The sequence below is a fragment of the Anarhichas minor genome, unplaced genomic scaffold (assembly GCF_050575085.1).
Source record: "Anarhichas minor isolate MPS153535 unplaced genomic scaffold, ASM5057508v1 ptg000045l, whole genome shotgun sequence".
Taxonomy (NCBI): Eukaryota; Metazoa; Chordata; class Actinopteri; order Perciformes; family Anarhichadidae; genus Anarhichas; species Anarhichas minor.
In genome coordinates, this window is record NW_027466491.1 from 2,788,463 (window position 1) to 2,912,207 (window position 123,745).

General features: G+C 42.8%; 5 protein-coding genes across 10 annotated transcripts; 1 reads left to right on the plus strand and 4 right to left on the minus strand.

Moving 5' to 3' along the window:
- Window positions 1-21,955: 21,955 nt before the first annotated feature.
- On the minus strand, window positions 21,956-29,137 carry LOC142971142 (glucoside xylosyltransferase 1-like). The gene is made up of 7 exons (XM_076111778.1): window positions 28,851-29,137; window positions 28,151-28,355; window positions 27,909-28,040; window positions 27,422-27,673; window positions 27,099-27,222; window positions 26,701-26,873; window positions 21,956-23,392 (listed from the first exon to the last, which is right to left on the minus strand). The coding sequence occupies exons 1-7, from the start codon at window positions 29,051-29,053 to the stop codon at window positions 23,231-23,233; spliced, it is 1,251 nt and encodes a 416-aa protein (XP_075967893.1). The 5' UTR covers window positions 29,054-29,137; the 3' UTR covers window positions 21,956-23,230.
- A 1,339-nt stretch (window positions 29,138-30,476) lies between these two features.
- Window positions 30,477-43,571, minus strand: yaf2 (YY1 associated factor 2). Its single transcript, XM_076111396.1, has 4 exons — window positions 43,386-43,571; window positions 42,839-42,964; window positions 33,553-33,708; window positions 30,477-33,228 (listed from the first exon to the last, which is right to left on the minus strand). Exons 1-4 carry the CDS (start codon window positions 43,409-43,411, stop codon window positions 32,976-32,978), a joined length of 561 nt encoding a protein of 186 aa, XP_075967511.1. The 5' UTR covers window positions 43,412-43,571; the 3' UTR covers window positions 30,477-32,975.
- Window positions 43,572-45,050: 1,479 nt separating this feature from the next.
- zcrb1 (zinc finger CCHC-type and RNA binding motif 1) lies at window positions 45,051-46,894 on the minus strand. 2 transcript variants are annotated; one of them, XM_076111394.1, is made up of 8 exons: window positions 46,764-46,894; window positions 46,516-46,618; window positions 46,341-46,369; window positions 46,070-46,181; window positions 45,855-45,962; window positions 45,586-45,695; window positions 45,424-45,502; window positions 45,051-45,227 (listed from the first exon to the last, which is right to left on the minus strand). In XM_076111394.1, exons 2-8 carry the CDS (start codon window positions 46,597-46,599, stop codon window positions 45,084-45,086), a joined length of 666 nt encoding a protein of 221 aa, XP_075967509.1. In that variant the 5' UTR covers window positions 46,600-46,618; window positions 46,764-46,894; the 3' UTR covers window positions 45,051-45,083. The 2 variants fall into 2 exon arrangements, with proteins under 2 accessions (XP_075967509.1, XP_075967510.1); XM_076111395.1 differs by lacking the exon at window positions 45,855-45,962.
- pphln1 (periphilin 1) lies at window positions 46,889-61,514 on the plus strand. 5 transcript variants are annotated; one of them, XM_076111389.1, is made up of 12 exons: window positions 46,922-46,977; window positions 47,529-47,591; window positions 47,862-47,897; window positions 47,995-48,059; window positions 48,182-48,409; window positions 49,278-49,339; window positions 50,887-51,003; window positions 51,256-51,428; window positions 51,713-51,790; window positions 53,733-53,788; window positions 56,295-56,435; window positions 60,603-61,514. In XM_076111389.1, exons 3-12 carry the CDS (start codon window positions 47,870-47,872, stop codon window positions 60,873-60,875), a joined length of 1,221 nt encoding a protein of 406 aa, XP_075967504.1. In that variant the 5' UTR covers window positions 46,922-46,977; window positions 47,529-47,591; window positions 47,862-47,869; the 3' UTR covers window positions 60,876-61,514. The 5 variants fall into 5 exon arrangements, with proteins under 5 accessions (XP_075967506.1, XP_075967504.1, XP_075967505.1 ...); XM_076111390.1 differs by having other exon boundaries at window positions 46,928-46,977; window positions 47,865-47,897; XM_076111391.1 differs by lacking the exon at window positions 47,862-47,897 and having other exon boundaries at window positions 46,889-46,977.
- Window positions 61,515-61,883: 369 nt separating this feature from the next.
- Window positions 61,884-89,086, minus strand: LOC142970907 (prickle-like protein 1). The gene is made up of 8 exons (XM_076111388.1): window positions 88,886-89,086; window positions 69,846-70,043; window positions 69,431-69,544; window positions 67,586-67,723; window positions 65,375-65,578; window positions 65,070-65,256; window positions 63,884-64,894; window positions 61,884-63,783 (listed from the first exon to the last, which is right to left on the minus strand). Exons 2-8 carry the CDS (start codon window positions 70,029-70,031, stop codon window positions 62,837-62,839), a joined length of 2,787 nt encoding a protein of 928 aa, XP_075967503.1. The 5' UTR covers window positions 70,032-70,043; window positions 88,886-89,086; the 3' UTR covers window positions 61,884-62,836.
- Between the last annotated feature and the right edge of the window lie 34,659 nt (window positions 89,087-123,745).

A 123,745-nucleotide genomic window follows, 5' to 3' on the forward strand; every position in this document is an offset into this window, starting at 1 on the left:
ATGATTGCTAATTGAACACATGGGAGAATTAAATGCAGACTGCAATGATTGCCGCACCTGTAAAAAACTAGCCCACCTGCCTGCAGTCTGTACCAAACCAAACCTCCTGATCTCCATATTCACACTCTCAGGAAGTCATAAAGCATTTTCATGTGTTGTGGCTTGATAGCGCACATAGCAATTTACCCTGTCGCTATAGTTTACAGCATTCATGTATTCACACTGGGATGACTGAGTGACAGGGTGTTTTGTGTGTGCGGGGTTGGATACGGGTGCAGGGAGGCTGTGTGCGTGTGGGGGGGGTGCATGTCCATTTAGCAATAGGAGGCATGAAAGCTAAACTATACTCCCATTTCAAAACATTAAGGAGACGCCGGGGAAGTCTCCTCATCCCCTGTCAATCTGCTGCGTCTGTCCACAGCCCACTGAACTGAAGAATTAATGAGCGACGTCAGACTGGCAACCCCATCGCCGGGGCTTTTATGCATAACATTAAATCAGGTAAGCGCTGCACCAACCACGTTTCTCACAGCTAACCATCTCCCTGTATAATATCCGACCGGTTATTTCTGTGCAACAGAAGTGGCCCAAGAACTGAGGAAAAATTCGATGCAGTCAACCTAGTATTATAAATGATTAATCCCAATGTGCATAGCAACGATAATTGGATGTTGATCTGTTATGGTGGTGTGGTGTGGTTGCCTATGCTGAAATAGGCTTGTATTTCTATACACACATGAAGCACAATGGCATGACCATGATAAATAGCTTAATGCTAAGGCATTGAGGCTTAGGTTGCATGCAAGCTTCACGCATCAAGACCGGATGTAAAAAGAGAACACCACCAGTGACAATGGATTACGCTTGTTCAAAGTGCAAATGCAGACAAAGTGGAAAGGGTCCATGCAAAGGTCACCATCAGCAGATTCTAATCACAAGTTGAAATCTCACATTCAATACATGAATTTCAAAGACAAAGTTTGTTTTAATTTTGGCAAATTTACTGTCACGATGAAAAGATGTTTGGATTGCTCTCTCATACCAATTTTTACAAACTCTCAGCAAAAAAACGAATGAATCTCCCAAAATGTCAACATTTTTATTCCTTTAATGGATGTCACATTCATAGATGTTTTTAAGGATAGTTTGAAGTAAAAACTCACCAGCAAATTTACACAAACAAACAACCTGAGTGAAAAACTGACAGGAAGAGTGAAAGAAAAATAAACACTGCAGAAAGTCCAGGTGACATCCATTGACTTTCCTGTTAGAAATGAAAGTGTGAAGGTGCTGCAACTCCACGAGGAAGACACCTGGGGGGGGGGGGGGTTGTTCATCCAGTAGTGTTTGCGGAAGAGTTACGTTGGTGTTTGTTGGAAACTTTACAACGGTTTAGTCTGTCAAATCTGGAGCTGTCCTCACAGCAGGATGTCCCCCAAACACAACATAAACATGATTATGTGAAATCTTTATATCCCGACTCCTTTTCCCAGTCTTCTCATCTTGATCTGTCTCATTCAAATTCCAACAGCTGAGCGGCCCAGTGTGGCACAGTAGCGCAGATGAAGAAGCGTGGTATCCTGGCTCTCTTTAATCTAACGGCGCCTTTGAAGCAGCTACGAACGAGCGGGACTAGAACAAAGTCAGGTGCTTTTTTCTGAGACGCCGGCTTAGACGACGTTACGGGAAAACGGGTGACATTTTGTGTGTGTGTGTGTTTGTATGTGATTATGCCGTGGGCCATTATAAAAAAAAAAAAAACTTGGGAGTTCCTCAGCTGATGCTCCATTATAAGAAAGAAAAATATGTGGAAATGTAGCTTTTCTGTGCCTTATTTGATGGGAGATTTGAACACAGATGACAATCAATCTAAAAATACTGACAATTTACTATAAACCCCGTCCCCGTTACTGTTTCTCGGCCTTTCAACCTTTCCATTCTACTTGAAATGTGTGATTCATTTTGAAACAGTGGGTCATGGATTTCACACAGAGGTTTACAAAAACAAGGTTCTCATTTCTATCTGTTGATTCATTGGTTTAAACCGTAGCTAGCCAAATTACGCAAACTATGGGAGTTGGTTGAAATACGTGTTACTCTTGTATCATGAAATCAGTATGTTTTAATAAGTTCCAGCATGTCTCAATTTGACAAAATACAAGACTTTGAGGAACGAGGACTGAGAATGTGTTTGGCAAACATGGAGTGCTGCAGGGATGAAGTATTTTTGTTCGCCAACCATGAAAGCTGGCATCGCAAAAAGCAAAACGCCAATGGGATATGTCCATTGGATTTTGGATTATTGCAGAAAATAACCCCTGTGGCAAACACAAGTTTCAGATACTTACACATTTTGTTCAGCAGGATAATCTCCACAAATGAACACCACTTCAAGTGTGAATGCAATTGGCAAAAGCTAACGTCAGTTTACATGAGGCGGGATAACGTTTAATAGTCTCATTTATAAGCAACCGCCTTTTTATAGACGCATAAAAGCTCCCTCAAAAGGATGCTTTACTGCTTGCCGATGTAAACGCTTTGAGTGTTGTACTATTGAATGAATGACCGGCAGATGTACATTTGTTCAATCAGTGTTGTTTGTCTTTCCAACAACAGCCAAGTCAGTCATATTTTTTAATATGCAGCAGTGCAATCATGAGTTGTGTATTATTATGGAATAAATTACTTATTAGGGTGGGGGTAATGACTTCAAATTTTCCATTCATTAAACCTCTTTTTATGGCCTCAATTATGCACTAATGTCTCAATCAGACTTCTAATTAATTAAATGGATATTTGTCACTGTCTTTCCCTCATGAAGGACAAGCAACTCTACTCCTGTGGAGTCCGTTTCAAACACAGAAATATCACCACACTCTTTTTATCTTTGCTGGTGCAACTGAATTCTTCTTCTCCCTGCATGAACTTATTGTGATTGTTTCTTTTAAGGCTTTGCAGAAAAGGCCTGTACTTTCTGTTCGATTCTTTGCATAATGCAAATCAACCTCTTGGAACTTTTCTACGCTTACTCACTTGGATGATCCTACCCAAACATGTAATATATCATTGAAAAAGATAATATTTATGACACATTGTAGGCAATTAAGTAGATTATGTGTCATTGTGTGGTTTCAGCAGATAAGACGCCACCGCCAGCACAGACCAAGCAACGTCAAGAGCTGCTATTATAGAATAAAAACTCGTGCAGAGTATTAGCAGCAACAGTATAGGCTCAACGCGTGCGGTAATTAGCTATATAAAATATGCATAGGACCAGTCCTGACACAGATTTAACGCTTGAGATAATTGGAACAGAATACATACGGAAAAGGTGGGATAGCAGGGAACAAACAGACTGTAAGTGTTCCTCTGTGGGATGGTGGGGGGGGGGGGGGGGGAAGAAGATGGTTTATAAATGAGAAGAGCCAATGGCTTTCTAAGAATTGTTTTGAGTGAGGCACAGTAGGTGTGTGTCTTGGAGAATATTGATCATGATTCCTGTTTAAAATTTTCATTTCACCTGCAAGAGGTCCTATTGATGAACCAATTAAAATTTGAATGAAACACTTTATCAACTGGATTGACTGAATATAAGGTGTTTTGTTCCTAATGTGCCATGATGTGAGATATAATATAACCTCCTACAAATGCTGATTTCATTTTTATTATTTGGAACCTCCTTATATACTGCAATGTGAACATAATGCTTTGAAACAGATATTTGGAAGTAGCCGTTTCAGTCTCAGCAATGACAATAGCGGTAGGTTGCAGCTGGTTTCGTAATCCAGCCGAGCCGACACCTGGATTATCCGGAGAGACAAACACATTCTGTGTCAGTCTCTCCTGTGGGTTGAAGGCTTTGATTAGCCAGTGATGCGCTCAGCTATTGATCTGGCTGACTGCTCCTTATCTTTTTCAGTTATTACTGGTTTACTGCCGGTGCCCTGGTAGGCTCAGTTTAAAGTGCTGTGCTGGGAACACCATCTCTGTCCTGCTGCAGAGCAAAAGACGTAGAGCAAAACAGCTTTTTCCACAAACTATAGCTTTGTGTGAAAAACACTGCATAGGTTCCTGTTTTGCAACATTAACAATTATCTAAGATATAGTTTTGTCAACCAAAGACTAGGCAGCCATCTAAGCATTTATGTTTATGAAAACTAGAAACTAGGTGTTGTATATACCAGTCTTTTCTGCTTTAGTTTCGCCTCTACATTACCGCCACAATAGCTCAACAGTGTGAATTGATAGCAAAGATTAAAAAAGAAAATAGTTCCATTAAACGTGAGATGTCGTGTTATGGAAAAATGCCAATCCATATGCAATCTAACACAATGTATTGCATCAGTTGAGACAGCACTACATCTTCACAAGCTGTTTTTAACAGATGTACTAAAACAGTGAGAACCTGTGACCTCCAGGAGGTAGGGACCAAACATTAATGGCTTTTGACTGTGGTAGTAGGTTTAAGTATTCCATAAGAAAAAAAAACATGCTATTGTACTTAGAAAGACATTATTTCGTAATGCAGTTGCCATGACTTTTAGCCATGCTATTGACGCGTCTTTTGGGATTAAAATGTCAGTCAGTCAGTTGGTCCCAGACACCTGGAACATTGTGAGGTGGAATGGCTTTTTCTTTGACAAAGATCCTATCTGTCTTAACTTTGAACTGCTGGATCAAAGCTTTTATGTGTACATGGAGGACAGAAAGAACCAGGGTCCTCCAATGTCAGAGCTGGCCACAGCCATCGGACCTCAAGCCTGACAATATTATGTTTGGAGACCACCAGCAGCAGCCACTGAGAGTGAAGATTATTGACTTTGACCTGGAGCAATATGTGTTGTCTCTGTGCGGACCACCTGGACAGAGCACCAGAAGCCATGCTGCACATTCCTTTTATTAATGAGGCCATTGAATGTGGTCTCTGGGCCTGGTAGCTGCAGAGATCGCTACTGGGTACTCACTCTATCCTGACTAAGACTATTACTTCAACGAATAGCAGACCAGTGAAGACCCCCGAGGAGTTTGCTTATGAGATGGGCTTGTATGCTCAGGATACGAGACACATCAGACTCAAGGGTCTTGATGACCTTAAAGAGGCAATGGAGATGAACTGTGGACACCAGAGCGACCAGCATCTATTGGTAGATCCGGCCAAGAGGATCCTCGAGCAGGATGCAAACATGCGCATCAAACCCCTGGAGGTTCTGAGGAGCCTCCTTCCAAGCTCCCATCCTGACACCTTAATAGTGATAATAGACACTAAGGAGGCAGAGCCAGACATCAGCTGGCAGCCTACCTTATATCAGATAGCAGGACTAGGGAGCATTCTTAGACGACAGAGAGTCACAACTACAACTGACTCCCTTGTCGAAGAAATTAGAGTGGAAAGAAATGACAGAACACGGCGTGCCGCATTGCTGCTCTTTGTTTTCCTGTCTGCAAAGGCTGGACCTGAAGGCAGCACAGTCGGTGGCATTGGACAGACCTGGGCCTTATGTGAACAGCCAGTCTCCCCACAGATGACTGTATTGGCTTTCTTGTTTAATCTTTTTTAATCTTATTTGTTGTAAATAACTTACTTGTTCTACTAATTGTATGTAAATAAATGTGTTGTTTTTCTACTAAGTGTTGAAAGTAACGTAGAATGGGTTAATAATGGTGTAGTGTAGTATCATCATCATTTTCTTGCTGTAAACTCTCAACACAGTTCAACACTTAATTGTTCCATAGTCCTTTGCATTAGCACAGGTCTGTTAGTTGAATCTCTTTACAGTTCTTTCTGAAATTTAGTGAAAACAGCTAATGCCTCAAATGTCACAGCTTTATTGTTGAATGCACAAATGGGTTTTGGGGGCATATAGGACCTCATATGAGTCAAATAAATGCATTTAGGAGTAAGGAGATTATTATTCCACTTCTGTAAATGGTATAGGATTTTCACAGTTTAAATGCAGAAATACAATGGGGTGTGCACTTCTTTGATGCTTTCCTGCAAAGTCTATAGACCATATGGATCATTGGTTACTGAAGTGTTTTCCACCAAGTTACTTCATCCTCCGTGAATAGCTCCCTGAATGGCCTACTTGGAAGTGGCAGCCTTAACCAAGTGTCATTAGGCCGGATGAAAGCAAATTGATTTCAGTGGCAAGAAGATTTCCAGAGGAACAAGTGCCTCCATGAGATTTTCTTAAACACAGAGAGGATGTGTTTTCTTTCTCTTTTTGGGGGGGGGCACAGATGGTGCTCCTTTCCCCTATAGTCCCTGTGAAGCTGTGAAAACGAGGACAGGGAATGAGACGAAAACCAGATCTCACTTGGAGTAATTGATCTGGCTTTATGAGAAGCTCCACTGGGATGTTCAAGTCGAGTCATTGGGATCCGTGGGCCAATCATGCTGGGAAAAATGAAGTGAATGGCTGCTTAAAGCTTCACCCTACACATGAAAGCAATAAAGGCTGTTCAATATTTGTTGCCTTTTATATTTGTGACAAAATTAGGAAAATGTCGTCATAGGATATCAAAATGTGTCAATGCCTACACCTACATTGCTGTGAAACTATCACCCAGTACATATTTAGTGATACAGCTCATCAAATGTCGTATACATCTTGAAAACAGCCAAAATTACAAATATGATATGAAAGTGAAGTAGAGCAAGCGCATTCTCACAGCACTGTGTGGAAAACCGGTGCTTTGAGCTAAATGCAAAGTCAGCACGCCAACATTCTTACAGAGACAACGCTAACACACTGATGTTTAGCAGGCATAATGTTTATCACGTTCACCAATTTTAACCTGATGATGGCACTAAAGGAAAAGTCAGAGCATCACCTAAGCTATTATGATTCAACCTGAGGGGGGCATGAATGTCTGTACTAGTTAGTGAGGCATTTCACTCTGAGCCGTGCAATGTAAATGTAAACTTTATGGTGGCGCTGGAGAAAAAAATCAGGGGATCACCAAAGTAGGGTTCATCCTCTGGGCACCAGGAATGTCATGGCAATCCATCCGATAGCTGTCAGGACATTTATAACCGCTGCTATATCATAGCTGGAAATGGATATGGAAGTAACTTTAAGTCATACATTCTTAAAGTCAACTTAAAGAGAGAATCCAGGTATCCCAGAGTGTGAAGCTCTTTCTAATTTGATTAAAAACTAAATATCTTTAGGATCTTTAGGAGTTTCTTTCAATCATTCAATCACAAATTTATGAAGTTATCCAAGAAGATCTCTGAAACAGTCCATCTCTTCTTTGACAAACTGGCTTTAGGCAATCTGAAACCCACAAAAGACTTAATAAGATAATATAAATACGATGTGTTATATACTGACAAGGTGGCTACATGTTGCAGAATCTTGTTTCTCATCTGTTGTCTTTGTGTCCAACTTATTTAGTCAAAAGGTTGAAAACACAAAGTACTCCTCCTGGACATTTGCAGAAAAGGAAAGACAGTGTTTTTAAAGGTTGAAATCAATAAGAGATTCATCTGAGCGAGAAGTAAGTTGGTGTGAAAAAAAAGAAAACACAAGAAACATCAAGGGATATCAATAAAACCAGCTTTAGACCAAAGCAGCTTATTTGACAGCATGACTGAGAAGTGTTTGTTTTGCGATCGATTAAGCTAATTAACTGTTTCACACAGGCGAGCTCTGTAAATATCAGCTGAACAACCGGTCGATAAAGACAAACCATCTTACATTCTACGTGTTGCATTTGTCTCACGCACTGCTTTAACAAACTTACATTATGCTTCACGCTCTTATCGATTCGATCACTGTTATGAGAGAATTTGTCATGTAAGTCATCGCTACTGGACTGCATCGACAGATTTCCGTAGTTGCTGGAGCAGGGCCTCTCGTGGTCTGATGGAGTAATAGTCTCGTATTTAATTGCCATTTGACAAAGTGAGGCTGAGTGGGAAAAAGGAGCAGAGTCAGTGTCTACAGTTGAACATCAGCTGCAGAAACGTTCAAGGCACTGTGGAAAAATGTATTTACAGACAATAAGCCACTCGTATAAATGTCCACTGTAATGTAAAAAAGTGAGTATATCCACAGTAACCTGGATATTGTCTATTAGTTAATAATGTTGTGAGGTAGCTCTGCGAGAGACTTTATAATGTGGTTTGGTACTTAGGACTTCTTAAAGCTGCAATTATCAGTCTTTTCATATTAACAATGGATCAAATGACTACATAATGTGAAAGTAGTTGCTCGTAGTGACAAACCAGCAGAATGTTATCACCTGACTGCAGTATCCCCTGACTCTATGCACCATTTTTGAGTCCTATTAACTCATTGTTTTGGTTTAATTGCCCGCAACTTTACTGCTTTGCTTCACTCTTACCGCTCTAATAAACTGACTGTGAGCAATATAAACAGCAGACAGACAAAGTGAGCAACTAGCTGGTGAACATAGCGGAGTATGTAGTCACTAAAGAGCCACATATTTTTCACAAGAGATGGTGGAGACCAAAACAAAGTTAAAAGAAGAGTGAAATTTGGACTTACATTTTGCAAGGTATAGCCAGAAACACGACTGCAAATGAATGCTGTTGCTTCGTGTCTTCTGGGTGTGTGAATTTGGAAGATGTTGGCTAACAAGTTTGGCATATACATTTAATAAGGTGGTAATGTCAATTTAGTGTTTACAGCTTTTTGTGATGCCACCAAGTAAAAACAAAAAAAAAAGAATTAATTCAGGTTCAAACTATAAAAGTCTGAATTCAGGCCTATTTTTTGTCTAACTAAACTGTAAGTAATTTGATCATAACCAATAGAGATTATGGCCTAGACTACGAAAATGAGGCCCAGATTGTAAAAACACATTTCTTATATAAAAGTACCATTTGCCTATAGAGCACAACCATTGACACTCCAGTACAGTACAGTCTCACTGACTTCGACAGAATAGAAGACAATAAATGCCCACAGTAATGTTCCTTTTACATCAGTGCACATTGAAGGTGTCCTTCCTCATCTCTCGTCCTCTGCTTACTGTATTTCCATGTTTTTCTTTTCACCCATGGTTGCGTCTCCTAACATTGGAGCCTCGCTGCAGGGCCCTTCATAATCAGGTAAGCCAGCCATTCACGAGATGGAACCTCCTTGAATCCCCCTTATATTTACCCACATGTTCTCCTCAGGGTATTGAGGCCAACTAATAAGCAAAAGGCTACATTGGAGCTAATGCTAGAAATCCTGCAATCCTTCATCACTGATAGGAGAAAGACCAGAGGAGAGCCGTGGGGGAGAGAGGTAGACATGGCTATTAACACTGGACCACCTAAACCGTGTGTACATTTAAACATCCACATGTGCATACACACACACACACACACACATGTACTAAAGGCCCCCATAGAAAACTTATATCTCTCGGGCCATGCTTCTCTCTCCCTATGTCTGCATCACAGGGCCATATGTCTAAATTGTGTGTCAACACACAATCTAAATGCAAATGGTTAATCGTCTCTTCTGTAGCCCACAGCCTCCCAGGAATCAATGTGTACCCCCAGCAGACATTCACACCGTTATTAGGTTAGCGGGGAAGCGATCACAGGTATAATCAAATAATTAAACCTGCATTTCTAAAACCCTCTATTGCTTTGCCTTGCCTCCGAATTGCCAAGGGACTCTTTTGCTGCATGTTGGCTCCAACAATGGATCCTGTTGTGCATGTAGCATTCATTTCAAAAGCATTCTGGAATCTAAGGATATTTTATGTTCTATATAATGATGATTTTGTCATTTTTCTGTCTCTATAACTGCTGCATTATTAAGGAGAAGTGGTGTGTAGACTATTAAAACATTTATGTTCAAAAGGGTATGAATGTTTTTTGTATATAATATGCAAACATGTTTGTGTGTCTACTTTCTTTCTATACTGGGAGAAAAGTTTTAATTACATTTAAATTGCAGTGTAGGCATTTAACCTCTTCCAACACCAATACATTAACTACTCTCCTTGTTTAAGCAGCAGGGAATAGATCCTCAGAGCCACACCACCAATTATTGGTGCGTAGTTTAAGTCTGCTCACTCACTCCTGCGTTGTGGGAAGAGGAGCCCCCACGCACTGGAACCTATGGTAATTAGGAGGGCAGGTACTACAGCAGGAGCTGCTTCTTGTGGGTCTGATATCAAGTTGATTATTGAAATAGAAGTTTCTTTATTTGTAACCAGCAAACAGCTTTAACTTGATGCTCATTAAAAGTATTTCCCATTACACTGGACATGCAGCGTGATGAACCCTTAACACTTATTTTATATCCTCAGGATTTGAGATGGGTCTTGACAATGATGGACCATGAATAATTTAAATCTCTTTTGAGTGGATCTGTGGATATCACAGCCATCTACTTCTGCAGCGTCTGACTTAGCCTATGAAGTTTCTTGTTAGCCCATCATGCTGATGGTAACCTACATTTCTGCCAGACAATTCGTTGGCGAGTAGAGAGGTGGTAAAGTGTTCTGGAGGAGGGGCGATAAGATTTAGTATGGAATTATGCAAAAAGTTAAATCTCAGGAGGAATCCCTTAACTCAAACGAAAGGCTACAGTATCCGACTTATGGCTCACAGCTTTTTCTTTTTTTGAATAATTCCTCACTTCCTGAATTCATTATTGCATTCATGGTCATACTGGAAAAAGTCCCACACACACACACACACAAAGGGTGGGCTAGCATGATGTTGCTGTGTTAAAAAAAAACGATTTCAGTGCTTCAGGCATTTGATGATGGGAAACTGCTTTGGAAGCTGTATCAGGCTGTGTCAAATAAGCATGGAGGCCACCCTCTCCTGTGATAGTGTTTTCTTGCATTTAGACATGAATCCCTGAAGACTGTGAAAAGTGCTGGCTTAGTTAAGGAGCTACCAGAGGGTAAGAGAGAAGTCAGAGATGAATAGTTTTATGTGCTTTAAAAAAAAAATAGATTGCTGCCGTAAATTTGCTGAGATCCCTCGCCATTAAGCTCCCCACTGCTTTCTTTAAACAACTCGACGCATCACAAAGACGACTAATTCACCTGCAGGCGCCGAGAGCACCTTCCAGTCACGGCCCCGCCCTTTTTCGTGTACGGTACACGTTCGCGTGCTGAGCATCTGTCAAAAATACATATTCTCCCCGAAGCCTTCCCAGACACCTCCATCCAAGGACAAATCAATTAGTAGTGAAAGACAGGCAGATGGTTTTGAAGGACGCCTGGCGCCTGTGCCTCAGGTGAGAGGCATCGGATGGCAGCGAGCAACTGTCAAGTAGCATACTCGTCTGAGTGATTCCCCGATGTCATCCGCGCACATCTCCCCGAGAGCCTCTGCCAATATCAGACGCACGCCGCCACAAAGAGGCAGCTCGCAGCTTACTGTAGGATGCAAAAATCAACGCTGAGAGAAGAGTGAATATTTCATAGACATATTATCAAACTGAATTCTAGATGAGCGTTCCTTCCAAACGACCCCAGGTGATGCTAAAGAGGCTTCTGTGGAAACTGGGTTTGGGAACGTGTGTGCGCCTAGAGAGCAAAAATGGGAGATCAGAGTGTGAATAATAATAAATAAAAAAATACTACAGAAACGCAGGAATAAAGAAAGAAAAGCATGTTGATAATCATGCATTCAGCAGCGGAGTAAGCAAGCTAATCTTTTTTTGCTGATTGTAGCGACAATGCTTCAAAGTGGGCTAATTTGGTGATTTCCTCCGCATCTTTCATTTTCACTTCTGACTGATGAGATAACAAGCTAACTGAATTAGCCTATTTCTTATCTGCAGGTTACCAGGATGATGGTTTGGTTCGTTAATAATTGTACACGGAGGGAGCGGGTCCAAAGGCAGCCGTTTTGAGAACCTGTGGCGAGGAATGATAAAGGACCTGTAAGCGGAAGAGAAAGGCCTATCAGTTAAAAGACTCATTGTCTCCTATTCAGCCGTAATTAAGGCACACAATGGCGGGAGGATGCAGTACACAGCGGCTAGCACGGAGAGACAAAGCCCTACAGACAAAGCAGCAGAGATGGGAAATCATTCATTATAAAACAAAAAGGAAACAACAGCAGCAGCTAAGAGCACTTCAGCTCTTGTTCAAGGTGAACAAGAGCTGATTTCGTATAAATTCAGTCCACTGCCAGTAGAGCTACTGACGTTTTCTCTGGCTGTTTTTGGAATACATCCATCTATGCAGTATATTAACTCTGGCTGACAAGCAGGCCCAGTACAATCATGGAAATGGACTCCGCATAACTGCCAAAAAGATCCTAATGCCTGCTAATTGAGATTCATGGCTTCAAATACCAATCAGATAAAGTGATTAAGTCTTAGCTTGTCCAGATCTTTAAATCATATCGCTTCCCCTCCCAGCGCATCATCCTCTGATAGTCCGTGTCTCATCATTTCATTATTAATCTCTCTTTGTTTTGGAGCAGTGTTGCTCCCTTGAGGGCTCAGACTTAGCCGCAATTAGAATATGTGATTATTCCTCTGCCACGCTGTAAATCTAAACAATCTATAACCGTCCTCGATCCTCAACAGGCTTGAATCGTGCTGTCCAGTGTTCTGAGCATGTATGAGACGAGCACCATGAAAAGCACGGCCAGCATACATACTTACAGCCCCATTGCTCAATTTGGAGTGTGGTGCTTCACCATTGTCACGCATTTCAGAGTGAAATGGCAATGGAGGCACCAATCACAGCTGGTAGAAGTGAATAAACACTTCAGAAAATGGAACAACAAAGACATTTGTAGCCATTTGTTAAGACATCACTGTGTGCCTTCTTTAATTCCATCTTAATCCAACTAATCCTAATTCATTGAAGTCCTTTGTCAACATTTGTGCAGTGTATACAACAGTAGACTACAAGCAATATAATGGAATGATAAAACAATCAAAAATGATATGTTGATATCCAGTCCAAAGCACAGACTGTACATATAGCTGTAATGCAACTGGTCCAAACAGAAACAATACACAGCCAGCATAGCGATACCTTCAGTACTTCATGTCTATACGGGATGTGTTCACGCACAGTATTCCGTGTAGTCCCTCAGAACTCAGAACCCAACACACCATCACTGCAGGTAACAATATGTATACACAGTGAGTGAATTGGATGACATTCAGGAAATGTTCGGTTCTCACATTTGGACTCAATCACACCATACGACACACACACTCCAGACCACTGATCCACCAGGAAACCACGTTCCCTTTATCAAATCTGTCCCAGTAACAAAGGAAATGCAGCTATATAGATGACTCAAAGATAGTTTGTACATCCAGTGTACAATTTTATAGATGCTAACAAATAAATTGACGGAAGTTTCTTTTTTTTCATTTTGCTAGTGCAATCACCATTAGATATTGAAAACACGTAGACAGAAGAAAAGCAGTCTGCATCATTACCAGAAGGCAAAATGACCTTGCCCTGCAGTGACAGCTTAATCACTGTTGACCAACATTGAGAGCCTGAATCGCCAGTGATCCAAATTTAAAGCTTTAATCAGCATCGGCCAATATAACTGACAGTAAGCCTGTAGCCGGCCAGACAACTGAAATAGTGTTCACTTCCACAAAGACTGTGTCTTTTTACGACGACACTGAATCAAAAAGGAATTAAGCATTTTGCAAACACAACATTACTGTGATGAGCTTGGGGGTAAATTATGATCAGAAATTGTCCTCATACTGCATGCGTGGATACTTCTAGTTACCATCTGGGTTTATTGTTCCCCAGTGAGCAAAGAGATGGAGGGAGTTTTAGTGAGTAAGTCTTTGGTGGAAGTCTTACTTACCGTCAGGCGTACGGTTAACTAAAAAGGAGTTTCCACCAGCTGTCGAGTGTGAGCTCATATATGTGGCTCAGTCAAATGATATCACAATCTGTAAGTCAAAATCTCTGTGCCTTTTCATTTTCAATTCACTATATCCATAAATACATCTCGGGGGCCAGCTGCTCTATTGAAGACGAGAGTGTCTTTTTGGCTCCAAAATTTTAATTAAACCATAAATTGAATCCGGCCATGAAAAAAAGCAACCGCCCATATCTATGATCGGTATAGGAGAAATGGAGTTCACTGAGGAAGGGAGGGGTCCATTCATCTTGACTTTGAAGAACATTAGGCCGATGGCTGAGCACGGTCCATTCCTCACACACACACTTGTGGGGAATGTTCCATTGGACGTTAAATTAATTTCCCATTTCGAGTCGTTAACCTCTTAATGAATGAGTCCTTAGAAAGTGGAATCATTCCATCGGACGGTATTCAGGGCGTCGATTTCACTTCTATTTCACCATCAGCGCAGCAGCACATAAAGATTGGGAAGTCATCACGCTGTGCCACGACCTTGACTGCAGTCTGGCTGCTGTGTTTGAAATGCCCCGAGACTTCTCCACCATTCCTCTTCAATCGAGACGCTCCAATGTTCAAGACCCACATGTGTCAGTGTCTTTTTATTTTGCTTTGTTATCCCTGTCTTTCTCCCAGCGTGTCTCCATGTCCGGCGCTCTCAAAAGCGCGAGCTGTTTCTTTTCCACCCCCCAAAGTGGCGGTGAGCCGACCGACAGGCTGGGGATCTGCTGCTTACATAAACTGTCAGCACTGAGGACTCTGTGTATTCCCAGATCAAAGTGAGGCCTGTCGGAGCAGCTGAAGTGCCCTTAATATATGCTCGCCCCAGCAGGAGGATCCACGGGCCGGTTCTGCCTGCCTCACTGCTGCTGGTTCGTGACTTGGGGAAAGAGATGGGTGGATTAAAGACCTTAAAAAAGGCACTTGTATTTCCATGCCTTGATTATTAAATAGGTAATCTCTATAAACAGAACAGTGAAGCAACAGGACAAGATTTGGGTATCGGAAGCATTCTGGTTTCCGTTTGCAGTCCGAGCTGCTTTGAGTAATGGAGGTTGAATTAAAATAAACTGTTAACTGAGTATTAACTGGCTACTTCCAGCTCAGTTCTCGCGTCTCAAGCTGCTAATCAGACTGTAAACTCTGACCAGCCCACAGAAAAGGAAGTCTTGGCCTTGATATCCACTGGCTACACTGGAACACGCAAAATATTGGCCGTTGCACCAGAGGTTGTATGTGTATATATGGGCCATTTAGTTTAACATTGTATCTTGTCATATAACAGACAGCAGGTAGGGTTTCAGTTGTCTCTCAGGGATTTAATTGAAAGGACACATGATTGTTCTAGCCTGTGGTCTTTGTCTTTCTCAACACTTCTCTCCTTCTTTCCTCTGCCTTCTTCACCAAGTCTCCCCAGACAATATGAATCCATCTTTGTGGTAGATAATCATGAGTTTTCCCAATTACATCCTTTTCTCCGTGTTCCTTCGTTAGGAGACCTCGTTAGTCCCGTGTGATGCTATCAGTGATTGATCAAAACCATCAGCCTCATATCCTGCCTCGCATCCTCCGCCCGGAACATCAAGCGCGCTGAGCCTGATAAACATCACTGATAAATTCTGAATGCGTTTGATTACGGCGACTTGGAGCCCTGCCAAGACGCCTAACCATTAGTCGCTCTGCATTTTACTGGTAGATTTGACGGCAAATCATCTTCATGCGTCGGTGCTTTTACCTGGGGGAAATAATAGAGCTGTAAACAGATTGAGAAACAATGCAGCATTTAGAGTCCTCCACTTAGTCACATCACTAAATTATGGTATTTCTGTTTACGTGTGTGTCTTTGTACATGTGTACTGTGTAAGCCCCTAATGGCACACTTTAACCTGTCCATCACATAACACAGCGGGGAAGCAGAGGGCTTTAATTAACGGAGTGGATCGTTATCGTCATGGGAACAGTGCGATAGGGTGATGCTGACGTATTTTGCCACCTTGAGAGGTTTGAGAATTACATGGTGTGAAGCACTGCATGCACAGACACATGCACACACACACACACACACCATCAATATGTAGCAGACATTTTGCCTTGTCTTACCAGAGCTTTAGAGCCTTACATGTGTGTTCACGCAGATCAATAGGGGCTCACTATAAAATGGACCCGGGCGTAAATTAACACACCAGGGAGCTGCCAGAACAAGACACCAACACAGGATTCACCGGGGTGTCATTTGGACAAATACACCTCAGCTGCCTGGGTGAAGAAAAAGTAGCTGGGGTTGCAATTTTCTGTACGATTTAAATGTTTTTTTGACAGAAATATAAATACTGCATCATCATCATTTCCTAGATTATACCCCACAAGTGAGTTCAGCTACTGCAGCCCTACTAAAAACTCAACAAACTTTTCCTGGAAACAGCTTTACCTCGCACAAATCTATTATGCATACATAAGTTATTATGGGTTGTCAAAACATTTAATACATAGTATATTTTCCTTGCACTCCATGCCGTTGGCTAAATGTAATTCTGATGATCTAATGCGTTATCATACACTTTTTACTTCCACTACTTTAGATGAATTGTTCCCAGAAGCTACCTGGATGTAATAGTGTGCTCAAAACAAAAAGGCAACATCGAGAAAAAGACACATTGATGATGCAATGAATCGGCGACATAAAACCAGTAGGGCCACACTTCAAGAGCTCTCGCAATTAATGCAAAGGAAAACCGCAGGACTCAACAGCAACTCTGCCCTCTTTGCTGCAGTTAGAGAACACCTGCTGAATTAATTGTGTGTGCTTGTTCTCAATGTTACATGTTAATTGGTAATGAACCAAAGAACAACAAAGACAATCTATAGGACTACACTTGTTGACGTGTTAAAGAGTCACTGTTATGGTATCAGTCTCACTGTGTTCTGACATGTTGGTTCAGTTAGAGATTAAGAATTAAAAAGGGACTGCGTTAAGTGCAGCACCTTCCAGGGTGTAAGTCAACATGTTTGTTAGCTGAGAAGCTTTGAAGCCTGTCAGTCATTTCAGCTACCAAGCTAGCTAGCTATCTGAGATACTATACCTGTGCTAGTTCAGGGAACTAACAGCGATAAAGCCTGCTAAAGCTACTTTCCACGTCCCCGTGTCCACTTTGGTCCACCTGATGTAAACGTCAATCGGCCATATCTGCGAACCCCTATACATGCTTTTTTGGGAACACTATAATATATCACAAGATACCCTGTGGAGTTTTGTTTTCAGAAGTAGCAATGCCAAGAAATCTTTTTTTGAATGGGTCCCTGTTGCATTTGTAACTTGTGCACACGCGACTCGAGTGTTATACGGTTTGATGAATTATTTTTCAATCTTTCCGTGACTTTTAACGTTTTTTTGTCGAGCACAGCCGTTGTGTCCAGATATATATGGTTTTAAGTGGATTGGAGCGGCCCCTCAAAGCTTTCTGAAGTTGCTTCAATTTTTTTCTCTTTGCCACTTTCCACTTACTCTCTGCTCACGCTGAGAGAAAACCCCTCTTTAATTCGCTCTATAGCAGGGCTTAAAACGTTTAACGACGCCATGAAAGTGCCGCTTGTAGGCGCCAGCGGTATCTGAGCTGCTCCAGGCCAAATCACGCTGGTCTGCTCCCACTGCACGCCCGCTCACACACCCTGAACAATCAAACGTACTTGCAATGAAAGTTAGGTTGATATTTTTTTTTGTGGAAATTATCTCAAATAAAAGTAGACTTTCTAAATTTCCCTCCATCACTGTCATTGAATATGACTAATTAAGAACAATCTCCCCTTGCGTGCGGCCAGCTCTGACACACACACAAAAGACCCTGTAGAGCCGAAATGAGTGTGCACACAAACACACAGGCTGAGCAGACGCATACAGTCGCTGTTTCACACACAGACACACAAATATATGCACACAGACAATAGCCTGCAACTCCCCTCCAGCCTGGCAGGTAATTGCTGTCTATGGGGGGACAGGTGCTTCTACAATAGAGCGCCAGTGTCCAGGCAGGCTCTATTCACTGCTACTGTAATTGCTTAATTGAAAAGCTCACAGGGGAAAGAGGGAGTGTGTGAGTAAGAGCGACTTGGGTGGGTAAAAAAAAAAAAAGAGAGGAGAATGGAAAAGATAATCTTTGGGCTTTTGGAATACAATAAAGCTATACATTTCACTGCACACACATTCATATAAGCACACTTTTGCAGCCATGAACAAATATTCACATGACCGCACACACACACAAGCACGCGCTGAGGTATGTTCTGAAACAGAGCACTCCGGGGGTAAATATTGTCGAGCTGTGATTGAGGGATGGACCGAAGAAGGGAGCAGTAATGGGAAATCTATTGTTGTGCGATGAGGATGCGGCGGCGAGACGAGGAGGAGGGTCAGGGTATGCTGGGATATAAAAGCACCACGGTCACTCTCATTTCTGATGTCAGCCCCTCTATCTCAGCGCCACCTCTGCTTCGGCTTTAAGTTTTATATGGGTTCTATAGACAGGGGAGAGCAGATGGTGTGTGAGTCTGATGTGTGTGTGTGTGTGTGTGCGCGTGCGCATTTCCTGTGTGAAGGTGTATTGTGCACAAGTGCATATAAATGTGCAGCTTTGTGTTCCCATGCTGCTGACATTCTCTGCAAAAGGAATATTTTGAATTCGAAACCTCTGTCATTTTGCGTTTTATATCAAGAGTCCAACACATCACACAATATTTTAAAGGGACAGCATTTTGGGAAATAGGCTTATTCACTTTCTTGCAGGGAGTTAGATAAGAAGATTGACTCTGGCTCTGTACAAAGGTAACAACGACACCTCTAAAGCTCACTAATTCATACAAAATAGAGCCATATGGTTTAAAAACATACAGAAATTGAAGTGCAAAAGTTGTGTAGTCTATCATTTATCTTTTCAGCGAGGCAGAAACATCTAGCCTGGTTCATACCAAAAGTAAAAAAATACATCCACCTATAGAGCTCAGTAATTACTACATTATTACTACATTTTATTAAGTGTAAAAATTACAATCAAATTGCCCAGCTGCTGGTGGTAGCTTCACAATTATAATACAATATGCTAATGCTAATAAGCTAACTTTTAAACATTTCCTTTAAAAACGACGTGACTCACTCCGGAGGGAATTCTGGAGCCGTGTGCTTTTGACACTGTTGCTAGCTTTTATGTTAATATCGCAAACCCAGGTGCTCAAACCACTTCAAAACCCCTCCCGAGCATCCCATTTTGTAGCGAGCAGTAACTCAACAACCTCAAATGCATGAAAAGACGATAACGTCTCGTTATTGTCCTTGGATGTGTTTGTCTCACGGTAGCAGCCTGGTTTGGGCTCTAATGTGTGCCTACGGTCTAGTACAAAAGCGAAAGAGCTCGTATCCCCAAGGCTAGCATTTCTAAGGCACACACTCACACTGGCATTCTTGAAATGTTCGGAGGTGTGAACGTCTGCAACACAATCTATCTTTGAAACTATTCCGTTGCCATTTCTTGAAGAAGAAAAAGAACATCTTTGATGAGGCCGTTGGGTATTTTTGTATTCGCAGTGTGGTTTGTCTTTGGATGTTTGCGTGCCCTCTGATGGGTGCATGAGAAACTAGGTCAGAGGATTTCAAAGGTGGATTCTTGTAGAAATAATGTGGAAAGATAGAAACTTAGGAATGCAAGAAGGTATAGGCAGGACAAGGGGGGGGGGGAGGACAGACCACACATTCAAAGCAATGGGGACAAAAACAAGGATCACATTTGGCAGAGAGACAGATAATAGTTGGACATTCCTGAGTGCTGCCTCCCTTGAAAGCAGCCAGATTTCGCAGAGAGCTGGACAGAGACGTCCTTTGGCTTGGCTGCGTGGCAATTGCCGCCACGAGTCAGACAAATAAACACAGTAAATAAGCTGTGAAGTAAATAAACCAATCTGCCTGAAATACCCATCACTCTCTTTCTTCACGTGACGTACCCAGTGAATCACTGAAGCAGATTCGGCGTCGGTACGAGCAGAGATGTCATATTCCATCTCGCTGGGCGTCAAATGTACCCCGGGAGTCGCACACATGTAAATAAGAAGCGCGGCACGAGGCGTTCTGTTTGTGGGGAACGTTCAGGCCTGTGTGCCTCTCTCTCTCTCATCTCCTACAGCAGTGATATGTAGACCCTATTACAACATGTAAATGACCCCCTACTGTGCAATCTGGCAGTACCGTATGACATACATGCTAAAATTTTGTGGAGCAGAAGTCATATACCGAGTGAGTGCGTGCGTGTGATGCCTCTCAACCCGCTGCATTTGAACATGTGTGCATTATGCATCCATATACTGTGTGATTCAAGCTGTCAGAATTAGACAGATGTAGTCTTGTCCTTCTATATGGCAAGTCGCATGAATAAAAGGAACCTCTACATTAGATCAAAGCGTACACTCACTATAAATGACACATACATGCAAGCACGGAGAGCACACAGTGCCCATCTTGAAATAGATATTGCTTTCTAATGAGATCGACTTCTAAAGGTTTTTTTTTTGTGTACTCTTTGTGCTTTATAGATCAGCAATAAGAACCACATTTGAGCAGGCGTATGTAATATCAGCCCTTTTTTTTAAGCTTTATTCACACTGGATGCATCCGCATTTAGAGGCACAGTGGTAATGTAGCATGTGTTGATGGATTAGCAGCAACGGTTCCCCCTTGACCAGTTAAAAATGATGATAAAATACATTTCTCATGCTGCACTAATCTACCTCTTCAGGTTCTTGTGGCGTTTATCGATTTCAGATTTTACCTCCGTGGTTGTTTATCCTATTTGATCAATTAATTCAGTTTATAATGAACCCTGCTATAGCTATTCACTGCTATACACTGTATGCCATCCAACCGGTGCACATACCTGGAATATGTTTGTTTCTTGTTCCTCAGTCGCCTTTTTCTTTTGATGATACCATTTATAGGTCCTACTCTGTTTTCAGAGGCAATAACCAAAAGATGGAACTCTGGAGCAGTAGAGTGCCCTAATTGCTATATTGGCTATGACAGCCTTGTTCTTTTCTTTCAACACACTCCGTCAGCCTTTTCTCTGTCCCCCCCCACTATGCACTCAGCTCTCCTCTTCAACATTTTGTCCTGTGACAATAGAGAAAAATAGCCAACCTTACCTTGATTCAAATATAAATATATTTCTCTTTCATGCACACACAGACATTTAATTACTCTGCGATGTCCCCATTTCCTCCTCATCTTCCACTCTAACCCCACTCTAAAAGCTGGAGGTCACGTATTTATTTTAAATAGTTTCTCCTCCAGCCGCGATGGAACAAAAGGAATAAAATCGGAATAATTTATTACGATATAAAACATGTAGTTTCAGGAAAATTAAACCTTCGGAGGACGGGCGATATTGAATTTTTCTATGTGGTGCTCAATCCGAGCCATTGTCTCCCTCCCCTCTGGGGACCTGGTCTGTTACATGTTGCATTTAAGCACACCGGTCAATAAAGGTAATTGATAAGCTCTCATACGGATATATATATAGTGATGAATGAAGGATATTTCTGGTGCAATGAATCAAACTACCTCTGGAGTCATAAACGGACAGTTGTATCCCCCACCTAATGGGAATAAGCATAAACTCATTCTACATACTCAATGCAATACAGTGTCCCAGACAGGCACGTATACGGCCGTGTTATTGGTCCATCACTTACACTTTATGAGCGCCTCAGAGCTGAGGCAGAAATGGTCATGGATTATTGGAAAGTCCATTGATCTGCCCAAGGAGGCGATAGAAAAGTAGCATCAATCTTCTTCGCGCTACATCTTTATAGAATAAACTTACAAAGATGCCTCATGTTGGTAAAAAGAGAAAACATCTAATGACATGTTTGTATTATTAAAGTGTGGAAATAATAGCAATGATTTTAAAAATTCAATTGCTTAAGTAGCTTTCCCCTTATGTTATTACATTGTTATAAATATTTTATTATTATTGTAAAAAGTACCTAAACAATATCTGTCATTAAGCACTAGTACCAAAATATCAAAAGATTCTGACCTCTGGTGGTTAAACAAGACACACTGCTGTACAGTTCCACAAAAATGATATTTAATGTAAAAAAAACACACACACAGCACATGACATATAAACATGTCACAAAGCATATCCTCACAATACAACCATACCAACATAAGCACTGAAAATAACATTTAGAAAATACATTCAACGGTGCAAAAACCCATAATTATAGTAAAAAAGAAATGCTTTGGCATTGGCAGTGGAACTTGTAGCTTATTCATATTTTCAATAACAATTTTTATGCATTATGTACGCTGGCTGTAGTATTGAATTAGTCACAAATTGCCAGAAACACGTGTATTCAAAGTAACAAAAGGAAATGTATAAACTTAGAAGACACAAAAAAGAAACATTTGTCGAGTCACATGACCTGACATCCCAAAACATAAACTTGACCGTAGACCATGTGACTCTCCTCATTTTTGCTTGTTGTATTTTGGGTCAAGGTGATCTGTGTAACAGATAAAATAACAGAGCAGGACAAACCTTTACTCAGGAAAACCATATGCTCTGAAACGACTTCTCTTCCATGTTGTTGGTACTGAAATGGTTTCTGATGGTGAAAAAAGTGGGCCAGTGCATACAGCTGTGAAAATGGGGCCTTCGTCCAGTTCTGATAGGATTCTTTTGTCTCTTTTAATAAGAGTGTTTCACAAGGTTCAATACATTCTCCAATATGGAAAGTCAAGAGCTACTCTTCCAAGCTGTTACAGATAGTTTGCACCATGAGGCTTATTCACCTTTAGTCGGTCACCAAAGGCACTGAAAGGAAGAAATGATTGGAAGATGGCTGGTTTTAAAAAAATAAAAAAAATCCCCAGTTGTCAGTAAAACATAAAATGTCATAAAAGTCTGTAATAGAAACAAAAAACAATCCATGTGTCCACCAGTAGTAAATAGCTTTCTCTGCTATACGTTCACACAACGTAACATTTAGAGCAGATTGCAGACATTTACATCACGCTCTTATCCAGAGCAACTTAAGAGGTGAGCACTAATTAGTCTCAGTTTGAGACAATTCCAACTGTTTTATGGAGCAGGTGTTCACCGAAATAATCTAAAAGCTCCACTCATTAGCTGTCCGCGAAGAAGTGTGGACACAATTCTTTGTTATCGAACAGTTTGCCAAGTAAAACATGTTTTTGTGATCAGTCTAAAAACCCTGCTGTTGGAGGATTAGAAATAAACTGTACAGTATCTTACTGTTCAGTCACAATCAAGTCTTTGAGAACAAGCTCAAGGCCCGCCCTCCTTTTGGCCTCCGTCCCATCATTGTGATTCCGTTCCGTCACCGTCCACGTGGGGCCTTACTGTTGATGTTTGCCAGGCTGTGTGCCAGCCTCTTGGTGAGAAGCGCGTGGGATTTACCACAATACGTGTGTGTCGTCTTCAGCAGCTCTTCCTCCAGTGGATCCAACAACGAAGCCACTGGGTCTGCGCCGAAAGAGAACTGGAACGACAAAAACAATTCATCGCTTAGGTTTGGTGGGCTGTATTGTTTCCAGATTTGCTCCGAGGATATAAAGATAAATCCCAAAAGCACTCCATATTTAAACGGAGAATAAGCTCCTCGGTTTAAAAGTACTGACCTTACATCAGGAAACAAAAAGCATCCTGATGAAAAGGAACTTTTTTATGACAGAAACTTGCCAAGTAAGTTGTTTCTACAGAGAGCTGAAACACGGGGGTGGCGGTTGTCTAAAGGTTGTAAACTTAAAATGAGCTGCTGCAATCCCAAAGTACTATCAAAACTCCCCCGAGGACAGCTCTCAACCTGCTACTGTTCCAGTGGAATTGATCGGATTCCCTCAACAAGTGGGCAAAGTGGTGCTTTGGGCAGCATTTGGGTTTCTTTCTCTGGATAAATTAAAAAAATAAATCCGCAAGGCATGCTGAACTCAGACGGGACCGCACATCTAATCTGATCGGTCGGCCGGGCATAACATAAAGCGGCCCACGTTGTTGGAGTCAGTTTTATGCTATAGGCTTACCGTTCGGTGATAACCGGGGATTTCAGAAGAAATTTCATGTCTTCCCAATAATGAAGGGGCCTTTACAACGCTCCGAGGAAATCAAAGGGGAATTACCATTTTTTATGCCAGCTCATTTGCTTTCGGTTGAGTCCCAGATATTGGGTCACAAAGAGAATGGCGTTTTTATGAGCACATTCTTCCACACACACACACACACACCTGCAAGGTCATAAAGTTGCATTTACAGTTGTTGTATTGATTTTGTGTGGCTGATGGGGCGCTGTTGGTGTGCAGACTCCAACTCTAAACGTACCATCGGCTGTAAAAATTTAACTGCTGCTTCCCGGGCTCAGCTTCTTTTTGCAGTGGAGGGAGGGAGGAGATGCTTTATGACGGACAGACCGCTGTGGTCTGCTTGGGACAGACGGGCGGACAGACAGGGAGGAGCACTGCTGCTTGTATTCCCATTTCCTTGTGTGAGGATACAGGGCATGGCCACAGTTTATTAAGAAAATCACAGTAGAATGAATCACTCGTTGTGATATTAACAACAGGCGATAGGACTTTTAAAATTAAATTAACAACAATCTTGTGGCCACTTAGCTCAGGTAAAGTAGTTCAACTTCAACAATCATGTAAAGCAGTGAAGACAACAGAAAAGCTCAAAGTGACGGGTGAATACACCACAGCCATCGTTAATGTTATCAGCAACACCTGTCTTCAATCTGCACTCCGTGTGTTTCCCGCCTCAGGCCCTCACCTGATTACACACCTGCTCCAGATTAGCAATCAGACCCAGTATTTGTGTGCTCTCCAACCAGCCTTCACCCTTTTGTCTCTGCTGCCCAAGCTTACCAGAGGTTTCTCTTTACTGCCTCCCTGTATGGGCCTTTAAGAATGACTTGCTACTGAGCTGAGCCCTATCAAATTAGACATGTTCTAAGTCACAGTAAACCAGCCAGGTTGGGTTTGTCAAATGGGAGCATAGGATTTGCACTTTGGGCCATGTTTTTCTGTGCCCGTCCTCAATTCATCATCACTTAGTTCTATTCTCAAGCAACTATGCTATATTTTATAAACCGAGTAAAAGTCAGGGTTTATACACAAGGTTACCATGAAATTTCCTCGACTTTTCCAAGCCTTTGAGGCAAATTTCTATGACCATACATTCTCTGAAACATTTGTTCAGTCATAAAACAATAGGTCAGAGTCTGTCACCCCACGCAGAGAACAATGTCATGCCAAGTGATGAATCTCATCTGCCCGAACACAATATTGTCTAACCAACATAGTTTTATAGAAGTATTTGCAAAGCAAAACCCCACGACTTTTCCAAACTTTGTGGGTTTATTTATTCCAGGCCTGAAAATAGCGCTGTTATGTTTGTCATTCCCTCCATAACACTGCTCAGACTCCTGAGGTTCTGCTGCAGATGAAACACACAGAATATCAATCCATACTCCTGGCCGACCAGACTCAATCACAGATGTATGAAAGTATCAATACCAACATAGGCTATTGGGAAAGAATGTGTTAGCGCACGCTAGGGGCCCTCAAGTTCATGCTCGCTTCTAGCCACAGAGGTACATGTGTGTCTACTGCTGTAATTGATCCTGTCCTATAAAGCTGCAGTTTGAACTGCAGACCATGCATACATACGGTGTATATCAGCCATTGCTCTGATCTCTGTTCAATGCTGTGTTAATAGGAAAGTAATGAGACTCCCAACGTTGATGGCTTCATTAAGTAAATGCCACCGGTGTCGTCAATATCATTACACTGTTGGTAAGCAACCCATAAACAATCCTCATGGGGTAAATTAGCTTTCACTCCGACCTTCTGGAAATGGTGGACGTTTGTTTTCCAATGAAGACAATCGGATGTTACGAACACTTAATGGTCTTTAGGGTCAGCGCCAATCCAAAATCTCATCTCGGAGGGTGAATGAACAGGGCGGTGTTGGAGAGCAGGTGTGTCACTGGGGTTATAAAAGGGCTCCTCTCATCGGATGATGCACTAAATTACACCGACAACACTTTGAAAAGGGCTCAGCTGCCTCTTTTGTCTCTTTTTTAACTTTAATATACCCAAGAGACTTGTAACAGGGGGCCTGTTTTCAGCCACTTTTCTGGTAGACGCTCTTATTTCCCAAAATGCGTTTTTGCCAAGTGCTCAGCGCTCGGTATGTGTGGAAATACAAATTGCAATGAGTCAAACGTGATGTGCGGATGTATAAAACCTGTGATCATAAGAAGGAAGCAAGTGTTTCCAGTCAAAAAGGAGTCGGATGCATCCTCTAATGATGGACTGCAGGATGAGGCTGCATTGGCTGCTCCTCTGCTGCCATCAATATCTGCCTGTATAATGGCTGTGGCTGTTGAGACCTCGGGCTTCTGTTAATATTTACCTTTTTAATCAACTGTAATCGTAGACAAACTGCACTCATCTTGATATGACGCCTTGTTATCTACTTTAGGTCTTCAGTAATTATTAGTGAAATAGATTTTTTTAAAAGCAATGGGTAAAACATTTTAGTTGTGTTTGATGAAGATGTCTAAAGTGAACAATATTAAATTAATAAAAGATAAATAGAAACGCAGTTAATTTTATGCATTGGGGACAATTTATGTCCATAAATCCCATCATGTCAAATCCATATCCTGTGATGCAACATGAGAAAAGGCCCATACTGTGACTGAATTCACAAAGCCTATAGATGGACAAGTGTATTCAAGCATCCCACAGACTCCAACACAAACACACCAATGCGGGGGCTTCTGCTCACCTTCCGTATGGCCTCGTAAACGGCCCTGAATGCAGGTTGTTTGTGGTCGTGGTAAACCCCTCTGTTTCCATGCAGGATGTTGATGCCATCCTCTTCCGCTGACGCACAGTTGCTGCCATAGATGCAGTGATCTGGACGATAATTCCACCGGCACGGAAACTCCAGCAGGCACTCTGTGAGTGGAAGTGTACGAACACAGAAACAAGTCAACAAATCGGGCATGCGAAGGGACATCCTGTAGACTTTGATGAGCACGATAAACTAATCTAGCAGTCGATAACAAGTAACCCCTCTCCAGTTTGTCTGTGGAGGTTGCAAAGCATCATGTATAAAAGTCTACAGTCTTGTATGTGGAAAGATGCGTGCTATGTGTGCTGCACTGGTGCGTGCAGCCTTACCAGGGTTGTGGTGGAAAATGATATTGAGAAGGTCTTGGTCTCCCCAGGTTATGTTGAGTTTGTATTTCTGAAGAAGAGGCATCAGCAGCTCCTCCCAACGCAGCCCCACAGACGTCATGTCATTCTGTCAACAACACATATGTAAACACCAAAAAGATGCCTTTACTGTGTCACAATATTGTAAGTGTCGGGAGCTTCACAATTGCCAACTCCTTGCACAGACTTTGGTGAACATCTGCAGCGGAAGGAGGACATCTTGTGGCCAATAAAGGTAGTACACAAATACAGTAAACAGAGCCGAACAAATATCTCCTCAGCCTTACCTTAAAGTACGTGTTCCTCATCCGTGTCATGTTCATCAGCATGACCCCCGAGTTGATGCCCGTCCTGCCGTAGAAGGGGTGGCGGGCGAAGCGGTTGTACCAGGCAATGCGGGGCTCCTCGTGCTCCGGGGCCATGGCGGCCAGCTGGGAGGAATTAAACTGGGACAGGAACTCCCACAGGCGGTCTACGGGCTGCAGGAAGAGGATGTCTGAGTCGACGTACACGATCGAGTCGACGTCCTTCAGGATCAGCTGCGCAGATGGAGAAAGACAAAGGAGATGTCCCCGAGAACATCAATAACGTGGATGTTCTGCAGTGGCCTGACAAAGTAGATTTTCCTCAGGGTAACGGAACATAATCTGTTATAGTTTCCCAGTCCTTTTTCTAACTTGGGTTATGTTTTGTCTATAAAACTAACTGAGAATGTCATAATGATGTCAGATATGCATTTCCACTGTGGTTCTCATGTTTCTATAAGAAACTCACGGGTAAGAAGAGCCTCTGAGAAGCGCAGGGTTTGAAGAGTTTCTTCCACTCTGCTGCGTTCTCACTGGGGAAGCTGATGGAGTAGACTGTGTAGTTGAACCTGGAGCGAATAAAACCAGGCCACGCCTCCAACTGGAACACAGATACATTAATAGTAGGGGTATATTATACAGGATATGATCAACACAAACTCTGTCGTTTACAGTGAAACTGCAAGCAACTTGCAGTATTTTCCTACTCACGGCTTCCATGAAGCTGGCGTGTAGCTGATCTTCGGCAAAGATGTGCAGCTGGAGATGCTTGATGCTGAAAAGCACGGCGGACTTGATCATGGTGAGAGTCTCTTCCAGCCTCTCCCCACAGGCCACCACGGCCAGATGCATGGGGGGTTCAGATCTGCTCTGAACGCCGCCGGCCTCCGCCTGACCCTGCTGACGCATGATGTACCTGAGTGAGAGGAAGGAGAGTCGGAGTGAGGATGTAAAAAGATGTCAGAGTCCTGGGTATAATGTTATTATAATAATAATAATAACATTTGTTGCTCATCTTGACATCAAAGGGCACTTGATTCAACTGTGACTTTAAGAAAAATACTTGAGTTATTGGTCTGTGGGAGTCATACTGTGTAGGCTATTTGTATGACAACTGTATCCATAACTTAAGTGATGTATCAATTACAACCGGAACTCTGAGGGAGGGTGCACGTGAGGTCCCACACCTGTCCAAGTCTCGCGTTACAACCATAGAAAGATGAAGCTAGCTGCAGTGTACTTTGTCTGGATTGGGCCGTTCAGTCAGTCAGCGTTACATTCCTATACATCCAGTGTGGTACAGAGTAACTTTTGATATATACATATACACTTATGCGTATCCTATGAAATGTATTTTTTTACCCCAGTTGTACCCCGTTAAAGCAGTAAAAACATAAAAGTCCAGTCCTACCTATTGTACCAGTGTGGGCTTTTGGGCCCAGTTTTGTCCGCGGTACCTCGCCTGCCTCCGGGGACTCTCGGTGGGATGAAAACCCTCTTCGGTCCGTTTCCACCGACAGACACGTCCGCGTAAAATAGTTTACTGTAAACGTACAAGCCCGAAAACACGGCGAACACCGTGCACAACATTAGTGCACGAATGTAACGCCGCATTTTGGAGTTTGAAAACACAACTCGTAGCTACAGTCATGACATAGAAACTAAGCTTATAGTACGAACTGCGAAGCTCGTCGCAGTGGGAACGCACTTCCGGTCAAAGTATAAAAATAAAATGATTATCTGGCGTGTCAATTGCACCCTCTGGCGGTAATTCTGAAGACATGCAATTCTTCACTACACATTTTTTAATTTTTATGCTTTGGAAAAAAATATTGATACTGTTGTAGCTTTAATTACCTTTCTTTGTCTGTTTTGGTCTGATGGAATGAGCTGATATCTTGTCTAGTAATAATATGTTACAATGTATATACTCTGTGACAATGTAGGTGTGGAAAACAATGTAGCTAAACATAATGCTCCTCAGCTGCCATACTCGCATCAGATTTTGATTGTTTTTTAAAAGATTTCCTTTCTAAAGAGACCATATTTAAGCGTAGTCAGAGTGGACATTTCTGGTTGGATAAATTGGATAGTACAATTATTTGGTTATATTTATGACATTTGAGACCCATTAATGAAGTTACAAACTGTAAAAATGTGTCTGTAATATGGTAATGCTTGTGTTACACTCGTGTTCCAGAAGACCATATTGTGAGGGAAGGAGGAACTATTTGCTGTATCTTTAGTCCATCTTTTCCAAATTCAAGAATTTTGACATTTGACAATCATACACCTGAAAGATGGGAGGCTTGGAAACATACGCTAATACAAATAATATGCCAGTGATCTTCATCGTATATTGTAATACATTCATTATCATAATTACTTCCGAGGTTCTGTACCTCCGTGCAGCCACTGGCCTTCATAACCACTTTAAGGACTACATTTAGACTTTTATTCTGAAGGACAACCATTTTCCGGGTTTGTCTATTCGCCTCGTTTCACTGATGCTCTTCACTGCAACAGAAGCAGGAGGTCGGGACCCTAAATGGGGGAAGGGTGGGAGCGATACGCAGTGTTGAACCCCCTCCCTCCCCTCCTTCCCTCAGGCTGTGTCTGCAGCAACTTTCAATGGATTCCACCTCTGAAAAGACCCATTCATGACTTCAAGTGACTAGTCCGTCTTTATTGATGTGGCTCCACTAGACAACAGACCTGGACGTCAACTGCACTTTCATTTATTCTGGGGAAATTAGGTTACCAACTTTTGTAGTGACTAATTAATAGTGTGTAAACCACACCTTATGCTCACTACTGTAAGCCTTTATAATGAAGTCATGGACATGAATGTCTTAACTATTGCATGGATGAACACCATTCTCAATGTATGTACATGTGCCTGATCTGTAAACATTTTAACCCAAACATACTGTGTTGAGGATGAGTAGCAGTTATGAAGTCGTTCACCGGATGGAGCTGAAACAACAAGCACTCTGCTGAGCAAAACAAACCCGTGACAGCGACTAATGACAATAAGTAAAATGATTCTTATGTTTGCATTTTCTTATTTAGACATGTAATAAACAAGTTTACACATTTTTAAAACTGAGCAAAACAAAAAAACAAAAAAAATATTAACAAGTGACAACCAACATTTTTTTAAATCTTTCCATTTTTGCCACAACCAAATAACAAACGTCTGTTCCGAACAGTTCTCGCGGGTCCACGCAGCTAGTCCCAGCTAGTGTGGTGAAGCGGTGAGATCTCTTGATACATTGAACGATGCTAACAAACTAAGAGACGTAGCCTGTCCCACAATATACCGAGACCATAATATTATCATGCCATGACAGTTCTTAGGATCTGTGCTAAAATGAAAAAGTAAAACTCTCGACAATAACACTGCTATGATGGATAATACAACCACATCAAAACATTGTAGTACAATATTTTTTTTTTTTTTTTTAGAAATATCCATTTTTATCTGTGTAGTATTCTACAAGGTTTCATAAGTTAGTGTGTAGTTCGGTTGATCCGTAGTTGTTCCGCTGAGGGTTTAGTATATCCTAAAGCTCCTCCCACTTTGCTACGTCAAAATGGAGGAGTTGAAGCAGTTTCTGAAGTCCATCACATGGCACACAATCAGCTTTCGCATGTCCAGAAGTCAAAGCTCCTTTTTTTTACGGTTTAAAAGCACCATGCTGTGTCCAAACTGGGTCCACAGAGGAGGGGGGGGGGGGGGGGGCAAGAACAGCTTAGGCACCCTCTGGTTCTCCACTGTGACCGCTGAGCAGGTGCAGCAGAGATTAAAAGGAGAATACCGGTGTCCCTTACAGCCACAGTCCCGTAGCTTCCGTCGACAATTCCTCATATTGAAAACAACCATTCCCTTTTTCCTCTGAGACAAACTTTACTGTGATAAACTTGGCTTTCAATTAGCTGTTGATGGAGAAAATAAAAAGTGCCAATAAAGGTAAAAGCAGAAATATGATGATGGTATGTCTTATTCTGTGGGAGTCATGTGATTGACACTCACCACGGTGTAGCATGGTAGGACGTCAGTGATTAGTGTCACAATTTGCCGGCATCATGTACTTTATAATGTGACGGATAAAGTATGACCACCACTTTTCAAGCGGGCTGTAATGAATTACAAAGCTGCATTAAGTGTATTTGTTTGACAGCATGAGGGCACAGCGAAACAAAGCCCTGAGAGACCGATTTTGAGCTGTTATGGCTAATATGTTAGCAATCTATTGCCTACTTGCATAGCTAGCAGACACAAACCAACATACATATCCATTCGGATTAATGTTTCTGGTCTTCTGACAAACATCAGCTCAGTATTTACCCAACTTTTAGCTCTGGTCTGTAATTGGCTAGAAGCTAGTAGCCTCTCTTCACCAGAAACATCAGTCTAGTGTAACAACAGCGTGTCAGAGCTGGTTTGCTGGCCATGGATATAGTGTGTGATCCCAAAAATATCACTTAATGCAGATTTGTGGTTTTTATACTGTATGTAAAGATGGAACAAAACCCTGATTGTATCTTAAACATGGCTGTAATGCAAACCAAAAGGAGTAGTGTAGATTATTGGCACAAGCTAAAAAACAAGACAAAAACACCGGTATTATCCTTTAATATCATATACTATACCTTCCTGCACCATTCAAAAGAGGGCTTTTATCAAAACCTGCCCGATGCCCTTTAACACGTACATAACGAGCATTACCTGAACGAATCGACCCGCTCCAAACATTACCCAAAAGCACCACATGGTGCCAGTAGGAGTACAGCCCGCTCCGCTGTGTCAAAAAAAAAGTCCCTCCACAGCTGAGGCAGTCCACAAGTAAAAGCTTGGAGTAATTAAGAGCAGGAGCAACGGTTGCCTGTGAGGTTGAAGGTTCAGTGTCGGGACACAGAGTGCGTAATGGGTGGTTCAGGTTCATAACGGGGGAAGGTAGAGGCTGAAGACTCCATGGGGGGGGGGGGGAGGGGAAGAATAGGTCACTCTGCCAGCCACTGCAGGGGGATGTGAGGTTGGGGCTGCACATATAAAGAGAAAAGCCTAGACAAAGGCAGGCGCATCCGAAGGAAGCCGCACAGCACCATAAAGCTTGTCCGAACATTTATTCAGACATGTCTCAGGTCAGTTCTGAGGAAGTTCTTCGGCAGAATAAAATCGGCAGTCTTGGTAAATGTTCTCGGAGCGAGGTTCGGAAAGCGTGCGGGGGATCCTTTTCCAATGACACCAAATGTTCTACGAAACGTGGAGCTAAAAGGTCTTTCGTATTGCTTTTCTAAATGCAGGATTCCAGAGAATCTTTAAAACCTATTGGACTCGACCAAATCTGATGTTCGGTCACAATTCCTTTTTGAAATTGTAATATCCAGAAGAAGAAAAAGAAACAAACTGTTCTTAGTCAGTAATGTGCAGCTTTGAAAGTGAAGGCAGGATGCTCCACCAGTGACCCGTGGGCCTGCAGATGAGATGTGGGTGGAGAGGCCGTGGGAGGATCGGAGGGAGGGAGGTGACTCAGTGGGACTCCCCGTTGACGGAGCTGCCCTCCCCTCGGGGTGAGGAGGAGCGGGAGAGCCCCTTCTCTGTGTTCTCCGAGCTGGAGCCGTTCTGGCTGTGGAGGTCGGCCGTGGACGCGGTGCTGGACGACGTCGCCGGGGCGGACGAGGGCTTGGCCTTCTCCTTAAAGTCCGTGATGATGACTGTCAGGTCCCCGACCGTCACCTCCAGGTGCTGGGCGCTGCTCCGGTCGATGTTTTTTAACCTTGGCCTTGGGGAGAGTGTGAGAAACAACATTGAATATTTCTTTAAAATCCTGCTTGAGGTTCCTGTTCCAATCAGCCCTTTGCAAAAAAAAAACTACGATCACTGATTTACCCAAAGAGTGAAAGCGCCTTCATCTCTCACTGAAAACTCCAAAGAGCATCCTCCAGCTTTGAAATTCATTTCTGGTGTTCCCCCACCCTCTTTCTTAAGTTCTTCATGAAATATGACAACACATCAAGCTCACTTCAGGTGGCAACATAAACACCATCTATAGCATGGTTATTCATGCATCCCCCCCCTCCCCCAAACCCCGTGTCAGCTTGTTTACCTCATCTTCTTGTGACTGTTCTTCTTGAGTGCCGGCTCTCTGTCGCTCTTCTCCCTCTCTACTCTCTCCTTCTTTTCCTTTTTGGGCTGCGGGGGCAACACAAACTGCTGCGTTACCTGCTGCTGCGAGACGAGCTGGGAGACGGGACGAGGCTTCCTGATTCCAGGGGGAGGAAGGGAGGGAAGGGGGAGACAAGAGCGTGGCAGATTAATGAGAGGGAAAATCACAGTGAGCACATGGCTTCATGCTAGCGTATACCGCCATCGTCAAGAGCCAATAATCACTGCCAGCGCTGGTTATAGGACGGCGCTGCGGAAGTGTTCTTAACACCGGCAGCGAGAGAAAAAAAAAAACCCGGGGATTGAGCCATCTGTGAGATATGTGGTATACCTGCACAGGCTTGTTTTTTAAGGGCTCAGACAGGATTCCGTGAGACTGTATGTGAAGAAGAGATTAGATCTGACTTCAAGCACAATACTGTGACACAATATTATTATTCTTAAAAGGTCACACCCAAAATGTCTTCCTCTATCTTCCCAAATGTGGAATGTCATATTCTCACTGGAGTCTTTGTGTCTTTTATCCCCAAGCGAGGGTGTGAACTGCCACGCCGCGGTTTTCGATCCTTCACCGGCTAATTAATATTTTCCGATGATGGATTTTAAGATTTTTGATTTATGGATCGCATACAAAAACCCAACTTAATGTTTTAACTGCCTTGCATCAAAAGCCCGTCATCCGTTATCGATGACAGAAAACCAGTGTTCGCCGACGGCAATGCTTGCCTGATAAGCGAGGATGATGCACCTTCACACACACAAGCTCTGCAGAATGTTTAAAGGTGAATCCAATATCAAACAGAATGTGGAACACGGTTCACTAAATGTTCCTCCTCGCAGTCACATTTCCATCCTCCGTGAGTGCCTGCTGTCTCAAAAATGATACATTATGCAATCGGTTTTGGCAACAGTTTGCATGCATGAAGGCTGCGATCGTATTTCTGTGCAGGAGAGTGTGTGTGTGTGTGTGTGTTTTTTTGGGGGGGGCTGGCAACAGCCCTAGCCGAGAGGCGAGTGTGTTGAAAAGGCCATCTGTTGAGAGAGCCTCCACATCTAGCGGCTGATTTTTGCATGCGCAGACACACACACACACACACACACACACACACACACACACACACACACACACACACACACACACACACACACACACACACACACACACACACACACACACACACACACACACACACACACACACACACACACACACACACACACACACACACACACACACACACACACACACACACACACACACAGTTATATGTATGAATGCACCTCTACACACCACAGCACGTGCATACCGCACCCAAAAGCCAAAGCGGTGTGTACAAATATATAATGGGTGCACATGAGAACGTATGCATGCTTTTTTTATGAATGCAATCGAACACTGAAGCATATTGAGGCACATACACAAGACTGCGCACATGTATGCGCACACACACAGTGAGCAGATGAAGCATGATGGGAACAGCACAAGAGCACAGTGTGTTTTCTGAGCCCCAGTGAGCACTCCTGTTTGTAATTCAAGCGAAAAAATTAACACGGTGAAAACAAATTCATCAGCCGCTTTCTGTGAAATGTAAGCTTTGAACAAACCGCTGGTGAAGTATTTCTGTGAGAAAGCAAGCTTGGTTTTGTATTGATTCTCTCTCTGTCGGTAACACAGTACAGCAGCTTCGCTCAAGTGCACTAACCTGTGTGTGAACCCTTCCAAAAGTATTGCAATTACAAAACATTGGCCTCCAGGTGCTTCAGTTTCAAAAAAAAAAAAAAAGAAGTCCTTTTTGCACATGTCTAATGCAAATACAGTATACGGGTGAAATGCAAATTCAGTTTTAAGGGGTGAAACACAGTACAGAGTGTACTTGACGAAATCCATCTACAGAATTAGTGTGAGCATTTGGCCAAGTGTTGCTGTGCAAAGAGCCTCGGTGGCCTATTTAGCTGAATTTACAGGCTTCAACCCCATTTTCTGAGAGGAGATACAGAAGCCAGAGCTGCTGGTCTGCTGTCTTGTTCTAAGGGCAAAGCTGTTGTTTCACCATTCGGTGATGACCTAAATTGGGGCCCAGCTTCAAAGAGACTGTCCTAGAGTCAGTTTTATTTTTTTCTTCTTCTTCCCGGAGTTATCGCTGCCTTCACAGAACATGCAGCGATGCTAGCAAGGCTAGAGCCAAATGCAAATGGGTCTCTTGGCCTACATAACCGTCTGATAGGGAGGAGATGTCGAGATCCTCTAATATGTCTGTCTTGTCAGCGCAGCGCTGCAGAACTGCTGACACTATTTTTTGGGGGACTTTTAAAAAAAATAATAAAAAGCAGAGACCTCTCAAAGAGAAATTTGTGGCACCCTCACAACCAATACAATGAACAAATGTCTGTCACAACAGGCTGGACCATCCCGCCCCCAGGGCCACATTCTAGCAAATAAAATAAAAACAAGACGACCGGCTGCCTCGTTTCATAACCTCCTCTTTGATTCATGATTTCATTATGCGCTTCTATGGTTCCTGTGATTTACTGTGTGCGCGCTGAACAGCTGAATTATTGCCATCTCCGTCTCTCATTAATGCTGCAAATGAGCACTGTATGTGCCATCACCTGAGGCTAATTATGCTCCTTTTTCTATTAAAAAAAAAAGAAAAAAAAAAAAGAGGAAAGGACTGGCTGTGCCTGAGAGCGATCGTGGGCCGAGTATAAACACCACTCGTGCGTCCCATCTTCTTCATGTGTAACAATGAAGTAGATTCTCACTAATAGAGCCGGCTCAATAACCCCGGAGGTGAAAGAGGAGACGAGCTAATATCGCTCCGTGAGGCAAAGCAAGCAGGCCTAAACACAACTGCCTCTGTTAACCCAATCAAATGGTTATTATCTTAGCACTTAGGCCTTCGCTACTGGCCTCCATCTGGAAGCTGTGTGTGTGTGTGTTTATTGATTCCAACAGGAATTTCTGTGCCTAATGTAACGGCCTATTCTTTCTGACATTAATACTGCGTGTTGGAACTGTTGTTCCGATCGATATTTTGCTCCGCTCGGGCCATCTATTCCACGGCAGCTAATGGAGTCCCACACTGGGAAATTAGGACGTTACGAGGCAAGGCTTTAAACGCGCCGAATTCCATTTCCTTGAAAAGGAAAATGTCTTTTAATGTAGTCAAGAGAACATATAGTCTCTCTATACTGGCGCATTTGTTGGTCCATCACTTCGATTAAGACCATTATTACATTTCCAAACGCGTGAGTGCAAACCGCTCCGCTATCTTGTCTCTTGCTTTAGATTAAACAAGACGAATAATAATTAAGAAGAATTTAGCTTTTAACAGAGGCAAACTCTGGAAAGTACAAACGCTGCCATTGATCCCACACACATTTCACTGACGGGGAAACTCTGGCTGACCCCTTTGCAAATATGTCACACACAGTCTATCGCTATCTCTCCCTCTCTCCCTCCTTCTGATGCACCCGCTGCTCCACCAACAAGAACCAAAGCAGTGGAAGAACCAACACGGCAACAAAAAAAAAAACTGTCTCCCCTGGTCCTGATTTGGTCACATAGCAAATTCAGGTTTGACCGCCAAGTTTCTGCCATCAGCGGACAAACGGGTCATCAACACCACAGCTCACAGAGACAGAGCAGTTAACACTGATGGTGTGTGTGTGTGAGCCAGAATCTGTTTATAGATGAGGCCAAATAACCTTTGTAAAAAGACGACTAATACTCATACTTAGAATTAATAAAACACGTCCTGTTTCCAGCTTTGCGATGAAGCATTTTGGAGATGCATTGATTTTCACTGGACAGCAACAATAGGGTTTTGCGGCCTAAGATTCCACTTTAAAATCTGATGTGCGTCATCGTTTTCCAAATATACCTACAAGCCTACTCCCAATTCTCTGATTCAGAACTACTTTCAACCAAAGCGCGCAAAGGACGGACCCAAATGTTCCTGCTTTGAACATGATGGCAGTCTTTAGGCGAAAGCCTTCATAGTTTTGGACTTTTATTTCTAAATATCTTTACAGCTCTGGCCATTATTCCAGTAATTTACTCTCTATGAAAACGTTGAACCGGTGACGCGTTGCATATGAATTGACAGGCAGTGCAGAATTCTGCTGATGTTGGCCTGCCCGCTAACATTTGTCGAGTACACTGTGTGATGAGCAAACAGCCCGCGGGACGTTCTGATGGACTGCAAATAAGCGCGGGAGTGTGCTGCGATAAACAAAATCTCGTCTCGCTGTTCTGTGATGATTGTAAGATCGTTGTGAAATAGCTTATTTTATGCCCTGTTGAGCACTCTCAATCGAGGTGGTGTGCGTCCTATCAGCGGGTCGTAGGCTGCTCCTGGGAGCCTCTCCAACCCGATGATTAATGTCTCTCCCTGCCTGTACACGCTACCACCATGTGTGTGTGTGTGTGGAAGAGAGAGACAGATGGCCCGCCCTGTTCATGTGGTTTATGACACCTTCTACAGCCCGCTAGCCACACTACACCACATTCTCCTCTCTCTCACACAGGCCCGCCTGCACACACCCATATAGAGCAGCATGTCATGCATCAGTGTCACCAGTGTAATTACAGGCTTATCACGTAGCCATAATCTTGAGCCACGGTGACGTGATAACAGCCAGCTTCATTGTCCCCAGTGTACACTCGGGTGTTTGTATGCCGTGCGGGCGCTGTAACCAGGAGCCCACATGACCGAGCCGACTGTGTGACTTATAAGAGGTTGTAATCATTTAAATGGGACGATCAAACACCGATTTGGTGATACACAGTTGTTGTATCAATCATTTGACTATTCCAAAACAGAAGAATGACCCTGTAGAAAGGTGTGGAGGTGGGAAACTAGGAAGCTGATACCCATAACAGAGATGTAAGAAATGGGTAATTAATTTTATTGCCAAAATGAAACTGCATTCTCGTAAGTATGTGCAGTATGTGTGTATACTATATATACTGCACAGGCAGTGAGTGGGACAACGTGGAAGTACAGCTAATTCACACTTTATTCTCTGCATTTCAAACAGATACATTTTCCTTCAGGCAGCATTTTAAATGGATTTTAGTATTCCATGGCAGTTGCTCGCATTTTTACAGAGGCAGCTACTTTTTAGAGAATAAACAGATAGAAAGGAGAGATAATCAATCCTTTCCTTGTATTGCATTTAGACCCCCCCCTCTCCCTCCCCCCAATCCACTTTAAAGATAAACTTAGTCTATGCAACTCGGGACACGGTTTCCCATAACTAGATGGCTCCAGCAGCTGATCAGTATCTCATATTTATAATGGATATGTGCAACAACTGATCACCGGCTTGATTACAAAAGTTCAAGCAGATGCTTCGAAATGGCAACAATTGTATTACAAATATCTACATCACAATTTGGATCTTTTTGCACTGTACTGCTTTATGATTTTGGTGATAGCATTTAATTCCTTTTATCTTGTTTACATGTGATTAATCACCGTCTTCTTTTGGGATAATGCCTAAAATTCCGCAGGCTACAAGTTCCAGAAAATGAAGATTTTCGACTCAGTTTTATACGCTTGTAAACTGAATATCTTTGGGGTTTTGGCCTATTTGTAGGTCATTTTTTTGACTAAATGGAAAGGCAAGAAGATAATCGTCAGATTAATAAAACAACAAGAATGATAAATACAGTCAATAAAAAGGCCTGAATCCTGCACCAGATACTCTGAGCTATGTTGTATTGAAAGCTATGTTTATTTAAAAAGGTAGATCAACAACAATTACAGCCTGATTGTTTTTGTGTGTGTGTGTGCACTGCTCATGACCCGTGAGGGCGAGCCGGTGCAGAGGACGACGAACAGACATCCAAGCAGCCAGATGCTGACAGGTTGCAAGCCGGCCAGAATGGCTGGTGCTTGTTTAGGCGGAGCTGACAAAACGCGCACATCACTCAACCTGTCATCGAGAGACGCCTTATGCTAAGTTCAACTCCTGGAGAGAGACGCAGAGAGAGAGAGAGAACAAGCGGGAATAGCTGAGAGAATGTGAACACAAACAAGATGGCCTGAGGCCGAGAGAGAGAGAAAGAAGACTAATCTGAACATGATCAAACTCACTGTCCTGACCTGCAGAAATATAATGCTGCTGAACGCGCCGCGCACACACACACGGTTTCCCTGGCAGGCCTGACCTGTCAGAGCTCAGCTCGGTGAACAACAGATGCAGGTGGTGCAGGCTCGACACGGGAGAAGGTCTCACACACACACACACACACACACACACACGCCACTTTATTACACTCAGCTGTTAAACCTAAACACACGTCCTCGGCCAAGTCTGTCAGCACCACTGCACGGGACATCTTCAGCTTATTCAAGCTGTACCGCACGCCAGACGGCGGGGGTTAACTCTGAAACATGCCTCGTCTTCCATCTTTAAACATTGTTTTTTAAATGTATCACTCCAATCCAGGACAATGGGGTTTCACTGAGAGGCCTTCGTTGTCTTGCTCAATGGAAGCTCTGCCTGAGGGTGTTTTTTTCGGCCGTTGTAGGAATCAAACCTGTGACCTTGCACTTATCAAAACGGCCTCCTTTTTAAGCGCCACACCACCGTTCTGTGACTTTCATCTGTCGCGCTGCAGCTTTTCAAAAGGCTGGGACTGAGCCCAGAGAGTCGCAGGGAGATGAAACGATCCCTCCACTTTTTTTCCTCGGCAAAAGTTTTTAAGGTAATGAGGGCTGCACGATGCGTTGTGATCAAAAAGCTCCTCTAAAAAGGCGGCTTTAATTAGATACTGTGAGCTATAGCAGATTGAAAAACAACACAGTATTCCATACGAATCTGCACAAATGCATCAGGTTTGCAAGCCAGCGTGCATTCTCTTTCCCACGTAGGTGCAGAGAGAATATTTAAACAGGTCCCGCTCGCGTTTCCTCAAAATTCGACTCCCTAGCCGCACAAGTTTTCCGAGCCCGCTGACAGAATTATCGGAACGTCAGCCGGTTCCCTCTTTTCTCGCTCTCTCTCGTTTCACTGCACCTCCTCCGATAAGCCAGTCCAATTCTGCTGATGTATCCCCCGTCTTCAGTCAAACTCGCAGCCTCGGTGACGTGCTTTCAATCAGCACGCCAGCTTTGGGTCCCTGCAGTAGATCATCTCTCCACATCAGAGGCAGCAAGGCGGCGAGATCTGCTAAACCCCACCTTCATAAAACATTCATCTCTCGACAGCTAGCTACATGCAAACGACAAATATTTCTCTACCTTGCCCCTGAAATGTTACTTTTAGCGCCCGTCATCTCTAGCACTTGCAGATCCTGTCAGAAAAAAGTGTCAAACCTGTGACAAGTTGATTTTAAGCCACTTTCCAGAGCCCACACTGTGACCTTCTGGCCGTGGGACGCCTCTTCCAACCGGTGGACACTCATCGCCCCGTGTCGAGCATTAATTCGTCACTTCGCGGTAATTGCTCAGTCATGCTCGTTTGGTAACCAGCGAGGGGATTCGTCCCACATTTATATTCCGCGTGTCGTACGCCTTTTTGGCTCGCTCGCAGAGACGTCCACTTGTCTGTTGTGTTCGGTCGTTAACAGCTGCGACCACCCGTGTGGCCATTTTGCTGCAGTGTTAGCCTGCGTGTGGTGGTTTGTGTGCGGCCTTCTGGGGGGAAAAGCATAACAAACACTACTACTACTACTACTACATTTCTGCAGCACTGCAGTTGGGTAGACAGGGAGTTCTTGACATTAAATAAGACCTTCTCACGGACGTTTTCTAAATTTGTCAGGGGTGTAGCGAGGAACTGTGGGTCCCTTGCCAATTTCCACAAAAAATGCCCAGATGGAGGAGACAAAGAATGTCACAGCTTTTTGGTGACGTGAGGATTCAGACAGGTTCTTGGCAAAGCTGCGGGCCGCTTTGCTTTTATGGAAGCGCGCACACACACACTGGAGTGTCCTCTCAACAATCAACGCTCAACCGCAATAAACTGAACTCTATGACAACAGTATGTCTGCTGCTCAATCGCTTTGTTTGCGTGAGCGATTATAATTGTGCGTATTAAGAATGTGTGTGTTTGCGTACGAACACGCAGGCAGTCATGTGTAAAATTTGCATGTTGAGTGCATCTGTGTGCGTGTGTGTGTGTGTGTGCGTGTGTCTCTGATGACAGCGGGCTGATTAAGCTGTTGCATAGTAATGAGCTATGGCTGTCTGTCTGGCAGCTGCTCTGACAACCTCCTTTCACAACAAGCCCTCCCACACTCATGCACTCAAGTGCACGCACGGGCGAATGAGTGCATGCACCGACACAAGAAATATCACAATTATGAAAAGGCACCAAAGCGGACGACTGCGCCGATGTGTTATTGTTGTAGTTAAATCATTGGGAAAGTTGTGCTAACGCAGGAGAGGAGACATTAAAGAGGAAGATCATGTTACAACACACACAAACACACACTGTTTCCCACAGCCAGAGCTAACGGCTACACTTCCTCTCCTTCACCCTTTGTTGTGTTTTCATCCTGATAATGACCGCCACTCAGGAATAACAGTCATTTCCTGCCTCAAATCACTGATGTCAGGACAAAATACCAGCCTGTGTGTGTGTGTGTACCTACATGCTGTGTATTTGTATGCTCGAGTATTGGAAGCAACCCCCCCACCCCCCTCGTCTGTTACAAATATCTCCGGGGCAACAAGATGGATGTGTGTGTGCTTAAAGAGCGAGCCGTCCCTCTCCCTCATTTTACGGAGGTCAGTGTGAACGAGAACATGGAGACTAATGCATTGCTCAGAGGAAATAAACAGAATTATCATGTTGAGCTTGATGAAAACTATCAGATAAAGTAATATATATATATATATATATATATATATTTATATATTTTCCTTTGCACAAAATCATGCAACATAAATGCAGGAAACACTACAGTACATGAACCAGCGCACGCCATGTTTGTTTATGTTAACTGTCTGTATTCTATATAGAACAGTACAACAGTGGGGAGGTTTTACACATCTGAGAAATATACAATTACCTTAATCCATTGTCTCATGGTACAAATGCACAAATTGCTAAGAGGGAGTGAGAAAGGGGGGGGGGGGGGGGGATTAAACTGTTCCTGATTTTGTTCTGGGTGGGAGGGGGGGGGGCTGCTGAGTCCCCCCCAAGGAACCCCCTTGGGGACCCACCATTACAGAAAAGACCAAAGGTGGTGTGTATATGCATCGCCTTACCTTGTTGACGTCCCCTTCCTGACATCACACATCATGCACTTAAAAGCCTCTGCCGTGTTCTTGTACGTGCACACGCTGCAGTCCCAGAACCCCTCGTCGGTGGAGGGCTTCGGTTGACGCTTCGGCCTTTAAAAACAATAAAATGTACCAACAAAAAAGGGAGGGGGGGGGGGGGGAGAGAAGGAAATTAAAAAAACGTAAAGAGATGGTGGGAGAGAAGAAGAAGAAGGGGGGCGAGAGGAGACAGTGTATTCAGCTCGCATCCACGAAGGCTATCGATAGCAAACATCTGGGTAAGCCTATAGGATTTATGAAAATCTGCAAGCGCGCTGTGATCCGACACTGTAATTGGCGATGAGGTTTTAACACCCGCGCGCACACACACACAACCCGCACGCGAACACAGACACATGCAGTGAGAGAGAGAGCGGAGGGAGGGAGAGAGAGAGAGACCGTGGAGAAAACCCATTTTTTTTTCCGTGCGCTTGTCGATGTCCGCTCCCCGCTCCTGGCTTTAATATCTGGGACACAATCACTCGGTCGTTACCTTGTGGGACTCCTCTTGTCGCCCATACCAGACCAGGGTTTATCTGGAGGTGCTGAGACGAGTAGAAGTCTTGTTATTTCCAGTAATTTTAGCAAAGAAGCGATGCGCCCGTGCCGCTCGGCTTCCAGCTGTCGTGGAAACTCCGCTTGGGAAAGGGTCACGTGACTCGCTTTGGCCAATCAGAGGCTGGGTTACTTCCGAGGGCTGACATTCCTCTTGATGAATATATGCCGCCTTCTGGTACCCGTTGTAAACTCGTACTTCTGTAAACTGAGCGTGTTGGAGATTAATAACATCATACGAATTGGTTATTTTGACAAACGTGACCCGTTAACAAGCGTTTCTTACGCCGGCTAGCCGTATGTACCCATGTTTGCATACCGTCAATCGGGAAAAATAATTCTAAAAACACCTCCTCATGCTGTTTGATTTAAAAGTCCTTGCCACATTATTGATTCACTGTGAATACGAATAAAATATGTAGTGGCTCATGCAAAACAGAACACGGAACATACAATTACAATTAGGATTAACGTTCTGTACACATAACAGCCTACAGTAACTAGTTAAATTAATGATTGTACTGCGTTTAATGCATACTTTGACTACTAGCGGTCGCATCTCAGGGAATTATATTTCTTTGCAGCTATTACCTCTGTTTCATAGACTGTGTAAATCCATTATCCTCGTAACGAGAGCAATAGCTTGTTAATTTCCGAAAGCACTTAAATGCAACAAAAGCCATAGAAGATAATGTTGCGTCTGCAGCAATGTGTTAACCGCTCTTATCGGCTCACTCTACTGGGAATCGTCTCATAGCCCTGCATCTTTGGATTTGACTCGCAGCCTGCAGAAATGCCGCAGCCGTTTAGATCACAAGCGGGCACATTAAATATCGGGGAATCCCTCGCTTTATTTGCGTGCTGACGCAAGCGAGCATCAGAAAAACACATTTCCAAGCGAACCACAACGTTGACTCTCATCTATCTTCTGCTTTTTTTTAATGTAAGGCTACAATTAGGGGCCGCAGGGACGCTCACACCTTTTCATATCAACTGGTTCTTCATTCTGTTCCGACGACTAGACTTCAATGATGCATTATGGTGATGCAATATTTAGGATTTACACACACTGTCTGCAAGGAAGTTCAGAATTGGTCATCCCAGTGTCGCCCATCGTTTAATCCTTGTTGAAAATGGTCATATGAAATACACAACCTTATGGTCAACAGTAGACTATAAAAAACGCTTTTGACATTTTATGGACAAAATTAGTTTTATGTAAAAAAAAATAGTCCAACCACTAAATTGATCAATGATTAATAAAAATGGATATTTCCAGCATCAGTTCCCAATTATTTCATCGAGCTAAGAAAAGTAGTAAATTACCTTCTTCAGGATTCTTTATCTGATTCTGCATTTAACACTCAATCAACCAACAATTGTTTTGGTTTGTCATTAGGAAACAAGGTTTTATTGACTGACATAGAAAAAAAGCACACACATTCAATCAACTATTACAGTATTTCTAGAAACAGAAAAATAATGTCTTAGTTCTGTATACAAGAAGAAAAAAAAAATCATGTTTTATCAGTATAAATGGAAGCATCCCAACTATAACACAATTCAATTAAAAAAATAAATAAAGCACAATTTGACAAACAACTGATGTCCAACTTGTGTACTATTGTTATTATGCTTAGTCACTAAGCTCCTCCTCGTCGCTGAAGTATGCACTCTTTTTGATCCTTGGTTTCTTAGAGTCTGAGGATGTTGAAGCGCCTTCCTCTTGAGACACACGTGCCTGCTTCCTCTGCGTCTCCTCTTCCTCGATACGCTCTTGCTGGAGGGTCACAAAAGACAGAAGAGATATAACAATGCGGAAATATCAAAGTATAGTGTGCTATAGAAATGTCAAAATATAGTATGCTATAAGAACATCATAAAAAGGTCATAATGTAGCATGTTATATGGGGGAGTGAGTATGTCGCATTTTTCATAGAGGTATCTATTTTGGATTTCTATATCTACACACTTACCTGAAAAGCTATGGCTTGGCTCAGACTATCTAAGGTTGGGTCTTCTCCCTCTTCTTCACTTTCTTCTTGCTCTTCTTCACTATAAAAAGGGAAAAGATGGAGGAATCAAAACAGCACAATCTCATATACAATATCTCACAATATCAGCTATTTAAGACTTACACATGCTCAGGTTGTTCAGCCTTTTTCTTTTTTTTCTTTTCTTTCTTCTTCGGAGGTTCCCTCTCTCCCAGAATGTTTTTGGGGCACGCGTAGCTCAGATGACCGGTGTCCTGTCATGTTTCATTTAAAAAACACACACAGTCAGACAACTCTCTCTGGGATATTCTTTTTTTTTTTTTCATTCAGGGCAGAAATAAAGATTATACTTGCAGCTGTAATTCAATAAAACTTAATAATCTTACAAGATAAAATGTTTACTATGCACTCACCCCACATTCGTAACATTTAGTCTTGTCTGTATAGTTCCGTCTTTTTATGAACTCTGTTGCTCGCCCATTGTCTACGGCAATGCTCGCTTTCACTGTTCTGCCAAACAACTGGGAGACAAACACATTAGAAACTCTGACAAGTGAACATTCAGACACAACACAAGCGGTAACGTACAGTAACGTGAACACTGGTGGTCTTAATGTGACGGACTCACCTGCTTATTGTTCACTGCTCGTGCACAGTTATGAGCCGATTCTCTGTCCAGGAAGAGAACAAACGCTACTCCTTTACTCTGGCGAGTATCTTTATCCTTAACAATTGTAACCCTGCATGAAGCATCACAGTTATTAATACCTATATAACTATTACAAGTCTTCAGAGCCTTTAACAGAATGTTGTGGGTTATTCATTCACTACTGTTTGGCTTACACATTGCTGTAAGATATAAATAATACAAAATAAACTATGAGAAAGACATTACTTACTTTACAACCTTTCCATATTTGGTGAATAGCTGAAATGAGACAAAGTTATGTTTCAGTAAGGAAGTGGCCTGGATTCAGAGACCACGGTGGAATTTGTGTTTTAGCCAAATAAAAGCATTATTAACATTTCATAACACTGACCACAACATTGTTGTAGGAGTGATGAGGAACTAACCTTGTGTATATCATTGTTGGTGAGAGAGAATGGCAGGTTCGACACATACACGGTGCTTTTGCTTGGTGCCAAACCCCCGCTCATACTGGACGAATATGGCACACTGAAAGACAAAAAAGAAGCCAAATGATCATAAAAAATAGGTTAATGCACAACTAGCTACTTTGCTAGTTTGGTAAGTCCACCATTCATGTCGCGTTACAAATGTTAACGTAACTGCAAGCAGCAGAATACATTAAACGACTTACCTACACAGCCTCCAACGTTTGTATAATGTATATGAATGTGTTTATACTCGTAGATTTGTGTGTATTTGTAAGAAGTTGACGTTTAGCAAAAAGAAACAAACGCCATGTCTGTACGTCGCAGCTTTATGACGTGTGCTCACTCCTCGTCCAATAAAATCAGACGTTCTACATGTAGCTCTCCGAGAAGGCTAAGCTAACCAAACCATAGTAGAAGGTGAGATTGTTTTGTCAATTTGCGTGGAATACATCACCTTTTAATGTGAGTTATTCAACACATATTGATCTAGGAGATGCAATATGTTGCCGTATATAGTTGTTTGTGATTTTGTATGTCGGCATAGATTAGTTAACTTGTTCTCAGATGAAATAAAACGTGCGGATGTTTGCAGCATACATGGAGGCGAGCTAATTAGCAACGCTAGCTGTCTGTTCTACGTGGAGCTACAGTAGTTAGTAGTTAATTCACCATCAAAGGACACATTGCTGTGGTTTGTGTAACTTATCGGCTGTGTGTTATCGAGCTAGTGTTACGTTTAATACGGTGTTGTTGGTCAAACGTACACCCGTACGACAAGCTAGTCTGCAGAAAGAAACGTCAGCCAGCTCAGCTGTTGGATCACATCTCATGGTCCAGCAGTACTCTCTGTGTTCTGATAACCGATTGATGGGCTTGATTATAGAGATTCTCTCCTAAACGGTTGCATGACAACTTATTCCATGTGTATAGACTTGACACTGTTTAAAAAAATAAAAATCTTTTTACAGATTTTGTTGAAGATTGTATTTTCTCTATATCACCCCGATTCTCAGAGGCCCTTGAGTCCAAAAGTAAGTTGGTGATCAACCTTTGCCTTTACAGTCCACTCATTTAACACTGTTTTGTTTTACGGTAGGACGACAACACAAGAGATCTAACACAAATAATACCGCATGCAAGATTTTTGACAATATTCAGAGCATTTCTATATTTATTGTTGCAGTGTACACCTGAGGTCCAAACCAAAATGCCTTAAGGAAAGTTCTGTCCAGTCATCAGATTAGATATAAACCATCATTCTCTGTTCTTGCATATCTTGTAATAACGTCTGCTGTCCAAAGAAGTTGACATGAACAAACACACCGTCGATGAACACAGTAACTAGTTTTCATTATTTATTTTGTGGAACCACACCTGCACGGTTGCATGTACGAACGTAACATTACATCATCTCTCACTGTCTGCCTTTTGCAGTGACGTACAGGAGAGACAGGAGTATCCGAGAGGTGTATGATGATCGCTTTTTGGCAGAGAGACCGGTGAGTGTGAACATAGTGACAGCACATAAAAACACAAGTACATAGATATTTGTCTTCCAAGCAGCATATATATATATATATATATATATATATATATATATATATTGTACCCATCCTGGTAGGGTCCTTACCCACGGGCAGCTGGGGCAGCGGAGAGAAGGGCCCCCTTTGGCAGGCCGGAGGACGACTATGGCCGCGGCGGCGGCGGCGGTTACGAATACGAAGGAGGTCCGCGCTTTTTTCCAAATGGAGGAGGCCCGCGAAATTATCATGAAGAACAGAGGAGCTACCACGGTGGTGACAACCTTCATTTCTCTGCCGAGCGCAGAGCTGTTCCGCCTTCAAGGAGGGTGAGAACATAAATGTCATAAAAGTAACATTGTGGTTAGGAACTTCCAAAGACTTGTTTCAAGTTTAGTTTATTTATAGAGCACATTTAAAAAAAGAAGTTGAATAAAGTGATTTAAAAAAAAAAAAGCTGTAAAATATATTGCTAACATAAATGCAACCAGAACATGATAGGAGGCCAAAACAAGAATGAGATAATCATAATTAAACACGGGCCAAGAAGTTAGCTTTGAATGTCAGAAATATTAGCAGCTGCCACTTTACAAAGTAACTGTTGAGTTCCATTGATAAACAAACTCGCCACACAGATTGTATGTATTTTGTTTTTGACATTGTGCTCCCTGTTTTTCATATATGCTTTAATTAACAATACTATTAATACTACTACATGCGCCAGACTGACTAACTGTACATACATTTACACCAAAGGTCTTAAACGTGCTGCAGACGTATTACAACTGCATGTCATGTTAATGTTGTTGGTTTGAAAGCTACGCTCATAATTGGCCAGCTGGGGGCGCTATAGTTGAAGGTTCAAGTTGAAATATTTTCAAGCCTTTCTTTTGCAGTCGTTTTCTGTTCATCTTTTATAGCTGATTAACTAACGTAGTGACTTTTCCTGAAGACACGTTCTAAAATTCACTAAAAATGATATATTGGCGTCCATATTTATCAGTTTGATGGTCATGAATCCATGAGCTGCTATTACAGGGGCAAGTTTCGATGTATGGAAGTTACACGAACCTTTTAAAATCAAAACTTGCATCATTGTCCGTAGCTTCAGACTGATTATTTACTAACTAGGTTTCATAACACCTATATTTTAGGACATAATCAAATCATTTGATTGACATTTTCTTCCTTGTGTAGGAGGAGTACCCTTACAGAGGACCCAGGGAAGACCAGCACCCAGGACGGCCTTTGGAGTTTAAGTAAACTGCAGCTAATATTTGTTCCATAAAATACCGAACCATTTTTCAAATGTAAAATCACTCATTAGATTTAGATGTTATCATTATGAATAGCTGGGGAGTTGTACAAGTCCTCTGTGTTTTACTCCTTTTTAATTAGACTAAGAAGGGCGGTGCTGCAGGAGCAGGCCTCTATTCTATCTTTGTTTGAATAGCAGCAATTATCAATCAAGGTCTGCCCCGACCCATATTGGCCCGTCTCACCCTATTCACAATCCTGGTGCTCCACACCCACCTCTGCTGACCTGTTGTAGCTGAACGGTGTCTCTCGATCGGATTGCAAATATTTAGCCTACTGATTGTTGACAATATTCACTCAAAAGCTTCAGCTTAATAACATATAAAACAGTGTGTTGGCCAGGCATAGAAATACATAAATGGCAATAATATTAAGGGGAAAACCGGCCATTTGTGAATGAAAGGCGTTACCAAAGTGAACAATTTTTAAAGGTGTGCTGAAGTACAGTAAAACACTACTGGTGCATTTGCATGGTGGGAAACACTCATCCTTGGTTATTGAGAACGTTGATTAGGTTTTCACATCGCACCTGTGCGGTTTGACGCTGCCAAAAGTAGTTTTTGAGTTAATATTTGACTGCTGATTGAAATTCACATATAAAACAACAAAGGTCTGAAATACGATAACACAACCTGCCGTGATACTCGATGCTCTGCGGTCTTTTTATGATCACTCCATCTGAAATCCCCTCATTAGCATATACATTGACCGTTGGTCGGGGGCCAAACTTAAACATGAACTGTTGCAGGACAAAAAGTCTCACAAGATTCCCCCCTTAGCAGGCAGACAGGGAAATGAAGGCTTTCACTCCAAGCTAACATTTAGAGTTGTGAAAGGGCACTGAGGTCAGTTCCGGCCTGTTGATTGGTGGGTTTGGTGTGGGTGAAGGTCAGAGGTCACCTGAGAGTGAGACGTGGTGGGTAGCTGGTAAAAGGTTTTGCTCAATGCATGTACAGGTTTATTTTCCCATTCAAGAAGGTTTTGTTCTTGTGAAGCATGAACTAAATGCTCCACACAGTTGATTATTATATGACCTTGTGACCACACATTAAACATTGATCTACCTTATAATAAAACCTCCAGCTTCTCATGAATATTTAGACCCTCTGGGAAATCCGTTTGCAATCACGATAAGTGTCGCCTTTCTTTTATCTTTCTTTTCGTGTTCTCATGCATTAGCATTAATGATATTTTAGAAGTAGATCCTCGATATCAAAGCCATTTTTAGATCTCATCTGGCTATTGGATGACTTCCACCGCTTATATGGTAATGTGTTATGTGTGAAGTCATAACCATACTTTGCTAAAGGAAGAAGAACATGCTCATAAATTGTCACCAGGGATAAGGGTGCATACATAATCCTGACAGCACGGGTATTTTAAGGTTGTTTGAATCAGGTGAAATACAAATTGACCAAATGGTATTGGTCGCCATGTTCAGCATGTATCCGCAACCGACCGCAACATTTGTGTGTATTTATTCCCTCAGCAACCGTGCCCCGCCTCCTCACAACGTGCGAAACCAGGGCATCTACCCACCGCCCCGATCGCTCCCAGAGAGCGGCGAAGACACGCTAGTGCAAGCCATCCTCAACCTGGACCGAGGGTATGAACGAATGCATGCTTCATCTCCGCAGAGGGCTTTCATGTGCAATCATTGCAGCCTTTTAATGCTGCAGTCAGAGAGGAAGTGAAAACACATAGGGTCAGAGTAAAAACCTGCATGTGTGTGTGTGTAGTCCCCAATGCTAGATGGCAGTGTTGTGCTACATTGGCACGAAAGAGGAAAGGGACAAGTGGTTGCGTTTACTGCGACGTCTGGTCCGTGACTTGTTTTTCCCTCTTGCTTTTTTTCCAGGGAGGACCCCTACAGGAGGAAGGTGGCCCCGTTCCCCCCGCTCAGAGAGCGCTCTCCCGTGCGCCGCGAGGTGGCCCGTTCCCCCCAAAGTCGCTCCGGCTCCAGCGTCAGCAGCAGAGGCTACTCACCAGACAGAGCCAAGAGCCTGCCATTTCCCTCGCAGCAAGACAAGAGTATGTAGAGTCCTTGGACTTCCCCCCCTCGCCCCGAGGCAGTGTCAAGCTCTTTAAACCCCCCCCCCCCGTGTCCATCCTGTCTTCATCTTCCTAGTATTGTCAAACATTCATAGTCACTGCCAGCTGTTGTAACGTAAGCCACGACTACTTTATTGGCCATTTGAAAATGATGATTTAGGTCTTTACAGATCTTCCCCCAAAGATGTACATTCATTGCCAAGACCTTTTTTTTATGTCACTGTCTTATCCATGACTGATAATCTGGCTGGCTGGCTTTTCAGATGTGGACGGTCCAGAGGGGGTTTCTGAGCACCTTTGGGGGGCGCTCTTTCCTCAACAGAGTGGACATGAAACTTTGGGTCTGTACATTGAGCCATGTGAACAAGCTTGGACCTGGGTGACCGTAAGCTTGATGCGTTGTTCCTCACACATCTCCTTGCATCCTTGTCATGTCGGAGCAATGTTAGAAGGAGATGTTGTGGCTTTCTATGCTCGAAAAGATGTCGGCCACTAAGTCACGAGAAGGATGCAAGGATGGAGGACGGAATGATTATAAAGTATAATATAAGCCCTCAGTGTAATTGACCACGATAAACTCCAATGTCCTATTTGACACTGAAATTGTTTCACTCAGGTCTGAAGTAAGTTGCATCATGAATTCCTAGTAGTGACTTTGCTGTAATGGATTCCCCCCTTTCCCTAAACCATTGCTACTCTCTGTTGTGGAGGTACGTTAGCACTCTCCATGGTTCCTACACTGGTCTGTAAATGTACGCCGCCATTTAAATTTCTAGGCTTGGAGATGAAAGTTTTTAAAAGTAATTAAACAGACCAGCTGAGCAGGTGTTACCCTGATGCTGTGTAGAACATTACTCTCCCTTCAGTTCTGAGTCATTAGGCACAACACTGTCTGGAAATAACACATTTGATGAGGGTAGAGTGAAGGAACAGTAGACTTTACGGTCCGTATCAAAGTACTTATATGCAGGCATTAGGACACGCAGCCTCTTTTAATGCCTGTTTGCATCGCAGGTTTTTATTTTATTTCAATTATTTATGTAACTGACATCGGACATTGACTGTGCTAAGTTTCCATAACTAATTTCCCAGCATGTCAGCAATACAGCTTTGATTAACTGGACTGTAAAATGCATGACTGCTAGTGTAACCTTTGTTTTCTGCATGTTTTTATACATCTCTACCTCCTTATTTGCACAAGTAGCACATTGTTATTTAGGTCTGCTACCATCTTCAGGGCCAGCCTTCTCTCCTTTTTAAAATTTTTTTATTTGATTGGTGCTTTTTACTCATGAAGTTAGCTCAGTAGACCTTAGAATTACAAGTAGACGTCATGTGACAAAAGACTGTTTCTACATGTGTTTGATCTCAACCTCTCGAAAGGAGAACATAACATCATTGATCATGTTTTATAGCGGAGCATTCGGGCAGTGAGTGGTCTTGCTAGGTTGACTTATTCTCAGAGCAGGATGACTTGTAAGTACAGTTCAGAATAGTTGTGGGCAGCATTGGAAAGTGGTTTCACCGTTAAATGTAAGCACTACACCTACACGGTACAGCCTCTGTGCCATTTCTTTCAATTGATTCTTTTTTTTTTCCAATGCAAATGGACGAGGGCGAGATGAAATTACATGCAGCGGGTTTGTTTCAGAAATATACAAAGGTTACACTCGTTAAACTTAACCTATTCCCAGGCTGGGTAACCGGAGAGACACTGAGTGGTCTGTAATGTGTCCAGCAGCCAGCCTTCCTCCCCGCTCTGTCTGCCACTTTGTCAGGCCTCATAAAGATGCCACCAGGTCGTGTGTGTGGACGAAGAGGGAAAAGGGGTATAGGATGTCTGATGGATATTCCTGAAGCCAAAGCTTCCACATCGGGGTGTTTTTGTTTCATAGAGGGGCTGCTCGGAGCTCGTGTTTGTTGGTGTAGACTTGATTGGTCGGCTGCAAAGCCTTGGATGGACTGTAGGAGAAGTGTGAGAGGAGGTTGTGTCTAGTTTGGAGCGCGATTGCGAACCATCTGTGTCTTGATTTTTCCAGATGTTCTAGCCTCTACCCATCCGGATCCTGGATCCAAACATCAACACCTTTACAGAGCCCTGATAATCATAAACTCATACTCACTAACTGTCGGGACATACTAATTGTCCTTTTTCCTTCCTCTCATTTATCCTCATTCCAAATATATATATATTTTTTTTTTTCCTCATGTTATTTTGCACCTCACTCACGTCTCACTTTGTCAAACTCTCTTTTTTGTCTTTTTTTTTTCTCATTTCTCCAGACAAAATTCCTGGCCTGTCAAGAGAGGGCTCCCCACACAGCGCAACCTCAAACAAGGTACCAAACTGCAATACTGCTTGAATTTGACTTTAAAAGTTGACTCCAACAAGCAAAAACGCAACACAAGCCGTTGCTTCTTTTTGAAAATATACGCTTTTTGTCTTATATTGTAAATACAGCAATTCAGCCCCGCCTCTTGTCACTGTACAGCAGGATGCATCTGGAACTTCTTAAATTCCATCCTTCTAATAAGTGCTTAGTCCCATTCAAGTATGTTAATGGGTTTTAAAGTGGCCCTCACGCAGAGCATAAAAGCCATCGGGCCTATGCTTTGTTTACCTGTGCTGTAAGCAGACTTCAATCACAAGAACCTGCAGCGATGGAGGGAGAAAGGGGCTCAAGTGTCGACGAAAGTACGAGCCGCGCTTCCTTAAAGTGCTCTTTTAAATAAGAAATATATAAATACTTTTACTGGTTTGAGTAAGTATTGAATGTAGATCCCTCCTGCGTGTTTTGCAAATGACTGCTGATATCATCCATCTCTGCAGAGGAGTGTAAATAGAATCAGATGTGATTAGGCGCAATGCATCTGGCTACGGCCACCCAGAAGTGAAGAGGCTAACTCGGTAGCCAAAGTCCCAGTTTTATCCCAGGATCTCGGTCCCTGACTAGCCTCCCTGTGGAACTCATTGGGGTGTGTTTACACCGTTTACAATGAACAATCATTTCCTTTTTTTTTTTTTCCTGTTGAAGGGTCTGGCTGACTGTGTCTGGTAGCTGTGGCATGTTGGGCTCTTTGATATCTTTTGTAAATCCATGCGCTTGCTTTATACTCTAGAAATTACAAGATACAGAATAGAAACATAGTCCTCTCCTCCTTTTATGTGCATTTCTTTTTTTTTTTTTTTAAGAACCACCCACCATCACCCAATCAACTGCTGTGATGAAGGTTTCAGAGCCCCACCCCTCCACACACACTGATACACACTGCTGCGTTTTGCCGTTTGATCTGGCCTGTGGTGCATTGTTTCTTCTTTGTTCTGGGGGCACAAACCCGTAACCTTGGCCAAGATGAAAGGCCCGTATCCCCCCCCACAGTAAAGCTTGCACTCAAGGCCCCCCGGCCGCTGCCTGCTGTGGGGATTCAACAAACACACTCGCAGGCTCCGTGGAGCCATCCCAGACAGAGGAGGGGGTCTAAAGAGCACCGCCGGCTGTGGTCAGAGAGCACAACCTGTAACTGAAAAGGTCGCCAGAAGGTTTCATCCCCTACACGAGGCATCGGGTCCCTGTCATTACAGAATTTCACCAACACGAGATAATTGCCGAGATTTCTTTGTGATGGTTCACCAGACCAAGCAAGTTCTTTAGGTCTTAAACCTTCTTTTTTTTTTTAAATAGATTTTTAGTATTTACATTGAAAAGAGATTACCCATACTTCCCGACTGATGACATTTTAGTCCAGTTTGCACAAAATAGATCTGCCACGCTGTCTAACATGCCTTCTGGGTCGTGCTGTGCCCAGCGAGATGAAGTGAAAGACTCAGACGGGGATATTTCCTTCACTGACGAAACGTACATCCACGAGCGTACACGCTGGACTCCTCCCGAGCATAGCTTCAGGGAGAGAATAGGAAGGAGGGATAATTGGATGATGCTTTATGAGTTGCGCTACACTCGGCTTCGTGATGCACCCCCCCCCCCCCCCCCCCCGTGACGTCTTTCCTCATTCATCAAGAGATTTAATATTGTGACTTAGTCCGTGGCCTGTTTCCCCCGTAATGTATGAGTGGACTTTAGTCATGGCTGGGCAGTTCTGCTCCCTGGCCTTCAAACTCTTAATAGTATCAGGAAATGAGCAAAAGAAATTGTGCGGTGAACCAAGTTGGCCTCATTTCTCCCTTTTTTTTTTTTTTTTCTCCTTCTTTTGGCTTTCAACATTCATACTTATGGGCATGAGAGTTTCCAATCTGTCCATTAGGTGGCTCATCGTGGCTTGCCTTGGCCAGATTTCCTTTTAAGATACATAAACGGCTGAAGTATCAAATTCTACAATTTACATTGAGCGATAAGTGCAACGCTAAGCCGGGAGGTTTTAGTCATAATTTGGCTGAGTAATGATAACAGTGTACGATATGAAGATCCACATCTGCTGTGATGAATATGACGTACGAGCTGCAGCTTCTTAGTGGAAGAATAAGGGATTCATAGGAGTTACAGCACTATTTGCAGACGTAACACATCAGTATACTCTGAGTGTTCAGCTTCAGAAGCTGAGCTTCATCCTTCGGTACGCCTCATCAACCACATCTTTCCTGTAAAGTTAAACAGTCAGTAGATCAGGTCACAGCGCTGCGCACGCTGACCTACGTCCTTTCACATTCTCTGTCTCGGGTTATTGCTAGCCTTCGTCATTTCTGCCAACTTGGCAGTAGTAGTACTACTGTAGTGCTGCATGATTTTTAAAAACTTCATTCCTCTCGTGCTTGTGAAATTGTTGCTGACCTTTCTGCATCCTCCTCTGAGCAGTGACTCACGCCGCTCTCTCCTCTACCTCCTGTAGGAGGAGAACCATCCTCCAGAGGGAGAAAAAGAGGAGCCTCTGGTGGCTCCGGTCGTCGAGGAGAGCCAGAAGTCGTCTTCGGACAACTTTCAAGAACGGCGATCCCTGGCCATCGCTGCCAAAGCTCGGGAGATAGAGAAGGTACCTGTCCAACTCCAGCTTACACTCAGATGATCTGTGGACTGGGGGGGAGGGCGGGGGCAAGTAGTTCAGTGTAAAAAAAATAACATCAAATGTATATAAGTGAACATTTTGTGCCAGTAGAAAACGACTGCATTTCCAATCCTCTCATTACAAGTTATTCATTTGTAAGAGTTTTCTATAAACGTCAACCTGGCGCACGCACGGTCCGTGCTGTGCGCTTGGCAAACGATCCCGTACATGTGGTGGCCTCGACTTCTCTGACTCGCACCTGGATTATTTTACTGGATGGGCATTACTGGAACAGCCGGCTATTATGTTCGCAACAAGGCAGGAAATTAACTTCTCTGTCCACCAGTCACAGGGGCGGGCACATCCTAAAGTCCACCAATCGACAGCCAGATATCAGTTTCGTAGCAGAATGGTGGTTAATTATCTGCCGAAGTAGCTGGTCGCCAAATCTATCACCAGTTTCCTGGTGGCTCTTGCTAATCTCCCATCCTGACTGGCATGACGGCAACAATTGCTCATTATACCCTCTGCTAGCTTAATGTCCCACATGGCTCCAACATCCCAACTCTGTGTTTGACTCATCTTTGCACACACACACGCACACACTCAAACGCCCGCACACAGAGATTTAGAACATTAGGATAATGTGTATCCTACAGGAACACATAATGGAAAGCAGGAACACGAGTAAAGCACAGGCATGGTATAGATTTGTGCATACAATAAATTGAGAGCTTAACGGAGCTAAAAACCGCCCCTGAGGCTCCAGCTCTGCTCAGTTATCTAATGAAGGCCATTCCTGCACCAGTGAGCGCTACCGCTGCTTTACTGGGACCATTAAACCCGAGCCAGCTCTGCCCTGGAGCGCACACCGCGCTCTCACGTTGAGCTGCGCCACAGAGCCTATAGGCGGGTTATAACGCTGTTGCTGACGCTGCAGCTTCTGGCCCGTTTTATAGCCCGTCTCCTCCTCGAGCTCTATTGTCTGAGCTTTATTTCATGTTTTCAGATCATTTCATACAGCGTGCATTTTGGGAAGACCCATGTCAAGGTGTTGGTCGTGTATCTATGTCTGTATGACTCGTGCCCGCTTGCTTCAATCTTCAGATGTAGTCATGAAGTGAAGGTCTGGAAAGAGTAGATTGGATGGAAAAAGCAGAGGGAACAGTGTATTCCGTGTTCACAGGGATATGAAGTTTCACTTTTTCTTTCCAGGATTTCTGAATTCTTTTGGAATTGTCAGTAGAAACTGATGATTATCAGCGTTTCTTCCTCCTCCTGTCCCTTTTTTTTCGGCTTTTGTGATATTCAGACCAACCTGCATGAAGGTTGTCTGTGTGGTTATGAAAGGCTGGCTTGTTTAGTTGTGACCGTGAGTTAATTCAGCCTGGTTTCTGTCACACACACACACACAACCAGGTTAGAAATCAGAGGTTTAGTAACATTTTGCCCTGGATATTTCCTATATTTCTGTCCGCAAAATCTTTGTTTGTTGGTAAAGACTTAAACCCTTTAAAACCTTTTGTAAACACTAATCAAAACCCGAGAGTTGGTTACCTGCCAAAGCGGCAGACCAAACCAACCAGCGCTGCAAAGCGTATACAGTAAGCACTTGTCTGCTGGCCTGTGTTATTTTCCCAGCATGCCCAGAACACACAGCTAAACGCTCTTAATTCGGACTCTCTTTCTCTGACTGAACCAACAACGTCGCAGTAGGCGACTCGTGTTTAGCCACTTGACAAGTGTCGGCCAGATGTTTTGGTTCTCTGCACTCGATCTGGTCTAGCCATCTCTTCGGTACACACGGACACAAACACACTCCAGTCCAGTAGCTCCTCGCCGACTGTCTCTACACTTTTCACGGATCAGAAGCTGAACTTTCCATCGTCGGCCAGACATCGCGCTGGGCTGCATTATACCAGTGCCTCGCTGTGTGTGTGTGTGTGTGTGTGTGTGTGTGTGTGTGTGTGTTTGTGTAGCTAAGTGAAATTGGTCCGCTGAAATTCAACCTGAAACCGCTCTCATTGTCGACGTTGACTTTGGCTGCAGTACAGACTAACTGGTTCTAGTGAGTGACAAGGCATGAAGGGCAATAAAGGGTATTATGTTTTACTCCTCACAGGCCATGCTGCGATACAAAGGGAGTTTTATTTCATTTGGTGAGGAATCTAAATATGTTTGGCTACAAGACAGAAAGCAAAGACTGTTCCAGTCTTTTTTTTAGGAACAAAGATGGCAGAACTGGACTGAGGCCCCAACTCTTTCACTCCCACACGCTCCCCCCTAATCCTTGCTTTAACTCTCTGTTTAAAATACAGTTTAAAGACGTTTTTTAGAAGCACGGACGGCTCTGGACCGACTCCGCCCGAAGTCAAGTACTCTCCTTTTTTTCCTTCCTGATTGGATAACGAGGGAGGGATCTCAGGATGTGTGTTTTTAAATACAGGAAGTACATTTTCAGCACATTGTTATCTAGGAACGACTTTCCCTTTATTCATAGAAGTTGTTGTCAGCGCACTTGATTGGATACTTCCTCCGAAAATGTGATGAATACATTCACTGTCATCAAGCTATCAGCTGTTGAATGAGACCACAGGAGGTTGATAAGACATTGAAAGGACAGGGTGATGTACTAACTTCAGCGCAGGGCTATCGGGGGTTTGTTTTTTGAACAGATTTGTTATTCTAACTTGTTCCACTTGATCATTTATTGTACATGACGATGTACATGTACAACAGAAACGCACAGAATGTGTTCATTTTACGAAAGCAGTCTTTCCTGAAACTGTTCCCCACAAACGTATCCAATCCAGCAGAAATCATCTTCAGTGAAGTCTCATCGCGGTCGGTAATAGACTCCAAGCTTCACACTGTTTTGTTCACCATAGCTTTTATACAGTAGATATATTTTTGTTCGATGCCGGCTCTGGAAAGTTGCCAACTGTTATTTTCCAAGTACATAAACTCAGTTTGACAGCAGATCTTCATTTTGCGAACTGTCCTCTTCTCCAACATGCTCTGTTCCGGGAACATTGTGAGAAAACAAAGGCTATAAATAAGCCAGCGAGGTCGAAAAGCCCCGCAGCACAGAAGCCACCGTTGGTATCCGGTGAATGGCTGAAACTCACCCCTGTCTGGCCTAATTATACACACACATACACACAGGCATATGTGTAAACGCACAGATCCGCACACAACACTTGCCGTTGGATGGGTCCTTGTGTCCGGCCTGCAGCACGAATTAATAAGTCGTATCGTATTGACCAAGACGAAAGGAGGCACAGAGAGACTGACTAGAGAAGGAAATGAGTCATGAAATAGTGGAAGGACAGATGGAAGAAAACGGAGAGGAGAGAGCAGCACTCTGCAGGGAAATGAAGGTTTCTGAGGTCTGTCAGTGTGGAGCATCACACTGTCCAATTAGAAAAGGTCCTCATCGTGTGATGTGTATTTTATTGATTTATTGTTGGGAAATTGTAATCCTTTTTTATTAGATGGCAATAATGGAGGGTCAACAGGAAACGAGGGAGAACTTTTACTTCTCCTCGAAAATGGAACCTAACATACAAAATATTACCATCAGTTTAGCTGACTGATATTTTCTCTTCTGGAAATTCATTGTCGGCTCATGAGCTGGAAACAAGTCTCTGGCATTTTGCAAATCGAACCGCTTCATGTGGAAGCCGAGGGCTCCCTCTTTTCGTTTAATGAGACATTTGAGAGTCTGTGTGAAATAGAAGCTCCCAAACAAGATTCCGGCTCATCTTCCTCATTGTCCCTTTAACACCTGTTATAAGCCCGTGAGACGCCACTAAAGCTGGGTTTTTATTGCTGCTTGTGCCACCGTGTCCTATATGAAGGGCCCTTATTAAACTTGAGAAGAGAAGTGTTTATCTTTTGGTGCTACGTGACGTGTGTTGACACCAGAGCGGTCAGCTCGGGCTCATTGACACTGGAGTATTTACACCTCGGCGCCAGGTTAAGCAGGAAGGAAACACCGTTTCATCTCATTTAAGAGCTTTTTTTTCTTTACCTCTGCCTGTTGACACTTACGTCTTTAAAATCTGCATACAAATAGATTTGTGTTTACTGTGTGTGTCAAACCCTATATACTTGTTTTGTTTTTTTTCTTTAAACTCCTATATCCACTTCCAGGTGTACCGGCAAGACTGCGAGACATTTGGCATGGTGGTGAAGATGCTGGTGGCTAAAGACGCCAACCTGGAGAAGCAGCTGCAGGTTCCCCTCAGGGAGAACCTCGGGGAGATCCGCGAACGTTGCCTGGAGGACCTCAAACACTTCATCAGCGAGCTGGACGAGGTGGTCCGGCAGTCGGAACCTTCTGTCTGTGACTCGACCACCCCATCGACAGCCCTGACGGGTCATAAACTTTCAAAGACGGGAGTCAATCACAGCTCGTCTTACTGACACGTCGGCCATCAGGTGCGTGGAAGGATTGACTTGTGAACATGGTGGATATCTTGAATACATTGTTGCTGGACTTGGAACTATAGCACAGCGACGTGACGACAAACTCAAAATGGAATTGATGCAGCGTTGCATTGTATTTGGGGACGAACAGTGTTAATTTCAAACAGACCATTTTTTTACTACTTTTCTCTGTTGAAAGATGGAGATTATGAAATGATGTTCAAAGTTGTTTCACTGTCACATGTTTTAGTCTTAAATCACATGGAAATGGTTAACATGAGTATTTTGTTATTTAAACAATTTTGGTGAAAATATGTTGCTGAGAATAGACAGTCTGTCCTGCAGCATGAACACACTTTTCTAAAAGATAAGACGATGTTTTGTTTTGTACTATTTTCAGTTATGTACATTCTGTGGCAGTCAGATGTATGACTTGGTGCTGCTACATTTACAGTTCTACATTCTTGTATAACTTTGTACTGTCTGGAAATGCCAGTTTGGTTACTTTTTTTTTTTTTTTTATTGTGTTGTCATTTGCTTTTCAAACTTTAATTTCCTTCCCAGAAAAACCGGCACAAGGCTTGATTATTTTTCATGACATAGAAAGAAGGTTGTAGTAAAGATTGTTTCTGTTAACTTTATGGTTTGGTTTATTGTGATCTAATAACACAAGTTACATAAATACCCAATCACAGACAATCCATTTTAAAGATCAGTTTAATGGTATAATTAAACTCCATTTTAGTGTTTCATTGTGTCTCCCACAGCCATACTTATATTTTGGTATTTTAGTATAGTCTCCGATAACAATGAAGCAACAAGCCTCACTTTAAAATTCATTTAAAATGCAAAAGCTAGCAAATTTTCTTCAACTTCCAGCAGATCCCAATGCTGCCCCACAAACTCTTCAGTGCATCTTACTGTTAACATCACTACAATCTGAGGGTTACAAAATGTCTTTTGAAAATGAACATTATCAGAAAAAAGGACAACCATTCCTGAAACTTTGAGGAGAAAATTATTTATTACAAGCGTCTTTACATCATGAAGCATTTAGCTGGTTATGTCAGAGCAAGGGTAGTGAACAGGTCAGCTGAATTTGGATAATGCAGGTGTTCCTGCCGTACGTATCATAGTTTGTACACCAATAGCGTTGCCAAATATGTCATAAACATTGTTACAGAGTAACATGGCACTTTACTGTGAAGAGCACAGTTTATGAAGTGGCACCTTGGTTTCTCATGAAATATTAACGAGGTCTGTTTTGTTTACCGTTACAACTGCTATTTTTATCTATCATTCACTTGGACAGAAACAATTCTTAAAACCACGGATATAAAAAATACCAGTAATAAAATCTTAACTTAGTATATACATAATCATTTGTACTATTATGCATTAAATAATTTTTTGGTTTGCTTCTATTTTCTACGTCAACCCCTGTGTTCAGTAAGTATCCACTTTAATGCACACAAAGATATTGCTGCAAAACTTTTAACTGAACATTGTACATGAAACAAAAAAAAAAAAAACGGCAAATTCTGCAATGAAAGAAAAAGTCGCCACTCTGCCAACTCTGCATAATTCTGGTCTGCACTGTCTTAAGACAGGCTTCCATATGTACGAGTACATACATCTTGTTAGTGCTAAAATTCAATAAGACCCAGTATATGGGGTCAATTTGCACACACACACACACACACACACACACACAAGAGAGATTTTCTGACTATATGTTGCACAAATCTGTCTTCGCAGTTTGATTTCTTCTTTCAGTAGATCCGTGCCTGAAATATGATATGCATCTTGACCTTCTGTTAGGGCATAATACGCAGTCTGTGCACATTGTTTGCTTCAAACTGCCTTTCTAAACCCAGATTTGATCCGTCATATAATCAGAAAATCTGACTTTATTGCTAAGTGTAGTGCAGGTTATAATGTAAATGCACTCTGAGCTGTTAAGAGATGATACAGTTTTTGGAGCGGTGGCCTTTTCTGCGACCAGTCTGTGAGCCGTGGCTCTGGGAGGAGAGGGCTGTAACCCTCGTCGGGTAGTCCTCAGCGTAGTAGCACCCAGCCGCTCGAGGCTGGGGGATTGGCTGGCCCAGGAAATAGCCCTCCTCCTCAGAGTCTGACGATGAGGAAGAGCAAGTGGAACAACAGTCGTCCTCATCTCTGTAGAGACCCATGAATTGCTCGACTCGTGGGTCTCCTTGAGCTGAGCTCTGAAGCATATAGTCAGAACGGGTTTGGGAGTAGGCCAAGGGTAGCCTGTTTGCAGGATGCTGTAGGAGCATGGCACCACATGGAGAGTTTACCAGACCCTGCTGCTGGGGCTCATACGGCCTCTGTGCTTTCTCCAAAGGCATCATGTGAAGGTTGTTGTCCGAGCGAGTTTTGCGGCTCCTGTGGTGTTGCCGGTGTTGGTGCTGCCTGCTGCGTCCATGTTGGCTCGTTGGACGACTTTTCTCTCTGCCCATCTCTTCTGGGCAGTACGCCCTCCGCTGTGGCCTCTCACTCATGGGATGCCTTCTAATATTGACATCGAATCCATCATTGTAACCATTGTCCACAGTGTCCTCTGAGAACTTGACCATCTGAGGAGGCCTGGATTGGGACCTGCTCCTCCTCAGAGCTGGGGCATGGACAAAGGAGGGTGGGAGGCCTTCCAAATTTGGGGACAATGAGAGGTGTCCTCCTGATGTGCCTCCCCTCTTTGACAATGCTACCTCCTCATCTCCCTTCTCCATGTTTAGGTTGAGAGAGTTGGCACTGTGGTGAAGATGAGATGAATTAAAGGTTCCCATGTTGCTCATCTTCTCGCAGTCATCTGCCACTGAGGGATCCTGTATGGCGAGTGTGTAGACTATAGGTCTATCCCTGCCTTCTCCATCCACTGATGCACCTAAAAAGAGCAAACAGGAGAGACAAGTTTTGAACAGCTGTTCAATAGAAAAAGAAAGCACATTTTTCTACTGAATACATGCAACCAACAGTCTCCTTACCAGTGATGTTTGAGAGCGCCAGGGAGTCCATGGAGTCTCCAGCACCCTGCTCGGCTTTCCTCAGCTCATCAGCGATGCACTCAAGGGAATCTTCATACCACTGCCTGGTGTCTGGCCAGAAGGCCCGTCTCCCTGTCCCAGATTGGTCCTGATCCTGGTCCAACTCCAGCTCTTGGATCTTTCTGGCACTGGCAGGACCTGGATGACTCCCGTAGGCTGAGTCTCCCAACCCATCCTGGGATTGGGCCCAGTACATTTCAGGCAGGTGCTTCTTGCTCATCAATCCAGGGCTAAGGCTGTTGGCTCGGGATTGATTGGAAGTCTGGCTCTGGGTGGGACTAGCAGGGGTGGGAGAGGAGGCGCTAACCCCGATAGATGTAGAATCAGGCTTGAGCCAGGGATCAGAGACACTCATTAGCCTGTTTCTGTCACTGCTAGCGCTGGGAGATTTTAGTGATGGCTGCTGAAGTTGGTTTAACATCCCGCGGTCACCAAACTTGAGAAGGAGCTGAGTCATATAGTCCTCATGCTGGGCCCACTCCTCTGGATCCTCCTCTCCACCAGCATCCTGCTCCTCCCGCTCCCTCCAGAACCTCTCCTCCTCCAGGCCTAGATGGGCCATCTTGCGCCCTACGATACCAATGTCGCAATCAGCATCTCCATTTCTATCGCCATCGCCCTCTCCATTTCCAAACTTATAATCAAATGAAGGTACAGCGGCAGGGGGGTTAAACAGCTGTGACTGTCTCCACTGTTCGGCAGGCCTGCTGCTCTTCCCCATGCGTACACTGCGCCGTGATTCACGTGACCGGGCAGACTGGAAGGCAGAATCAGATGAGTCAGAGGCCTGAATATCTTCCCCCTGGCTGCAGGCCTTTGAGCAATAGATGAGACCCTGCTTTGGCAGGAAGGGACAGCCCAGCAAGGATGTCTTGCACTGGGCACAACAGAAGCACTGGTTCGCAGCATGCCAGTGTACACCTTCATAGGTCATCTGGGCATGGTCAACACCTAAAGGATAGTAGGATGGATAGAAAAGGAGCATACTATTAGATATCATTCTACGCAAGTAGCCAAAGAAATACATCAGTAGGACCTTGTGCTCGACCGTGCGTATAAAAAGTTAAGTTCTTTATCCTAATCCCAAGAGAAACAAATAAACCAGCACCGTTCAAGAATAACTCACCGATGTTTTCACCACAGGCCTCGCAGTACTCTGCATACAGTGACTCAAAGCAGCCAGTACAGTAGGGGCGGCCATCTTTCATGATGTAGCGCTGCCCCCCCAGCATTGTCTCGCACTCGAAACAGGCAAAGTGCTTCATGTGCCAGTGACGACCCTCTGCTTCAGTGCACTCATCCGCAAAGATGATCTGAAGGGAAAGGCACATACCGCTGTTAGCTCTGTGGAACTCTATGGACTTGGTGCTAGTATTGCCATGGTTCATTGTAAAACATTGAGTGGGTAGTGCTACTACTGCTGAGCCTTACCTCGTCACAAGAAGAGCATCGTGGTTTGAGAAGCTCAGCATGATGGCGCCCGCAGAGGATCTTGTCATTTTGGTAGAAGTATATCAGATCCACCAGCAGCTCTTGACACGTGGTGCACGCAAAGCACGCTGGGTGCCAGCAGGGGCCCAGCCCTGCTCTGGAGGCAAAAATTGCCATCTCCCCTCCATTGATGCCTCCGCCACACTGACAATCAAACACAAACAACAGCTGATCCATGAGATTTATATTTCAGGCATCTTGATTCTTTTATTCAAAGGGACTTACTACACTTAGGGGTTCATCATTGAGTCTATGACCGTGCTTAATATGCATTAATAATTAATCTGTGGATAACTTTGCTACGTTGAGAGTGAAACCGTGGAGATATACAGAGACATATGAGAAAGAGATTTAAAAATAGACGTGTGGTACAGTTGATGCTTGTGACACATTTGGAATGCAACATAAACAAAAAAAAGATTATGGAGATAACTATTCAAAATATATCACATATCCGCTGATGTTTCAATCGCAGCTGATGCTAAAAACAAAGAAGGCCAAACAACAGGTGATCACACTGCAAGAGCCAAAGGAATATGATCCATTCAAAACAGATCGGTGAATCCTACAGCGATGACGGTCACACTACAAAAACAGCAACGGTTGTTAACGTGGAAACTGTAATTAAATATTTGTGTTAACATGAGGGGCAGATGCAAAATAACAATATACATGTAAATGGCTTGACTTATACATTTTGTCCCATAATCTTAAACAGAATACACTGGCCTTGGTCCTGAGTCAGAAGATCGTATGACTCCACAGAGATCGTAAGCGCATGTCTGAACGTGCAATCACGAGTCTTTATATAACCCAGCAGAGCTATGACACACCCATAGGCAGCTATGGGATAGCATGCCCAGCTGTTAACCATTATTACCAGGGTGGACACACAGGGACCCCGGATATGGTGGTGTTGAGTGTCCCCCACCAGGAAACTGGAGCCTGACAAAGTGTGAATGTACACATCTTCGTGACATATCCTTTTGAATACATGGGCATGTGCAGTTCGTGTACGTCCACAAAGTGCGAGTCAAAGAGTGGTTGTGTGTTTGCAGAGCATATATGGACACACATGCATGTTCAGTATGTGTGAGAATGTGTGTGTCCGTTGGGGTTCCTATGTGTCATTACAGTGTGTGTGTGAGCTTGCATCACTGTGGTAGCATCTGTGTTTGAGTGATGACAGACTGCATCTGCCTGTCCAGGGGGAATTAACATGGCTAGCCTGGCAGACGATATGGCTTACTCATTGGTCAGGGCTCAATTTCACAGAAGCCACGTAGCACTAATATTTATGTTTGTTGCATCGAAAGGAAGTTTTTCCGGAATACGGTTGAGGGCAGCTTGAATGACTCTTGAGTGTTTTGGCCAACCAAATCAAAAGTAGGAAACAGAGGTCCAGTTCTCGGATTGTTTCCAATGTATTGTTTGTTCATAGCTCGCTATGACTCCAACCAGCATGCCTAGAGCAAGATGTCTCTCTTTCCCTGAAAGCCAAGGTTCCCTTAAACAAGCTGACTGAAAAATAGCTTGGATTCATAAAAACACAAAGGATTAACAGGATACTTTTATTTTACAGTACATGCTTACATAACACTGTTTATGTATTTAACAGACTAAACAATTTCTGTTTTACCAGTGAATACATCTAAAACTCTTGTAAATCCACTTTGTTCAAGAGTTTTCAAACCCGCTGACTCTTTTCCAGAAAAAGTCTTAAAACCAGCTGCATGTACTGAGCTGAGCTGCAGTTGATGTGGAAATATGTGCCGCATACTGTGACTTGTTTGGAAAAAAGTAGGGTTTTTAAGACTTTATGCAAGAATTACTTGAGAAATTTGTCAAATTCCTCATGGGGAACTGGCTTCTCCGCTCGGCTTGAGCGTGAGCCTCCCAATTTCCCTGCTTCCCCTCTCGCCCTAATGAGGAGGTTTATGTCCATGATTTAAACCATCGCATTAGCCAATCAGCCTCGGGCTGCTACTCGTTGGGATGGTGGGTGTTAGCTGCTCGCGATATAAATAACTTAAGACCCACAAGTTGGTTTCCTCCTAGCTCACCTTATGGCTACATGAGCACTAAACGACGCAAGGCCATGTGTGCATATGCATGTGTGTCTACTCGTGGGTATCGATGTGTGGCCCTTACATTTTCACAACGGGTGTGGTGCAGAGCTCGGGGCAGGATCTTGGGTGTTCCTCTCCCCAGTGCCTCCCTCTTCCTCTGGGCACTGAACATGTGGATCTCCCTCTTTTCTTCCTCCGTCAGAGAGTGGCAGTAACGCACCTGCGAGAAAGAAAGAAAGAGAGATGAGTGGAGTTGACAAAGTGAAAGCCAAGAGAGGTTGATTTAGCACTTCCACCCATTACTGATGGTGGTTCAGCTTTCATCTTTGCTTGCAACTTTGAGGGAAGTATATGACATGCAGTCTATGGCTGGAAAAAAGGGTTTAATTAAAGCTAATTCCCCTGAAGGCTGCATTGAAAGGATGGCGTGAGCACTACACAAACCCTTCCTCTGTGTTTAGACATGGTGATGACGGCACAGATAAAAGATCCAAGACTATCCTAACAACTAGCTTGGTTGTTCTCTAAACAACAGTAAACGAAGCCGGTGTGTGAGCTCCACACACTCACTGTCTCGCCCTTTTGCACACACACAACACACACTGAGTGCTTCTCCCTTCGAACCACAGTTACGCTCGGAATCCTCCGGCAGTTTTGCTCCCTCAACCACCAGGTCTGCCAACAAACATCATAAAACCGCACAGTCAAACACCGTGTGTGTGTGTGTTGAGTGTTACTATTGTGTACCTTCCATGTGTGTACACAGAGACCACATCCGTCAGACAGTAGCCCCCAGGGCCTCCCCTCTGGTGATAACCCCTCCACCATATCTCCTAATGTAAACTCTATTAACACAGATGTGAAAGGAGTGCTGGGTTTACACATCATAAAGCTATTACCCAGAAGAGGGAATGCAGCCATTGTTTTAGTTTACAAGAAAAGACTAGCAAGATTGTTAAGACTCTACTCAGCTGTTGCTTTATAGTTTAGTTAGGGCTGGGTATGGTTTGTTATTTATTTTTGTCAATTCTATACCAAATTTATAAAAATGTGTATATATTTGTACACATATTTAAATGTCTTCAAATGCAACATATTGTGAGATGTTGTATGGGAGTTGAAGTGTTAAACAGTAAGAGCCAAAAGCAGGTGAAATCAGTATAAGTGTAATTAGTGAAAGCATTTACAAATGTACTCCTACAAATTCCACTGTTCACTCCAACTGCTTCCGGCGCTTCCACTTCCACCCGACACTTTGACTGACAGTCTCTGTAAGTGTATACTCTTGAACTGGCACCAAGTTCTTCCACTTCAACTGCCACTTCCAGCTGTAGTTATCATTTTCATTTTGACTTGGATTTCAACTCTTTTCAGCACTTTCATTTCCACGGATACTTCAGAAGCTACTTTCACTTCAACAGTTTTCATGATTTCTAATATTTGAAACATTTCTTAAAAATGTTAAGCAACAAGCCCAGAAAAAAATCTCTGCAAAATCTTCAGAAAATGTTGCCTTTTGTAATCTCAAGTTTAAGCTTTGTAAACAGTTGAATTAACCGTTTGCATGTTAGCCCTGAAAGCAGTCGAAGACTAAGCTGAAGAATAAGAAATGAAAGCAGATGAACTGAAATGCCAGATGAAAACATCTGGCATTTCAGTTTAAATTACAGTGCCAGAAACATTTCAGACTGTGCCAAAACTTTACCTTAGTTCTAGTTCACAAAATTAACTTGACTCCTTACTGTCATTCATCCGTCCCTTAGCTGCAATATCTATGACGCACTTATCAGATTTTGACAAAATTTACAAGACTTTAAGATACTCCGAGGGGCCCTATAGGAGCTTTTATAAGTCATAACAAGGTGGCATGTATGTTTGATCACACACCCCCGACACTGTCTCTCTCTCTCTCTCTCACTATCTCTACCTCGTTGTCATGCGGCGGCAGCTGGTAGAGGAGCTGTCGGATCCGGTGCTTTTCACCGGGGCTGTTGACGTACGGCACCTTTTCCTCTGGCAGACAGGAGAAATACATCTGGACCTGCGGATGAAGTCGGATGAATGAACTTTAGAGGACAGAAGGAATTTACATCATGTCAGCCGATAGGTAGCTTTGTTTAGTGCACTGGGAGTATCATCCTCTCGCCATTTTAGAGTTTGAAGGACCCTATATTATCAATTTCTTTCCATCATACGATCAGTTAGATTGTACACATAAATGAGAGAGAACTGTTGCAGCAGAAGGCAAGCAGTGCTATCAATTCAACCACCGACAAGACAAAGGCCGGCTGTCATTTAAGTCAATTAAGTAATTTTAGAGGAAACATGTAAAGGGGTCCTACCTGCTCAGGCCTGAGTCCCGGTGGCACCCACGCGTACTCCTCCAACGCACACCCAGAGTCGTCATCTGAGGTGGAGCTCCTCTGGAAGCCCACGGATATTTTCCCCATCTTTCCCCCAGTACGAGGCTCCATGTCCGGGCCTCGAGGAGAAGGGCGCTCCCCTCTTTCGCTGCGCTCCAGGTTCATTACACACGGGCGCTGTGGATAAGAAGGGAGGATTTAGGAATCACATTTATAAAACATACCTTTAATTTTTTATACCTCCTCTGTTTGATTATGCCCAAAGCTCTGGCTTTTACTTCGCCTTTTCTTGTCACTGGCTGCGATACATGCTGATTTAGGTCTTTTTGCACTCATTGTAAATTCCTCTGCATTTTGTATTTGCCTGCAATCAGTCAATTCGTTTTAATCTCTGTTTCTCAACAGTATTTTAAGAGTTGCGAAAGGACAAAGTTTCTCTGTAACGCACAAGGCCATCCTTTCACAATTCAACCTCTTGAGTCACACACAAGAATAACTTATGTTATTTTCCATCCCATTAGTGGAGTATGTCATGACTTCCTTTGTTTATCCATTACAGAATCGTGCTTGATAAAGTACCCAAACTACTACTTGTCCACCTCCAAAGGGAACTTAAGACATTAGGATGATATATAAAAGGAAAACCATTGCAAGCTTTTTCCAGTGTGGTGCACTTATTCAACAACCAACCATAAAGCAGTACTTACAAAGGCACATTCTTTGTCAACTAGAATTATAATGCTTTGATGTGATGCAACAGAACTTTCCAGCTGTTATCCACCAAACATCTGTTGCTCTTATCCACTGTGCGACAACGTACTGAAGCACGTGTAAGCAGCGCAGCCTACCACATTGTGCTGGGGCGGTGATTTACTTGCAGGAAATCACTATTGCTAAGTAATGTGGCAATAATCTTCCAAAAGACAAATGATCAACCTTCAAAACAATCTGCATGTGTCCACTCAAGACTGCTGGAGCATGAATCCACTTCCAGCTGCTTTTTTTTCTTCCTCTTCACGAGCTGATAACAGTTGGCCTGTTACATGAATAGGGATTAATCAGTCTCGTCGCTGTGTCGTCCGCCTTCAGCAGTAGCCCTCTTATCTCAGCAGCCATGTTCTTCTGAGCCCCCTCAGCCTGATAAACAGCACTTTGGTCTCATGGTGTTGAAAAAGCACACTTGTGATCTGCCCTGCTCTGCCTCTTTGATATGCAAATATATGTACCAGAATAGAACTTGTTTGGGTAAAAACATCACACAGGCCCTCAAAACTTCATGTAGTTTTAATCTTTTACACAACAGCACAGTATCAGGGACATTAGGATGATGGCTTATATTGACAAAACATTATGCCTGTTTACTGTGACTGTAGAGCAGTCATTAACATTAATTTGGATAAATTCTTGTGCCAGGTGATACTTAAGGACTCTATGAAAATGATTGGGGTAGGGAGGGGGGCTGAACTATATATTTGACTTTTTTTTTTTGAAAGCAAGACCCTCCTTTTCAAGCTAAATATGTGAAATGGAGCAATAACTTTAACATAGCCCAAATCGCACATTCCGAGTGGAATTAGCAATTGCCAAAATGATGATAAACATGACAAATGATGCGCCCTGTCTACCAATCATTCCAAATTCTATACTTTTGAACCAAAAGCTACGAAATAAACAGTTGTTACCGCTGTCAATGAACAATCAATAGGCGTACATGCAAGTTTCACATGTAATAATGTTTATGGAAGGGTTCATTTTACAGTAAATCTAGCAAGAAAAGAGTGAAATAAAATATAAATGTGGGGCAAGGAAACATTTTAGACCCTCCCCTCACCTCCCAAAAAAATTTAATATCCTCCCTTCAGCAAAAATTAAAAAAAACATAACCTTTCCCCTTTTCTGACCTTTCCCACCTCTGTCATAATAACTTCTGTAGAGTCCCTTATCAGATACAACATATGTAAATAGAAAATTGAAATCCTTTTTTGAAGATCGTGGAAGTACTTTGACACGTCTTTATGTCATAAATAGGTGTCGTAGTTCACTCGCCATTCCTACTTTTCCTACTAAAAATGTATGATAAAGAATGTTTATCTTGCGTGCACCCCCTCCAAAAGGTCACAGGTCAGTTGCAACTGAATTCACAAGCAAAACGCTGTTGTTGTGCAGCCCCATCCTCCTAAAAATGGCACTTCTGTCTTCACAGCTCACCCTTAAGGCCTCCAACGCCAAGCTGTTCAGTCAAAAGTAACACGACTGGGGAAATATTAGCATTGCCACAATTAGCATACAGTTGAATGAAGCCCAGGGACTCTAAACACTGAATTTACAGATTAGAAATGCTGTTAAAAGTCAAACCAAAGCCCTTATCACACAACCAAAAAGGGTATTTGACTGTTGCTTTGTTCTCCAGTGACTAATCTATCAGGTTTTATGGTAGGATAGATAATGTTATCACCCAGAAGCTTTTCTTGACCTGTTCTGCTTTATCTCGACTGACCTAGTTCAGACCACAAAGTTCTGCAATTAGATGGAGTACACGTTTTAGTCACTATCTTAGTGGCACAATGGTAGTTTGTGAAAGAATAAGGGGCCTTGGTTTTCTTTTTTTTCTTGGTGACAGCATGGTTGCAAGTTTGATTTCCAGCAAAAAAATGTATACATGACATTTGTTAATGGACACATGTGGGTTTTTCCAACAAAGCCAAAGGGCCACCCAGCATCACCACAGACTTAAACAACATGAGAGCCGTCACATCTTACAAACTGGCAATTACTAGAGTGATTGTGTTCCCATTGGCACGATATTGCATGATGCCATTTGACATGTTTGGAAAGGAACGTGCCAAAGAACATCAAAACATCACCTCATGCATGAAGAAAAAAACGTTTTTTTCTTTGGTATTCGATTATTTTCATTATTGACAAAATAAAGCAACAAATCCTCCCTTTTGAGACGCTAAAACGAAAGAATCTGATCTTTTCTAGTTTGGTGCCCTGGTATCTGTTCTCCGCTGCCCTTCAGCTCTCCTGCCTCTCATCCCACAAGCTATGGGGGAAAAAAAAAGGTGACTGCGGATTCCTGAGCCAATGCACACTGCAACTCACATTACACCATGTCACCCATTGGCAATAACACAATGGCTGTCTTTGTCGAAAACAAAAACAAAATGTCCAAGCATTCCTTACTCTAACCCGGGCCACGACGGAGACGTGACAGGAGAAGGTTAAAGAGGTTAAAAGGGGAAACTCTTTGAAAAAGGGCATTTAAAGAGTCACAACATTGGGTCTGTGTAAACACGGGCCAGATGTAGCCGGCTAACAGTTAATCGTGTGCGCCTCCCCCGTTTAACTGACACTTTTAAAAGGGGCCCTCCTTCGCCGAAGAATTGGTTAGTCAAACACTTTTAAATTTTTTAAATGAACACAACCCCCGGGCAAACTAAAGGAATACGTCCTAATTTACTGACTTTTACAGATGTGTATCAAATTCTCTCAGTGAGCAGATATATATGCAAACATCAAATCGGTAGAGAAGTTGCAGCTTTAGTTATCTGCAGTTAATTCAAATGACAGATATGGAGGTGTTGCGCACTTGCCGAGACCAAAACAGTGAAAACAAAGTGAAGTCTATTTTTCTAAACGTCATAGGATTTACTTTAGGAAAACCATTAAATTGTAGAGTTCAAAGGCCGAGGTCATCGCTCTTTGACTGGCCAAAGAGTGTTATTTTAAAGGCCAAATGGGTGTCAGGGGGTACCCAGGAGACTTAACACAGCTTGAGTGAGACCACCTGCACAGACACATAATGAGTGTGTATATTTCTATACACACTCACCACGTACTATATCACAAATAGAGCATTACACACATGCAAGATCACCTCTCTCACGCACAGATCTAAGTTATGGTGGAACTTGGGTGGAAGCATTTTCCACAGCAGAGCTGCAAAAGCGCTCTTCATTCAACAAAATCCTTCTGCATTTTGGCAAGTTTCAGCTCATCTATTTTCCTCTCACCTCCAGGAAAAGCATCTTTCCTTCCGCCTTCGCATAAAGCCCTCATTCACTTACACAATCCCCCTGTTCACACAGTTGCTCCAACTCTGGCTACATGTCTGCAGCATCAAGCTCAACAGATCCAAGCTCTTAATCAGATCCAGATCCCACTCAGCCTGGAAGTATTCCCCCAACGTCAGCTGTGAGGGGGAAAGTCTGAAAAGACGCAACTTTCACTCACGCAGCAGCTGGGGAGCGGCTCCTTCAGCTATCCAAAATGTCGAGGTCCAAAGAGCAAAAAGAGGAGGGCCTGTATCTGGAGTGTCTCTGATCCCTGTGAGTGTGTGGGAGTGAGTGGATGTGTGTGTGTGTGCTCTTGGGGCAGCCAAGACTTGTCGGCCCCTCCCTCACCCCCCCCTCCCCCCTTCAGAGCAAATCGCCTGCCATTGCACTTCAATCACACACACACTTCACAGTCAACACCCCACGTATCTCTAAAACCCCCTTCCTCCACCAGAGTGACATCAAGCCCTCCGCCCAGCCCCCCATCTCGGCTGCAGGATTCCTGAGAGCCAGATGACATGTCCACTCTACTCTCACACTCTTTCTCTGTCTGTCTTAATCTTTCTAAACATTTTGGTTCTACAAGCCAGACTACTCACTGCCGTATAAGAAATGAGTGAATGGTCATTAGTACCAGAGTCAATTTCAAACTCATCGTTTTACTTTTGAGAATAAAAGTGTAAAAGAGCATAAATCGACTCATTGCTTTTTTTTCATATATTTGTGGTTATTTGCATCAAAATCACCAGCTTCATTTTTTTTCCCTTCAACTTCCCTTCAGACAAATGAATGCAAGTGACTGCATAGTTGCACGCTCGCTGTCATTAAATGCTGTCTGGGATCATCAAGTTTCATGCAACTTATGTCATTTGCTCCAATAATGTCACATTCATTTCTACTCTGCTGCTGATTAGATCCCGTGACAATGCATGTGTTCTGGGCCCAGCTGCTCCTTAACATTATCTCATTATCAAAACAGAATATTTTTGCAATAATCTGAGCTAAATCAGACTTTGTAAAGGGTTCTACCATATGTTAAATGATGACAATTAAGTCTTGGTTTAGAAAATGGCTAACAGCACAAATCTGTAGCAAATTATGGTACTTTTAAACGGACATTAGTTAACTTAAAGTTACAATAACTGATTTTTCTTAGCCACTTGGGGGAAGCAGAAACAGTTGAGTTAATATGGTTAGCTTTTAACACTTGCCTAACTTTGTCTATCTGCTGTTTGGTGCTGGACTGGTAGCATAGTGTTTGCCAACATATTAACACCATGACAAACGTCTCTCCCTGATTTAGAAGTATTGAAATATATAAAAGGAGCTGATCATTTTTCTTTCCAAAATGAAACTCCTCATGTTCTTCTTGAGGTTTTCCTAGTTACATATTGACTGTGCTTCCTCCCAAGGCAGCCTCATCCATCTCAGGAAATTCTCACGCTGGGGATCTGTCTGCTCAGCCCGTCACTGGTACCACCGCCCCCTTCCTCATTTTGGAGATCTGAATGAGTGAGAGGAGAGGGGTCCCCCGTCCTCGTCTCTCACTTCAGCCAATCACAACGACGTTATTGTCAAAGAGCACTTCTCGTCAGGAAACTCCTGACAATCCGGCAGAAGAGTTTTGTTCTAAAATAAGATATCCAACATGTGAGAAACGGGACACCGGCATTATCAAATATAAGATGTGAAATGTTGCTCAAAACCAGTGCAGTGGACAAAATACAAACAACTCGCTTGATATGCCCGGGGAAGTTTGTTGTAATTTATTTGAACGAGCTCTGCACCATCCGTCATTGTGAAAGGCTGAAAAGCAGCAACGGCTTCATTTAAAGAGCCTAAAATGACAAATGAGTTTACTCAATTGTCCGGCAGACAAAGACACCCTGTGCCTTGACAACCCCACAAAGTGACTTGCAGAGAGGCCAGCAGAGCTGTTTGTCTCCAGCCAAAATACCTGCTACAAATGAGAAATAGCTCCGTTAGATAGCTATAGCTTAGCAGAGTGAGAGATCCTCTGTGTGCATGGAGATGGGATTGTCTATGTGCTTCACCGAGAGAAGCTATATAGATATAGAGAGGGATAGAGAGGGATAGAGAGAGGCCTTGGCAGTCCAGTCAGCGGGTAAACCTTTCAGAAAAGCTCTCTAGTTTTCCAGGGGTCTTGGCGGTGCTCTGCGAAAGCCGCTTCTCGTTTAACCCTCTGAAAGATGTGCATTTAGTTTCCCGAGATATTTAACAGGAAAAACTCTGTAAATCCTATTTCAGGCAGATGGATGGAGAGGAAAAAGTTCTATTTTTGAGACAGACAAGTACTTAATTTGGGTTAAAAATACAGACAATGAGTGTGTGAGGAATTATCTGGCGTGAATAGAGGACAGGTCAGAGGATGAGTGGCTTTATCCATCACAATAGGCAGATATCAGCCCTTCAGACTGGGCCTGGGCTTGTGGCCAAAGACCGGGGGTCCTTTAGAGGACAGTTGACCTTACCGTCTCCTCTACTTCCTCTCAGAAGAGAGGGTGCAGAAAGTATCTGAAGTTCTTTAAAATGTAGTCTTATTGTTGGTTTTGGTTCTTTTACAGCCAAGAAACACAAAGGAAAGAGGACTTTGACGTCATTCTTTATGTTTGGATTCATTGGCTTTTCAATTAGCAGGATTACAACTTAGCTTAAAAGTAGACCTCTGTCTTCTGTCCCTCGCTTTGCAAAATAAACTTGAGGTTTTAAATGGGTCTTAGTCATTATAAGGCAAAGGCGTCATGTATCAGCCCTCTGTAAAGCCATGTGGACATGTGCTGAATGGAGGACACTCTGGTCTCATTCACATGCCGGAGGCTGAGGAGCAGCAACTAACAAATGGAGGGTTTATGCAGTGACCTTTGACCCAAGCCAAACGCTTACAAATACAAACGTAAGATGAAGACATAGTGAATGTGCACAAATGCACAGTTTCACCATAGCTATACAGCTGCTTTAGATGGGACCTTTTTTTAATTTAGAAAAATGGCAAGTGCTCTGCGTTATTCAAAATGATATCACTTGACTCGCAGCATCACATGTCACGACTATTTAAGCAAGATAGATAAAACCACAACGACTCTAGGACAGGGAGAAACACTGACATTGATAACAAATTAATCTGATTTAATGGAGGAACCTGATATTTGGCTGATATTTAGTATTATTCGGTAACATTGAGCACAGTGAAGTCAGACTGAGTTTGGGCAGAAACCTTTCGATCAAGGACTTTCTGAGCAGTGTTGGCTTTCTTTGTCTTTCTTTGGCAAAAGCTTTGGCCTGGGGTTCAGACAAGATCTATTGGCTTTCTCTAGACTTGAAATACAAGACCTCGTCTAGACTACACATACCCGGCACGCTTACTCACTCCTTCTGGCTGCACATTTCATCTATCTGTTGGAACAGAACTCAGCTGGTAATTTGGCCCTTTCTTAACCTTTTATTGTGCTAAGCAGACGTGCTCTCTTCTGCATTTTCATTTTATAACGGCCATTCACACCTGGACTCTACTACCACTACCACTCTGTTTCATCCCCAGGAGGCAAAGAGGGGGTTTAACTGACTCCTTAGAATGCAAATATCAGTGGTGACGTCCCTCTGTTTGTTCAAAACAGAAATCGACGAGGACAGTGACATGTCGCAACTTGTTGCAGGACAGGTCGTCATTAAAACACGGAGACCATTCCGAATGTTAAAGTAGCGCAAAGTGCAAATACCACATGAAATGTATACGATTGTGCAAATAGCTCTCCTAAACAAACCAACATAAGCTTTGAATGTTTGAAAGTTTTCAGCACGATTATTACCTTCAATGGCAATTTTCAGGGCTACGCCATGTTCATATAATTCTGTTAATCTAAGGGTGTGGAGGTTATGGTGGAGTTATAAATTATCAGCAATTAAATATAATTTGTAGGAAACAGTCATGTTCTCTGTCCCACCACCTTGAAAAGGCTAGTGTATGCTTGAGATGAACTAGTTCGTAAGAACAGTTGTCGCAGCAAGTCTGAAGGCACAAATGCTTGTAGCTCGTCTCAACGATCAGCCATCGCAAAGAGGGAAGAGACCCCATGAACTGTACAGACGGTGCACACTTCTGTCTCCTCATACCCACTCATGATGTTAGCTGCAAGAGAAATCTTGAAAAAGGTCCTAACACAACAAGTAACACTGCTGAACCAAAGCTGACAAGCCCAGACAACAACAACAAAAAAAATCACAATAGAGGCATTTCAAATTATGAAAGCGAAACTTCTTTTGAATGAAGACTGTATCCGTGACTGCCTTTTTAGACCTGTATATGGCCCTGTGTCATATGGACTTATTTGTTGTCAATATATATCCACACCAACTCCCACCAGACACATCTTTCTACAAGTAGATAAAGATAAAGACACCAGTATCCGGACTATCTCGTTCTGATTCTAATTCTGACAAACGAACTCACACACATCTCTGCTTCACAAAAAGACCTCCGATCCACGTCTCAATTCACATCCATTATGATGCCTCATTCAGCCCCATTGACGCCGACAGACGCCTCTCAGCAGCCTTTCACACCAGGAAAAGGATCTTGAGACCTCGCTAACAAGGCCCACCAGCCTAACTCGCTGCCGCATATCAGGTCCGTCGAAGTGCTGCTAAGTGGTCTCGCCAGCTCGGTGTTAATATTCCCCGACACTCCTGGGCCCGAGTGAGATTTAAGTTTCTGTCATAAAACCCTCTTCTGAGATTTGTCAACCACTGCAGGGTGTTACCTGCACACCTTTGGGACAATAGGAGCAACAATAAAAGGGCTGTAAAATGCAGGAAATGGTCAAGTGACGGGAGCTTATAGGGATTGGTTTGGGAAGCTTCCGTTCAGATTCTTCTTGACAGAACTTGACTTAAACCATTTATGAGTGCAATGCAAAGTGGACAGCCCATTATTGGTGTTGGTTCGGCCCACACTAAAACATTTCAACAACTATTGCATGGAAGCCTAGGGAATGAATCTTAATGACTTTGGTGATCCCTGACTCTTCCTCTATTGCCACCAAGAGATATTGTGTGACATGACTCTACTATTCTCAACTAATGGATGTATTGCCACAAAAAAAAATAGGTACTGACATTCCTGCAACCCGTCATGAATAGCAATGCTGAGCGTTCAACTTTCAATCTAGAAACACTATCAGGTCTAAATCTAAGTTTTGACCAAATAACTGCAAAACTAATGACATTCCCATGAGACTTAGCTGGACTTTGTGTTAATTCCTGCTAATTAGCTAATGATAGCATGGCACGTTGTCATTGTGCGCATGTTAGCATGCTGGCATTACCTTTGCAAGTGAACTCCTTGACTAGACAGAAAACCTTTGCACATGGATCAGCGTTTGTGATCTCTCACAAGATCATTAAATCTATCGGCTTTGGGGTGTCTGAAGCTAGAGCTGACTTCAGTCACTAGCGTGCAAATGTTCTATTCATTCGCTTCCAAAATAGTAGGCATCAGATTTAAGAGTAATCGTTGCAAAATGAAAATAATCGCTGCTTCAATGCAGCTTCTGTTCAGCCTTACGTGTGTATGGCAATCGTTATTGTGCTTTTGGTTCTGCCTATATCCCTGCACATGTAGCCCATTATTCTGAACTTTGAGGGGATTTTCTATAAATCCCTCCACTACTCACAGGCTGATTAGACTATGTTGAGGAATTACGCTATTTCAGGGCTAAATGGGGTTGTCAAAAACAGTACAGAGGCTTCTCCCGTTCATGTCTAGAGGTAAGTTATTCATTATTATCATTTGTTTCCATGATTTGGCGGGGTCTGCCTCACTTAAACCGCTTAATAAGAGTCATTACCTGAATCTGACGGCATGCAAGTCCTAGATGGTCCCTGTAGGCTAAAATATCTTGCCAAGCCGAAGTATTCCCCTGGATACAAAGTGTTTCATCGGGCAACTGGGTTATACAATATATCCACTGTGGAAAAACAATTAAGAATAGATGAAGACATTTATTTCTCTGCATTGGAAAATAATGGCAACTAAGGTCTGAGAGTAGCTGGTCATGTTTCTCAAAGATATGCACATATCCAATCTACTGCATTGATAAAAAAATAGGCAGCAATGTTAAACAGCATCACTCTCAACTTACCACAGTGTGACAATCCTTTATAATAGCAATGTATTTGCATGAAATAAGAGAGGACTTTCACTCATTCAGTGAGGAACTGGGATATAAGTGCGAAACACCATCACAAAACTGTAATACCTATTAAGGAACAAAAAGAACCTCCTGTCATTATAGTAATGTGTGTGTGTGTGTGTGAGAGAAAGGGAAGACTTGTTTCATGTCTTGTGCATCCCATCCAACACTAATTTGATATTGGTAAGCGATGCATTCCTTCTTTAACAAAAGCCAGAGGTTACTTTAACTAACAATGTGAAAGGAGTGTGTGTGTGTGTGTGTGTGTGTGCGTGTGTGTGTGTGTGTCTGTGCGCGTGTGTTTGAAGCGTATTAACAAAGTCCCAGGCTGCTGCGATCACATTGCCTCACATACAGAGTAGAGAAGAGAAAGAACAGGCAGATATTTTTACTGGAACAGCAGTGAGGGACGGACTGATGTGGAATGTCAAGAACCAGATTGTCTTGTTCTTGTTGACATAAAATATATGAGTATCACTGCAGCTTTGCTTCACTTCATTGTTAAAAACTAAAAAACAAAAACAAATAAAAGATAGAAGGTGAAATATTTGAGCTGCTCTCTAAAGAAAAAGTCACAAACAAACTGTTATTATGCCACAGATGTAACAGAGCTTGATGGTAGCCAAAAGACTACAATCAAAGATAAGAAGCCAGTTTCTCTATTTCCTTTTAACAGCAAAATAATTGTGAAACAGTCCAGCTGCACACTAAAAATCTTTATTTTTACTGGCCTCAACGATACTTTGAACAAAGAGTGATGCATCGTCTTTATTGCCCTTACATGCAATCCTTCTATTAATCTAAGGATCCATCTGTCTGACTACAGTGTGTCACATGACACATTCAGCCAAAGGAAACATAAGTCAGGGCTTTGTCACTCAAGCTAGATGGAAGCATTGCTTAATTAAAAAAAAAAAAAAAATCCATGAAGAAAACGAAAGAGAGGGAATGTGATGACATATGCAAGACAAGCAGCAGCATTGCATCACATTTAAGGGAAAGCTGTTTGTTTTTACGTGTGTGTGCGTGCATGTGTGAGAGAATCCCACATGAGTTTTGCATAAGAGATAGATGTAGGCCAGGGATTGGGGTTGTGTACACAGAGGCTTAATGACAGAACCCTGAAGGGATGGCGCATCATTGAAGCGGAAGAGACAAACGCATACGCACATAAAAGTGCCTTCACTTTCCCATAATTAAGCATTGGAAACACAACAAGAGCTTGGAACGGCAGGTTTGACCAAGTTCCCCCGCCCCCGGCCCTTTGTCACACTCGGGCTGCAGTTTGCCTGCATTGGTTGGCTCCGTTCTCAAGGCAGCGCAGTGTCGGAGAAGGGTGTGTGTGAAACCATATAGCTTTTAGCTCTGATAGCTGATTCCCAAGGCGCTTTTTGTCCCGCTGTATATGGGTTACTGAGCTAGCGATAGAAGTGAGACGGACAACAAAGCAGCGGAGTGATATCAGCTTAGCTCAGCATGGCAACATTTTGGTGGCGGGTTTGGAATGCCACGAGGGCGACAGATATCGAGGCTGTGTGTCATATGAAAGTGGTTTTGAGCTCCGTGCTTAAATAAACTCAGTATCACAGGAAAAGTGGCGTGACTGGTCATTTTGCAGGCTGTTTGTCCCCCCCCCCCCCCTCTCTCCCAGGGACTGTGGTTGAATTTGGCCAGGCGGTTGGCTGTTGGCATTCCACACTGACCCTCGAGTAGCGGGCCTGAGGTTCATGGGTAAATCGCTGTGTAATTTTGGAGCAGTCTCTCTCTCTCCTTCGACCTCCCCCCTTGTTTTTCCTCTCAGCCAGCCATATCCTCAGTTGGCCTCTCTGTTAATTCAGACCTACCTGACAGTTCTGACTAAAACCTTCTGGGTTTACTATCTGTCCCGCTCAGCGACGGGCTCAGCTCTCTAAACACACTCTGAAGACTAATCTGCAACAGATGGGAGACGGACCGGAGGAAGTAGTATAAAAGGATATACAGCATATTTGTACCCCTCTAAACCAAACGATAGGGTTTCAGCGAAGTTCCAAGCAAAGCCGGAGGAGGGCTGTAATGATGTGCACAGCGGCGGCTCCCAGGGGCTTAACTGGACATATTACTTGGAGATATAAGCTGCCCATCCGCAACCAGATGTCTGAAAGGCCCTGAGGGGGGATTCATGAGAGACGGGTACATGCAGACACACTCATTCACACACTCACAGATACGTGTAAAGTACTGAATGAATAAAAATGTATTGAAACAAGCAAATGATACATACATAAACAAGCCCACACATGTGGGATTTCACAGGTGGCTGGTTAGAGATAATAAACGCCTTAGCCCCCCAGTTTACTGTCTGGCTTTTGAGGTCATCAGTGTAAACACAAAAGACATTACTTACTACCTCATTAATGCAAATGGAAATTTAAGCTCCCGTTCTCAGGCAGAAAAAAATAATGAATCTCTGAACGCTGAAACCCAGACAGCTGTCAAATCACTGTTTGTATTGGTTTTGCGACAAACACTTGGAAAGCCCTGAGCTTTAGCTAACCACAACTGGGGAATATCTGTTACATTCTCCCTTTCTTGGAGATGAAATTGTCCTAGCTGAAGGATACACTGCTGTTTGATTACTTGCCATAGAAAACAAAGTTAATGGCTATATTAGAAGACAGAGTTCCTCTTAAAAGGAAGTGCAGGCTTTCCTTTTGAGGACTATGTACCATCTACAAATGCCTGGCATGATTTCTGCACTAACAAATGCAATTTCAATTGAGGGCAGCTGAAAGAAGCTGTGAACTCTGACATATCACCTTTTAAGTTGACATGGTAAACATGTTGCTTATATACACATCCAGTATTTACACAGCAACATTACTATTCATTTGGAGTTGTGTTTTTAGCCACAGTTTGCCATTTAACAAATGTAAGTTCAATATTCACTCTTCTTTTAGCTCTGTTTTTTGTCTACACCAACTCCGGAGGAACATATTACTTTTAATAATATTCATAGCAGCTTTAATGACCATTTCATCCCGAAAGCAGGACTCACGTGAGTGCTGAAGAAAATGTGCAGCTTTTGGTGAATTTGGTGAGAATCCTGTAAGTGTCCCTGCCCTCATTTACACAGCATTTATCACAAAAAGCCCATTTCCTGACTCTGAGTGGCATCCGATTGGATGGAGACATTTCCCCTTTGGGATGCTGTGAGGCAAGATGGAGATAAAAATGACAGATAGGACATGTCCTCAGAGGCTTCAGCAGAGACAGACGGCCACCCAACAGCAGACAGTTTACATAAATGTGGATGTCTTCCTGAAATTGTGCAACTTAACATTTCTCACAAAACTTCAAAATTGTTCTCGACCTCATCTGCTTCTGTTTATTGAAGCAGACTAACAATGGAAAAAAAACAAGAGTTAGATTCATGTGAACGTCCTGTGCCATCTGATGCTTCATGCATATTGGAGGGAAGGTAACGTGGTCAGAGGAAGAAAAGAGCAGGCTGTCCCTGATTAGACCAGAGTTAAGACATTCTGCTCAGGAGCTCGTCTTAGCCTCGGGAACAAATTGTCCAACACATGAGACCGATTTTAAGAGGGACGGCAGGAGCTTAGCCATGTTTTCCTGATGCATGCACCTCAACTTTAATCCCGGAATCACATATAATGAGTTTCCCTGTATATCCATTTTGGAATATTTATGAACCGTTATAATGACCTTGTTTTTGACCTCGTTCTGTCCATTCAGTGCAGCTATTTTTAGCCAACGATTGCTCAATAATTGCTTTCTGCATCCGTTATCCACAATATACTTTATTTCAAGCCAAAATGAGTGTGTGTCACTTACATTTTGGACACGTTCCTCTGTTTCCAGCATTTTTTAGATAGCCTCTTCTGGTTGCCAAGTGAAGGAGGCATGGCCACGGTAATGACAAGACTCCAGACTTGTTTAGATTAAATGAACGAGATATAACGAGATAATTATAGTGAGCGTTGTAACCGTTGAACAGAGCCGGGCTTACCGTTCCTCTGTTTCCACCATTTTTCTAAATATATTCTTTGCATGATGCAAACAGTTGCAAGTTATACCGTTTGGATGGAACAAGACCAGGTTTTAACAACATCATTGTTAAATGTAAAACATTTATGTCCAAAATGTCAGCTTTTTACTAACACTGGGAGTGTTTTTGGTTCTGTGGCGGTGCATTTTTTGACATGATCCCAGGGATTTAGAAAGGGTGTTCCTTCATCTGAGCTGAAAACTTGAAACCACCAAACATCAGACTGTGAAGAATCATCATCAAAATTGGAATTAGGAGGTTTTCACATCACAACAGCAATATTATTCGAGTGATGTATCACCCAACAAACCAGAATCTGTTATGGAGACCTTTAATGTTTTTTCCCAATCAAAAACAAAACTGGAAGCTATCATTTGTGTTCTGCCTCAGGGTGGTCATTTGACGAGGAATAATTACGTGGTTGTTGCGCGGCAATCTTGTCTTTCTATACGAGACTGCGCTTCTATCTATACTGCTTTAAAGCCTTTTTAATTATTATCATCTAATAATCATCACCTTTAATGTCTCGCTAACTACTGTGACTGGCGACTGGCAAAGGTGTGTCTGGGCAGGTGTGTGTATCTGTGTGTGCTAGTGGCTTTAATCATCATCAAATAGAGCTGTGTGTATGGGTAATTAGGTTGGTGCCAAATCGACTCTCACTCGCAGGCACGAGTCAGGAACTCTCAACAACACCTCAGTGTTGCATCGCTTAGCAAGTGCTGCGGGCAACTGTATGTCATGCACGTTTTAACACAGCGCGGAGTCCATTACTCAGTGTCTGATATTCTTCTAAACCCTGGTTTACTTTTGCTCCCCACAAGCTGACCATAATACCAGGCTTGTGGAGCCAATGCGGCCAACAGGGCTTGGTCTGTAACCACTCAATGAGCACAAGGATCACGATTGGTGTTCGCACATCTAGGACTGCCGTCCCAACCCCCTACACACACACACACACACACATTTACACACCGCACCTTTCCCAGCCCTCAGCATAGCCATGGTTTATGGCTACTGTATGGCTAATATACATGCACAGTATTAGCCCCTCTTTCAACATGTATAGTGCAATATTTCCTTTAACATGAACAACCTGACAGACACTGAACCTGAACAGACATTTTCATCACATGTGAAAATGCACGTTTATTTTTTTTCAACTGATATCTTGATTAATTGTTTAGTCTCTCAAATGTGAAAAAAACAACTCCAGCTGTGACCAGGGAATGTTTTGATTGGTCAAGGTTGGTCCCAGAACTGTATCCCATTGCACCAGTGATAATGCTGCTGATAACTGGTATAACTGTGGGGTTCCCATGTAAAATTCACAATATTACTTTGAGACTTGTTTAATCTCCGTTCTTCCAAGAAAGCTGTTTGTCTGTTTGTCATTGTTCACTGTTCTGCTTCTCCCGTTCAGCGATTGGTCCTTCACTCTTTGGCCCTTCACACACATCTACAAGGGGATAGCTGCTTGGCAGGCATGTGTGTGTGCGCGTGTTTGAGTGAGTTTGTGTTTTCTGAGGTTCGGAATAATTTACACAACCCCACACTCGATTAATTGCAGTATGACAGGACAAACTTGCCTGTGTGTACACACGTTGGTCTGAGGTATCAGGCTGACGGAGACAGCACAGACAGAACACTGTTGACTTACTCATAGATGGAGATCGCTATTTTTTATACAGACAAACACACTTTATATAGATGTGTATGTTTGTTATTGCTTCCATTCATGCAGTCTAGTGCAAATCTGTACTTAAAACCCTGGGGCACAAGAAATCTGTGCTAGCTGCATACTGTATCCCGTATGTATTATTAGTGCATGTTTATAATATAATGCACTGTAAATGTGAAAAACTGCTCTAAAACACCCTATTCATCATTGAGGTGGGGGAAATGCATTATGATAAGTTAACCAGGGATTTAAATGACCTGCTATGCATTCAAAAGTTGCAGAATTTATCTCCATGTTGTTTTTAAAATGGTGAAAATCTCCTTTTGGTTTGAGCCTCTTCAGCTCTTCAAACGGATTCACCGCTGTGATCAGATGAGGTGTTTCGGCCGAGGAGCCAATGGCTCTAAATCGAGAACACCCTTGGTCGCTGAGCCAAAGAGGTTTTCCAGGAGAGTGTCCAACAATATCAAAACAATCTCCAGGCTGGATTTCCTTTCTGGCACTCAAACCCCACTGGAGAATGAGAATTTTGGGTTGCATGTGAGAAAATGAAGAACTGTAGGATGAAGACTCATCGCGGGTTGCTGCTCTGAAAAACGAGTCTGTCAATTTAGAAAATTGTCCATAAATGAAAAGTCAGCAGGGGCCTGAAAAAAAAGAAGCTATGCAGCAAAACAAAGTCAAGGGATGCATTCATGATCTGTCCACCTCTGCTGCCAATGCTAGGCTCATATTTGTATGACGGTACATGTCCAGTCAATTCTCTGTCTTGAAACCTTAAAAGTCCTCTCAAGAACTGCTTCACATCCTCCCCGATGAATCACATCCTGCTCAGCCAGAACATTTTCCTCCTCCTTTCGCTCTGACATGTTTAAACTAAATCAACCTTTTCACCATGGGTCTCATTTGTTAAACTAGCAAAAATATTATATCAAACTTCACCATGAACTCAGGGACATAAACGCCTGGGATTGTTTGGGGAAGTACTCTTATTTGCTTTCTTGACGAGAGTTAGATGTGAAGAGTGATGTCACTCTTGTTTATCTGTGGTAAATACGAAGCTGCAGCCCAATGTAAACTTAATCTGCCTACCAGCACCTCTAAAGCTCCCTTACTAATAACTTAAAACTTGTTTGTTTAGTTTGTACCAAAGTCAGCGGTATAATCTCTGCTGGTTGCCTAGTGAAAGTGGCGGTGATGACAAGGCTCCACACTTGTTTCGATTAAATGAACGAGATATAACGGGTGAATTATAGTGAGCGTTGTAGCCGTTGAACAGAGCCAAGGCTGGCTGTTTCTCTGTTTCCAGCATTTAAGCTAAGCAATCTGCTGGCTCTTGCTACACATGTAGCTTACAGACATGTAGAAAGAAGTGTGTTTCCCAAAAAATGTCCCAAAAACTACTGCTGCATACAATTTACTGTGCACGGTTGCATTTATTATAAGAAATAGAGAGAGACAAAAGACCCATTAAAAGCCTAGAATCAATGTTGTGTCCCATAACTGGCAGTAGTCGAGCCAAGCACACCGATCATCTCAGCTACTGCCTGACTTGACTCTCCCATGTGCTTCAAATGGCTGACCAATTAACAGCAGCTTAACTCCTGGGTCCAAACACCCATCTCTTTCCCTCTCTCTCACTCACTCACACATAAGCAGGGGCATTCAGACACACAGAACAAAACACATGTATGCGTGCACACAAGCATACAAAGTAATAGACACGCAGACCCTGTGCATCCAGTAGGCCTACCACACACAGACAAGGAAACACACACACAGATACATACTCATTAACAAAGGCTTAGTATTGCAGTGTGTATACCCCCAGCAACGTGTAGCTATAGTCTGGCTGACTGGCCTCCCACAGAGGGGGAATACACCTCAGTCACCTGATCCGCTGCTGCTCTCTCATCCTGGATCAGCTAAACACACAGCAGCTTGTCATTCAATTACAGGACCAAGACTGTACGGCACGGGGACTCTGCAGAACTGAGAGCACTGCCAGGGACTACTTCAAAATATAGAGATTTTAAATTCAATTTTAGTGTTTTTTAACACGCGTCCTTCACGTTTTAAACTCTCTGAAGAGCCCAAAGCTTATTTCTATAACTGCAGCATCTTTACAAATCTTTGCCACCACTAGGTGCCACCACTGGCTTCAAAACAGACCACACAGCACTGAGAAGAAAGTCCATCACAGGACTCATATTCCCCATTTAAACATTTTTCTTTGTGATCTTTAAATACATCTCTATGCATTCTGAGACAAAAGTCAGTGCCTCAGAACAAAGAAGATAAGAAATGGAGCGAATGACTCTCTCACAATCTGGAACAAGTTGATTACAAACACTTAAAACAGTTCGACACCTGCTCTAAAAGTAGATTTAAGTCTCTGACATATGATTGTACATGAGAAAAATGCCCTCTTTGGTCAATAGTTCTGATTGGCTGACGTAATGTGGCTTCGCTTTGTAATGGTTGTGAGGATTTGGGCTGTGGTCTGTCAACACTGATGCGGTTCCGACGAGCTGCGTGAAAAGACTGAGTGGGCGCGTGAAGCCAGGAAAAAGAGTAGACAGACCGAGAGAGACCACCTGAGTGACAAGCAACAGCTGAGTCCACACATCTGGAAACCAAAATGCAACCTTCCATTAAGTGCGTCTTTACGCACACGCACTTTCCAAGATAAAATCCCCCCCCCTTCCCGGATCAGTCACAGTTTCACTTTTTACTCTCTCCCTGCAGGAAAAACATGTCACAGAGCCTCAACTAACTCCTTTCTTTACGCTTTGATGCGTCTGGCCACGAAGTAATGGAGGGACAAATCATTTCCATCCCTTCATCTCGTTGGTACATTGGATTTCAAAGCTTCTTGCTCATTTTATTTATGATCACAAATCTATTGAAAACTCCTACGTCCACACACGACTGCGTGCACTCAAACAGCAAGGTTACAACATTTAAAACATCATAAATTATTGTGAAAATAGTTCGGAGCCCAAAACAAAATACACACTCACCGAAGAAGCAACAACTTGGTTCGGGATCGGGTTCGAATATTCCGTTTATCAGAATAAAATCACGACTCTGGAGGCATCCGGGCTGACTGCAACCAGCAAACACAACTCAGTGCCGTTCCGAGTCCTGAATCAGCTCGATGGATGCGGTCTTTCAGTGCATGGTCGTGGAAAGAGAAGGAGAGGAAAGGACGCTCACCAGGGTTTGAGCGCTGCGCAGCTCTGGCACCAAGTTTAAGCGTCGAGAAATTACCCCAGCGCTGCTCTGCGCCTATTGGCTTAAACATGAAGCACCCCCCCCCCCCCCCCCCCCCCCCCCCCCATCCTCCTCCTCTCTCAACACACGCACACGCCTCCCTCTCACTTACAGGCACACAGAATACTGTGTACATCCACGCCACGACTTTGTGGATATGTTTTGGAAGCATACTCAAGTCCACATGATCTATTTTTTTCTTTTTTTAATCTGTGTGTCTAAAAATACCATTACAAGTATGATAAGGTCATTGGAAACGCATTAGTTGCTACCATAGAGACACTGCAAGTGCCCATAGGAATTCAGCAGCAATTATGTAACAAAATGTCCTCTGGGTTTACCTCTTCTTCATACATTATACAGTTTTACAAGGAACACTTGATTGGATGGACCGTATGCATAGCAGTAAAAAAAAAAAACAGTCCTAGATTGATCAGATATAACTACGGTATGTCATATGCTCACATGCATGCACCACACCATAGCCCCCTGAAACTCGAAACTGACACTTGGGCATGACGTGTGGCGGTGTTATCGTACAGTGTGTTATACCCAGTCCTGCGATACGATACGTGTCCGGTATTTCAATAATCCAGAAGAGGCTTCCTTTTTTTGAGGCCTGCTGCTTTCTTGGAAAGGGAGTGACAAACGGTTTTATCCCCATCAGAGTTGTTGAGTCCTTGAGGATGCTAAATCACCCACTGCCCGAGTGGACAGTATAAGGTATGGTTGCACTGGGCAGTTCAGTAGAAGGAGTGTGTAGCTGTGTGAAAGTGAGATACAGATACAGGTTAAAAAATAGACAATCGTATAGTAGGCTACATCAAAGAACAATAGTGGCATCTTAACTATCAATCTGATCAATATGGCTTGTTTTGTTGCTGATTTCCACAGTGTTGTTATTGGATGCAGATCCAAAAGGAGGACATGACAGGAAGAGGTTGAGAACCACTGATTTAGTTCAATAATATATCCACCATGTTTGCTAAAATCACGAGTTTATGTATTATTCAAATGTGTCCTGGCCAACCTCAGCAAGCTTCTGATTGACATGGGAGGATCGTCAGCTTGATGCAGTTTACCTGGGCCCTCCAGGCTATAGTCCACGTGCTCCTCCTCGAATCACTATGTTTTGCACCTTCAACACCTCGACGCACAACTGCCACACAACCATGCGCACTGCTTCCATTGCTGGTTGACCTTTTAATGAATGGTTCTTTGAAGTAAATCTCCATCTAACATTCCCTGACTCACATTTTAGAGCACAACAACCATGAAGTAACATTATCTATGCTAAAATGTGATAAATAGTGGAAACATTTATCTAAAAAAAGTGATTATGGTCATGAGAGGGACCAATCGGAAGCAAACACAAGACCTATTGTGATACCAGCAGCAGAGTTTAATGAAAAGAAGAGATTTCCGTCATGCACAGAATGAGCAAAACATTACTCGTCTTACTATTTAAGGTCATGGTTGTCAAAAGGGTAATTCTTTCGGTCACAGAGATGGATGAACATCGAGTAATGAAGAGCTTCAAAAGGCAGCCAATCCTGATTGGTGAAGTGTTGCGTTTGGATTGATTTTTTCACTCTCAGCTGTGGAGTCAGGGGAGTGAAGAGACCGTTTGAATATCCGTGAGCCTGGCAGTGGGACAGACTGAGCAGGTCAAACAGTATGGCTTATTGTCCCTGCCAGCCAGTCAGTCAGCCCACACAGCGAGGGACCCGTGGACGCCCTCGTTCGCCCTGCTGGCTGCTGCTCTGACAGCTTGATTTACAACTTACATTTACACTTCACATTTGTAGTCTTTTAGCTGTTATCCAGAGGGACTTGCAATGAGTGCAGCAGAAGAATGAACTTCAATTCGTAGATAACGACATCCTGAAAACAAGCAGTGGTGTGTTTCTGTTAGGGACCTGGCCACAGATGTTTAACAAATATTTCATTGATGCCTTGAAAAATATGCAAAAACTTTAACAAGGACAAAAAAAAAATCCACACTAGCTCTTAAAAACAGAGCTATAACAGTTTATGTCTTTGACTGAGCGGCTATTCTCACCACTCAATTCACCTGCTGTGAGTCACATCACACACACACACATATACAGCCATACACTTAAAACACACACCTAGCTGCTGAACTTTTTAATGGGAAATCCGATCATCTTCTGTGACCCGATTGCTCCCTTTCCACCTGTTCTCCTGGCCTCGACGCAGAATGCAGCCGCCCACTGTGCTTCGCCTCCAGCTCTTTGTGCTCGCACACAGACATCTGTAACATTGAGCCTATTTACAGCAGATGCACAGAGAGGGGAGAGGGGTATAAAAAGTTAAGCCTATAGGCCTACACATGCAGCCAGGGAGGAAGCGAGGATCAGTGCAGCGTGGAGAGCACAAAAGGGGCCTCTGGGTCAGTAAATCCTGTCCCTGTCACCTTCTGGTGCGTGGAAACGCGGCACGGTTGATGAAAGTGTCAGAGGCAGGCGCAGCACGCTGTACATCTCTGATCCTGTCTTTTATCTCTCTCCCCCCCTTCTCTTTTCTTTATGGAACACTGCTTTGAAAACAATCCAGATTGATGTGGGACCGCGTGCTTTGTGACGGGAGCAATGAATGGCAAACTGCTGCATGAAGATGATAAAAAGGCATCTCCTCTGAACTACGCCAGGCTCATCTTTCATGCAGTACGCCTGGTTAGTTATCCCAGATATTTGGCATATTTGTTGGAATGGGAAATACGGTTATGCTTTTGCTTCCCTGCTCATATTTGGTGATGGATTTCAAAGTGGACGTGTTAACTGGGTCAGCAGTGAAAGTAAAACAAAGAAAAGTGATTGTAGGACTAGTCATTAAAACACTGGAGAACCACACACCGTGTCGTTAACGTGACTAATGCATTTCTGCATTAAAAGTAATATTTAACCCTAAAACATGTCAGACAGATGAGATAAAGACCAGCTGGGAAAACTAGAACAGAGCTGTGGCTAAGGCAGCTTTGGATACAAGATAAAAATGTTTTGATCCGGTAAAAGTAGTTTGGGATCATCAAGCAATGTGCAAAAAAAAAAAGAAGAAAAAAACAGTTCCCTTTCCTAGTTGTGACCCACCGGGCCCCTTCTCTCTGTGACCCTGTATAACCCAGCTCCAAAACCTCCTTCCCTCTTTGTGAGAATGAGGTAAGTGGTTCCAGATATGGCCCTGAAGGAAAACTGTCAATCAAGCTGTGGGAATCTGGGCCGCGTTTTCGTAATCGTCCGGCCGTCCCCGAAGCATCACCTGGAGGAGACAGTGAACAGGAATGTTGTCTGAATCATCCTGCTCTGTTTCACCTGAAATAAACAAAGTGTGAGGCTTCTTTCTACTTCAGATAAAAGCAGAAGACCTTTTTTTAAAATAAAGTTACAAAAAGCACAAACTTTTTCTTTGTATATCTCCGGATGTCCGCTCACTCACTGCCACTCATCGCATTTATCTACCTGCAATATGTTGCCTCTCTCCCCTGCCATTAGTCTATCTGCCTGTGTCATCTCTGTCATTACCACAGGCAGAATGGGGGTTGGGGTGGGGGGGTGGGGGGGGCACTGTTGTCACTGAGCTGTCATCAGACGCGTCAGTTAACTCAAGTCAGAGGGGGTTTGGTTACACTTACTGGAAAGATCTACAGGATGTAAGGCCCTGTCGTCCATTTTTCAGATTCAGTTGTAGCCATTCATACATGTATACATGGGCTGTTCTGAATGGAGAAAGGAATTTTGTATTTTGAACATTAAATCATAGATTCAATCGTCACTTTAAACAAAAGACAATGTAGGTAAATAATCTAGCTCATTATATGTATTCCCATTTGGTGTGAATGCTCTGCGTTCACTATGCGAAACTTGTATTTACATTTTGTTTTGTGTACTAATTTAACAATCAAACACATTAATGTGTTGATTTGTGAGCTTTAGAGGTACTGGTAGGCAGACTTGGACAGAGCTGGGATGATTGTTTCTCCCTTTACATTTTAACAAACAACTCAATTACTGTATAAAGCCCATGTCCGGCTCAACTGAGCACTGCGCCTCACCCTTATACCTGCATGCACAACATAAAACATTTTATAGAGGAATAGGTAACTCACAATGACAAGTGGACCGTCAAGGGTGAGATGTGGTATGACACAGGAGAGGCTTAGGCAACTATTGCAACTAGTTCAGGCATTTTTATGAGAGGAAAGGCTCGGAGTGGATGGAGCGGAACACAATCTTTCCTCATTTCTGGAATTCCTGCCACCTCTGAGTGGTAATAGTTGAATGCAGTAAATCAACAGTCTGGGGCCCCCCTACTGGGACACACACGCACACGGCTTCCTGACTCACTGGTGTGGTGTTTTTTTAGACAGGTGTGTGACAGAGAGTGAGCGCACTGGTTAAATGTTAATCCCATAACTGTTCGTTGCTCGAGGCACATTTAGTCCCTACGCACATACACACACACACACACAGACACACACACACACACACACACACACACACAAAGCAACTCCTACGGCGATACCTCTCAAACTGCCCTAATTAGGCTAAGGACACACATCGCATCCTGCGTGCTACCTCCAACCTGTGCAGGACCTCCAGCAGTTAAGCTACCATAGCTGGCATACCTGAGCACTTTGTCAGGCACTTGAACCCCTGAGAGCCTGGCTGTTTAACTCTTGAGTCTTTGACCATATTAGGTCGGGTGGTCGTTAACTGGAGGGGATGGAAGTCGCCACGTCGCTGCCTGCGGCTTCCTGCTGCATCCCCACTACTGAACACAATTACTGGAGAGGTCAGTGCACTGCCTGGCCAAGAGACCCACACTTCACTTCATATAAAGGATTTGATGGCAGCCCTTAATAAACTTTGTGTCAAATATGTTTTTTATTGCAAAGTCTACAATATATAGAGGCTTTTGAGTGATCTATAGCATTAAACATCTAAAGATCATCTAGTGCAAAAGAAAAAGAATGAATGAGCCTGTTGTACCCTTAATTAAAGTCACTTTATATGCTTTTACTTGTAGTGAATTACTTCCCTTTCCCTTATTTTTTCTCCCAGTTTAAGTTTGTCTTGGGTGACAACCTTGGTTTATACCTTGTCCAAATCAAAGGTCTAAAGATTTTGGATGCTGTACAGATTGTAAAGTACTTTGAGGCAAATCTGTGATATTGGGCTTATGACTTGAAATCAAAGTTCAATTGTATGGATCGAACCTTTCCGTCAGACCCGTCGGTTATGCCACTATATTCCACATTTCTGCCCCTTGCATTGATGGTGATTGGATCTATAATCCAGACCCTTCAACACTTAAACGAATGTTTGGCCTACAGAGCAACCTCATCCACATCTGCAGTGTAACACCTGACTGTGTCCCTGGAGTGGACTTTCCCCCTCAGGGTTGTACTGTAAGACAGTGAAGTCTTCCTGTAACTCAAGATTTAGGATCCTCACAGTGGGTCATAAGAGTGCTAATTTCCAATTCCATTCGTTGTGAACGAGGTTTACCTTCATTAACAGTGTCAGATATACGAAAACCATACGCGGAATCAGTATCATCAGTTAAAGAAATTATATTTATTATCAAAGATGCCAATAATCACACAAGAAATCCACATTAGGCTTTGCAAGAACAAAAGCATCAACTATTATCTATACATTTCATCATGTATAAATCATTATCTTTATGTCTATTGTCATTTATAATATGTCTATTTGCATTTTGAGATCAAATCAGTGACCATATATAGGACCTCTTGTCTGCTTCTCTGTCTATAGATCTTAAAGGGATTACCTCACTGAGTTAATGCTAAACCTCTCCTATATGACATTGTCTAATCTTTAAGCCTCCGCAGAAACCGAGCACCACCGTATATGATCAACTCTCCAAAGCAGAAAAAACAAAGGAGCGCATTTTGAAATTAGACTACAGTAGCGTTGCCATCTGGGCCAGTTGAATATAATACAATATATTCATTAAAATATTATGAATGATATGTACTTATGTGAGGCGTGTGGGCTATGAAGAGTGAGATGATACTCATTAAAAATGCAGAGTGACTTCTGTGACAGTGTGCATGATATCACGTCACCAATCTTGCAGCGCTCATGCTCACCAGAGGCTCTTCTTGAATTTGTGTTTTATGTATACTTCGTGCATGAGATATTAATGTACCTGTGTGCATTTTTCAAAAGTATTTCCAAGTAGTGAGCCCCCCTCCCTCCCTCCTCTTCCTCCTTCCCCCTCCACAGGGCTCTGGCCTCAGGGAGGAAGTGTGTGACAGCTCGTAGTTCCTGGGCCACACTGAGGAATGTCTCACACAGAAACGCACACACACACACACACACACATAATCCCGAGGATATGTCGGCCAAGGACAAGACTGGAGAGAGGGTGAAAGGCAGCGAGGATGGAGGGACCATAGAGAGGAAAGGAAAGAAAAGGAGAGACCTTGGATTGCACTCTCGCCTTGGGAGGCCAAATGTCTTTGACAGTCCAGAAATGAATTTTCCTGCCGTTGTTGTAACGGTGCCAAATACGTCAAACCCTCCCTACAGTCCCCAGACCGCAGCACGTCAAAGGAGGATAAAATATTAGGAAAATACTTGATTTGAAAACTCTTTGAAGGTTCCCTGACTAAGGTGTCCCAGGGGACTCTGTCTTTCTCCTGCAGATGAAGTGTTCAATTCCAAACAGCTGTTTAAAACAATTCGGTATTCACTTTGCAACAGCATTATCATTTTGTCCATCGAAGACTTTTCAAGGAGTATCTTCTTGTTCTTTATGTATTTTAAATTTGAGTTATCAGTTGATCCTTTTGAAATGGCACACGGTAAATAAATCTTCTCGTCTAACTCTGGACAAGAAAGCGAATAAAACAACAGTATTTCACTAAATGTTGAACTCAGAAGTGGGTGGTCAAAAAATAATGGGCACTCCTCCAACAACCCCCGTTCCCTGCCGTTCATTTTGTCGTATATGTGGTCAGAAGCACAACAGTTCTCCTTTTTGCATCTGTAACATTAGAGCAATCTATTTTTCAAACCTGTCTCCCTTTTGCACATAAACCCAGAGGCTTTAGAGGCGAGAACCTGACTCAGATAGGCAAATGAAACTAAATGAGAAACACATGGACAGTCTCTCTGATCTACGAACGGGACACATTCAGAGCCGTGTTATGTTTCAGATGATGTATGCACAGAACGTATATACACGGGGCTCATAACATATAGGTTATGATATATACAGTGATGACGCAATGCTGTGTTTCATGCCTTCCTATCAAACTACGCCCTGTGCAATGTGTGCTGTGCAGCCTTAGCTAATGCTCACAGCCTTGTCCAGCACCAAAACCAGGCTCCCACAGGCCCAAGAGAGAAAACAAGTGCAGATTTTGGCTAAATAATGCGGTCATTATTTTCTTTGAGAAGAAACAAAACACTTTCTGGCAACAACAAAAAAATGTGTCTGGCAATTTCACTGAGCCCTGCGGCAAATTATATTGATTTCATATGTTTGAAATTCAATAAGTTAGTTTGATGCAGCTTTCTCTGCATTACGTCTGTTGCTCACCAAACATTACTCCAGAAATTGTCATCTGTAAATCTTTAAAAATTATTTGCATATTCAATATTGGTTGCTTGATGACAGCAAACATATTAAAAGTCCAGGGCTTTCCAGTGGTGGAATGAGCTCAATGTCTTTTATCCTCTCATGCTCAGAGTTGGTCTGTGTGCACTGCCAGCAACAGACACTGTTACAAGACATAATCCAGAGAAAGCAGAACAAATCTCAAAGGGTACTATTTCTCTCAACTGCACAATCATACTAACACAAGAGGACACACGCTCTCCATGCTCCATTAATCATAAAATAAATCAAAGAAGGTAGAAAAGAGCTCAGACACAGATGTATAAGTATTAGCTTGCTCAATAAAGGCTGCTACAAACTTGGAGTTTAAAATTTGAATCAGTCCACCCTTTGCAAAAAAATCAAAAAATCTTTGATGAAACTTCGACTACCAAGAAGTTGTAACACATTGTGATCTGATCATAGATATCTTAGATATACCTTTTGTCGACGACTCAGACACAGGAATTTATTTTTTAAAAAAGTCTTTACTGGAAAAGAAAAAATGAAAACCATAATCTAAAGAGAAGGGTAGGACATGACACCCTTTGTGCACACAAGTATTTGCTAATAGTTAGATGAGAGGATAGATACCACTCTGATGACTGTTTGCTAAATATCCAGCAGCCAATTAGCTTAGCGTAGCATAGATACTGAAAGCAGGGGGGAAACGGCGAGCCTGGCTCTGTCCAAAGGTAACAACATCCTCCTCCAGCACCTCTGAAGCTCACTAATTAACACGTTGTTTCTGGCACGGATGCGCATCAAGTTACAGGGCGGCATATCTCCAGCTGAACCATCAGATGGTACTAAGAAAATGGTACACCACAGCAAGGCAGTAAATAATCTATGTTCCATCACCGTCTCCTCAACCCAGGTGGGTATGGCACAGTGAATAAATCCATTCAGCATGTGTCCTGCATGGGTGTGCATGTGTTGTTGGTCTGTGTCTGGAGACTCTGGAGGTTCATCTGCGCAACACGTGCCAGGGAAGTTCTGTCATCGCCCCCGTGAAGAGAGGGAGAAGAGCGGAGGGAAGGAAGGGAAGAGCGGAGACAGATGGAGGAGAGCTATAAAAAGAGAAGGGAAAGAGGGGGGAATATGAGGGATAGGGGGAATATGGGTGGGACGGACATAGTCGAGGGGAGGTGCTGAAACTCTCCAGGGGAGGATGTGAGAAAGCTCACCCTGTTGGGTTAAGCCCCTCCGACAGAAATCTTGGCTTGTGTCCACTGAACATGCCTCCACTGTGCCTGGTCCATCTATCATTCTGTCCCTTACACTCTTCCCCCCCCCACCTCTCATCCATCTCTCGAAGTATAGAAAGCAGTGCCGAGCCAAACTCTGACACTCTCATAATCAGAATCCAAATCACTTTATTTGCCAAGGGCAATAAATGGACAAGGATTTGCTTTGGTTTAGAGACCGATGGCGAGACACATCAACAAATACTGAACTAAAACAAGTAAAACACTGGAACACTTTGCAGAGGGGCATCAGGATGGTGTAACATATATAACAGACAGTGTGCTGTATATGTATATATACAGCAACATTATAAATAAACTTTGAAAATCCAAACACTGTTTCCATTTAGTCAGTACTTCTGCAGCAGCTGACTTGGACCAGGGCAAACTGCAGATACATGTACTATAAAGTACAATATGTAGTATACATTTGATCATTTAGTCATTTCCAGAGTCGGTTTAAACACAAGGGGCAATTTAAATACTGATACTGTTGCACTGAAACTGCTATAAAGTAGCATAAAATGGAAATACCGTATTTAACGGTTGTCTATATAGGACTCTGATATAGCGGAGTAATGTCTACCTCAGCAGAGAATGAAGTCACTTTTTGCGTTGTTATCCGGGTTTATCTGTGCTTTGTTGACACAGCCCGGACAGCTGCACATGCCTCACAGAGCATTTTCGTGCAGGTGAGCGTGCCTCACTAGCTAGCTCATGGCCACCGCTCTGCGCCGCTCTCATACGACGGTTACAGCAGACGGCGCCCATCCTCCGGTTTCCCCCTCAGGTTAACACTGTAGCTGCAAGCCACCAGCTCAGCCGTCGCCATGTTAATAGCGGCGTGGAAGCAATAGATATGCTCTGAATTTCAAAATTTGCACCTTTTAAGTACAGTACTTGAGTAAATATACTTAGTCGCATGACACACCATTGATATTGTTGGATGGCACATTTTCCACGTTTTTCTGAACATTTTCTATCTCCTCCCAAGTCCGGCTAAATATGAGATGAATGCCATCTATTCTCAGGCTGCCTGCACAGACAACATAACATATCATCGTACCGCAGTTTCACAAGTCAATAGGGCCTAACACGCATCTCATCTTTCCCTGAAGTAATGACAACACAGTCGAAGAACTTCCCAAACAGTGATTAGCGAGTAGAGAAGCACCCTGATGAGCTGTAGCTAATGGTAAAGTGTGTCAGTGATGTAACGCTACACCTGCCTGAGCTCTCCCGGGGGTTGCTGCTGCTGCTGCTGCTGCTGGGTGTAGAATAACACAAACAGGTGGGCTCAGGTGTGTGTGTGCAGAGAAGAGAAAGAGACACAGAGAACTATTAGGAATGCTGTTTTTCTTTCCCCCAGAGTGCACCTCCTGACAAACTACCTGTAAGTAAAGATGCCACCCTCGGCAACCCATCTGCTGTTTTACGACCTCGTTGCCGCAGAACAAGCAACACAAAATACTTGTCATGACTTCACATCTTGTCAGATAATTTTCGTCTCACTCTGCAAACACTCATTACAGTGATTTACAGCGGACGAGCTAAACGGTCAGAACAGCTCAAACGGAGAGTGAATACTTGGCTCGTAATGGCAGCAAATGGGAAGCTATATGGAGTGAACTTGTGACCTGTATGTTACAGGAGAGTGTGTGTGACCATTTGTTCGCCCTGTCTGTACATGAATTATGATTTACCATTTGTTATTCGAGGTCAGTACAGTTGACACAATATATTTTTGATTATCTGAAGGGGTATTAACTAAGGTTTAAGGGGTCACTTTTACTTCTACCCATAAGACCAGGCCTCAATTTTCAAATGACGACTATCTGATTTTGTTCTGAAGTTCTTAATTCGCGATACGTCAGCTCGCTACCTGACCTGTGTTGCTGCTTTACCACGCTACATTAGAGTCCAATGAGGCATAAAGCCACCAGAGTGGTGCCTTGCAGTGCTGCGCTAACCAGCTGTGCTCGCCTCAGCTGACATTTACAGGTTAGCAATTGAGAGGAGGAAAACTCTGATTCCTGCCTGTAATCATGTCTCCAGATCATTAAGGAGGGCTTTTTATGCAAAAGCCCTTCATGAATGCTGACGTGTGCATGCAGGCACACAGACGTCATCACACACGGTCATGCATGTGGCAAACCATCATAGATTTCTGCAACCAAGCACGGCATCACCATCTCCTCAAGTATGTAAACAGGGGAGGATTAATGCTATGTATTTTGCTGAGGTTATTCGTTTGGTTGATTGTGCTCCCAACTGCAAGATTGTGTTGTTTGACAGTACTAAGGCCCAGTGTTTGAGTGGGTTGGAAATCATGTTACTTTGATGTGAGAACAGATAAAGAAGAAATAAATACACACAGAAGAATTACAGAAATATACAAATAGAAAGAGACTGAGCGATGGCGAAGGAAAACTCATCGGTTCAACATGCTGATTCTAACTAGAATCAAAGGAACTGCTGCATCTGCACAGCACCTGGTTTGTATCTTGTGTGTGTGTGTGTGTGTGTGTGTGTGTGTGTGTGTGTGTGTGTGTGTGTGTGTGTGTGTGTGTGTGTGTGTGTGTGCGTGCGTGCAATGACTGGGTGCCATGGCTTCTTGCTGTGTTCTTGCTAGCTATGACTCACTGCCGCACCAGGCTGCTGCCTTGGCATCACACACACTCAGCCACCATGGCAGCCAACTCCAACAGAGTGTGCGTTTGTGAGTGTGTGTTAAAAAATAATTTACACCAAGAGAGAGGAGAAGAACTGATAAAGAATACATGCTGCAAGAGCACAACTCTTCCAGTCTCCTAAAGGTGCTTTTTGAGAAACCCTTTAAGCTGTTTGAAGGAGCTAACCATCTGCGTACAGCGGCAGGGAAGACAGGAGATAAAACCTGCTGCTGAGATCAATGAGTCTCCGAGGACCAAAGCCATCAGAAGATGCCCCTGTGGATAAGCTCTTAATTATATTCCAAATGCAACTCCGTCTCAGAGAACCTTTTGGTTTCTGTCAAATTTTTGTTCATTTCCTTGATAGGCGTTTAAATGTCATTTCACTTACAGCGAGTGCAAATATGCAAAAGTTAGCTTGTATTTATTTATTTATTTATTTACAGACAGGAGGAATGAAAGTCATAAAAGATAATATATTTTATTTTTTACACTGGATTTGGTATTATATAAAAGAACAGCTTGATGCACAGCTTGAAAACAAACCAGAGGCTACCAGAGGCCAGAGATAGTTCAGTGCAGCAGCAGCAGGACTTAATGATTAATTTACCAGCAGATGACAAGCCTACAGGATATACACCGATTACATAAGGTTAGAGATCCCTCTGTCTACACACAAACACACACACTGAGAGACTCACAATGTTAATGATGAACTGGTGTGGTCTGCGGTTAATTGGCTGCTTTTTGCTGGTGTGTGTGTTTGCTGTAGTTGTATCCACTGGCAGCTTAGCAGCACACATGTGGGCAGAAGGCATTGCTCATGTTAACACTTCAGTGTGATTGTGGCTGCATAAATTCACATCCAATAGGAGATTTTAGTAAAGAGGTCATTGGATTTTCATTCACGAGGCATACAAATTTGAAATGTGCTGTTTGAAGAAAGTAACGCCTTCTCAGTAAGTAAGTCAAAAAGTGATAATATACGAGTTTCTATGGTATGAAAACCATTTCATGGAAACTGTCAAAAGTGCCGATCAGGAGGCCACACATTTTCACACCTGGGCAAGGGAGATCAGCACAAGCAGTCCAACCTGGACAGGACACGCCCCCCCTCAGGTGCATTCACTTTACCCCAACGAGAAGCTACATATGCTGCTTCCTCCCTTTGTTGTTTCTTTGACCTCAGACGTGTTGCGTGCATCCAAGTTTGAACTACAAACACATGAAAAGATTTAGGAATAAATCTACAAAGAAAATAAAACTGCTCTGTATGGTGAACATCTATGGGCTTCTAAAACACACTCAGCATACCAACTAGTCATTAGATATAGAATCTAGACCTTGTTGGCAAGTTTAATTAGTTATTTATCAACTGAGTTCAAATCAAACCCTTTAAAATTGTGCTTTCAATTCGTGAAAGTTGATTGTATCATTTTGGTTGCCCAAAAGTGTCAGCCCTCTCGTGTCATTTCTGGTTCCCAAAAAACAAGATGGCTGTAAGTACTGTAAGTATGTGTGCACACTCAGCAACCTGTTACCATCAGTGGGATGAAGCTTGAGTACATGAAAAATACAAGTACACAAGATAAATAAATAATTAAATTAAAGGAGACAGACACTTGCGGGAGGGAGACAGGTCATGTGGGTTGAGGAAAAAATGGCAACATGGACAATGAATGAGGTCAGCACTTACTTGGAGGTTTGGGGAGGTGAAGGTGGTCGAGGTACGAATGAATGAGAGGTAAAGAAGAGGGAAAGTCAAAGGGATAAGGGAAAGAGAAACGTCTGTGTACGTGCTATGCGCGTTGCTTGTTGTCAAGTACAGTAACCCTGATGACAAAGGGAGCCAAACTAAACCAAATAAAAAGGTACACGTACACAAGTGTGCGTGCTTACTCTCATGTATCATGCTGCCACAACACACACACACACACACACACACACACACACACACACACACACACACACACACACACGCTTACTCACCTTGCACAACCAACCCTCCCAGATTCCTAATGAAAGCCTTCATTATGTGTGTATGGCCAATACTTAGAGCGTCTCACAGACTAATGATACCTATTTCCACCACTCTAAACTCCGACACCAAAGACTCCCAGCGTAAATCACTCGCTACTCATTGCACTAATTAATAAAGCCAGACTCTGTGACTCTGGGGGGGGAACTTTAATAATGCTCACAGAAAAACTTTCAAAGGAAAACTTGATTATCAAAACCAACCAGTTTGTTTTTGCTGACTCGGCAGAGGAGCTCAGTCGTTATTTTGAATGTGTTTATGGTTGGGAGTGTGTGTGTGTGTGTGTGTGTGTGCATCTGTTTGTGTCTGAATGTGTGTGCTTGCGACCTTGGGGTTTCAGGGCTTCAACCCCTTTCAGTGGGAATGCACCCTTGTTACTGCCGAGGTCAAAGCTTGGTGACCCCTTGGCTACCAAGGGGGGTCAAAGGTCACCCATCCCCGGGGGAACCAGTGGCGACAACCCAGACCTACAGGATTGACTCAACAGTCTGAACACAACATCGAACTTGACAGCCCAAACTCTACCCAGGCAATGTCCAAGGAAGAAAAAAAAAAGAATTTGATTCATCCCAAAAGATTAATTAATTGCATCGTGTTGGACTTTGTCTGCTGAAAAATCAGCTAGTCAGTCGGACTCTTGCCCTCTTTGCAACTTGCCAGGCTCATTTAACCGGCTATTAGCCTGAGGACAAAACACAGAGTGACCTCAGTTCACCACAACCAAAACAAAGACATTCACAAGGTCGCGTGTCACACCTTAAACGGTTCTGAAATGTTTTGGAGTCGACTGAGACTTCCAGAAAATACTGAGGATTCCTGTTTTAAGAAAAAGAAGAGATTTAGAGGTTTCTTCCCAAAACTTTTGTATCCACTCTGGAAAACTTCGGAATACTTATTTCTGTATATCTTTAAAGCACAGAAAGTGTTTTGAGAAAGCAAATAACAGGTTTGGCCACAATGGTGAAATGGCTTCATGGATGTCCATGTTGGCCTGTTGGTCGGTCCACTACCTTGATCCAGACTATTGGATGGATTGCCATGACATTGTGTACATTAATTCATGGTCACCAGGGGATGAATCCCTTTCACTTTGATCTTTCTTCTATTACGAGGTTGATATTTTTGTGAAATATCTCAGCAAAAATAGGATAGATTGTCACATAATTTGGAACAGACATTCATTGCCTCCAGAGGAGGAGGAGTAATCACTTTAGTATTCCCTTAATTTTGTATTTTGTGATCCCCAACAGGTCACATTTTCACTTTGTCTAATACTTTGGTTTATGACCCTGTAACTGCAAAACTAACAACGTTCCCTTCAGCCTTAGCTCTACTTTAATGTTTAGTGCTAATTAGCAAATGTTTGCATGCTAGCTTGCTAAATTAATATGGTAAACAATCTGCTAAAAGTTAGCATTGTCATTGTGAGCATGTTGTGTTATCATGTTGATGTAAGCATTTAGCCCAAAGCACTACTCTACATAAGTACAGCATGACGGAGCTGCTAACATGGCCGAAAAGCCTTCGCTCTCTCAAAGCTTTACATTCATACCACCTTTCCTTCTCAATGCATCGCTTCAACAAATAGCGAGTTCGTGTTGGGAAAAGCACAACCCATTGACGTTTATTTTGAATGACCTTCAAAATGCAGAAACACAAAACAAAGGCTACTTAGTAGGATTCGTGTGCAAATTTGGTTAGGAAACACACTTTCACAAAAGTCAATCAAGTTAAGCACAATTTAAAGTGTTCAGTCAGAGACTAAATAGGTTGGCTGTTGGTTTGATGGATGTGCATTTCCTGCCAACCAGCTCCCAGTCCAACACAAAACCATACATCATGTTTGATTATGTCCCTCTTTAGTGTCCTGCAACTCTGACACCTCCACTAGTTAAACTGATTGCTACCGAGAAGCGTCACAATCATAAGTCTGCCGGCTTTTAAAGTCACATTTCTGTGCCGACCAACAGTCTGGTAATCGCATCAGCCTTCTAATGTTGTAACTGGGTTCCCTCCAAATCCACTTTTCAAGGCAACCTGAAACAAGTTTCCTGTTTTATGCATTTGCTAATCTCGGCATTTTGAATAAAAAGACAAGGTTTCGGTCAGTAATTCAATCACTGCTCCAGTCTGCACTTGAATCAAGACCACCTAGGTGATATTTTCAAGTAGATCCTTTGCTGCAGCCATCCATGTAGAATAAAGACACTATTCATTGACTTACTGGCCCGATTACTGTTTACTTAGGCAGAGGGGGAAGAAAACACGAAAACATATGCTGATTTCGACTGCTTCAGAACCTGCCTGGATGAATTCAAATGTGAGTTCTGAGTAAGCTGTCTTGCTCTAAATAACACTATTTGTGAATAATATATATTTCAAGTAATACATATAAAGCACTAATGCATAATACAGCAATCCCCTAATCCTCAAACACGTACAAAAGAATGGTTTCTGGCTGACTCAAGATAATCCATTCTTCTTTGACCTCTCTACTGTATTGTGTGATCTTTAAGTGTGTGTAAACCTCTCCAGTCCTGCACAGTTTGTCCCTCACACCCTATGATCCTTTGTTTTCTGCAGATCATCTCTTAATGCCCAACTGTGTCCTGCAGAAAGCCCAGCTTGTTATTCACACCCCATTGACTTACAATGAAACCCAACGTTTAGCCAAGCAAGCAGTCTAATATAGCAGCACAGCCACTCTCTCCGAGACCAGAGGGGGGGGGGGGGGGGGGGGGTTAGTTATGGCAAGGAAAGGGAGGAAAATTACCATTTTGGATAACATAAGGTATACAGCCTGTATCCTTTTGCCCCTTGCAGCTCCACGATACCATGCCCAGTTCTGTCAGCTGGTTTTGTTTTGAAGCAGGAAGGAATCTTAATAAGATTATTGCCATATTTTTTATCCTCTGAAATCAAATAGCATGAGTGTAAGAAATGGATTAACAGCGTGTTTGTCTTCTCTTACTTAAACTGCAAACGTTAGAATGTGCCGACTAGCTTGCCCAGCATTAACATGGAGGCATTTCATACAGCATCATTTTGTGGAGTTCCGGCTGGCAAACATCTATCATGTTACTGTGAAAACTTGAAACAAAAAAGCCTAATGGCCTAACATAACACCCTCCTTAAAGTGAAGCACGGAAGAAGGTTCACCATGATTGGTAGTCGTTTTGCTCCCCCTGGGGCCTGAACAACCGTTACTCGTTGAGAAAACGATACATGCACTTGTAAAAATTCCTTTCATATGTTTGAAAGTTAAGGGTGGCTGTGAGTCATCATGATGCTTAATGCTGGGAGATGTTACACGGCAACTCCCCTGAACGGAGTGAAAACATCAGCTGCAAAATGGCGTCGAGATAAGAAAAGTAACATTTCAGAATGTTTCAGGTCAGTTCTGGCCTTGAGATTCTGACATAATCTGAAGAGAGCCATTCATGCAGGACGTTCCTGAAGTATTAATATAAAGAAACGGCTTTGTTGCCTACAGAGAAATGTTCTACTATTCCTCCTAGCTAATGTGGAGATGATCAAAAAATGCAGGGAACTTTAGATGAGGCCACTGCTATAATAAAAGGTTCAATTAGTTAGTAAAACCAAGGCGTCACTCTCTTTTTTTAAACCTTATGTTCAAGCAAATAATTCAATAAAAACACTATAACATGCAATTGGTGTCTTGTGTGTGTGTGTGTGTGTGTGTGTGTGTGTGTGTGTGTGTGTGTGTGTGTGTGTGCGCGCGCGCATGTGTGTGTGTTAGGCTACATTATGTGAGTGATAGATTTTACATTTCAAATTGAAAATGAAATTACATTTCAAGAGAAAAATACAATTGTTGTCGCATGTTGGATGCATTGTGTTGTAATTAATTGTGGCTGCACGGGCGCTGTCCGTCTTTTATAAGAACGGAAAGCTTGCGTAGTAACAGTAACAAAGGGGGGTGGGGCTTAAGAACAATCAATTCCTCTTTATGTGTAAAATATATAATACAAACTGGAGAATCAGCTAAATGTGTAAAGAAAGTGGTAGAGATGGAATCCTGCAACCCAACAGCACCGTAGACTGTGCAAAAGGGGGCACCCACAACAATAACAATTCATTAAAGCCATACCACTGGCGTGGCCCCCTGGAGCTGAAAGCTTAAAGTAAATATAACAGCCAGGCACTAACGGGGCTGTTTTACTCTCAGAGCCCCAATCTCTTCAGAAGTCAGGAGCAGTGCATGAAGCTAACCGCACATCCATCACATCAAGCAATGTCAAATGTATTCATAAAGCATTCTTTTTTTTTTTTAAATAAACAGGTTAATTACAAGGTGGCGTGCAGAGCAACAGAGGGCATCTCTCGGCAGCCTGAGGGACTCTAGGGGGCCAACATCAACCACATTAAGGGAGGTGTTGTAAGTGATGTGGCTAAAGTTTGGCACAGTTGTGAGAAAGTAGTAAAAGTGGTGTACAGTATAGGCTCATTAACACAAAGAGCTGCGTACATTAACAAGTGATGCTCCAAATTCTGCACAGCCACAGGATTAGCCAGCCTTTTGTTTTATAATCTGTGCACGTTCATTATGTGGATTTGTTTGTACACTGAGCAATTATTTGGGGGGCAAGAAGACAAAGACTTCAATTGTTATGAAGCTATTATTCCTACTACAAGTAGAAGTGTTTACAGTGTTCCTACCACTAGGTCAGGGGTCGGCAACCCACGGCACCCGAGCCGCATGCAGCTCTTCAGCCCCTCTGTTACTAAAATGTAAAATGTATCGCATCCTATTATGTCGCTGTCAAGCGCCTTTCCCTGCAGGTGGCTAATTATGATTTGCAGACCCCCGCCCTCGGTAAACTATTGTAAGATATTATGTTGAGCATGTTAAGAGCTCTCTAGGAAGCAGTGTTCCTGTGTATGTGTTTGGTGCTTTTATTGTGGAGGATGAGACGGAAAGAGAAAAATAGGTTCCGATGAAGTGTGGGAGAAGTGAATAAAGTTGCTGACGTCTTGGCACAGATTACGGAGCCCCGTGTTTATTATTTATTTATTATCATAAAGTATAGGCGCAACATTGAACCCTTGGTAAACTATCATAAATCCAAAAAGGAAAATAGAGTTTAATTCTAGAGTTTAATTCAGGTTGTTAATAGCAGTTATGCTGAGTTTGCTGGCTCAACTCTGTCTTTGTAGCTGTACTTTCAATTGGTGCGTAATGTGTTTCAACTCTGAAAGATGTGAAGAGACTCATTTTCAAAGCCATGGGTTTCATTGTTTGATGACGTCGGACAAAATGAAGGCTTGTCCACGTTCAGTTGTACATTAAGTTGCTGGAGCACAACCATTGAGAGCTGTCAAATGCTTGTGCCACAAACACCGAACACCTCCGTTCTTATTATGGAAATCTGCAGGGCACTGTTATTTTGCCTTAAATTACAGGAGACAGGTTTTCCCAGTTCTTTATTCATCCAGTCTTTAAGTGTTACCACTTATAATTATATGTTCATTATAAAGATGTTGCTCTGAGCTTGTTGCCTCCTGTCCCTCATAACTGCACACAAGGCTGGATTTACCTTGAGTCAGCAACAGGATGATACAACAAATTGACCCTATCATTCTGAGTTGCTGTCCTTGTAGAAATATGTCATCATTAGTGTATACATTCAGATTAATGGCCAGTGTAAGATCTGTGTGTCTGTGCTTGATAAATGTGCATCACTTGTATAATTTCCTCAACCACCACGCCCAGCTATTATAAACTGGCTGTGCCCAGTCGCTGCCGTTATGATAGCCAGATAATTACATCTTGAATTGGCAAAATGTCAATATCACGGTGTTTGCGTTCCCAGCTCACCAGCTCCCAACTATTTCTGCAGTCACGCTGGGTGTGTTGACATTTATTTATTTCCTGTATTAACAGTTTTTGTGGAGTTCCACAGAGTTTAACCTTTTTCTAATTCTGATGGCCTTAACGGCATTTGAATGTCAAAATATTCCAAGTTTCAGTGTCATGCTCGACCCGGTGGGTTTAAAACCTTGTTGTTCCCTTTCAGCGGTGCCCTTTCTGGCCGACTCCGCTGGGATTTTCTCGTTATGCAGAAAGACGCTGCACATCGATCATCTGCCAGATAGAGAGACAGACAGACAGCTGTGTCTGAACTCTGAGTGACTTTTCTTCCGTCCTCGAGCAAAAGCCCATCAGTCTCGGCTTGTAACTGTCAAACTGCAGCTTTCCTCAACCTATGAGACCTTAACACACACATGTGCACCTGTGGTAATGATAGTTTATTTTAACATACTTCAACCTGTGGCACATTTTCACCCCACTAACTTAAGGCTATTTCACAGCTTCCAGCAGAATTATATTAATACTTTCCAGATATAATTTGATTAATGTTCAAAAACACACCTGCTGCTATTATGATTAATTCATGTGCAGGACTAAAAATTTCCACACAGAATGTTTGCATCTCCAGTTTATCATTGACACTTTATTGTTTCAAATAAAACTATTGTTACTGCAAAATGCATGAATATATTTGGGCTCCAGGGCAGACATCATTTTATTCATAAAGAATTAAAAAATTCAAATTCTTTTATTGAGTGCGTCCTCTTTTCTTTGAATAGAAATCCTCCTTCATCCTCTTTTTTTCCTCATTAGGATAATGCAGTGTTTTGTCTGACCACAGTAGCCTTCACACAAATCATTTGTGACGGGTTCACCAGTCTCAGCTTCACTGACTTCTCATCTCATTACCGTGTCCTGTTCAGTAGCCCCCGCAAAAATAACTGAATCTCACTTATTGGAAATGACAAATTCTACCTGAACCATGTCAAATTAAAAGTAAAACACATTTAAAAAAAGAAAGAAAAGTCTTTGACTTGGTTTTAATTACACAAGAGTGACACAATTATGATGTAATCACGTGACAAAACCTGTGAATCGGATCAAGATCACCAGGACGATGACTCCTCAGGTTGCACGTCACCATGGAGGCCGATCAATTACGTATGTAACAGTGTGTGTTGGCATGCTGCTGACACTGCGGCAGCATGACACGGAAGGAACAGGCCTGCGGCAGGAATCAGGGATGTGAAAGCAATTATAGGTTTATGTAAACCACATTTACACAAGCCCAGCCCACACTCGAGCCTCGCGTCACACAACGTAACACACAGAGATGCCGACTTGTGAAAAGACAGAAAAGAACCGTTACACAAGAAAGTCAAATGAGAACGTTGTCTTCTAAAACACTCACGCTACCTGCCAACAATGAGCCAAAGTCACTATTCTTTTAATATTTTTGGAAAAACAGTGCAATCATATGACTTTCCATCAGCATTTAAAACCTTCCAAAGCAGCATTTAGACCATAATTTAGTCCAAGCGTGTGAGACATGAACCAAATTATTACAAATTATTATAAATTATAAATAAAAATAAAACAACTCAGTCAAACGGATAAACTGGTTTCTTCTCTGTGAGAACTGTAAATGTCTGGAAGGATAAACACTGACAATAAAGAACACAGTGGATATAACTTACACAAGGGGTGGTGAAGTTTCCTGAACCTAATTCTCATTTCCTTTTTACATGCAAAGAGAAGATTTCTTACGACTCCCTGGAGATTAGCTGTCAGAGACGGCAGAAGCACCGGTGGGTCAAAAGCCCTCCACAGACCAGGGCCCCACAAGTTTTACATTTTTAATGAGATATCCACCATGGACAAAAATGTAAAAGCTGTCGTTACAAAATGACACACAGGGTCACAAGGTTTTGAATTTTTATGTTATCAAAATATGTCTCGAGCATGAATAAGCCCTCAGGTCGATAGGTTGTAGTGAGCCACAAACTGACTCAGTTCATTCATTTCCAGTAATGTAACTGAATGGATACAGTAATACTGCTCTGTGCCCTATATACTGCAGCCGTGTCTTCTCTGTCCTCATTATCACAGATTACACAAAGACAATACACGGACACTGAGCAAATAACCACTCCAGCCCCTCCTTCCACTGACATGACACTCTTGTATTTTACTGTACTTGTAACCCCAGTACTGTACGATTCCCATCTCCCCCACTCACAACACCTTATATGTGTAATGCTGGATCTGCAGGGTTTTCTCTATACCCCTAATGTTATATTTGTAGACTTTTTGTAGAGCTTTTTATCCAAGAGGGGACGATTAAATGTACACATTTTTCTCAAGGACACTTCTACTGGATATACATAAAGACAGTATATCTAATCCCGAGACAGCCACTCCCCCTCCCTCCATCATTATCTGCCTACATCTAAATAATATGATTGCGATTTAGCCTTAATTTGACCCCAGTGGCATCCCAACCCCCACCACTGTCTGTATAGCCACATGATGCGGGACAGCTTGAGAAACAATGGAGGAGTCTACGATGCCCTGTTTGCACCGTCTCTTTGTTTACATCATCCTAAATATGGAACATCTGATTGATCGTATCTCTGTGTCAAGGTATTGTGTGTTTTGACAAGTCTCAAAAGTCATGACAGAAATTGCCGCTAACACCTTAGCATACATTATGTTGAGTATACATCACCTTTAAGCTCTAAAGAGCTATCTAGCTTATTGTAGCTCATTGTTTTGGTTGACTCTTATAGTTCTCATCAACCCCTTTTCGAGCATGAAGCTATTTTTAGTGGAAAAAGCTTTAAAAGTAGAATTACCGTGCATTACAGACAGTAATAGTGTAAAACAAGTTATTGCTTTCAAATGAAAGTAACCAGTAATATCAAATCATTGCTCTACCATGGAGTGATCTTAGCTTTTAAGTAAATGTGTTACTTCTGCCATGTTTTAAAATCCCCAAACCTTCAAACCTAGACTCATTATTCTGAAGTACCAATACGATTTCATAGCAGCTACGAGGCTGTTTTCCTGGTGATAATCTTACCCAGAGTTAATGCTCACATGCTTGACTTTGGTGCCTGTGTTCTTATCACTTAACAGGTATGCTGACCAATGGGACAACCTGTACATATTTATTTAAAACAGACACGCATCTCTGCAGACTCTCTGAGGGCCGGAGATTAACGAGTGGAACGAGAGGTTGAGTTTGAGAGGTTTTGGTGACGGGGCTCTCTATCTGTCTCTCTTCTCGACCCCCTCGAGTCTCACAAAACTCAGAAGGGCCCCAGTTTGAAGCACACAATGACACAGGCATGCACACACTATCTTTTCCTCTGTCAGGGGAAAAGAGAGTATATAAAACATTTAATTGCAAGCTTTTCTACGCAGGGGACAGTCCTTGAGCGTATCTGCTCTGAGAGGACATATTTTGTGGACAGCTGGAGGATGAATCACAGAGAAAGAGAAATAATAGGACAAGAAAAAGAAAGGAAAAGAGAGAAAACAAGCAAGAAAGAGATCCTGTGCATTCACGTTTAGCAAAGGATAGACGGTGAGCCACAGTTTTGTGAATGGCTAAAGAAGAGCTGCATGTGTTCTTCGTGTCAGTTGTTGTTTGGAGCGAAGCACAGGGAAGACATACAGGACTGATTTCAGTTGAGGCCACTTTGCTCGGGCTAGTGTTCATGCTTTGCCGAGTAGAAATCAATGACATGTGTGGAACATTTGTAGCCTAATCCTCCAATGATCCACTTTACAAATTTGGAATATTTGGTTCCAGCCGATCCCAGGACAGCTTTTTTGTGTTTAGAAATGGTATCAATGGCTGGCAAGGAGCTCATGTTTGGGGCTTGATTGAATATCAATATTGTGTTTTGAATATCTTTGTCTTTTACATATTTTCTTTCAAATTATTAGCCACACTAGTGGCTTTGGGCTATCAATGTTGGTTAGTCAGTCCACCACTTTTGTTTAGACTGAAATATCTTAACAACCATTAGATAGATTGCCATGGAATTCTGCACATGTTCCCCAGAGGATGAATCCCAATGACTTGTGATCCCTTCACTTGTAATTTAGTGCCAGCACCAGGTCAAAATGTCCACTCATCCCCAAATTGTGTTTTTTGGCGAAGTACTCACACAACTAATGACATTCACAACCGCCTCAGCTGTACTACGTGTTCAGTTCTAATTAGCTAATGTTAGAATGCTAGCATGCTAAAGTAAAGATGGTGCACATGGTAGCATCAGCATGTTGGTATTGTCACCGTGGGGTTGTTAGCATGTGGGTATCAGTATTAATCCAAAAGCAACGCTGTGGCATGGAATGGGTCATGTTTTTTTCTGACACATCATAGAGAGCAGCTAGCATTAGCATAAATAACGTGGACAAACAATAGAGGAAGTAGAAAAGGTATCGTAGAAGCAGAATCACTAACGGTACTGAATGTGCAGTGAACTTGTTTACCAGCATATGAATGTGTTTGTATTAGCATTAGCAGGTCTACCCGTACATATGAATGAGTTTGCTCCTGTGCATGTATGCGTGTGTTTTAAGTAACTTGGATACAGAGAGAGGCTGTTCTCAGGATCCCGTCCCTCCCCATTCCTCTACAAGTCCACATGTGTTTTATTAGCAGGCAGGCCGACCGGACTGTAAATTCCAACGGCGGGCTGGCCTGAGGATACGCACAGCCCGAGGTCGGGAAAGAAAATGACTGGCATGGGAGGAATCACCTCTCTCTTGTCCCCTCTCGAGTCTTCCTTTTTTCCCCATCTTCCCACTTCACTGAAGGTATTCTCTCTCTCTCTGCTTTTCCTCTTCCTGTATCTGTCTCTCATTGTCTATATTTCCACCTCATACAGTTTATTTTATTTCCGACTCTGGCTTGCATGCAAATTCTTTCCGGCTCTTTGTTTTTCTGTGTCTCATTATGTCCTTTTCTCATATTGTCTCTTGTCTCTGCAGCTCCACCGCTCCCTCTCTTGCTCTCTTCTTCCCTCCATCTGCTCTCGCTCCCCTCCTCGCTTTGTTTCTGTTTCTGTTGGTGTAGCTCTACGTTCTTGTTCTGTGACGCCAAAACCACAGCATTCCCACAAGCGCAAACACTTATGAGACAAGAGCTGTGGCTTAAACAATGGTTTCCGTTTGCCCCGGGACAAAATAACTCACTCTCCTCATTGCCTACACACACAATCTCTCTCTCTCTCTCTCTCTCTCTCGCTCTGTCACTCACACACACACTTCCACACAAACTCTCAGACACACAATTCCATGGCCCAGTACCTATCATTAAAATTTACGTTAGCTTGCTAATTTTCCTGTCTCTTTCCTCTCCATCAACATGACAATCACAATTAGAGCGTGACATGGCAGGTCGTGACCTGCACCCCGCTGATGCCCCCTGAACCCTGAAACCCTCCTCAGGGTGATTGGCTTACATACATGCACACACACAGAGCTTTGGGGTGCTACGGTGTGCCCTCACTTCCACTGTATCAGCTGAGTGAGTGGGAGGAGAGTGCAAGAGATAAGGTTTAAACAAAGCATGTTAATCATTTAAGAAAGCTAATTTACATGGGGGAAACATTTTCTTGGGTTGCTAATGAAGCAAATTTGATGCTGTTCAATTTCTCTTTCTGTATGGAAACATGTTGAGTATGCTTGGCTCAGCTTCGCCCAATTAATCGGTTTATGGAATTAAGCATCACTTTCATAGAGAGGTAGCAAGGTAGACCTTCCCCAAAGACGGCAGGTCTACCTAAGCTACACATTACACATTTATAAAGTCAATCATTTGAAAGAAATGAAACATCCCATTGATTCGATCCACTCCCTGTGTACACACAGATATGTGTATTTACAATACAACTTCATTGTCCATTACAAAATTGGCCTTTTCCCACACCTTGACAGTATGACATAAAAAAACAATTACACTTTGAAACTAAAAACATTGAAGCTGTATTAATTAATTTTTAGGCCAAGCCGTTAACACACTATTGGCATATTATTACCTCTTGAAAGTTGTCATGGTGAAAGTGGTGTGCATGAGCCAGCAAATTAATCCAAAACCTTTTCAGCTTTGTTTTGGTAGTCCTTAACTCCTGAAAGAAATGTATCGTTTGTTAGCTTCTAAATGCTCCACTGTGTTCACCAGCTAGTTGCTATACTTTGTCTGTCTGTCTTTTGGTATTGTACAGCTGGTTTTTACAGCTTTTTTTGCTGAAAACAGCTGTCTGCTGGTCGCAAAATCAAAACAATGAGCTTAAAGATGCTAAAACACTGATAGAACAGGAGAACTGCAGAGTTGGGTGGTAAATGTCTGCACTAGGGGGCGACCCTTTTCACAAAATATAGCTTAGTGCGGCTTTAATAAAATCATCTAAAACATCAAACAGCAACGACGTGTACAGTCATTTCTAGTATTACACTGCTGCAGAAGCTGTAATTATTCATCTCGGAGCATAGCTGCCACTTGAATTGCTTCACAACTCGACTAGACATCTGATAATTGGGCTGAACTTGGCTAATCACAGCCTTTAACAGTCTTCTTTCACAAGTAAATTGTAAGCAGAGACATAGAAAACAGCATCCATGAGTTTGGTCATTGTTGAATGTTACTGATTTTCCAATTTACCCGGAGCCAGACAAAGTATTTATGAAGTCCTTTGTTGGCATAAAGTCTGTTGGCATAAAGTTTGTTCGAAACAATCTCAAATATTCTTAAGCAAACACTGATTGTTTATCATGAAGTTCGCCAGTGTCTTTCACTATGTTACGTTATACGACTTAGTGGAAACATTTAAGTTATTGATGCTATAATTTGCATATGAGGATGATGTAAAGAAACTAGGAAATTAAAATTAAAAAAACAACGGCAAAAGTATTTAAGACAACCTCTGAAAATGAATCATTATCCGGGGACTTAGTGGACATTACACTTATGTTTCCACACTACAGTTGATGATATTAAGCTGAATTGGATACATGGGAGTCAATCGGAAAAGGAGCAATAGCCAAGAGGTAAAAACGTCTCTTGAAGGGTTCACGAGTGGTGACGCCATTGTGCTGTGCAGTTTAATTACCCCTCTACCACCACGCCTGGTTCCCATTATGTCTGCTAACAGCCAGCTCTCCTCTGCGCTGCTCTTCTCCCCGCTGCCTTGTCCTCAGTTGGCATCTCTTTCACCGCAAAAAAATACTCATCTCAACAAGTTTTTCACTCCAGCATTCAGACTTTCACTGCCATGAGAGAAAATGTTTGCCAGCAGAGTTATAAAGTTGCACTTCTTTAATTTAAACATAATTGTTTTGAAGATGTTTCTACTGCTGCATATGATATATTTATGTAGAATGTCAGTCACAATGGGATACCTGCATCGTGCTGTGCTGTAAACAGCAATAATCAGTGTGTTTTTCCATATGAGGAACTTGGCACTGGAACAGGCGTTGAATGTTGTGCATGTGTTTGAAGGTTAAGGTTTGGCAGTTCACTGGCACTCACCCAAAAGGTGTTAAGATGGACAGTGTGTGGCTCTGAACGGCATATTCGTGCCATATTTTTCTTTTTCCCTCGCAGCTTCGGAGACAGGATGTGGACAAAGTGTTATACCACAAAGCTAAAGACAAACAGCAATGAGGAGTTTAATCAAACCGAGGGGATTTAACACAGGCCTTCAGGAGAGGATGTGGTCACAACATCCCCTCTCCGAAACAAAATAGCATTGTACCATACATTATCTGAATGACGTATGCATTGATGTTTTCTAAAAACTCTGGAAGAGGATGCTTTTGTGTTCAGAGTTTTGGGACAATGAACATTTGTCTTACTTTGTACTTAAGTTAATAGACTGCAACGAATTGCAAAATAATTCCTCCTGTATGGCAGAAAACTCTTTAGTAGGAAGGGATGTTTGGCAATGACTCTCACTTGCCCATGTCATCTCCTGCTGCCCCTTTAAGAGGTAACACCCCACAGTCTCATTACCTGCAGGGCTTTAGGGTGAAGAGGATGTGGTCTACTTAGCCAGGATTTACTAATGTTTTCCCCCCAACACAATGTGCAGACTCCAGCTGTTCATCTGTGGGCACAGACACGCAAGTTCATCTACTTCCACATGTACATACACACACGATTAGCCCAAGATGACCGATCAGGCACTGCATGCCAAACGCTGACCTCAGAGTTGTGTGGAGAATGAAAAAGACAGATTATAGGGAAAAAAAAGAAAAAGATAAGAACCTTAGATAGACAGAGAGAGGACAGGGTAAGTAGCCATGCCACCATGTCCTGGCCTACAAACTCTTATCACGAGTAATTTCACACACCGTAGTACATTATTATTCAACTGTGAATGTGCGTTTATCAATGTGAGTGGGCGTGCATGTGCAGGCTGCCATTAGTTGGTGTACCATTGCTTTGCATTACAGTGTCATGGTGGGGTCAGCCAGCAGTGTGTGCAGACACGGTGAACATAACTCATATACCCACATGCAGGGCGGTTACACTGTGAACAGTTGGATTTACACTGTGAATCGGGGTGTCACAGGGCATTTCCTGGCTCTTTTTCATCTGGACTGAGAGTGGGAGAAACACACAAGACATGAAAGAGGTAAAAAAAAAGGGTAAAGGTGGAGCGAGAGGGTAAGAGAAAGGGGACTCAAGCAGGAGTGTAGAATGTAAAAAATGGGGCAGAAAATGGCAGTGTGGGAAAGAAAGGGGGGAAAGATAGAGTATGATTAGTGTTTAGCTTTAGCTCTCTTTGTAGCTTGTCCAGGCCATCTCCTTATCTGTGCCGGTGCCACATTCCAGTCAAATACAGCACTATGTCTCCTCTCTCTGTCTCTGGGATGCTGCTAATGTAGCCATTATCTCTTTGATTTGGTGATAGCAGATGTCCAGCAACACTCTTTCCAGTTAATTACAGGCTAGCTAGCCTCGCCTAGGTCAGTGTAACTAGGCTGTGTTGTCAAAATAGTGTGCCTTAAGAAAGCAAGTTTGCCCCGAATGTCCAAATAAATGCAGGTCACAGACATTGCAGTTTTCACATGACAGCAACTAATCGCTATGAACTCCCTAAATATGAATTATTAGCAGCAATTTGAATGAGTCACCGGAGATGTTTTGAAATTTTGAAAAAGGTCAGACACGCTTAATACAAAATTTTTAAGCAATCTAGAAGTGGAAGCTAAGTGGGAAATGCGGCCTCTGTGCAGGATCGTGATTACACCCGAGAGCTCATCACTCATTCGCACGCGGTGAAATGTAGCCGTGGGCAGAAGGACCAGCTTGACCCTGCAGTCGTCTGAATAATTATCCGAGGGAGAACTGTCTGGTTTGATACTTGGGATGGAGGCGGAAGGAAACAAAGAGAGAAAACTTTGAGAAAGAAAGAATGAGAGACGGAGAGATAATGGACTAATGGACTGGGATGGGCTCTAATAAGTCTGCAGGTAGGGCTGATCTTATCTCTCTGGCATGCATTTTCCTCACCCCTGTGGACATTAAATCACTCACACTGACTCAGAAATGCCCGAGGAGGTTGGCCTTCCACAAAAGTTAAATCTTTAACTTTACACTATGTATACAGTGCAGAACATGTACAGTTTAAGACCTTAGCAACCTGACTACGAGCAGCTGTTTTATAGGCTATAGTAAAAAAGTTTGACATTTTGTGTGCATAGCTGGAATTTTTCTTCATAATTTCACTTGAAACCGTTTTCATTTTGTACTAAAGTTCTTAATAAAATGAGAAAATTGTATTTTATTTAAACAAGATTTTGGCCACATCGCCCAGAAATTCTAGAGAGCACATTTTTATCAAAATGATGAGAGCTAAAGCCTCAAATGGCTGAAATTATCCTCTAATCTTCTTTCTCCTGAAAAAGTGATGCGCCAGAAACAAAATAAAGTAAACCAAGGCTTTTGAAAATCAGATTGGTTGCTGATGGATGATATCCTTAAGAAGTTAATTTTGTTATTTTTTGTTTTTTTAAAACTTAGAAAGTTGTTAATCATCAACACATTGGCCGAGTTTCCCTTGTCACTCATCAGATGAAGTGAAAGGACTTCCGATGACTTGCTGTTGGTGTTGCTTGCAGTGTGAACATGGAGCTCGGCCTTGTTTCCACGAGGGACCTCTTTATTTGGTGGAAGTGGAAGTCATCAAGTCATACATGACTTAAATGTGTATGTTCTCTGTGATAAGTGTATGGACTGTCAAGAACAAACAAGAACGCTTTCCTTTTTCTTGAGAAAAGGGGGGATACTGCAGCATTGTATAGAGATTCCCATCGTAGTCTTACAGGGTTTCATCCCACCACAGGATTTTGGCTGTAAACCACTTCTCATTGTAACACATAAGTGAATAAGGACACACTTGGGTGAACAACATCTATGTGTTTTTTTTTCAAGTCATGGCTTGCAGGAAAGAGTTGTGAAAATGCTTTTCGCATCGGCCCAGACCTCCTGCTGGTTTTCTGAGTAAGTGTGGAAAGGCCCATCAGAGAACACTTTGGAGGGCAGTATTTCATCCCGTCAGTCAATTTTGAATGCTAAAACTTCTGCCCAGAAACTATGTGCTTGTATGCAAAAATGAATAAAGAATGAGGGAGAGAATAATGGGGGCCGAGGTGGATAAAGACAAGATAATTTAGATCAAGAGAGGAGAGGGAAAAACCGAAGAAAAGTGGAAAATGCCAGAATCAAGACACTGAACTTTTTATTGCTTTGATTTAAGAGGTTGTTATCCGTCCAATGGGAGGAGGATGTGGTTTTTATAAGGCAGAGCAGTAAAAGTGAGCTGGATACCCGAGAGCACTTTAAATCAATAAAGAGATGTTTGCATGGCGGAATGAGGATGACACCGCTGAGGACGCTCACATGCCGGATCATAAAATTTGAAAGGTGACATTTTGCAATCTTGCATGATTCAGGAAACTAAAGTTTTACTTTGCACTGTGAATCCTTTGGTTAGCTTTTACTTTCTTACTAATCCAATGCATCAACGAAGGCCAAGATGCACTGGAAATCTTTCATATGGGGAATAAATGAGCCGGAAAGAAGTGAACATCGGACCATAAACATTGCAGGCTCATACAGAATGATAGTGGCACAACAGAATAACAACCATATGATTCATGCAACATGGCAGTATGTAGCAGGGCTGGGTAATATACACGCAATGTCAGCTGTTCTTTCCCTATATGTGTTGTTTTATAGCTTCACCATTCGTCTTCCCATTCGCACAATTATGCACCATTTGTCTCTGTTGTGTTGAAGGACGTCATAAATCTGACCACTGAGTGTGTGTGTGTGTGTGTGTGAGTGGTTGCGTTTCTGGTTTAAGTTACAAAACAGGAATTATATGACTAAATGTGTTTCCTCTGATCCTCCAGTCACATTATCCTTATCAAATCGGTTACCTAGCAATGCCTTTTAAATGTATTATGCTCATTTGTCCATTCAAACACAGTTTTGTTTGACGCCGAGGCCCATAATTGTTTTAAGATGCTTTCGTGCTTTTTGGCCATGTTGAGAGGCTTAACGACAAATATCCTGCAAGCTTTGAAGAGCACAGAGGGCTCAGGGAAATGAGAATGGAGGAATTTAGTTGAACATTTGAGAGGAACCAAATAAACTGCCACAGAACAGATTTACTTGCGGCATTAAATAGAGACAGTGTTGCAAAATGGCAACACCTAAAATACCTACATTGAATCCTCCGCTGCTTTATCTGTATATCATTTGAATCTCTCTCTCTCTGGATTTGACACCTATGGTATACTATGGTATGTTTCCTTTTCATATCTGCATGTTTTAACATTCATGATGTCAGGAACACAGATTCACACTGGTGACTTTCAAGTAGAGAACAGGCAGATTTCTCTCTCTTATTACCTCTCTGTCTCTGTCTCTCTCTCCCTCCCCTGGTCTGTGTGATCGTCTGGTATGGCAGGAATGTCACACATCACAGACGCAGACGCAGCAGCCGTCACGGCGACCACACACTCTCGAGTTTACGGTCAGTTGACAAGGGGATTATCGGACCTTGAGGTACAGGGACACCAGGCACGTACACACACACACACACACACACACTCAAAACTATCTATCACGATCTGATTTTAGTAAAAAGTGGAAAAACAGGCAACCTCAGAGAGAGAAAAAGTAGTTTCGGGTGGTTTTAGTGACAGTATCAGTCTTTCCAGGAACGCTTGCCACCCATCACCTACATACAAATATGCAGACCAACCAATCCCTCCTCTAGACACTTCTAATGATAACTATCTCACTCTCCGTGTGCTTGCTGGCTCACTGTTACACCCCAGACACAAAACCCCTGGAGCAGGTCGGCAGACAGAGGTCAACGGTCAGTCTGTGTACCTAATGAGGGACGGAGACCGATGGAATTACAACACCAGAGCAAGATGATCTGTACTGATATGGCATAGAAGAAAAATGTCAAACATGCCACCCAATTTGAAGACCCAGAACTAACCGTAGACCTTGTGGAGCTGTTCATCAATTATGTTGATCTTGGATTCATTCAGAGGAAATGATGCAGCTCATAATGTTTACTTAAGAGTTCAGCTTCCATGAGGCGCATATAGCTCATGCATTGGGTTAATGGGATTTCAAGAACCACTTTGAGAGTGGACAGAAAGGGTCATATCTGCTTCACCGAACAAGAGAGAGGAGGAAAGCAAGAGATACAAGAAGATAAAAAAGACAGATATATTTATGCAGAGAGCTCAATTAAAAGGGTTATGAAAAAATCATGAGGGAGGGAGAGAAGACAAAATATAAAAGAAGTGGAAAAACTGACAAGAAATAAATTCAGAGTGGAATGACAAACTGCAGCTGAAGCCACAATGACATTTAGATGAGACCAAGAAAATGATTTACTCATTCAGCCCTGCCTCCATGGCTTTTGTCTGATATTGCATATTTCCTAATTGCCCATCTCTTTTTCCACTGCAGAAAAATGACTTCATGTTTTTCACATCAGTAGCATTCCTTTAAACCGTGGGAGCATCGTTCGTGATGCCGTGTTTCCATTGTTGCTGTATCGATCAGCGACATTACATCCATGAATGGTGATGATGGATGGTCAGTCAGTCCACCAGTCAGTGTTTTGATTGAAATATCTCAACAGCTATTGGATGGATTGACACGGTGACTGTCATAATACCAAGCAGGTAGTCATGCTTGTTGATGTGGTTAGCCTGCTGTCTGAAATGTGTCTGCGAGGAATCGGCAATCTGGGGCTTTTGTCGGGGAGCTCCAAAAACTCAGCGAGTGGATATCAGGGATGAAGTCATGTAGTGTATATTAGGCATTACCTAGTACAGTCTCACAGAGCTGCTTGCATGGCTTTAGACTCACAATCTCTCTTTTTTTTGTTATGAATTTTTGCACTCCAATGGAGACATTCTTCATTTTATAAATTGTATTAAATTAAAGCATGTTATTCTTTAAATGTTGCTTGTATTTATTATGTGGCTGAAAAAATTCCCTCAATTATACCAGATTAGAGACATCTAACAGATTGTGTTTTTTTATCTTTTTCACCAAGTGCCCTTGAAATTGTTTTGCTCATTCTGCCTCAACACGGGCACAGCACATGTGTATACGTGTCTTTGTTTCTTATGAAATAAAAGAACAAATACTCTACACATACACACCAAGTACAAGGCGCTAATATTTCCTGATGTATTGCTCAGAGCGTTTCTATGTTGCCGAGAAAGTTAAACATTTTCATTTATCACAACCACTAACAACATCAACAATTGCATCTCCATCTATCAAACACTATTAAAAAACACAGTCATGCTGCTACAAAGTTATTCTTTCTGCCTCTGAAAAAATATTCAGTGTCTCGCCTTAAAGCAGATTTATGACAGGGGAAAGAAATTCTTTTCTGGTTCACCCGGATACAAGATCATATACACTCACAAATATATACACACTTAGGCCTCTTTCGGGGAGATCCCGCCTTTCTCTCTTTCATAGTGGAATGAGTTTAGATTGATGAAAGAGGAAGAGAAAGTCACATTAGAGGGCTTGTCATTATATCACTATGGGAGCCACAGAAGAAAAGAAAAGAAAAGGAGTGGGGGAGATGGTGAAAGGCCTGGAGAAGGGGAGACTGAAATAGCCTTGGGGCATTCCTCAAACATCTATCAAGGCAGCAACATATGATTCACAGCATTGCCAAGAGTCCCACTTTAAACAACACCCCAAAAGCAGCTGCCCAGGGAAGTCTCTGACAGGCAGACGAGCCAAAACCAGTCTCCCTCCGTCTGATGTGTGGAAGATTTCTACAGGCAGAAATGGGTTAAAGAAAGAAGATGAGAGGCAGCGGTTAACAGCTGTACTGACAAGCTGACTGACAGGGAGAGGTCAGACAAATAGGGAGTGTCATGCAGAGGTTCACACTTAAAACGACGACTGACGAGGAGACAAAAAGACGGATGGAGAGGGTGCAAAAGGTGACAAACTTAACTATTCATGTCAAGCATGGAATGCTATATTAACTTTTTCAAGTTTACTATATGTGGATTTTATGTGATGATAGAATCTTTTCCGTTATTGTGATGGTGTTGTTTTTAGCCCTTCGTTTGGCGGCAGTATTTTTTGATACTACCATTTGAGGCAACAAAGAGGGGGCCTTTCAAATTCTGTGTCCTTGAGGTGGAACCAGGCCATCGCCACCGGTCTGAAGTGAAGAGAATGCGGAATTGCCTTAAACTTGCATTCTCACTAATAGCCAGCAGGGGGCAACTCCTTAAAAGAAGTCTGATTGTATAGAAGTCTATGAGAAAACTACCCTAAATCTCACTTGATTTATTACCTCAGGAAACATTGTAAACATGAGTTTATGGTCTCACTCACTGGTTTCAAGTCTCCTTCAATACAGCATGATTCATTTACTAAACTAGACGATAAAACAGGTGTGCTTTATGGCGTTGACAGGTCGCTACCATACGGCGTTGTCTGGTCTGGGAGTTGTCCATGTTTTTCCTCTCTTATCATTTCTGGTTGCAGAAACCAAGATGGCAACGCCCAAGATTCTTCAAACGGCAGTCCAAAAGCCAATGTGTGATGTCACAGTTACTACGTC

Bases quoted from the DNA above. Each gene is read 5' to 3' on its own strand.
- pphln1 (XM_076111389.1), top strand. From the start codon at position 47,870: ATGAACAAACACACCGTCGATGAACACA. The intron at 48,410-49,277 runs GTGAGAACATAA...TTCCTTGTGTAG, and splicing joins CTGTTCCGCCTTCAAGGAGG to GAGGAGTACCCTTACAGAGG. The intron at 51,429-51,712 runs GTATGTAGAGTC...CTGGCTTTTCAG, and splicing joins TCCCTCGCAGCAAGACAAGA to ATGTGGACGGTCCAGAGGGG.
- yaf2 (XM_076111396.1), bottom strand. From the start codon at position 43,411: ATGGGCGACAAGAGGAGTCCCACAAG. The intron at 42,965-43,385 runs GTAACGACCGAG...TTGTTTTTAAAG, and splicing joins GACAAGAGGAGTCCCACAAG to GCCGAAGCGTCAACCGAAGC. The intron at 33,229-33,552 runs GTAAACAAGCTG...ACTCTCCCCAAG, and splicing joins AACAGTCACAAGAAGATGAG to GCCAAGGTTAAAAAACATCG.
- LOC142970907 (XM_076111388.1), bottom strand. From the start codon at position 70,031: ATGAACCTGGAGCGCAGCGAAAGAGGGGAGCGCCCTTCTCCTCGAGGC. The intron at 67,724-69,430 runs GTAGAGATAGTG...TCTTTCTCGCAG, and splicing joins TGCCGCCGCATGACAACGAG to GTGCGTTACTGCCACTCTCT. The intron at 64,895-65,069 runs GTGAGTTATTCT...ACTATCCTTTAG, and splicing joins GGCCTGTGGTGAAAACATCG to GTGTTGACCATGCCCAGATG.
- zcrb1 (XM_076111394.1), bottom strand. From the start codon at position 46,599: ATGAGCGGGGGTTTGGCACCAAGCAAAAGCACCGTGTATGTGTCGAAC. The intron at 45,696-45,854 runs GTGAGTGCATAG...GAAACATGACAG, and splicing joins CTAAATGTTACGAATGTGGG to GACACCGGTCATCTGAGCTA. The intron at 45,503-45,585 runs GTAAGTCTTAAA...CCCTTTTTATAG, and splicing joins GCTGAACAACCTGAGCATGT to TGAAGAAGAGCAAGAAGAAA.
- LOC142971142 (XM_076111778.1), bottom strand. From the start codon at position 29,053: ATGCGGCGTTACATTCGTGCACTAATGTTGTGCACGGTGTTCGCCGTG. The intron at 27,674-27,908 runs GTGAGTTTCTTA...CCATCTGCGCAG, and splicing joins CTCAGAGGCTCTTCTTACCC to CTGATCCTGAAGGACGTCGA. The intron at 27,223-27,421 runs GTAAGGCTGAGG...TGTTGTTGACAG, and splicing joins TGAGGAACACGTACTTTAAG to AATGACATGACGTCTGTGGG.